Genomic DNA, 140,709 nt, shown 5'->3' on the forward strand with positions numbered 1-140,709 from the left:
CCAGCAAAACAACAATAATGACACTGAATATGGTAAGGTAGCAGTAATACAGCTAATAACCGTCTAATCATTTGAGATCTACATTACGCCTGTTTCTGTAAGCAGTATGGCTCAGTTTAGATTCCTGCTAGATTCAGAGAGGGCTGAAGCTCTTTGAAAGACTCTAAAGTCCAATCTTTCTTCATACTACTAGTACTGCCATGGGAGGCCATGGCCCTAAGGCAAACAGATGAGTGTCCTTGCATACTTTTCAATGTAGCCTGTAATGTTTTTGTTGGACCAAGGGCCAAATCACTCCACACTTGAAGAAACACCACCAGCAACATGAACAATACCTTGTATTACCTCCAATAATAAATCACTTTTACCAACCTCTCTACCCACCCTTCCTGACTGATTAGGTGTTTCCTTTCAAAGAACCATGATATCATAATGTTGGCACAATGTTTTGTTTGGTTCTAAAATCCGGCTCTCATAGCAACCGTGATGTCACGGCAGAGACAGAACAGACACCGACATCAATCCATCATCGATAGACTATTTGTATAGTTATTTGTCGACGCATTGAAGGAAGCTGTTTTTTGGTGTCTCCAGTGTGTCTAGCTGACTGTTTGTGCATATTTTTCTCTATAGCACCCATGGGATATGTCTATACAGGTGTCTGTTTGTATCTTATGTGAACTTACATGGTGTGGTGGGTCGACATCAGGGCTATATGAAACATTAGACCCCAGTAACCAAAATGACGTTGAAAATATGGATTTTAGACGTATTTTCCAGGTGCAGAAGGAAAAGTTAGATGTATTTTCCAGACGTCAAAAATGCATTTTGTATGGACGTTGAAGATAAGTATTTACCAGACGTGGAAGATACGTATTTTTCGGACATAGATGCTAAATGAAAGGTACAAATATGTATTTTCTGGAAGTTTAAAAAATGTCATTTTTCAGTCATTGGTTCTATGGCCAAATTTCAACTATTTTTATTATTATTTTTTTTAAATTTCACCTTTATTTAACCAGGTAGGCTAGTTGAGAACAAGTTCTCATTTACAACTGCGACCTGGCCAAGATAAAGCAAAGCATTTCGACACATATAACAACACAGATTTACACATGGAATAATTAAACATAGTCAATAATACAGTAGAAAAAATATATATACTGTGTGTGCAAATGAGGTAAGATAAGGGAGGTAAAGCAATAAATAGGCCATGGTGGCGAAGTAATTACAATATAGCAATTAAACACTGGAGTGATTGATGAGAGAACAGTGTAGTAGTAGTATAGTTTTAATTCAGTACAGTACAGTAGAGTAGGGTACAATACAGTACACTATACTTTTCTATACTGTATTCTAGTGTGCTCTACTGTATTGTACTGTACTCTATTGTACTATACTGTACTGTACTGTGTACGGTACTGTGCTGTCCTATGCTGTCCAAACTTGTGAAACAAACAGTAGATGTCTATGTTTGGGCTAAATCAAGGCCGATCCTGATGGGACCAAATCAGAACATCTTTGTTTGGGTAAAATATAGGCCGGTCCGGACCAAAAATCAATGTCCGTGGAAGGTGAAGTCAAGGCTGGTCCGGATCACATCAAAAAAAATAAAAAAAAGACATTCAAAAGATGTCGCCTGACATGAAATGCTTAGTGGGATATCTCTCTAAAAACGTTTGCCTCCATAACATCCCGTTGTGCTTCAACAGTACAGCTGATCCTACAAAGATTAGTGAAGTCTGGGGCCTGTTCATTCCCGGTGGTGAGATTGCACTCTCATTCTGATTCATGTTCCTGCTCCATCAAATAAGAGTAGGACTCATGGGAGGCTAGCTACACAGTCACTACCCTTACAGTCAATAACTATACAGTCACTAGCTATAGAGTCCCTAACTATATACAGTTACTAACTATACAGTTACTAACTATACAATTACTAACTATACAGTCCCTAGCTATATACAGTTACTAACTATACAGTTACTAACTATACAATTACTAACTATACAGTCCCTAGCTATATACAGTTACTAACTATACAGTTACTAACTATACAATTACTAACTATACAGTCCCTAGCTATACAGTCCCTAGCTATACAGTTACTAACTACACAGTCCCTGACTATATACAGTTACTAATTATACAGTCCCTAGCTATACAGTTACTAACTATACAGTTACTAACTACACAGTCCCTGACTATATACACTCCCTAGCTATACAGTTACTAACCATACAGTTACTAACTATACAGTCCCTGGATATATACAGTTACTAACTATACAGTCACTAGCTATATACAGTTACTAACTATACAGTCCCTAGCTATACAGTTACTAACTATACAGTTACTAACTATACAGTCCCTGGCTATATACAGTTACTAACTATACAGTCACTAGCTATATACAGTCATGTGAAATCACTGGTTCAGGCTTGTCATTCTCTAATCTCCCAATGCATTCCCTTTTCTTGTATCGGGCATATTTAGGTGATGTAATCTTCTCTCTCCTACACACACACACACACACACCAGTGGCAGTTGGTGGGAGGAGCTATAGGAGGATGGGCTCATTGTAATGGCTGGAATGGAATTGATTGAACGGAGTCAAACATGGTTTGATGGCTTGATACCATTCCATTTATTCCATTCCAGCCATTACAATGAGCCCGTCCTCCTATAGCTCCTCCCACCAGCCTCCACTGACACACACACACACACACTTACTTTTAACTCCAGCACAAGTTGGGCCCACATCAGGGTGGGAGGGAGGGAGGAGGAGTGCTGCATGAAGTCTGTACCCTCCCCTTTTACTCCCTCCTCCTGCTTATTCCCCTAATACAGAGATGAACCTACTCACAAGGCTGGTGGTTTAAAGCAGAGCTGCACAGCATACAGAACACACACAATAAAGCAATTCTCATGACATTACTTTAGAGGTGTGTGGATGAAATCCACACAAACAAACAAACAGACACATACACACACTTATATAAACATACACACATGGGGACTGGATTACACTACTGGACTGCTCCCTCAGCAGGACTCTTCAAAAGGTTTGTTTGATATGTCTACCTCCTCAAATTTTCCATAACCTCTGCAGTGTGACAGTTGACAACTTGATTTTGACAACTTGACAACTTGATTTTGAAGGGTATAATTTTGCATCTCTCTTTTTGAACAGAACCACAGAGCCCAGGAATAATAGCTCTTGTCCTCTGTGGAAGTGAGAGAATCTGGCTGTGTCGAGACTGAAAGACCTCTGTGGAGTTAATTGACTTGGCTGCTTAGGAATCTATTTTCCAGCACAGTCCTCCTTGAAAACTATTTTAACTGTACTGGGAAACAGTTATAGAGCACCTTCTAAAACTACCCCCTTCTAAGACCTCTCTGTGGTATCAGAGAAAGATCAATCCCTCCCTCATCACCTCCTCTCAGTAGCCCAGGCAGGAGAAACGGGGAGAGAAGGAGAAGAAGAGAAAAGAACAGTAGAGCCGCCGCCATCGTCCATTATACATATGCACCGCTCCATTTCCTCTAAGCTGAGGGTGTCTGTTGCTAGTGGGGACATGGATGCCGCTCCTACAACCGTGTCGGCAGCCGGGGATGCCACGTGCGACGAGACGGTGTGTGAGGCACTGGGTCGCTTCGAGGTCACGCTGGCGGCGGCGGTGCGCGAGGTGCACGTGGACGTGAGTGCCTTCAAGCGGGGCGTGGAGCGGCGGGTGGACGAGGCATGTCAAGCCCAAGGGCCCCTGGCCGAGGCGGTGCAACGGCTGACGCAGGAGAACCTGCAGCTCCGGAGTCAGCTGGAGGCACTGGCCCGCCTGGTGGAGGGTCTGACAGGGAAAGGGGTGGACAGGAGCGCCCTGGAGGACAGGGACAGTAGGGGACAGATCCCCATGACTTCGTCCCAGGGGATGGTGAACAGGAGCCACGGGAGTCCCTCCACCATGGTCCCCAATGGACCGTCAGAGTCTGGTTCTTCTGGTCTTGGTTCTGGGTCTTCTGGTTCTGGCGCCTCTAGTTCCACATCAGCCCATCTCTCCAGCAGAGAGCCCATGGAGGACAACATGGTTAATGTGAGTATTGCCGTGTTACTGGAGAAGATATTTTATCCCATTTAGTATCATTTAGTAGAATGCAAGGGAATGTCATCTGGGAAAATTGAAAGCCTTACGTGTGTGTGTGTGTGTGTGTGTGTGTGTGTGTGTGTGTGAGAGAAAGAGAGATTGAGACAGTGCTAAGTTGTAAATCTGTTGTCTCTCTCAGTGGGGAAAGTGCTGTGTTGTCCCTGGTCATTCATTTCAAAGCTCCTGGCTTAGTGTAGTACTAATAAATTAAATGGTGTGAAGCTGTGTGTATCTACAGTAGGCAGTAATGGGACAAGGGCAAGCTGCCCATCCTCCACCCGAATGACCTTCTTTAAACATGTCACTTTTTGCATTTGGAGACACTCCAAAAAACGAATTCAAGCGTCTATGTCTACACCACAGGAGGCTGCTGTGGGGAGGACGGCTCATAATAATGGCTGGAACGGAGTGAGTGGAATGGCATCCAACACATGGAAACCACGTGTTGGATGTATTTGATACCATTCCACTTATTCCACTCCAGCCATTACCACTAGCCCATCCTTCCTGTTAGGGGTGGCAGGTAGCCTAGTGGTTAGAGCATTGGACTAGTAACCAAAAAGTTGCAAGATCAAATCCCAGAGCTGACAAGGTCAAAATCTGTCGTTCTTCCCCAGAACAAGGCAGTTAACCCACTGTTCCTATGCTGTCATTGAAAATAAGAATTTGTTGTTATTAACTGACTTGCCTAGTTAAATAAAGGTACAAAAAATATATATTATAATATTAGGGTGCCACCAACCTCCTGTGGTATACACACACACACCAGAAAATACAAGTAGTGGAATGTATTTGGAAATACACTTGGAAAGTAAAGGTATATATTTGAGAATACCCAAATACACTCCCATACATTTAACCCAAGTGGTTTCGGTGTTTGAAATAATGTATCTGAAATAGAAATAAGTATTTCAAAATACTTTCAAATAGTAGGCTATTTATAGGAAATTATTTGAAAATACTTTCACATACACTGTACATCAAATAGAACTAGTTGATTCGGGCCACATAATTTGAAAAAGTTTTTAAATAAAAAAATAACACACATACACATTTTTGCAGACACCCAAATTCTACACATTCAATGTAGCATCTCTGCTGGTGGTTCCTCCAGTGGGACCATGAGCATGACATCCAGAGGACCTCTTACTGTCTGCCTGTCTGTCTGTGTGTCATTAGGTACCTCCCGTTGAAAGAAGATACTGTACTTGTACACACATGAATGCTCCCACAGTTTTATTATTTATTCAGACTGTGTAAGGGTATCTATTTTTCTTTCGTGGCTATTTTTAAGTGTACTTTTTGTACCCTGTAGTGCACCTTGAACTAACTGGATGCTCGTACACTTCTAATCTCTCATTGAATCCAAAGATTTAAATCTGTCTGTGTGTTTTTCGGTTAAGCCAAGAGGCCAGTCAGTGCTATCTGCTCCTCCATTCCCCTCTCTCCGCTCCTTCCGTCCTCGCAAAAGGGCACATGTATTTTTGGCAGGGCAGGTCTGATTGATGGCTCTGGTCCTGGACATTTGGGTTGGAGCTCTTTGGGACCGCTCTGTACCCCCCTGGTCCAGACAGCTCCGTGTGGAGCTTTAAACCTCCCATCAACTTTTAAAACAGGCCTCATTTTTTATATCCAACGCCAAGCTAGTTTGAGTCCTCAGCTGTGTGTGCGTGTGTGTTTCACCTGAAAGTATAATTTCCAGTCTTGGTTCAGGACAGATTTTAATAGCACCACAAAGTCCTAGCTAACATAACTTCCCATAACTGCAACTCTGGATGTATAGAAACAGAGAGAGAGGAGAGAAAGGCTGGAATAGGAGACAGACATAGCAGCAACCCTCTCCACCCTTCCCAGCACCTTCATAGGTGCGTATTTTGAGCTAACATTTTTAAACTCAAAGCACAGATAGGACACATGGAAATGAATTTCCTTAGGCATTAATCATGCAAACACATTTTTATTGTGACATAGCATCAGTGAGAATCAAATCGTCGTCTCTCCATGGAATTAGTCCACTACACCACCAGGATGGAGCTGGCATGCCATGTTTTTTAAGCATACAAATCTGTTCATTTTAGTCTATTCAAACAGACCCCATTTCAAAGGAAACAAGCACTCATTAAGATCAGGTGTGGCCAATTAGCGTGCACACCTGAACACATTTAAGATGGAGGATAGAGAGAGTTTTGTTGAGGGTGAGAATGGAATGTACAGTTGAAGTTGGAGGTTTACATACACTTAGGTTGGAGTCATTAAAACTTGTTTTTCAACCACTTCACAAATTTATTGTAAACAAATTATAGTTTTGGCAAGTCGGTTAGGACATCTACTTAGTGCATGACACAAGTCATTTTTCCAACAATTGTTTACAGACAGATTATTTCACTTATAATTCACTGTATCACAATTCCAGTGGGTCAGAAGTTTACATAAACTAAGTTGACTGTGCCTTTAAACAGCTTGGAAAATTCCAGAAAATGATGTCATGGCTTTAGAAGCTTCTGATAGAATAATTGACATCATTTGAGTCAACTGGAGGTGTACCTGTGGATGTATGACAAGGCCTACCTTCAAACTCAGAGCCTCTTTGCTTGACATCATGGGAAAATCAAAAGAAATCAGCCAAGCCAAGAAATAATTGTAGACCTCCACAAGTCTGGTTCATCCTTGGGAGCAATTTCCAAATGCCTGAATATACCATGTTCATCTGTACAAACAATAGTACGCAAGTATAAACACCAAGGGGCCACGCAGCAGTCATACCGCTCAGGAAGGAGACGCGTTCTGTCTCCTAGAGATGAATGTACTTTGGTGCGAAAAGTGCAAATCAATCCCAGAACAACAGCAAAGGACCCTGTGAAGATGCTGGAGGAAACAGGTACAAAAGTATCTATATCCACAGTAATACGAGTCATATCGACATATTCTGAAAGGCCGCTCAGCAAGGAAGAAGCCACTGCTCCAAAACCGCCATTAAAAAAAGCCAGACTACGGTTTGCAACTGCACATGGGGACAAAAATTGTATTTTTTGGAGGAATATCCTCTGGTCTGATGAAATCAAAATATAACTGTTTTTCCATAATGACCATTGTTATGTTTGGAGGAAAAAGGGGGAGGCTTGCAAGCTGAAGAACACCATCCCAGCCGTGAAGCACGTGGGTGGCAGCATCATGTTGTGGGGGTGCTTTGCTGAGGAGAGACTGGTGCACTTCACAAAATAGATGGCCTCATGCGGAAGGAAAATTATGTGGATATATTGAAGCAACATCAAGACATCAGTCAGGAAGTTAAAGCTTGGTCGCAAATGGGTCTTCCAAATGGACAATGACCCCAAGCATACTTCCAAAATTGTGGCAAAATGGCTTAAGGACAACAAAGTCAAGGTACTGGAGTGGCCATCACAAAGCCCTGACCTCAATCCTATGGAAAATTTGTGGGCAGAACTGAAAAAGTGTGTGTGAGCAAGGAGGCCTACAAACCTGACTCAGTTACATCAGCTCTGTCAGGAGGAATGGGCCAAAATTTACCCAACTTATTGTGGGAAGCTTGTGGAAGGCTACCCAAAACGTTTGACCCAAGTTAAACCATTTAAAGGCAATGCTACCAAATACTAATTGAGTGTATGTAAACTTCTGACCCACTGGGAATGTGATGAAAGAAATAAAAGCTGAAATAAATAATTCTCTCTACTATTATTCTGACATTTCACATTCTTAAAATAAAGTGATGATCCTAACTGACCTAAAACAGGGAATTTTTACTGGGATTAAATGTCAGGAATTGTGAAAAACTCAGTTCAAATGTATTTGGCTTATGTGTATGTAAACTTCCGACTTCAACTGTATTTGAGAAAATTCCAAATATCAAACCAGTAGGAGAAGTTTCCTAGAACACTACCAACATTTAAATTAAAAGTAACTATGTTTTTAAAAGAAACCACCAAACTTTTAGGAAACTGTTTTTGTCAAGTTCCTTAAAGGGATACTTCGAGAGTTTAGAAGAGAGCCCCTTTATCTTCTTCCCCAGAGTCAGATGAATTTGTGGATACAATTTGTGTGTCTTTGTGTCCAATATGTAGTAAGTTAGAGGTACTGTAGTTTAGAAAGCCAATGCTAACTAGCGTTAGCGCAATGACTGGAAGTCTATGGGTATCTGCTAGTTCCAGTCATTGCGCTAACACTCGTTAGCAATTGCGCTAGTGCTAGTTTGCAACTTCCTTCAAACTGCACAAAGAGACATAAAAATGGTATCCATGAGCATCTGACTCTGGGGAAGTTAATAAAGGGCTTCACTGCCAAAATCCTGAAGTATCCCTTTAAATGTGCTGAGAAAGTTCCAAAGCCAAGCAACTTTGTGGGAAAGTTGTGGGAAGGTTGTATGCAAAATAACCATAGGACAACCACGCTCTCACCATGCTCTAAGAAACATGGTTCTCAGAATGTTATGTGCTAGCTGAGAGGCTATGTTGCGTTGTTGCTGGTTACAGGTCAGGATTTTTTGTGTTTCATATCAACTGCTCTTGGAGAATGAGAAGGGTTTGTTGGATCGATGATAGGATTAGTGGTTGGTAGGATTATGATAGGTGGTAGGTGATAGTCTGACACGGATTGTTGTTATTCTTATTTGACTTCCACCCCTAATGTATCTGAACACACATACACACTTGAATTTGTATTTGGATCTACAATGAAATAAAGGGTTAGGCTTACAAGTGGTACACACACACACACACACACACACACACACACACACACACATTTATCTTGGGGCAGCAAGTACCAGGTGTAGGCCCTTAAGGAACTATTCTGGGTCTCCATATCTCTTCACTTCAGAGCAGCACATGAGGGAGTGCTTCGTCCAACCAATCCCAGTCCTGAGCTGAGCCTCCTGACGGGACGGAAAGTAGAATTCCGAAAGTAGAATTCCGTCTCCCTGTCAATATCCCCCTGAGCTGGATTGCCAGCTGTTCCCCTCTCGAAACACACACCCTGCCAACATTCCACAGCGCTGATGTCACCTGGATGTTCCCCCATCAACCCTGACTACGTCAGAAATGCGTTCCTACGGATTAGCTGGTCAAAATTAGGCTTTGTGAAAGTGCAATACTGTTAATATGTGTTAGTGCAGGTTTTCAGTGAATTTATGTAAATCACAAAGCTCATCTGCAGAAAAATTCTCAGCAACAAAAGAGGGATCAAATTAAGATCTTACGTCTGTACGTGTGTATATCCCTTGTAACCATAGTACTGTAATCCTGAGATTCAGCAAGTCTTGGAGGACAATGGAAATAAATAAAAAGCATCTTTATAGTTAAAAGTAGATCTAAATGACATCTTAAAATGTGTGTGTGTATACCCTGTAACCCTAAATTTCCTGCAAATGTGTGTCTGACTGTGTTTGTTTGACTCTGTGTGTTTGTATCTGTATGTGTGTTTGCGTGTTTCTGAGGAAAAAGGGAGAGATCGACTAAAAGTCAAATAGATTCAGAAAGCGAGTGAGCGGGAAATGTTTTTAAATGGAGAAGCAGACCGGGTGAGACAAATAGAGAGCAACAATGATACAGTAGGTATGTGAGCCGTGCACACAGATCATCTCTACTGCTAATCCCTAGTCTCTAGTGTCCCTAGCCTCTGCTATGACTTGACCGGGCTCTCATCGTGGCTCTATAGCTGGCAGTCGCAGCCATGGGGGATAGCGGGTGCGGCTGCCAATCTAGAAGGCTGAGTTCTGGCACTGAATGATAGCATTGGAACAGTTTGGCTGTCCCACTACTAACTCCCTGATCTCAAAAGGCCCTGTTTGGGGCTATATTAGGATGTAAGAGGAGTGGGGGACATTGGGGTGACTGATTACAAATCCAAAATAGCTCCAGGACTTAAGGCTTGTCTCTCCACACCTCTCAGTTAGACCCACTCGCTAGGCCCCAGTGCCACTAAAGACTACAGTCACTATTGGGACTTATGGAGACCCAGAGATGAATAGGAATAATACCATTCCCAGACCAAATGTCCAATGGTGTCATTGTCAGGGGCGGGGGTCAAAATGGCTCTGTTTTTTCGTTCTTGTGGGGGTTAAAGAAGACCTAAAGCTGTACTTTTGTTTGTATCCACAAGGTGGACCATGTTTTCAATTTGCTCATCTGGCCATTTAAGGCAATGCTAGATTCTAAGGCTATGTTCCTGGTGCCATTTTGGGCCTGTAGCAAATTCCAGTTTGTTGTCCCCAATATGAAATCGGGAAGTCATACACCATATCTCAGACAACACTGGCCAGAGTTTGACAAAACTTGGGTGAGTGATGCATCTTGCCATAGAGATCCAGCATTTACAAAATTACACTGATTACTATAGCCCAAGGCGGGAGCAAGAGGGATAACTGGGACCAAAGTCTGTCTTCTCCAGCAGGTGGCATTTTATTTGGCAAATGACATGGAGTACAGGGAGTGGATTAGCTAAAGAGACTGCAGGGCTCGACAATCAGGGCTGCTTGCTGGCCCGGGCAACATCTGCCGAGTTCACTGGGCCAGTTGGGCCAGTTAATAAAGCTTTCATTCACACTTGTTATCAACCAGCAATCCCTCTCTGTCTCGAGTGAGCCCCGCCTCAGTCCTGGATACGTCCTGGATACTCCCACCAGACTAGTATAAGCGAAGGCGGGAAGCCCATCAACACATTCAAAAGTCCTTCACCTGCTTTTCACAGCAATGTCAATAAAAAAAGTAACCCCGGGAAGCGTGTTGGCCATTCGTATGCATTAGCAAAAATCATAATAACATTTCTTAACAGGGCCATGAGCCGTGCCCACATCATTTATTGTTCCTGATTTAACTTTTGTTATACAGTTTATTTATTGTGTGTTCTTTTAGATTGTGCCTATTGTGTAGTAGTGGGGCCGTAGTTAAGTGTGTTCTGTTTCTCTTTTATATAGGGTCACAAAGGTGTTGACAAAACGGAAGACAAAAATGTTGCTGTTGTGTTGGAGAATGGACATCACAAAGACCAAGGTTTAAACACACATCAGTGTTGGGGTCAATTCAGTTGAAAATTCTAAGTTACTATTCAAGATTTTAGAAAACAATTTATATTAGGGAATTGAATTGAAACTGAATTGACACACACACACCTCTTTCCTCATGCATGTCTGCTACCTCCCATTCAGTCAGTGGTCAGGAGGCAGAGGAGCACAAGCCTCATCTCCCCGTCAGTGCCATGACCAGGACTTGTCCCGAGTCACCAACTGGCCCCAGACGAGCCTCAGTGGAGCTCAAGTCTCCTGGTCATTTATTAGCAGGCGTCACCTCACCTAAAGCCAGACCAGATTTTTTGTTTAAATCTGGTGAGTAAAATAACTGTAATATAATATAGCTAGCTATGTTACATATTTGTTTACTTACCTTGTAAGCAGGCTATTGATATTTTTGTAATCCTCATATTGTATGTACACTCCTAACAAATCAGACGACTCATCATTCGGCGAGCCACATCTTCCCTGCACTGCCATAACCAAAACTGACTCCCCGACTGGCCCCAAACCGCCAGCCCAATCTCCTGCTTTGGCCAGGAAATCTCCTGCTTCAACACTAAAGTCTCCTACCTACCCAATTGCTGACGTCGCCACTCCCAAAACAGCACTTGATGCTCTGTTTGGTCCTGGTGAGTTGAACATGGATTGGACTCTCTACCCTTACCCTTGGATTTTGTGCAAAAGTCTAGTAATTTTGGGGTGAACTGTCCCCCTAAGATGTGTTTTGAAAAATCAACCTTTATTATTAATAAAAGGTAAATGAAGGAACATATCCATTTCAGTGGGCCTAGATTGTAACATGTAGTCATTTCTGCCAGATTGGGAATCTGTGTCTGTCATCTACTCTCATTGACACCTGGCCAGGTTCAAATGGTACTTGTTTTCTTTCAAATACAAATACTTGTTGATTAAGCCGGCCTGGAATGTCAAATGTACAATGTTTCCATTGGTTTCATTGCAGCAGTCAAGCTCAATCAAGTGCAGCTAAAGTATTTGATAGAAAACGAATACTGTTTGAACTCAGGTCTGTTTGACACAATCCATCTGACCGGATGTCACCCTCTAGTTCAAATCACACCTTGCATACAAGCTAAACTTTACCAGCAAACATTTTCTCCTCTTCTGTCTATTCTCACCCAATCAGAGAGTTTTTCTGGACAACAAATGCAAGTGAGGTCACCAGTCAGCAGTCATGCAGTGCAGAAGGAAAACATCTCTGTATCTCTGGCCCCACCTCATACCCCTGTCAGTGCCTTGAGCAGAACTAGTCCAGAGTTATCAACTGCACCTGCCCCAAATCAGTCCCCTGCCCCCCCATCATGGGCTCCTGCTGCCCCAACTCAGTCCCATGCCACCCCAACTTGGGCTCCTGCGACCCCAATTTGGTCTCCTTCTGCCACAACTCAGCCCCCTGCCACCTCAACTCAATCTTCTGCAACACCAACTCAGGCTCCTGCAGCCCCTCCATCTCCGTCCCCTGCACCCAAAACACCTAGTCAACCAGTATTTGAGGATACCACACCCAAAGCATCGGGAGAATTTCCTTTCAAACGTGGTGAACGTGGTAAGGGACACAAGGACTCTCTCCCTACTATCTCTTTCCTCTTTTCCATTTCCGACTTTGTTCTTTCACATTTCTTTCTCTGACCTCCTGTTCTATTTCAGTTTTTTCCCCTTCTTTCTTTCTTTTACAGTAGCACCTGCAGTTAAGGCAGTGAGCCCGAGTCTAACGCGTAGCATGAGCTTCCCAGCAACCACAGGTAAAACTAGGAACTGGGCCCGAATTTGCAAAATCTTCTTAAGAATAATGTTCTTCTTAATTGTCATTTTTTCCTTAACTATGAACTTATGAAAAGTTGCTATTCCTTAATAAGGTGCTTACGTTATTTCTTATGCTTCTCATTAAGCAAGAAGTTCAGAGGAAATTAGATTCTTGAAAATAAAGATATTGGATTTCTTCTTGAAAATGTTCTTAATTCCAAGATAGCTAAATCCTAGTCTTAAAAACTATGGGCAGTGAGAGAATAAGCTAATGAAAGCAATTGAACATGTTTAATTCACTCACAAACTTCCTCTGAAATTTTCAGTATTGATTATTTTAAACCCAAGAACATCTCAGTAATAAATATGCTAGCATTTTTAGATTGCTAGCTAGACCGGTTGTCTAGCAACAGAGATAGTTAAGAAGTTCATTAGAAGATATTTGAGAGGTTTGTGAGAAAAATAATGAATTCTTAAGAAATATTAGTTTGCACTTACAAACTATCTTATGAACTTCCTATTTTTTGTTAAGAAGCGTGTAAAGTGTTTTGTGAATCTTTGTTCATTGTGTGTTTTGTTGTCTGCCTTTGCCTCTCTTAGTCTTTTGTTCATTGTCAGGTTAACATTGTTCTCTCTTTCTGTCTCGCTCTCCTCCTCTCTGTCTGTCTCTTTCTCTCTCTCTCTGTGTGATGTGCAGAAAAACTCCTACCCCCCAGAAAAGTGCCACCCCCTGGCACAGACAGGTCAGTCCTTGACAAATTATAAAACATATCAAATGAGACACTATTCAAATACATGTAAATCACAACCATGTAAACCTGGCATTTTAGCATTTATTCAGAAGCTCAATGATGTACATTTTTACATCATCTTTAGGAGCCTGGACAAGTTTGGCGGTCCAAACAAGTTTGGCGGTCCAAACCAGTTAGGCGGTCCGGACAGGCTTGGTGGGCTGGACAAGTTTGGGGGCGGTGGGGAGCGGAAACTGCAGAGGTCACAAACGCTGCCTCGCAACCTCGGGATGCAGAGCAAACGGTCTCTGTTTGAGGGTTTGGCCTCTGAGTGTGACAGGTACAAAAGGCACAGTCAGTCACCCTGACTTCACCCATTGTCTCTCTTGCCCGACTTAGCTAGCTATTACTCCCTATTGAGTAAATGCTGAACCCTAGGTTGAGACCATAACCGTACTCCTATCAACCCAGTACTTTGTTTTGAGTGTCAATAAAAGCCAACAGGCCCTTGTATCACATTTGTACATGTCCCTCAACCCTTTATTACATGTATATTATCACTATCATTGTGTGAGAAGTCAGACACAAACACTGTTGTCCAAAGTGACTTAAAGCATAGTGTGTGCATACATTTGTAATGTGTGTGTAAAGAATCCCTTTGGGAATTGAACTCATTACCTTGGTGTTGCTAGAATCATGTTCTTACCAAGTGAACTACACAGCCACAAACAATTGACCACCTCTATGTTCCACTCTGCAGGTCCAAGGCTGCAGGCTCCAAGCCCAAACTGCAGCGCTCCCAGAGTTTTAACAGCGCCAGCAGCATCAAGGCAATGCTCCTGGAGTGGTGCCGATCCAAAACTTTTAGCTACCAGGTGAGTCAAGCCCTAGTCCTTTGTGACAGACTGTTCACAATGTGATAAATGTTAGCTAGCACACTTGAGATTTGTTTCTGGTTTCCAGCAATTTGTCCATCTCAATTCTTCCCAGGGCTTTAGACAGCTTAAGAGGCTCCATATTAACATACCATTAACTTTTGTTCATAATTGGAGTGTTATGTTAATGGAAGATTTACCTGGAAGATTTACCAGCAAATGTGTCCCTTAAAGTTAGTCAATATATAGGAATACTTACGTTTTTAACTGGTCTTCTATGGAATTAACACTGCATTTGGCTCCTACCATTTTCTCCTCCATCAGAACATAGACATCCAGAACTTCTCATCCAGCTGGTGTGATGGAATGGCATTTGCTGCCCTGGTCCACTCCTTCTTCCCCCTGGAGTTTGACTACAACACACTGAATCCTGCCAATCGCAAACACAACTTTGAAGTGGCCTTCACCACAGCAGAGTAAGTGTGTATGTGTGTGTTGGGGGGTAATACCCCAAGGAGGAGATCCTGGGAGAAGTCTGTGGCATATGGTGTTATAATATATATGTATTAGAAACCTAATCTTTAAATATTGTGGGTTATATATTTTTATTTTCTCTTTCTCCTTTTGTCTCTTTTAGGGAGCAGGCTGACTGTGTGCGTCTCATAGAGGTAGAGGATATGATGGTGATGGGTAACAAACCAGACCCCATGTGTATCTTCACCTACGTCCAGTCCCTCTACAACCACCTCAAGAAGTTTGAGTGACACCCCGATCACCAGGCACACTGACACTTTGTCAGCGAGCCAAAGCACTACTCCCTATTTGTTCAACTCTCGATAACTGTATATAACGATTGTGCTTGTACAATTCTATTTGAATTTGTCTTGTCATGTAATAATGTGCTGTGCATATGGTTTGGGGCTCTTATTTTGCCTCGTTTAGAAAATAGAGGTAGTGAATTGGAGAAAATATTGTAGTTTTACAAATCAATTTTTTAACTCAGAGAGCCACCTGCTGGTTGTTTTAGTGGTGTAATTAGAATTCAATGTAGATCATAAACTAAATGAAACAAGATTTCTAAAATAGTGTTTGTCATGCATGAAGCTAGCAAAACACCTGAAAGACAATTTAAAATTCAAGTTGTAAAGAAAGTGAAAATGAAAGAAGTGTAAATGCAAAGAAAGGTGGCAGGAACAACTTGTTAGTTGTACTCACTGGTCTTGAATCAGTTTGGCCTTCTTGCTAATGCCATTGGACTCAAGGCATTTTTGAAGGACTGTCTTGCAGTGAGATCATGATATTTTCAGGTATGTTGATGTTTAAAAGACGTCTGTTTTTATGTAATAAAAAGTCCAGATTGTCAGTGTTACAAATAAATAGCTGTATCTACATATTGTATTCAATGTCAATCAAATGTATTGGATTAGCTTTTATTTCAACTGTATTAAAATAATAGTGATAATAGTGTACACTATTTGTTATCACTTTCTGAATTAGGTAATGGGTTGTTATATCTTGAGAATGAAACCAGAGTGGAGCTTATGCCACGTTCATGTGCTAGTCTGAACTAGGAAACTCTGAAATTACCAAATTGCTAACTGTTTGAATACGGCATGTGTATAACTACAACCAGTTAGCAAGTCGGAAATGTCTGAGTTTCCTAGTTCAGACTAACACATGAACACAGCATCAAACCAGCGACCATTTGGTTATAGGCACACTATCCCCTAGCCTACACCTTTCAAGGTATTGTCACTTGCTTCCATAGCCACAAAGTCATAAACCCTGCCCATTTCGACACTTTATCTTCTTAAAATTAGATTTTAAACCTTAATCCTAACCTTAACCACACTACTAACCATATGCCTAATCTTAAAACCAAAAGGCATGTTTTTTTTCCATGTATTTCTACAATATACGTATATAGACAATTTTGACTTGGTAGCTATGACTCTTGTTGAAATCCTCTCAAATAGTCATTGATACACACACACACACACCAAAATGTGAACAGAGGCCAGAGATGCCAAATAGGTACCAGAGTGAATTGGTGACTAGTACTATTGTGTGTCGTGTGTAGATGGTGGTGGGAATTACATTGATCATTCCTATGTGCATATATTTATTTAACCTTTATTTAACTAGGCAAGTAAAAAAAAAAAAAATGAAATATCACATTTACATAAGTATTCAGATCCTTTGCTATACAATAAGACTCGAAATTGAGCACATTTCCATTGATCATCCTTGAGATGTTTCTACAACTTGATTGGAGTCCACCTGTGGTAGATTCAATTGATTGGACATGATATGGAAAGGCACACACCTGTCTATATAAAGTCTCACAGTTGACATGATGGCGCCGGAGGGGATGGCTGCCGTCTTATCGACTCTTAACCAACCCTAATATATATATATTTTTTTGTGTTGTTCGTAACTTGTTTAGTACATAATATTGCTGCTACCGTCTCTTATGACCGAAAAGAGCTTCTGGACATCAGGACTGTGATTACTCACCTCAGATTAGACAGAGTTTTTCTTCAATGAGTTGGATGGGAGGGAGATACTACAGACACCCGACCAAGCCAAGATCCCCATCATTCGCTGGAGAAGGAAACAGATTTTGCGGAAAAAGATCAGGGTGCCTTGTGAGGATCAAGCGACGAGTGACTAATCTGCCTTTGCCTTCCGTACTGCTAGCTAATGTTCAATCGCTGGAAAATAAAATGGGATGAACTGAAAGCAGGTAAATACTACCAATGGGACATAAAAACTGTAATATCTTATGTTTCACCGAGTCGTGACTGAATGACGACATTAAGAACATACAGCTGTCGTGTTATACACTATCGGCAGGATAGAACAGCAGCCTCTGGGACGGGGGCAGATGCATATATGTAAACAACTGCTGGTGCACGATACCTAAGGAAGTCTCGAGGTTTTGCTCGCCTGAGGTAGAGTATATCATGATAAGCTGTAGACCACACTATCTACCTAGAGAGTTGTCATCTGTATTTTTTGTAGCTGTTTTACATACCACCACAGACCAATGCTGGCACTAAAAATGCATTCAATGAGCTGTATACCGCCATAAGCAAACAGGAAAATGCTCATCCAGAGGTGGCGCTCCCAGTGGCCAGGGACTTTAATGCAGAGAAACTTAAATCTGTTTTACCTCATTTCTATCAGCATGTTAAATGTGCAACCAGAGGGAAAACAATTCTAGACCACCTTTACTCCACACACAGAGATACGTACAAAGCTCGCCCTCCATCTGACCATAATTATATCCCCCTGATTCCTGCTTACAAGCAAAAATGATAGAAGGCAACACCAGTGACTCGGTCTATAAAAAAGTGGTCAGATGAAGCAGATGCTAAACTACAGGACTGTTTTGCTAGCACAGATAGGAATATGTTCCGGGATTCTTCCGATGGCATTGAGGAGTACACCCCATCAGTTACTGGCTTCATCAATAAGTGCATCGAGGACGTCGTCCCCACAGTGACTGTACGTACATACCCCAAACAGAAGCCATTGATTACAGGCAACATCTGCACTAAGCTAAAAGGTTAGAGCTGCCACTTTCAAGGAACAGGACTGTAACCCGGAAGCTTATAAGAAATCCTGCTATGCCCTCCGACGAACCATCAAACAGGCAAAGCGTCAATACAGGACTAAGATCGAATCGTACTACACCGCCTCCGACGCTCGTCAGATGTGGCAGGGCTTGCAAACTATTACAGACTACAAAGGGAAGCACAGCCGAGAGCTGACCAGTGACATAAGCCATGAAATGCTTTGAAAGGCTGGTCATGGCTCACATAACACCATCAGCCCAGAAACCCTAGACCCACTCCAATTTGCATACCACACCAACAGATCCACAGATGATGCAATCTCTATTGCACTCCACACCGCACTTTCACACCTGCACAAAAGGAACACCTATGTGAGAATGCCATTCACTGACGACAGCTCAGCGTTCAACACCATAGTGCCCTCAAAGCTCATCATTAAGCTAAGGACCCTGGGACTAAACACCTCCCTCTGCAACTGGATCTTGGACTTCCTGACAGACCGCCCCCAGGTCTGGCTGAAAGTACTGCAATGCATTGAGGACAGGAATGTGATTCTACAGTCAGGAAAAATCTCACTTGACACAGAGGCAGCCAATATCAGAGCCTTGAAGGAAGAGATGCAGGCTCTTAGAGATGGATGGGAGTCTCTCCTGTCTGAGGCAACACTGATTGCTACGCAAATGGATGTTACACCTCAATTTAGCAAGGAACACAGCTGCCAGAGGAAAAGAAAGAGATTCCATGATAAGACCTCTCAAGAGGAGACAGCTCAGGACAGTGCAGCAACGGTGTTTCGGAACACTGTGTTTTTTACTGCTATGGACAACAGCATCAGTGACTTGGACACTAGGTTCCACACCACTGCAAAAAAATGTATAAGTATTTGTTCTGAAAGTTGGGCAGATTAGTGAGGATAAAGTCCCTTCTGTGTGCCAACCACTGATCATGAAGTATTCCAGAGATCTTACACCTGAGTTTCAAAATGAAGTAAGACACCTGAACACTGTATATGCTGCCACTTTCCCACCTAACCTGTCCCCTCTTGGTCTCCTGAATGCAATTTGCAAGGCATTTTTGGAGAAGTGTGCATTTTTACGTATATTTTGCACACTCCCTGTGACTGTTGTTGGTGGCGAGAGAGCTTTCAGTAGGCTAAAACTGATTAAAAAACTACTTGAGGTCCACTATGTCCCAGGACAGGCTTTGCAGTCTTGCCATGCTGTCCATTGAACGTCAGTTAGCTAGAAAGCTGGACTTCAAAGACTTGATCAGTGACTATGCTAGCAAGAAGGCTCGGCGCTGGGCTCTTTATGAGTAAGGCTGAGCAAGGGCCAGTGATAACTGTTAAATGGCATGGCTATGGATATTGGATCACTACACACATGATGCCCACAGGCTGAGAACAAGACTGAGAACAGACTGAGAACAAGATACAGTGCCTTGCGAAAGTATTCGGCCCCCTTGAACTTTGCGACCTTTTGCCACATTTCAGGCTTCAAACATAAAGATATAAAACTGTATTTTTTTGTGAAGAATCAACAAGTGGGACACAATCATGAAGTGGAACGACATTTATTGGATATTTCAAACTTTTTTAACAAATCAAAAACTGACAAATTGGGCGTGCAAAATTATTCAGCCCCCTTAAGTTAATACTTTGTAGCGCCACCTTTTGCTGCGATTACAGCTGTAAGTCGCTTGGGGTATGTCTCAGTTTCAGTTTCAGTTTTGCACATCGAGAGACTGACATTTTTTCCCATTCCTCCTTGCAAAACAGCTCGAGCTCAGTGAGGTTGGATGGAGAGCATTTGTGAACAGCAGTTTTCAGTTCTTTCCACAGATTCTCGATTGGATTCAGGTCTGGACTTTGACTTGGCCATTCTAACACCTGGATATGTTAATTTTTGAACCATTCCATTGTAGATTTTGCTTTATGTTTTGGATCATTGTCTTGTTGGAAGACAAATCTCTGTCCCAGTCTCAGGTCTTTTGCAGACTCCATCAGGTTTTCTTCCAGAATGGTCCTGTATTTGTCTCCATCCATCTTCCCATCAATTTTAACCATCTTCCCTGTCCCTGCTGAAGAAAAGCAGGCCCAAACCATGATGCTGCCACCACCATGTTTGACAGTGGGGATGGTGTGTTCAGCTGTGTTGCTTTTACGCCAAACATAACATTTTGCATTGTTGCCAAAAAGTTCAATTTTGGTTTCATCTGACCAGAGCACCTTCTTCCACATGTTTGGTGTGTCTCCCAGGTGGCTTGTGGCAAACTTTAAACAACACTTTTTATGGATATCTTTAAGAAATGGCTTTCTTCTTGCCACTCTTCCATAAAGGCCAGATTTGTGCAATATACGACTGATTGTTGTCCTATGGACAGAGTCTCCCACCTCAGCTGTAGATCTCTGCAGTTCATCCAGAGTGATCATGGGCCTCTTGGCTGCATCTCTGATCAGTCTTCTCCTTGTATGAGCTGAAAGTTTAGAGGGATGGCCAGGTCTTGGTAGATTTGCAGTGGTCTGATACTCCTTCCATTTCAATATTATCGCTTGCACAGTGCTCCTTGGGATGTTTAAAGCTTGGGAAATCTTTTTGTATCCAAATCCGGCTTTAAACTTCTTCACAACAGTATCTCGGACCTGCCTGGTGTGTTCCTTGTTCTTCATGATGCTCTCTGCGCTTTTAACGGACCTCTGAGACTATCACAGTGCAGGTGCATTTATACGGAGACTTGATTACACACAGGAGGATTGTATTTATCATCATTAGTCATTTAGGTCAACATTGGATCATTCAGAGATCCCCACTGAACTTCTGGAGAGAGTTTGCTGCACTGAAAGTAAAGGGGCTGAATAATTTTGCACGCCCAATATTTCAGTTTTTGATTTGTTAAAAAAGTTTGAAATATCCAATAAATGTCGTTCCACTTCATGATTGTGTCCCACTTGTTGTTGATTCTTCACAAAAAAATACAGTTTTATATCTTTATGTTTGAAGCCTGAAATGTGGCAAAAGGTCGCAAGGTTCAAGGGGGCCGAATACTTTCGCAAGGCACTGTATCTCCCTCACTAGCTTTAAGCACCAGCTGTCAGAGCAGCTCACAGATCACTGCACCTGTACATAGCCCATCTGTAAACAGCCCATCTATTACCTCATCCCCATACTATATTTATTTATCTTGCTCCTTTGCACCCCAGTATACTTTCTACTTTCACATCCATCTTCTGCACATCTACCATTCCAGTGTTTAATTGCTATATTGTAATTACTTCGCCACCATGGCCTATTTATTTCCTTACCTCCCTTATCTTACCTCATTTGCACTGTATATAGACTTTTTGGTTTTATTTTTTTCTACTGTATTATTGACTGTATGTTTTGTTAATTCCATGTTGTTGTTCCATGTTGTTGTATGTGTCGAATTGCTAAGCTTTATCTTGGCCAGGTCACAGTTGCAAATGAGAACTTGTTCTCAACTAGCCTACCTGGTTAAATAAAGGTGAAATAAAAATAAATTTAAAAAAAACTTGGTTCTGGCCTTTAGGGAGTTTTTCCTAGCCACCGTGCTTCTACACCTGCACTGCTTGCTGTTTGGGGTTTTAGGCTGGGTTTCTGTACAGCACTTTGAGATATCAGCTGATGTAAGAAGGGCTTTATAAATAAATTTGATTTGAGCATTGGGCCAGTAACTGAAAGGTTGCTAGATCGAATCCCAGAGCTGACAAGGTAAACATCTGTCATTCTGCCCCTGAACAAGGCAGTTAACCCACTGTTCCCCAGTAGGCTGTCATTGTAAATAAGAATTTGTTCTTAACTGACATGCCTACTTAAATAAATAAATATATTATAGTAAATATATATGTTTGCTGCCAGGCAAAAGATGGATTTTGTGGCGTTCATTGCCACAGTTATAAACTGTATGGCAGAAATCTAAGAAACTGGACATTATTGTGGCTGCGGCAGAAAGGTTTTTGCGACTTGCAAGGGGCACTGGAGCTGGAAGACCAAGACTCAGGTGCCCCTTGAGCCTGTTTTATTTTAGAATGTATTTTTCAGAAAAGTTGTTTGATTTCTTTTTTTATTTTATTTTTTTTACATTTTTGGTAATCCTGTACAGTAGGTGGCGGAATGCACATTAAATTGAGAGATCGCCAATATACCATCGAAGAAGAAGAATGCTACAAACCAAAAATACTGTGTAGGCGCGTGTGGGTTCCAGGCCATTGCAAATGCTAATCTAAACAAAAATGGCGGCCTGTGTCATTCGTCGGACCTTGTTGTCCACGGTTAATAAATATAATAGAAAACACGCCATCAGTGTACTAAATGTCGATTTAAACAGTAGACAAACTCCGAATATGACGCGTTTATCAGGTAGCTTGTTCAACGTCCAACAGAAACGGTTGATGTCGTCAAGGTAAGTTAGATATTAGCTAGTTAACTCGCTACGGCTGGTAGCTCACGTTTGTTAGCTAACTAATTTAGCCTGACCGACTGGCAGTTAGCTGTAACAGTTGTTACTGTCCTGCGTCTGTTTTAAAACAAAACCACCAAAAGCTGGTTATAGTACCCTTTCATTAATAGCATTGTTAGCTAGCTAGTTACTTGTTTTTAGCTAGCTAACGTTAGATCGGTAGGTTAACTAGTTAGCTGGTTAGCGAACGCAGGTTGTTTTGACTACAGAATCTACTGCACGTCAAGGTCAAGTTCCCAATTACTGTCATTGCATCCTTTGTATCATAGTAACTTCGTTAATTACAATACTTGCCTGGAAACCCGACGTTGAATGGCATTGGATTCTACTTCGGGTAGAAATTAACGTTTGAATCAGGAAGGTGTCAGCCAGCATGTTAAATACAATTATATTTTAATGTACTTTATCGGTTGTCCGTGCGGTTGGTCCTTTTGGCTGTAAAAATGTGAGACACTATATCCACAGGAAAGTATAATTACGTTTCAAAGCGCTGGTTGTGTTTTCAGATTTCTATCACCTGAAGTATGTGAGGACGAAGAAAATAAATAAATTCAGGACTTGTCCGCATACTTGCTGAGCTCGTGCACGGGTTTATGGTTCTTTGCATGCGTCAGGTGATAGTAATCGGAATGCACTACCAGCGCTTTTTTTATTTTATAATTTTACCTTTTATTTAACTAGGCAAGTCAGTTAAGAACGAATTCTTATTTACAATGGCGGAACAGTGAGTTAACTGCCTTGTTCAGGGGCACAACGACAGATTTTTACCTTGTCAGCTCATGGGTTTGATCTAGCAACATTTTGGTTACTGGTCCAACGCTCTAACCACTAGGCTACATATACTTACTTCCCTGTAGATATATTGTCTCATGCCTCCTGCCAAAAGGACCAACCGCAGAACAACCGGTAAAGAATGTAAAAATGTAAGTGTATTCAACATTCTGGTTTGTAGAGGTCGTGAAAGGAAACTTTCCTGATTCAAACACAAATGTCTGCCAATGTCAACATCTGGCCAATGGCAAGAATCGGGTCATAAACAAGTTATTTAGCACCAGGTTCCTCACAAACATGCGGTGCGCATCAGGAGAGGGGCTGTAACTAATCCAGCTGCACCCCAACCCCATTACGAACAACTCTACTCACCTGCCAAAAGAGGCAGGCTATCCCTGGCCAACCGAAGATCTGCGGCGCTATGGCATCATTACATTTAGGGGTATTCTGATTAAGAGGTGTTATGTCATAATCCCACAGATGGTAGCTTCGCACTATTGGCTCCTCAAATACATAACAGCTAGCAATCTAACTGTTAGTCCTTGATCAGGATGCTTTTTTCCATTACACAAGTCTTTGAATTAAGGTGTTTTTTGATGCTGCACATTAACACGCATTGCCTGCTGTACTGAGTCATAGCGTTTTGGCACACAAGGGGTCGCTAAAAACTCAAGAAAAGCCCATTGGGCCTCAAGTACCAGAATGCTAACAAAATTAGCACAAACTAATGCTGGTAACAAATGAAAACGAACAAACTAATTGCAAAGGCAGGCAAATCCAGCTCATAAAGTTATACAAACATAACTAGTAGCTACCAAATGTCATTTTCAACCAGTGTGGACATTTACAAGAAAATGTGAATGAGGGAAATTGTGTAAATGAGAAGTTGTGGTACATGCTTTTCTGAAGGAAGATCAACATATGTACATGGAGCAGAGGGAAAATAAACACTTGTACTAAGCACGGGAAAAATGGCAACTGTACAGAACTCATCCAGAACTCTTTGACTTCTGTCAGAAAGCAGTTATAAGATATCTGATGGCTAACGTAGTATGTAGTGGATTGCATACAAGTGTAACTTCCATCACCTCATGTGCGTCGCACAGATTCCCGATACATATAGAACGCTATGGATTATTTTATTCTATTTACAAACAAGCACGTATCTGGCTCAACTGTTCTGGGGAACTATGGTAAGCTTCATAATGTGACAAGTGAAATGAAGAACGCAATCTGCTTTATCTCCTAATGTATTGCACAAGTTGACTGCAGGTAATACATTAAAAAGTAGCTAAAAATATTCACATTTGTTAACTTCAAATAAATAGTTTTGACAGTATTGAAAAACCATCCCGTGGATTTTTACAAATACCCCCGTATATGGTATACTAGTATGCATCAAATTGTTTGCATAGACGGCTTGACAGATATGGTAGCAGAAGGTGAATGGTGAACTTTTGTTGCACACACATCCACATTATGTTGTGTACCATTTTGCGCAATGACTCTGTCTGTGTGTTCAAGGTGTAAGGACCTTTGATATACCTTCTTTATAGGGTTGGGATTACGATTGGTCTAATAGTTCTGTAACTAGTATTACAGTACTATATCCCTAATCCATTCACCCAAACACAGTCATAGACTTGTGGGCCGAATGTTATATTTGACTCTACTGTCATGTCATTCTAATAGGAAAAAGCGGACTTGATGGAAACTCTGTCCATTGGTCCTGCGTTTCTCACCTTAGTTCTAGCCTTCACATCAGCAATGCTGAGTGCAGGCTGAACCAATTTAGAAGGCATACTCACTGATTTCTCAGTGTAACCCGCCACACTCAATCCATAGGCAAAGCCAATGATTTGCGGGCAGACATTAGAAAATAGGTTATACTAATCTGACTCGGCAGATAGTTGATACCTCAATATTCCATAAAATTTAGTGACCGGTCTAATAGTAAAGTAACACTAGTTACAGTACTATTTCCCTCATCACGCAGCCCCAACACAGTGATACACTGGTGGGCAGTCAAGACATTCCCTACTGTACTGACAGTGTCAAACAGAGGTCATGTCAAACGTCTCTCTCCTTGAAAAAAGAGCAGACCTAATGGGAACCCCGCCCAATAGCCCTACATCCTTAACTCAAGTTCTCCCTTCAGCAACGCTGAGTACAGAAAGAGCTAGACGACATGTCTAACAGGTAGAATTTGATAAAAGGAGACGATGACGACCACGACGCCGCTGCACAAATATCCTCTACCCGTGTTCCTCTGAAAAGGACCGTAGACGCTGCTACTCCACGGGTGGAGTGGGCTCTTATGCCCTGAGGCAATGGCCACCTTGCCACCTCATAAGCCGTCTCAATGCCTTCGCAAAGCCAATGAGACAGCGGTCTACCAAGTGTACTAGCACCGTGACACCCAAACAGCTGAGGCATCGACCTAATCATCGCCGTGCTCTGCACTTAGCACGCCAAGGTGCGCACCGGGCACAGGCGAAGCCTCTCTCTCTGCTCTGTGTGGAGGAGGAGGAGAAGGCCCACAGCTTAACGGTCTGTGACCTATATGAGCTCTTGATAACCTTTGGCATTAATGCCGGATTAGGATGTAACACCGCTCTGTTCAGATCACCATTAATGGCAAGGCAGTCGGGTCTCGTCAAAAGAGCACACAAATCACTGATGCGCTTGGCCGTAGTCAAAGCAAGCAACAGTGCCGTCGTAACTTTTGCCCAAAGTAAACTGCCTGTTACCCAGGCCCAGAAGCTAGGATATGCATGTACTTGGTAGCATTGGATAGAAAATACTCTGAAGTTTCTAAAAACTGTTAAAATAATGTCTGTGAATATAACAGTACTGATATGGCAGGCGAAAACCCGAGGACAATCCATCCAGGAAGTGGATTTTTTTTTGATGCGAGTGGTTTTTCCATTGTAATTGGTAAGGGCCCAGATTGCAGTTCATATGGCTTCCACTAGATGTCAACAGTCTTTAGACATGGTTTCAGGCTTGTTTTCTGAAAAACGACAAAGAAAAATGCCTTTTGGTTAGGGGACTGGGGAAGCATGCCGTACTGGATTGCGTCACTGCGCGCCCTTCGTTCTTTTTCCTTTCTTTTGAATACTCTGTCCGGTTTAAATATGATTGATTATTTAGATAATTGACACCTTGAGGATTAGTTATAGACATCGTTTGACATGTTTCGACGCAGTTTACCGGTACTATTAGGGTGTATTCGTCTGCATGTTTTGATCGCCTTTGAGCCAGTTGATTACTGAACAAAACTGAGTTTTTGGGATATAAAGAAGGACTTTATTGAACAAAAGGACAATTTATGTTCCTGGGACCCTTGTGATTGCAACCAGATGATCTTCAAAGGTAAGTGATTTATTTTATTGCTATTTCTGACTTTCGTGGCTCTGCTTGGTTGGAAAATGTTAGTATGCTTTTGTAAACGGGGCACTGTCCTCAAATAATCGCATGTTATGCTTTCACCGTAAAGCCTTTTTGAAATCTGACAAAGCGGCTGGATTAACAAGAAGTTAATATTTTAACCGATGTATAACACTTGAATTTTCATGAATGTTTATTACTATTTCTGTCGTTTGAATTTGGCGCTCTGCAATTCCACCGGATGTTGTCGATGTGGGTCGCTAGCGACCTGTGCCAAAGAAGTTTTAATAGAACTTCTTTAGGGGGATTTGATTGTGGCTCGAACGGCGTCTCGCAGAGCGCCTCGAGTACCAAAGTTAAATCCCACTGGGGCAGCATGGCTCTAGGCATTGGCCTAAGTCGCTGCGTTTTCAATAGAAACCGTTTCCCTAGAGGGTGACAAGACGTTGTCTCTGCCAAACCCTCATGACAAGCTGAAATCGCTGCCGCGAACACCTTAATGGTGGTGGGTGAGCGCTGCTTGTCAAACATGAACTGTAGAGCGAGTTTCTCTTGTGACAAAGTCTATTGGAATCCATTCTTTACTCGACAAACATGTTGGCTCCTCAATAGCACGAAAGTGCTGTTTGAATGAATGCTTACGAGCGTGCTGCTGCCTACCACCGCTCAGTCAGACTGCTATATCAAATCATAGTCTTATAATATAATAAGCACAGAAATACGACTTTGGTGATTTAATATGGTCGAATCCGGAAACTATCATTTCGAAAACAAAACTTTTATTATTTCAGTGAATTACGGAACTGTTCGGTATTTCATCTAACGGGTGGCATCCCTAAGTCTAAATATTCTTGTTACATTGCACAACCTTCAATGTTATGTCATAATTGCGTAAAATTCTGGAAAATTAGTTCGCAATGAGCCAGGCAGCCCAAACTGTTGCATATACCCTGACTCTGCGTGCAATGAACGCAAGAGAAATGACAACATTTCACCTGGTTAATATTGCCTGCTAAACTGGATTAGTAGTTATAACTAGTGATTATGATTGTTTTTTTTATAAGATAAGTTTAATGCTAGCTAGCAATTTACCTTGGCTTCTACTGCATTCGCGTAACAGGCAGGCTACTCGTGGAGTGCAAAGGTTAGAGCGTTGGACTAGTTAACTATACTGTTGCAAGATTGGAACCCCTGAGCTGACAAGGTGTAAATCTGTAGTTCTGCACCTGAACAAGGCAGTTAACCTCACCGTTCCTAGGCCGTCATTGAAAATAAGAATGTGTTCTTAACTGACTTGCCTAGTTCAATAAAGGTATTTTTATTTTATTTTTTTTAAATAACGGAAATCGGCGCCCCAAAATGCTCGATTTCCGATTGTTATGAAAACTTGAAATCGGCCCTATTTAATCGGTCGACCTCTAGTATAAACCAGGTCTACTGCTACATCTATTCAATTATGGCATTCTACGATTTGTGTTCATTTGCATCACTGTTAATTACATACTTTTATTTTGAAGGCTAACTGCAAAGTCCACTATTGTGGCTAATCCTTATTGTGGGTAGCTTCACATAGATGGGTCCAACCACCATTCTTCAAATAAGAACTGTCTTGTGAATTAGGTTTATTTTACTCGATGACAACTAGCTGTATAGTTAGCTAGCTAACTATAGCTACTGTAACAGATTGTCATTTTGCTATGTTTTTGGAGAATAACATTTGTAACGGAGCAGCTAGATAGCTTTTTTTATGACCAGCACTGTAGATGCGCAAGACAGCAATACCAGCATCATAGCATACGTATCGTTGTGACATGAAATACGAGTGATGGTGTAATAAATACGTAATAAATTTATGAATGCACTAAATTGATGTGCAGTCATATTCAGGTCCTGATTGGTCATCAAGCTTATTTGACACGTCAAAGGGAAAGGGGGATACCTAGTCGGTGTTATTTGACGTGTCTTTTTTGACACGCAAAGACGCGTTCCATAGCCATGAGTGTACAAAACATCAGGAACACCTGCTCTTTCCATGAGACTGACCAGGTGGAAGCTATGATCCCTTATTGATGTCACTTGTTAATACCCCCTACTTTTTCAAACATTCTGTTAAAAATCGCGCAACATTTCAGCGTCCTGCTACTCATGCCAGGAATATAGTATATGCATATGATTAGTATGTGTGGATAGAAAACACTCTGAAGTTTCTAAAACTGGTTAAATCACGGCTGTGACTATAACAGAGCGTGTGTTTCATCGAAAAGCGCAAGACAAACTGGTCACTGAAAGCTGAAAATAATATCCATGCGCCACTTGCATGTATTGTTTAAAGGACACCAAATTAAATATGGACACGGATGCAATTCCTACAGCTTCCACACGATGTCGCCATTGTCGTCATTTTCCTGAGTTATTTCTTGGGAAAACAAAGGAGAGGGATTCCATTTCTTCCGGTCTCCGACAGGATGTTTTGGAGGAGAGTTTTCCGACCATGATTTCAAGACGTGGAGCTATTGAATACACATCGTGATCATTTTGATAGATTATAAACGTTTACTAATACCTAAAGTTGGATTACAAAAGTATTTCGAAGTGTTTTGTGAAAGTTTATCGTCAACTTTTTTTAATTTAAAAAAATGACGCAGCGTTTTGAAACAATGTTTTTTTCTGAATTACACAGTTTCCATAGATGGCTATTTTGGGTATATAGTATATATGGATCGATTTAATCGAAAAAAAGACCCAATAGTGATGTTTATGGGGCATATAGGAGTGCCAAGAAAGAAGCTCGTCAAAGGTAATGAATGTTTTATATTTTATTTCTGCGTTTTTGTGTAGCGCCGGCTACGCTAATTATTTTGTTTACGTCGCCTTCAGGCATTTTGGGGTGTTGCATGCTATCAGTTAATAGCTTCTCATGCTTTCGCCGAAAAGCATTTTAAAAATCTGATTCACAACGAGTGTAGCTTTAATTCAATATCCTGCATGTGTATTTTAATGAACGTTTGAGTTTTAACGAGTACATTTAGCATTTAGCGTAGCGCATTTGCATTTCCAGGTGCCTACTTGAGACGTCTGCGTCTCAAGTAGGATCAAGAGGTTAAATCCACTTCAATCAGCGCAGATGAAGGATTTTTCAGCCTTGAGACATGGACTGTGTATGTGTGCCATTCGAAGGGTGAATGGGCAATATGTGCCTTTTTGAACGGGGTATGGTAGTAGGTGCCAGGAGCACAGGTTTGTGTTAAGAACTGTGTTGCTGCCGGGTTTTTCACGCTCTACAGTTTCCCGTGTGTCTCATGAATGGTGCACCACCTAAAGGACAACCTGCCAACAACACCACTCTGGAAGCATTGGAGTCAACATGGGTAAGCATCCCTGTGGAATGCTTTCGACACCTTGTAGAGACCATGCCCCGATGAATTGTGGCTGTTCTGAGGGCAAAAGAGGGTGCAACTCAATATTAGGAAGGAGTTCCTAATGTTTTGTTCACTAGGTGTATGTGCAAGTCAGGTAGATAGAACGTTTAGGCAACACTGATGAAATGAGACAATGATTGACACACTATTACAGTTTTCCACTGTTGATGGGAGCCCAAAAGTTAGGCCACACCAGTAACCTTGTCAATGCAATAAGGTGTGAGCTTCTTTGGACCAATGCCAGTACCTTGAAAGCAAGCTGTTTTTTTGGGGGGGATCATTGTCAGGGCAGCAATACACACATACTATCTCTAGTCACCTTTAGTCTTCAGGTTTACGTAACTACTCAGAACAAAAATATAAACGCAACATGTAGAAGTGTTGGTTTCATGAGCTGAAATTAAAAATCCCTGAAATGTGTCTGCATCCCTGTTAGTGAGCATTTCTCCTTTGCCAATACAAACATCCACCTGACAGGTGTGGCATTTTTTTACATTTATTTTTATTTCACCTTTATTTAACCAGGTAGGCAAGTTGAGAACAAGTTCTCATTTACAATTGCGACCTGGCCAAGATAAAGCAAAGCAGTTCGACACATACAACAACAGAGTTACACATGGAGTAAAACAAACATACAGTAGAAAAACAAGTATATATACAATGTGAGCAAATGAGGTGAGATAAGGTAGGTAAAGGCAAAAAAAAAAGTAAATACAATATAGCAAGTAAAACACTGGAATGGTAGATTTGCAGTGGAAGAATGTGCAAAGTAGAGAGATAATGGGGTGCAAAATAAATACAGTAGGGGGAGAGGTAGTTTGTGCTAAATTATAGATGGGCTATGTACAGGTGCAGTAATCTGTGAGCTGCTCTGACAGCTGGTGCTTAAAGCTAGTGAGGGAGATAAGTGTTTCCAGTTTTCAGAGATTTTTGTAGTTCGTTCCAGTCATTGGCAGCAGAGAACTGGAAGCTGGGAGGTGTTCTTATTCTCCATGGACTTTAGTGTTCCAGGACTTTTGAGTTTGTGTTGCAGGAAGCAAATTTCTGCTTGATAAACTAGCATTGGCTTTTCTAACTGCCTGTGTATATTGGTTTCTAGCTTCCCTGAAAAGCTGCATATCACGGGGGCTGTTCGATGCTAATGCGGAACGCCATAGGATGTTTTTGTGTTGGTTAAGGGCAGTTAGGTCTGGGGAGAACCAAGGGCAAAATCTGTTCCTGGTTCTAAATTTCTTGAATGGGGCATGCTTATTTAAGATGGTGAGGAAGTCATTTTTTTTTTAAATAACCAGGCATCCTCTACTGACGGGATGAGGTCAATATCCTTCCAGGATACCCCGGCCAGGTCGATTAGAAAGGCCTACTCGCTGAAGTGTTTCAGGGAGCGTTTGACAGTGATGAGTGGAGGTTGTTTGACCGATGACCCATTAGGGATGCAGGCAATGAGGAAGTGATCGCTGAGATCTTGGTTGAAAACAGCAGAGGTGTATTTAGAGGGCAAGTTGGTTAGGATGATACCGTGTTTACTGCTTTGTGGTGGTACCTGGTAGGTTCATTGATAATTTGTGTGAGATTGAGGGCATCAAGCTTAGATTGTAGGATGGCTGGGGTGTTAACTTCTTATGGTATAGGGGACGCTTGCATCCCACTTGGGGAAAAAAAACAGGGAAAATGCAGCGCGGCAAATTCAAATAATGATATAAAATCAAACATTCATTAAATCACACATGTAAGATACTCAATTAAAGTTACACGCGTTGTGAATCCAGCCAACATGTCAGATTTAAAAGCTTTTCGGCGAAAGCATTAAGAAGCTATTATCTGATGATAGCACAATGTCAATAAAGAAGGTAGCATATTTCAAACCTGCAGGCGCTACACAAAACGCTGAAATAAAATATAAAACATGCATTACCTTTGACGAGCTTCTTTTGTTGGCACTCCAATATGTACTATAAACATCACAATTGGTCCTTTTTTTTCTGATTAATTCCGTCCATATATACCCAAAATGTCCATTTTATAAAGCGCGTTTGAGCCAGAAAAAAACAGCTTACAAAAACACAACGTCACTACAAAACATTTCAAAAGTTGCCTATAAACTTTGCCAAAATATTTCAAACTACTTTTGTAATACAACTTTAGCTATTTTTAAACGTTAATAATCGATCAAATTGTAGATGGGGCCCTCTGTATTCAAAACAGTAAGTAAACAAACCATGCTCCTTTTTACGTCTTGCACAACTCTCAATAGTGTAACGTAAATCAGTTCACATATGCTGTCCAGAGCACAGCTGGGGCAGAGGGAGGTCTTTAGCAGGCGGCAAAGGCTAGACTTCTTTTTTAGAGTGGTGGATTTTTAAAAGTAGAAGTTCAAATTGTTTGGGTACACACCTGGATAATAGGACAGAACTCTGCAGGCTATCTCTGCAGTAGATTGCAACAATGCCCCATTTGGCTGTTCTAACTTGTCTGAAAATGTTGTAGTTAGGGATGAAGATTTCAGGGCCTGCATTAAACACACAGAATTTAAATTCTATCATTGTATTTTTTTATTTATTTAACTAGGCAAATCCGTTAAGAACATTATTTTATATATATGGTTGGGTTGTGTATCGGAGGACTATATATATATATATATATATATATATATATATTACACATACATACATACACATACATACACACACATTTTGTAATTTTTGTACCCCTTTTTCTCTCCAATTTCGTGGTATCCAATTGTTTAGTAGCTACTATCTTGTCTCATCGCTACAACTCCCATACGGGCTCGGGAGAGACGAAGGTTGAAAGTCATGCGTCCTCCGATACACAACCCAACCAAGCCGCACTGCTTCTTAACACAGCGCGCATCCAACCCGGAAGCCAGCCGCACCAATGTGTCGGAGGAAACACTGTGCACCTGGCAACCTTGGTTAGCGCGCACTGCGCCCGGCCTGCCACAGGAGTCGCTGGTGCGCGATGAGACAAGGATAACCCTACCGGCCTAACCCGGACGACGCTAGGCCAATTGTGCGTCGCCCCACGGACCTCCCGGTCGCGGCCGGTTATGACGATAAGAGCATTCTTATTTACAATGACTGCATACCCTAGCCAAACCCTAACCCGGACGACGCTGGTCCAATTGTGCGCCTCCCTATGGGACTCCCAAACACGTCCGGTTGTGATACAGCCTGGAATCGAACCAGGGTCTGTAGTGACTCTTCTAGCACTGAAATTCAGTGCCTTGGACCGCTGCGTCACTCGGGTATCGGCATGGAGCATAGCCAGATAACATACAGTAGGTCAACTCATATTCTGTTCATCATATGTTTCTTTAGACCTGACTAAAATAATGGATTTGAGATGGAGTATATCAAATTGATTTATATCACTATATGCAGCGAGTATTCCTGGAGATGCTAAACGTGTTTATGTTAATTAACGGTCAATTACGGTGAGACTGGCAGTCTTTTTGCATGACAATAACCGGCTGACACAATGTAATGTCTGCCTCAGCCCTACTTGAGTCTGCTTATTTTATTGTTCTCCACTCCACTGGTTTTAGTGACATGATCCCCTATGCAATGAACAAATCACGCCTGCAATTAAGACACTGTCAACAACTTGATCAATAATTGGCTGAGGGAGTTACATGGATAACTTTGGAAGGACAAGTCATGACATAAGTCAGTGTCTGTCTTGTAACTTGTTCTTCTCCTAACGTCTTGATTTGCTTTGTCCTACAGGCCAGAGGGGAAGGTGCTGGAGACAGTAGGAGTGTTTGAGGCTCCCAAACAGCAGGGGAAATATGAAACAGGACAGGTGAGAGGGTCTCCAACCACAACTTGATATTTCACTCCACATTAGAGACTAACAATTTTACATGGGGTTTCCCCAGGGATCTGCCTTAGGGCCATAGCAATAAAATTACTAATTATATAGCTAATTCAATTTCTATGATAAGCAAAATACTTTGCCAACCTGGCAGGGTTTTCTATTTAATCAACTGTTATACTCACTGCCAAGCTATTCCACACACAGCCTTAAGTTTGTCTGCCTCTCTCCCCAGTTATTCTTGCACAGTGTGTTTGGCTACAGGGGGATCGTGCTCTTCCCCTGGCACGCCCGCCTCTACGACCGTGACGTCATTCCTGCGACGGAGAGGTGATGACACCACCTCACACGGTCACCCATGTCTCCACAACACCTGTCTGCTTAGCGTGCTTTCCACTGTCTGGAATACCACCCTATTCCCTATATAGAGCACTACTTTTGTAGTCCACTAGACCTACAGTGGGGCAAAAAAGTATTTAGTCAGCCACCAATTGTGCAAGTTCTCCCACTTAAAAATATGAGAGAGGCCTGTAATTTTCATCATAGGTACACTTCAACTATGACAGACAAAATGAGGGAAAAAAATCCAGAAAATCACATTGTAGGATTTTTAATGAATTTATTTGCAAATTATGGTGGAAAATAAGTATTTGGTCACCTACAAACAAGCAAGATTTCTGGCTCTCACAGACCTGTAACTTCTTCTTTAAGAGGCTCCTCTGTCCTCCACTCGTTACCTGTATTAATGGAACCTGTTTGAACTTGTTATCAGTATAAAAGATACCTGTCCACAACCTCAAACAGTCACACTCCAAACTCCACTATGGCCAAGACCAAAGAGCTGTCAAAGGACACCAGAAACAAAATTGTAGACCTGCACCAGGCTGGGAAGGCTAAGCAGCTTGGTTTGAAGAAATCAACTGTGGGAGCAATTATTAGGAAATGGAAGACATACAAGACCACTGATAATCTCCCTCGATCTGGGGCTCCACGCAAGATCTCACCCCGTGGGGTCAAAATGATCACAAGAACGGTGAGCAAAGATCCCAGAATCACACGGGGGGACCTAGTGAATGACCTGCAGAGAGCTGGGCTGGGACCAGAGTAACAAAGCCTACCATCGGTAAAACACTACGCCGCCAGGGACTCAAATCCTGCAGTGCCAGACGTGTCCCCCTGCTTAAGCCAGTACATGTCCAGGCCAGTCTGAAGTTTGCTAGAGAGCATTTGGATGATTCAGAAGAAGATTGGGAGAAAGTCATATGGTCGGATGAAATCAAAATATAACTTTTTGGTAAAACCTCAACTCGTCGTGTTTGGAGGACAAAGAATGCTGAGTTGCATCCAAAGAACACCATACCTACTGTGAAGCATGGGGGTGGAAACATCATGCTTTGGGGCTGTTTTTCTGCAAAGGGACCAGGACGACTGGAGGGAGTTGAAAGTCTGTGTTGCCCAGCAACAGCCCCAAAACATAACTGCTCTAGAGGAGATCTGCATGGAGGAATGGGCGAAAATACCAGCAACAGTGTGTGAAAACCTTGTGAAGACTTACAGAAAACGTTTGACCTCTGTCATTGCCAACAAAGGGTATATAACAAAGTATTGAGAAACTTTTGTTATTGACCAAATACTTATTTTCCACCATAATTTGCAAATTAATTAATTAAAAATCCTTCAATGTGATTTTCTGGATTTTTTTTCTCATTTTGTCTGTCATAGTTGAAGTGTACCTATGATGAAAATTACAGTCCTCATATTTTTAAGTGGGAGAACTTGCACAATTGGTGGCTGACTAAATACTTTTTTGCCCCACTGTATATAATGAGTAGGGTGCTATATCCAATGTAGCCATAAGATCCAAACATGTCACAGGCAGTTTGTAATGGAAATGGATTGGTTTGGAAGTGGTCTAGCTCTTGTTGGACTGGTTATTCTTCATTGACACCTTTCCTCTGCTTGCTTTCTGCCCCCAGCAAGCCTACGGAACCCCCTGGGGCACACCGGTCCAAAGAGGTGAAAGGGAAAACTCACACATACTATCAGGTTCTGATAGACACCAGGGACTGTCCCCACATTGTGAGTATCTGACCCAAAGGTTGTCAACTACCTCCACTGGTACTCTGACTTGGTTCTGCATTGTCTGTTAGGGATGGGAATTGCCAGGGACCTCATGATGTGATATTATCGTTCTATATGTATTGTGACTCAATATTGTGATTTGGTGTTCCAAACATATTGCTCACTACATGTCTGCTGCAGAGAGATGAGGGAGCATGAGAAAACAAGTTATCAGTTAGGGAAATTAAAATGCTTTAAACACGTTGGCTCACTATTTAAAGAGCTAGAGAAGAAGCTAGAGAATTTTAAAAAATACTTGCATTTTGGCCCAGGTACACCTGACTAGTGCAAACAATACTACTTTTAAAAAAATTATCTTCTTATAGATACTTGGAATCTCAAATCAATTTCGTAGAAAAATAATATTGAGACGTGTAACGAGATTCCCCCCATCACTATTGTCTAAATCACACACCGCAAAATTATGGTAACTTTCCCCAAAACTCCTAGGTTTTCCACAAACCCTGGTTCTTCTGATTTTGCGACCCTAATTGTCTCCTTATAAATGGTCTGTGTCGGTCAGTCTCAGAGATCACAGACTGAGGCGGTGACGTTTCTGGCCAATCACGATGACAGCAGGGCGCTTTATGCCATTCCAGGTGAGTCAGATGTATTTTAAGTGTTGCTAATACTTAGTTACTGTCGCACAAAGGAATTAATGCACTGAGCTAACTCTCGTTCTCACTCTCTCAGGGCTGGACTATGTGAGTCATGAAGACATCCTGCCCTACAACTCCACAGACCAGGTCCCCATTCAGCATGAGCTGTTTGAGCGTTTCCTCCAGTTCAATGCCTCCAAAGGTACTACAAACCAAAAGGCTTTTTGAGTGTATTCAGTCAGTTAGCCAGTAAACGTAATGCGTATGTATGAATGAGAACTTGTTGGCAGGTAAATCCCAAAGTTTAAAATGTGACCGTTGCTCTGTGACCCGTTCTCCAGTTCCCCCATTCATACCACGAGACACGCTGCAGGCGTGGCAGGAGAAGAACCACCCATGGCTGGAGCTGTCGGACGTGCACCGCGAGACCACGGAGAACATCCGCGTTACTGTTATTCCCTTCTACATGGGCATGAGGGTACGCCCCCACACCACTTCTCTAAGGGAATAAAGAATCAGGGTCACGTTTTGTGGAAGAAATTTAATGAATAGAGCTGACGTGATTCCCTTTCTAGATGTCAGAGGCATGTTGTTCTACATAACATACAGTGAGCTCCAAAGTATTGGGACAGTTAATTTTTTTGTTTTGGCTCTTCTCCAGCACTTTGGATTTGAAATGATGTGATGACTATGAGATTAAAGTGAAGACCTTTTAGGGTATTTTAATCCATAGCAGGTCAACTGTTTAGAAATTACAACTATTTTTGTACATAGTTCCGCCATTTTAGGGGAACAAATGAATTAGAACAAATGCACTTGTGTGTATTAAAGTAGTAACAAGTTTAGTATTTGGTCCCATATTCCTTGAACCCAATGATTACATCAAGCTTGTGACTCTACAAACTTGTTGGCGGCATTGGTTTATTTTGGGTGTTTCAGATTATATAGTTCCCAATAGAAATTAATGGTAAATAACATTGTCATTTTGGAGTCACTTTTATTGTAAATAAGAATACAATATTTCTATGCTACCATGATTACGAATACTACTGAATGAATGATGAGTGAGTGAGAAAGACCATGTACAAAAAGGGCTGTAATTTCTTAACTGTTCACCCGATATGGATGAAAATACCCCCAAATTAAAGCTGACAGTCTGCACTTTAACCTCAACGTCATTGTATAATTTGGCGTACAGAGTCAAAACAACGTGTAACTGTCCCAATACTTTTAGAGCTCACTGTATTTCTATCTGGTTCCACAACTCCGCCCTGCTGAATGTGCCCCAGTCATGATTAGAACCTGTTTGTACTTTTGCTTATGTATGTCATTTTCTCTGTCAGGAAGCCCAGAATTCCCACGTATATTGGGTAAGTCAAAGAAGCTGCCACTGATGACTGTAGCCTAGCGACTGTTGTTACTGTGTGCTAGCAAACTGTCAGATATGAGGAAACAATTATATTCACTTCAATCCATTTCATGGTGTTCTTTAGGCTAAAAACAGTGATATTTGGGTGGTGCTGTCATTATTTTTTTGAATCTCTGAATCTAGCTACAATTTTAGCCATACAAGCTAGCTTCCCATTCCCATAGAAACCGCCAATTGTGCCGACGTACCTGCATACTACTGTAGTCAGTGTGCATCCAAAATGCCATGCTATTCTTTTTGGAGTGTACTACTTTGACCAGAGCCTCATGGGCCCTGGTAAAAAGTAGTGCACTACATAGGAAATAGGGTGGCATTTCAGACGCGCCCAGAGTGGTTTCCGTTGGCTCACTGCTCGGTGTGTGTGTGTGTCAGTGGCGGTACTGTATCCGTCTGGAGAACATGGGGGAGGAGGTGGTGCAACTGAGGGAGAGACACTGGAGGATCTTCAGCCTCTCAGGCACTTTGGAGACGGTCCGTGGCAGAGGAGTGGTGGGACGGGTGAGTCTCGGCTGCTTTCAATTCATCTTTCCTGATTCCTCACATCCTTTCCTTTTCAAAATCTATTGGAGAAGGTCAAAAAAAGTGTGGTAAAGACTTGTCTACCAAATGATACCCCCTCACTGTGTGTAGGAGCCAGTGTTGTCTGAAGAGCAGCCTGCCTTCCAGTACAGCAGTCACGTCTCACTGCAGGCACCCAGCGGGCACATGTGGTGAGTCTTGCAAAGAAACGCACACACGCACTGTGAAACACCTGCCCATTGTCAAAAAGTAGACACTTTGTACCAGCAGAACACGTATGGCAGAATGTCACACAAGTGGTGACCATGTTTTGTTCCTCCTGGTCCAAGTAACCTACTATGATGGCAGGGTTTATTTCCACCCTAATATGAATACTAGCCTAATCAACATAATAGACAATATGTGCCATATAGCAAACATCATGCAGAATTCAAACATCACGCAGAATTGTAAAATGGTTCATTAGGTGCCAAACAGAAGAAAAATGTACTGAAAGTACCTCAACTTTCACCCTATCTGGACAATGCAATGCCAGATTCCCCCAATGTTACCCGAATTCTGCAAACCTAGTAGAGACTAGTATGGTTGAGCTTTAGCAGCACGTAGTTCGGACTCTTGTCTTTATGGAAACTGACATTGGCTACTGCATTGTGTGTGTGTGTGTGTGAGAGCTATCTCTCTTTTCAATCATCCTAATATGGAATTTCAAGTATGGGTCTGAGCTCCAATGAACAAACACACTTTGTTTGTGGTTAATACGCTCTGAAAACTTCCTCAAGTTTTCTGACTTGTGATATCGGGCAATTTATTTACCTAATTTGACCAGGTTTGCCCACTCTGTGCCAGGTTTGTTGTATTAGTCGATGAGGGACACGCTGTGCGTGTGTATATGTAAGTAAATTGCTATGTTTGTGTAGCATACTGTAGAAGCATGGATATTGTCAGTGGAAACAGTAGTAGTCAAATGACCCTAGTCATAGTAGAAGCTGAAGTAGGCTAATTGTAGGAGCAGTAGTAGTTGAAGTAGAATACTTGGGAAGCTAGTAGTAAAAAATGAGTCATAGCAGTACTACTGTAGGACTCTGGACTGGGCAGCGGCTGGGCAGGGCAGAAGGGGCTCGGACTCTGACGGTGCCTGTCGTTGTCTTTTGACCCCTGCAGGGGTTCCTATCGGCTCGAGAGGCCCAACGGCACCTTCTTCGATGTCCGCATCCCTCCCTTTTCCCTCGAAAGCAAGAAAGACGATACACCCAACGGCTTCCTGCCCGGCCCTTTCACCTCACTGGCCTGAGTCGTGCCATGCCATCCTCCAAAGTGCCCCACTGCTCCACCCACACTCATATCACCCCCTTCAAAGCCTGCCCCTGTCCTGCTCACCACCCATTCTCTTCTCCACATAGGCTGTACCACCTAATCAACAACTGTAGCCCCTCCTGCCCACACAAATGCACTAGACTCTTGGATCGATGTCAAGACTAAGTCATTGGGAAGTGTGAATGTGACTCTATGCCAAACCTTGCAGAGAGCCCTGTGGAGCTAAGCATTGTGCACATACCCGGGGACTACCTTGTCTGCACTACATCTACAGTGGCACTTCAATAGTGACCTTTGCTTTGGTAGCACATGGCAGTGTGGTCAAGACAGGTGCAGACTGTGGTTCTCTAATGAAAAGTAGTCTACCCAACATTTAGTCAGCCACCTAGACGAGTCAATACTCTTAAATTGCTTCATTTTCTCCTCCAGTCTCCTGCCCTTCAGTATAACTCCTATGGCTTAAAGAGCTAGGTTTCTGCCATCCTGTTTTTCACCAGTCATATGCAGGGCAGGCTCAGCAGTGGATGAGGAAAGGAAACCATCAGACTATTCTGACTTTTGCATCTATTCCAGAATGATAAGACTTTTAGACACTTGAAACCATTAGGCCTAATACTGTTAGACTATTTTTAACTAGGCCAGTGCCGGTTTGACTGTGAAAAGGACAAACCGAGTAGAAGCTCAGGCTGAGAGGAACACAAACATGGTATTCAGTATCCTACTGAGCGACCCGTTCTGTTTTTGGATCATCTCTTTACATTTCCAATGGTACGTTAATTTAAAAGAAAATGTTATTTGAGTCTGTGCTCTGACACGTTTCCCCAGACATTTTAAGTCCATTTCTCGCCAAGCCATAGTGAATCAATAAGTATAACTCATTGTGAATGAAACACTTATCTATTATGTTTTGTCCATCAACAACATACTGTGTGTACACAAATGAAGAAGAGCAGTTGACTGTTTGCAATGAGGAACATGAGTATAGTGTTTTTATTTGAACATCATAGCACCTATAATAGTCTGTTGCTTAACATCTTCCTAAACACCGCTCATAGTAGACCTACTTCCAAAAAGAACCGAGGTGACTACATAATCTGTGTTTTCTACTCCCTGTCAGTGCTGTATTTATCAGGACCTCAACCCTCTAACACAGAGGCAGCAAAGCTAATTATAATCATGCTGCTTTGTTTATCACATGAGCTGTTAAAGGGGAAGTTCAGTATTTTACAACTTAATGTTAAATGGTTCCTCACCCTGAAAGTATGCTGCATGACCCTATCGCTTCCATTTTTGTGTTGGCTGTTTAAAGAATTTAACCAGGGATTATAGTTTCTCCTGGGCCAGAGACTACTTTCAAGATTTAACATTAAGTTGTAAAATATTGTACATCCCCTTATAATGATGGAATCCGCATTAGGGGTAACAGCCCACTGTCTGCCCCAGCACCTTTTTTTGTTTTGTTGATGAAACGGAGGTGAGGTGCGTCAAACTGTTTGTTCATTTGTAGTAACTTTTTTGTTGTAATATCCAAAACAAATGTGGCAGATTCACAATTAAGGATTCCCGCTTTAATTTGTGCTGCTATGATATGATCACAGCTAATTCACTGCTGATCAAATAGCCAGTCACTAATCATAGATGCTCAATTACTAGATTGTTCAATCAATGGCAGACATTTGAAGTTGTTGTCAATGTGTTACTGTATATCTAGTAATTTCATGGTGATTTAAGTATTCATGCTCATCTTTTTGGCACTTTCCTGTTTCTCCAGTAAAGGCAAGGCACTGCCACACAGTGACCACAACTGAGGTCACACGTGTATATTTCTTAATGTTAATTTATACTTTAGCGTGTGTGTATATATGTGTATATATAAACAATTTTATGTGACGGAATCAGTTTTGTATAGCATTAATGTGGCTGAAGTGACACTGATTAGTCAATGCATTTGAATGGAAATGTCAAATTTGTGTTACTGTGACTGGCTAAATGAATCAGTGACTGGATTTGTGGACTTCAGTTTGGGAATCCTAAATAAACGCTTCTGTGAATCATTGAAATTGTTCCGTCCATCACTATCTGAGTCTACTCCCATTTTAATCTGCATGCATTAGGGGCGGACTGGGACCACAAATCAGGCATTTCTGATAGTCATTATTTTATTGAGGACCATTTGGAGCCAGTATCTGAAAAGGGACAGGAGCCAAATGCTCATTCTGTGCAAAAATCATAATGTTAATTAACAGGCAGATGGGCCCGGCTGCCACTTTTGCTCATTTTACAAATGTTTTCCCCCAAAATTAGACCTGCTCACTTTTGTCTACTCTTTTTCATTTGTTCTGCATTACATCCACTAGCAGGTCCTGATGTGAGGATGGCACTGTGGCCAAAACAGTTGATAACACTCAACTTAATAATTATTATTTTTATGTTGAATGATCAACAGCATTTTTGACTCAGGATTCACACATGGAAACATGCTTTGTTGGCACTGGCAGAATAGATCCCTTTTAGCTTTTCGGTGAGATGTTACTGTCTAAGTCTGAAAGACTAGCCAGCATGCTGTGCTAGATACTGTATTTCTGTGGCTAGTGGTACAGGCTACTACAGTCTAGTACAGGGATGGGCAATTCCAGTCCTCGAGGGCCTGATTGGTGTCAGTTTTGTCCCAGCTAACACACCTGACTCCAATAATCACCTAATCATGATCTTCAGTTTAGAATGAAATGTGCAATCAGCTGTTTTTGCTAGCGATGGAGGAAAGTGACATCAATCAGGCCCTCGAGGACTGGAGTTACCTACCCTTGGTCTAGTACCTCAGCAAAACTTTTCATAGCACAGGGACTGAAGCTATTTCCCCTGAGTGAGTGGGCGAAAGAGAATGCTCTGCCATATCCTTGTTGAATTCAATTGTTTTTTGAAAATCTTTTTTTTTTTTTTTCTGCGCCTGCTGATTGGTATTTTCTGCCTTCTGCAGGGGGACTTTTACTTGCCAACGGGCTCATGGCGGTGCCATGTTCGAGGTGGCCATCCCCTCCTTCTCCCTGGAGAGCCACGGCCGTAGGGACAGCCCCTACTCCTTCCTCTTCTGAGAGAGGGGCGGAAAGAGAGAGAGAGACTGTCTGCTGGGAGAGATGACTGCTACATAGGCTGCCAATACTGGCTCCTCTTCTTTATGGTGGAAATGGTTCACCCCCCACATTTGTATTTTATCTCTTCTCCTCAGGGACTTTATTTACGCTTTCACCTTTAAGGCAATCCTTTATGCATGCAGCCAGAGGTCTGATATTAGACAAGTTACACACCTCACACTGAGGTTGTGTAAAGCGGTTAAAGACATGTGGTGGCACATTGGCGACTAAGTATTTTAATTGTTTTGTACCTCACACTTTGGGCTGGATGTCTCAATGTGTAGGTCATCCTTGTATAATCAATGCACAGAATTACTGTCTTACCTCAATTAGCCACGAAATCCTGAGTTTGAAAGAGCTGATCTTCCAGAAAAACATTTTCCCCCACGTGGCCCAGCCCCCTAACAATTTGAGTTCTAGCCAATGAGTTTCAGCCCCTCGCCAGAGTGTTGCTATTTGAGTGACGGCTAGCAAGATGGACATGCAGCCGAGCGTGAGGGAGCAAAGACGACGTGCACGTGGTGCCTTCAGAAAGTATTCACACCCCTTGAATTAATTTAACTAGGCAAGTCAGTTTAAAACTTAAAATGATGGCCAAACCCGGATGATGCTGGGCCAATTGTGCACCGCCCTATGGGACACCCAATCACGGCCGGCTGTGATACAGCCTGGATTTGAACGAAGGACTAGTGACGTCTCTTGCCCTGAGATGCAGTGCCTTAAACCGCTATGCCACTCAGTACAGAGATGGGGTAGTCATTTACACTGAAATTTGTTCAAATATTTTACTGAGTGACAGTTCATTTAAAGGAAATCAGTCAATTGAAATGAATGTATTAGGCCCTAATCTATGGATTTCACATGACTGGGAATACAGATTGGTTGTGCAAACTCACAGTTCCATCAGCTGTCTGGGTGGCAGGTCTCAGATGATCCTGCTGGTGAAGAAGCCGGATGTGGAGGTCCTGGGCTGGCGTGGTTATTCGTGGTCTGCAGTTGTGAGGCCAGTTCGACTTAATGCCAAATTCTCTAAAATGACGGAGTCAGCTTATGGTAGAGAAATTCTGGAAACGGGTCTGGTGGATATTCCTGCTGTCAGCATGCAAATTGCATGGGTAACAACTGCACATTTTAGTGTGTTGTTGGCCCCAGCACAAGGTGCACCTGTGTAATGATCATGCTGCTTAATCAGCTTCTTGATGTGCAACACCAGTCAGGTGGATGGATTATCTTGGCAACGGAGAAATGCCCACTAACCGGTATGTAAACGACATTTGAGAGAGAGACGCTTTTTCTGCATATGGAAATTATCTGGAATCTTTTATTTCAGCTCATGAAACATGGGACCAACAATTTTACATGTTGCATTTATATGTTTGTTTAGGTATAAAAATTGTGTTAAGCACAGAGTGAGTCTTGTAACTTATCATGTGACTTGTTAAGCACATCCTGAACTTATGTAGGCATAACATAACAAGGGTTGAATACTTATTCAGCTTTTCATAAAAAAAATGATTCCACTTTGACATTGTGTGTAGGTCAGTGACACAATCTCAATTTAATCAAAACAAATTCAGTCTGTAAAACAATGTGGAGAAAGTCAAGGGCTGTGACTACTTTCTGAAGACGCTGTTATATACGCGTGTTACCTTATTATACGCTACTACTCAGACACTTTTTAAAATGATGATTAGAATTTATGGTTTTCAAAAGATTCATACCACACTTTTTTTGTTTTAACACTCAAATCACTTCTACATAGCTCTGTTTACATTTATCTAGCATATATGAAAGTTTTTTTTTTTTTTTTATCTTTTCAACTATTTTATTTCACTAACTACAATTTTGGACAAGATGAGCACACTTTCAATTTCTTTTCTGTTCCTTCAGTGGGCCTCCTTTATCTCTAACCTGCCTCTCTCACTGACTACTTGACTCCTGCAGTATACTCTCCAACATGTATTTTAACAGTAAAAATATATTTCTTGCTCAGTGATATTAAAGCTAGAGTTCTTAATAGTGAAACTGTCACATCTGCCTGATATTACAACAAAGTTACTGCAAACAGCCTCACCTCTCCGGACATCATTGCACGTGCAATAGAACACTACTGTATGTAGTTTTGTTATTATTACGATGCACGACTCTCCCCCAGCTCTGCTTCGTCAACAAAACAATGGCCGTGTGGCGGACAGTGGTGCTGTTTCACCATACTGTGAATTCTATCTTTAAGATGGTTAAGAACCAATGGAAAGAAATCATGGGTTTGAGAACTATAGCTGTTTTAAAATTGTATGTGATGTTTGCAGCATGGGAGTGCATGTGGCTGCATCCTGTTACATGGGAAATTGCCTCTTCACTTTGAATGTCATCAGGGATAATTAATTGACCGTGTTGACAGTCTGTATTAGGTAATAGTTATCTCGGAAAATATTCGGAATCATCCGTGAGCGCTGGCCTCCGGACAACTTTTCGTACATCTGCCCACAAGAAATTAAGAATTAGTCTGAATATTTTAAAGGGTCATAATGAGAAAACATTACATTATGTTATCAAGTACCCAGAGCACTTATAAACTTAACTAGTGTTTTAAATATACATTTGTTCTTATGACTTGGGTGATGTGGGCAGTTTGACTACCCTCCTAGGTTACAGCTTGTAGGGTATGCGACTGGTTCAAAGCCTCCAGTACGCTCACACCATTTTTATCTGGTAACTGTTGTACACTGCAGTGTAACAGACAAATATTAGATGCCTTTTAAAAACTGGTGTTATGTATTTATTTTCATATTGTGAACAGACGACATGGCATGTGAAACTTGGCCCTATTTCTCCTTCACGCTATATACAGGATAGCTCTGAATGGGATTTATAGCAATTCTGTAACTAATAAACATGTCAAAGTGACTTCATATCTGGTTGTCCTTTTTGTCCGTAAGTCTCGACATACTACTGTGATGGCCAGTTACTGAAGAATTTGTCCAATGGCCTGTCATAGTAATTGTGTATAAATGTTGTTTGTGTTTGATAAAATGCAGACCTAATTTTAACTCTGAAGTGGGTTTTTTCAGGATCTCGTCACGGTATCTCTGGGCATTAATTTTTACTATTTTCTACGTTGTGGAATAATAGTGAAGATGTCAAAATTATGAAATACAGTGGGGCAAAAAAGTATTTAGTCAGCCACCAATTGTGCAAGTTCTCCCACTTAAAAAGATGATGCCTGTCATTTTCATCATAGGTACACTTTAACTATGACAGACAAAATGAGAAAAAAAATCCAGAAAATCACATTGTAGGATTTTTAATGAATTTATTTGCAAATTATGGTGGAAAATAAGTATTTGGTCAATAACAAAAGTTTATCTCAATACTTTGTTATATACCCTTTGTTGCCAATGACAGAGGTCAAACGTTTTCTGTAAGTCTTCACAAGGTTTTCACACACTGTTGCTGGTATTTTGGCCCATTCCTCCATGCAGATCTCCTCTAGAGCAGTGATGTTTTGGGGCTGTTGCTGGGCAACACAGACTTTCAACTCCCTCCAAAGATTTTCTATGGGATTGAGATCTGGAGACTGGCTAGGCAACTCCAGGACCTTGAAATGCTTCTTACGAAGCCTCTCCTTCGTTGCCCGGGCGGTGTGTTTGGGATCATTGTCATGCTGAAAGACCCAGCCACATTTCATCTTCAATGCCCTTGCTGATGGAAGGAGGTTTTCACTCAAAATCTCACGATACATGGCCCCATTCATTCTTTCCTTTACACGGATCAGTCTTCCTGGTCCCTTTGCAGAAAAACAGCCCCAAAGCATGATGTTTCCATCCCCATGCTTCACAGTAGGTATGGTGTTCTTTGGATGCAACTCAGCATTCTTTGTCCTCCAAACACGACGAGTTGAGTTTTTGCCAAAAAGTTATATTTTGGTTTCATCTGACCATATGACATTCTCCCAATCTTCTTCTGGATCATCCAAATGCTCTTTAGCAAACTTCAGACGGGCCTGGACATGTACTGGCTAAAGCAGGGGGACACGTCTGGCACTGCAGGATTTGAGTCCCTGGTGGCGTAGTGTTACTGATGGTAGGCTTTGTTACTTTGGTCCCAGCTCTCTGCAGGTCATTCACTAGGTCCCCCCGTGTGGTTCTGGGATTTTTGCTCACCTTTCTTGTGATCATTTTGACCCCACGGGGTGAGATCTTGCGTGGAGCCCCAGATCGAGGGAGATTATCAGTGGTCTTGTATGTCTTCCATTTCCTAACAATTGCTCCCACAGTTGATTTCTTCAAACCAAGCTGCTTACCTATTGCAGATTCAGTCTTCCCAGCCTGGTGCAGGTCTACAATTTTGTGTCTGGTGTCCTTTGACAGCTCTTTGGTCTTGGCCATAGTGGAGTTTGGAGTGTGACTGTTTGACGTTGTGGACAGGTGTCTTTTATACTGATAACAAGTTCAAACAGGTGCCATTAATACAGGTAACGAGTGGAGGACAGAGGAGCCTCTTAAAGAAGTTACAGGTCTGTGAGAGCCAGAAATCTTGCTTGTTTGTAGGTGACCAAATACTTATTTTCCACCATAATTTGCAAACAAATTCATTACAAATCCTACAATGTGATTTTCTGGATTTTTTTCTTCCATGTTAATGAAAATTACAGGCCTCTCTCATCTTCTTAAGTGGGAGAACTTGCAAATTGGTGTCTGACTAAATACTTTTTTGCCCCACTGTATATAATTCAGTATGTTTAGCTGAGTGGAAAATGTAGTCTTTGATGAAGATAATTGCTTAATTAGTGCTGGGTATGTTCTGATGAGAGGGGTTCCCCCTTCCCAGTTCAAGGGGGGGAACCATTTTGGATTAAGCTGTTGATCGGGGCAGCATTGTTTTTAAACTGTGCCCATAATGTATACTTTGAATGGCAGTACTGTTCTTTTTCTTCCTAATTCACTATGTAAATAAACACACTTGCACAGAAGTACTTTTGCAGCCCGCCATCGTTTTTATTTGATGGTTAGGTTTTTCAGTTTAGCCTTCTGGCCTACTCTACTTGACAGTAACAGAACTGTACATTTTAGGGTGGTCGTTTATTGCCCCCAGCACAAGGTGCACCTGTGGCCCACCTACCAGGTGGATGGATTGTCTTGGACATGGAGAAATGCTCACTAACAGGGATGTCAACAAATTTGTGCACAAAATTTGAGAGAAATACGTTTTTTGTGTGCCATAGAACACACCTTCCACATTGTTCATTATTTTCTATAGAATCCATAGCCACTCCTTGATTATCCCTTACAAAATTCCTGGATTATAACGCCTTATTTAAGTGATAATGCCAGAGAAGCTGGTGTTTGGAGGATATATTGGCATGGGTGTTGTTAGACCTGATATGAAGTCAAGGGCATTATCACTTTTATTTCAACTGGGGTACCAACATATTCAAATAATGATTGACATATTTTAATTCATACTATTTCATGCTTCCACAAATCTAGGGTTGCTACCCAAGCCGGCTGGTCTATGGTTCTATTGGTTCGGTTGACAGAGAGGTGACCCAGTCGCTCAGTCTTTTTGTTCTGTATATATGGACGTGACCCAGTTGTTCGTTCTAAATGTTTCATTACCATACTGGCTGGCTACGTTCTTATCCCTTGCTTGCTAGCCAGCCAACTACGGCTAATTTACAGTCTCGTCAAACAGTGCAGTCAGAATAACAACAGTAGCTACATTTGCATTTGTTTAAGTTGTTTTCTAGTGTTTTCTAAGACTGCAAACTATCTGCACTTCGTTTCGTTTTAAATTTTTTCAATTGCCATTTCTTTGTATATATCCATTAAAAATAATGCCATCTGATTCATGATTTTGACTGGCTGAGAAACGCTGCCAGTCTGTCTCTCGTCCCGACCCTACACGTTCATTCCTAGGGGACAGCTGGAGATTGAATTTGAATATTGAAACAATGTTGCTAATGTCGGAGAGACAGACAGCAAGGTTTAAACTAATCTCCGATGTTGAAAACTAAATGTTAGTTTAAAAGAAATGTGAGAGAATTTCTAGATGCTTTTTATAGTGGAGATCAAGTGTATAAAGTGCCTGGCTGGGCTGATGAGACAGTTGATTGTGCAGTCAGATGGAATAGAGTAAATAGGCATTTTAATATCATAGATTTAGCTGGTGGTAATTTGTGGAATAGACACCGGCTGGAATGCGCTTAACCAATCAGCATTCAGGATTAGACCCATCCGTTGTATAATTCACTATAATGAACTGTATATTTGCACAGTATAACTCAATGGATATAGTTAAATCTTAATGTTTGAGTTGTTTATGGGCCTAATTGACTCAACAACCAAAATAAACAAGTTTAGCTGTCTTAATGAACCAGAAAATAAATAGTTACTTCAAAGTTAGCTCGTTGATCCTGCTTTGTAGAAGACATCCATGCTCTCTAGCAATTCCTAAAACCTACAGATGTGTAGTTGTTCATAGCAAATAAAATAGATACACCACTTTTGGAATAATGTGAAGGGGTAGGCCTATAGCCTAAATTGAATTGTCAAGGCTTGCTTGAAGGCTAGTCTGCTCAGTTTAAAATCACCCTCGCTCTTTCTCTCTTCTCTCACAACCTGCCTGGATGAGATCAGTTCAATTTGGTTTCGCATATGGGATTTGATTGCCTTTTCGATTGGCATCAAGTCTGGCTAGACATTTTTACCCATTTGGCTATTCTCTGGATTAATTGCGTGCGCTTGAATCTGTGGAACTGTTTGAGGAAATCAAGCGATTTTTATTTTATTTTTGCGGTTCAAGTGGTTCAGTAGCCTATTCTCTGGCTCATTGCGATTTGTGTAGGTCGTGAAGCTTCGTCTGCCTGATTATTTTTTTTATACGGTAGCCTATATGGACTGGATACTCACATTTGCCATCTTTTTTTTTCCATATTGAGCCATGTTGGCTTTGCGCAATATAACTTTTTTGTGCATGGGTTCTTCATCCTTCAAATGTGGTGTTAATAGATTTTTATCATAATTCTGCGTTGGTTCGCCACTCATGCGCTATGGGAGGTTGAGTGAGTAGCAAATTAGCAGATGAATAGGTGTCCTATTCACGATTTGCCAAGTCTGTTTACAATGTACAATGGGGACTAAACAGACGAAGGGAGCCGCGTCGGATACCGGCGGGTCTTGCTCACTATTCAGCGCTTGGAGCCGGACGCAGGGCTCGTTCAGCCGGTGGTCTTCGGGTGATCGGCTGGGACGCAGCGGGGCTCCTCCACCCTACCAGAAACGCATCAGTATGATCCAGGAGGTGTTTGTGATGGCTAGGGAGGGGAGACAAGAGGACGCCACGGAGCTGCTGAAGACACTCCGACAGGTGAGTTGTGTGACATAAAAAATCATGTCAGAATCAGTGTTGAGATAAAAAAAATATATATAACATTTTTTTTTTTAAATACAGCGTTCCATGTTAACACACACACAGGATGTTTGTGACGTTGCTGTAGGTGCTTGATTTCGTGGAAATCGGTATGAGGTGAATCACATGCTGACCCAGCTGGGACCCCGGGGAGGGTGTTGCTGCTTGGATTTGTACATTTGAAATTAGTGGAGGGTGCTTCATCCCTTCAACCCCCGACATATCTGGTTCTTATTCACTTGACTAGACAGCAAACAGAAGAAACCGACCACAACGGGGAGGGACTGCCTTAACTTTCCAATAACATGCTTGTTTTTAGTTGCAAAATGTTTAGCTACGTTTTGCAGTAATGAATATGACCCTGATGTCGAGCCCATTGTGCCATGGCTCCCCCTCTCCACTGCATAGCTGCAATTCAATAGACCCCCGAGAGTATTATGAATTATCGAATGTATGCATATGTCATAACCAGTGTTGCCAACTAATTTTCAGGGTAAGTTGCTAGAGGCAGGTTGGGTTGTTGCTAAATAACGTTGTGATGTCATTGCGTGACAACGTAAAACAGACGTCATTACGTAGAATACACAATAACGTTACTCAAATTGATGGGCCATCATGGCAAAAAAATATGATTTGACGTTTATTCAGGTACAGACTCCCACTCTTTTCTGTACATTTTTGATTGAGACATGTTGATTGATGTTGTAAGTTCTGTTCAAGATCAAACATTCGTGAAAAAAGTTGACAGGGTAGTCTGAAAAGTTGCTAAATCGAGCAACAAAATTGCTCAATTGGCATCACTGTCATAACCCTGCAAATGAGTTACACAGGATTTAACTCCCTCTATGTAGGTCTAAAAGTATCTACTACGTCATGTTTTCTATGGAGTTTTTCCGAGCCACCGTGTTTTGCTTGCCGTTTTAGGCTGGGTTTCTGTACAGCACTTTGACATCAGCTGATGCTTTATAAATATATTTTTTTGATTTAAATACATTTGATTTATGTTTTCCTTCGCTTTGTGTCCCATGATGTCCAGTGTATTTTCATGCTAATGTTAGCAGGCCAGTTGTAGAGCAGATGCGTAGTTCCCTTTCAAATTGAGAATCCATTATGACGTGAATGCTGCTTGTCTCCTTTCACATCCCTGTGCACGTGTGCATTGCTAATCACTACTCTGCACTACTCTACTGCATCCCCACAAAACACGTTCATGGGTCGGTTTCACAGACACAGATTAAGGCTAGTCAAATCAAATTTATTTATATAGCCCTTCGTACATCAGCTGATATCTCAAAGTGCTGTACAGAAACCCAGCCTAAAACCCCAAACAGCAAGCAATGCAGGTGTAGAAGCACGGTGGCTAGGAAAAACTCCCTAGAAAGGCCAAAACCTAGGAAGAAACCTAGAGAGGAACCAGGCTATGTGGGGTGGCCAGTCCTCTTCTGGCTGTGCCGGGTGGAGATTGTAACAGAACATGGCCAAGATGTTCAAATGTTCATAAATGACCAGCATGGTCAAATAATAATAATCACAGGCAGAACAGTTGAAACTGGAGCAGCAGCACGGCCAGGTGCACTGGGGACAGCAAGGAGTCATGTCAGGTAGTCCTGAGGCATGGTCCTAGGGCTCAGGTCCTCCGAGAGAGAGAAAGAAAGAGAGAATTAGAGAGAGCATACTTAAATTCACACAGGACACCGGATAGGACAGGAGAAGTACTCCAGATATAACAAACTGACCCTAGCCCCCCGACACATAAACTACTGCAGCATAAATACTGGAGGCTGAGACAGGAGGGGTCAGGAGACACTGTGGCTCCATCCGAGGACACCCCCAGACAGGGCCAAACAGGAAGGATATAACCCCACCCACTTTGCCAAAGCACAGCCCCCACACCACTAGAGGGATATCTTCAACCACCAACTTACCATCCTGAGACTTGGCCGAGTATAGCCCACAAAGTTCTCCTCCACGGCACAACCCAAGGGGGGGCGCCAACCCAGACAGGAAGATCACATCAGTGACTCAACCCACTCAAGTGACGCACCCCTCAAGTGACGCACTCAGCCCCTGTAATAGGGTTAGAGGCAGAGAATCCCAGTGGAAAGAGGGGAACCGGTCAGGCAGAGACAGCAAGGGCAGTTCGTTGCTCCAGAGCCTTTCCATTCACCTTCACAGTCCTTGGGCCAGACTACACTCAACCATATGACCCACTGAAGAGATGAGTCTTCAGTAAAGACTTAAAGGTTGAGACCGAGTTTGCGTCTCACATGGGTAGGCAGACCATTCCATAAAAATTGAGCTCTATAGGAGAAAGCCCTGCCTCCAGCTGTTTGCTTAGAACTTCTAGAGACAATTAGGAGGCCTGCGTCTTGTGACCGTAGCGTAAGTGTAGGTATGTACAGCAGGACCAAATCAGAGAGATAGGTAGGAGCAAGCCCATGCTTTGTAGGTTAGCAGTAAAACCTTGAAATCAGCCCTTGCCTTGACAGGAAGCCAGTGTAGGGAGGCTAGCACTGGAGTAATATGATCAAATTTTTTGGTTCTAGTCAGGATTCTAGCAGCGGTATTTAGCAATAACTGAAGTTTATTTTGTGCTTTATCCGGGTAGCCGGAAAGTAGAGCATTGCAGTAGTCTAATCTAGAAGTGACAAAAGCATGGATACATTTTTCTGCATCATTTTTGGACAGAAAGTTTCTGATTTTTGCAATGTTACGTAGATGGAAAAAAGCTGTCCTTGAAACAGTCTTGATATGTTCTTCAAAAGAGCGATCAGGGTCCAGAGTAACGCCGAGGTCCTTCACAGTTTTATTTGAGACGACTGTACAACCATTAAGATTAATTGTCAGATTCAACAGAAGATCTCTTTGTTTCTTGGGACCTAGAACAAGCATCTCTGTTTTGTCCGAGTTTAAAAGTAGAAAGTTTGCAGCCATCCACTTCCTTATGTCTGAAACACATGCTTCTAGCGAGGGCAATTTTGGGGCTTCTCCATGTTTCATTGAAATGTACAGCTGTGTGTCATCCACATAGTAGTGAAAGTTAACATGTTTTCGAATGACATCCCCAAGAGGTAAAATATATAGTGAAAACAATATTGGTCCTAAAACGGAATCTTGAGGAACACCGAAATTTACAGTTGATTTGTCAGAGGACAAACCATTCACAGAGACAAACTGATGTAGACCAATTTGGGTTTCCAATCTCTCCAAAAGAATGTGGTGATCGATGGTATCAAAAGCAGCACTAAGGTCTAGGAGCACGAGGACAGATGCAGAGCCTCGGTCTGATGCCATTAAAAGGTAATTTACCACCTTCACAAGTGCAGTCTCAGTGCTATGATGGTGTCTAAAACCAGACTGAAGCATTTCGTATACATTGTTTGTCTTCAGGAAGGCAGTGAGTTGCTGCGCAACAGCCTTTTCTAAAATTTTTGAGAGGAATGGAAGATTCGATAAAGGCCTACAGTTTTTTATATTTTCTGGGTCAAGGTTTGGCTTTTTCAAGAGAGGCTTTTCTACTGCCACTTTTAGTGTGTTTGGTACACATCCGGTGGATAGAGAGCCGTTTTATTATGTTCAACATAGGAGGGCCAAGCACAGGAAGCAGCTCTTTCAGTAGTTTAGTTGGAATAGGGTCCAGTATGCAGCTTGAAGGTTTTGAGGCCATGATTATTTTCATAATTGTGTCAAGAGATATAGTACTAGAACACTTGAGCGTCTCTCTTGATCCTAGGTCCTGGCAGAGTTGTGCAGACTCAGGACAACTGAGCTTTGAAGGAATATGCAGATTTAAAGAGGAGTCCGTAATTTGCTTTCTAATAATCATGATCTTTTCCTCAAAGAAGTTCATAAATTTATCACTGCTGAAGTGAAAGCCATCCTCTCTTGGGGAATGCTGCTTTTTAGTTAGCTTTGCGACAGTATCAAAAAGGAATTTCAGATTGTTCTTATTTTCCTCAATTAAGTTGGAAAAATAGGATTATTGAGCAGCAGTAAAGGCTCTTCGATACTGCACGGTACTGTCTTTCCAGAAGACTTCCAGTTTGGTGTGGCGCCATTTCCGTTCCAATTTTCTGGAAGCTGGTTTCAGAGCTCGGGTATTTTCTGTGTACCAGGGAGCTAGTTTCTTCTGAGAAATGTTTTTAGGGGTGCAACTGCATCTAGGGTATTGCGCAAGGTTAAATTGAGTTCCTCAGTTATGTGGTTAACAGATTTTTGTCCTCTGGCGTCCTTGGGTAGACAGGTGTGGGTCCAGAGACATGTTGGACAAAACCCACTGAGTCGATGATGGCTCCCAAAGCCTTTTGGAGTGGGTCTGTGGACTTTTCCACGTGAATATTAAAGTCACCAAAGATTAGAATATTATCTTCTATGACTACAAGGTCCGATAGGAATTCAGGGAACTCAATAAGGAACGCTGTATATGGCCCAGGAGGCCTGTAAACAGTAGCTATACAAAGTGATTGAGTAGGCTGCATAGATTATGACTAGAAGCTCAAAAGACGAAAACATCTATTTTTTTTTGTAAATTGAAATTTGCTATCGGAAATGTTTGCAACACCTCCGCCTTTGCGGGATGCACAGGGGATATGGTCACTAGTGTGGCCAGGAGGTGAGGCTTCATTTAGCACAGTAAATTCATCAGGCTTAAGCCATGTTTCAGTCAGGCCAATCACATCAAGATTATGATCAGTGATTAGTTCATTGACTATAATTGCCTTTGAAGTAAGGGATCTAACATTAAGTAGCCCTATTTTGAGATGTGAGGTATCACGATCTCTTTCAATAATGACAGGAATGGAGGAGGTCTTTATCCTAGTGAGATTGCTAAGGCGAACACTGCCATGTATAGTTTTGCCCAACCTAGGTCGAGGCACAGACACGGTCTCAATGGGGATAGCTGAGCTGACTACACTGACTGTGCTAGTGGCAGACTCCACTATGCTGGCAGGCTGGCTAACAGCCTGCTGCCTGGCCTTCACCCTATTTCATTGTGGAGCTAGGGGAGTTAGAGCCCTGTCTATGTTGGTAGATAAGATGAGAGCACCCCTCCAGCTAGGATGGAGTCCGTCACTCCTCATTATTAGTCATGGCCTGAATAGCATGCTCAATGCAGATTATCCATAGAAAGTGTTTCTTAGTCCACAACTACACTTAATCTGTGTTCTGGAAACTGGTCCTCTATGTAGCCTACTGATTTACTTTCCCTGGGAGACAACATCTGCATCCCTATGGGCCCTAGTCAAAAGTAGACTACATAGGAAATAGGATGCCATTTGGGACATATTCTGTTGGAGATGGACAGTCATTTTGCATGCAGATGTTCTCTCCCAGGGAAAGTAAATCAGTAGGCTACATATAGACACACCTCTTGATTTAGTTGTATTTTCTGTAGTTATATTGAACGGGTAGGGCAGACAGGTAAGGTAGGATAAATGTGAGTCAGAAAGGCAGCGTACTCTCTTTCAACTACACTGTATCCATTATGTTTTTAATCAAGGGGAGAATCCGGACTTCCACTTAAATCACATTTTGCTGTAGTCTCCCATTGACATCAATGTATGACTATATGAAAACTTAAAAATGCACTCCAGGAACTTAAGCACAACAATTTCGTAACATATAGTACAAATTGCATAACCAAAATATCATATGAATTGCAAAAAAATAAATAAAATGCATTACATTTTTTGCAGGATGTAGCATCATACAAAATGGATGACGTAGTACACAAAAAAACTTTTGGCTTGTGAGCACCGCTTTCAAAACTACTGGCTGAAATTATACAAAGGTTTGAGAGTGCATCTTTAAGTGGAAGTTAAGGTTCGCCACCAAGTGAATTCAATGTAAACAGTTAATCCCTTTTCCCCTGGCTGTAGGATCTAGGCATGGAGTCCACGTCTCTGGACGATGTTCTGTACCGCTACGCCAGCTTCAGGAACCTGGTAGATCCTATCACCCACGACCTCATCATCCGCTTGGCCAGATACGTGACCTGCCCCAAGACGGTGGGACCATCTTTCTCTCCCTCTCTCTTTCGCACACACAATTTCTCCCTCTCTCTCTCTCTCTCTCTCTCTCTCACACACACACACACACACACACACACACACACACACACACCTCTCCCTCTCTCACACACACAAAAACACACAGTGTGTTATGGACCTTTGCTAAAGTGTGTCAGCAAAATTACATTTGGATGAGTGTGTTTATCGCATGAATGCATAGCGTGTGTGATTGTGCATCCATGTGAGTGTGTGTGTATGTTTTAGGATACACGTATAGGGGAAGTTCCCATCTGCAGTCAACTCCAATTTATCAACTTTAAATTGGACAGGCTGGGGCAAAGATTGAATTGTGCTCACTGATTTACTGAATTACAATTTCTATTTGTTACTTCACAATAATTGCTGAGAATGTTTCGGTGTTCTAAGAGTTGTCACTGTGAGCCATTTAGGAAATGTCCAAGATGAAAAGCCATAGAGGGTTGGGTTCAGACACACATGCTTGCAGAGACTGAACTACACAGTACCAGTCAAAAGTTTGACAACACCTACTCATTCAAGGGCTTTTTTAAAAATTTTAACTACTTTCTACATTGTAGAATAATAGTGAATACATCAAAACTATGAAATAATACATATGGTATCATGTAATAACCAAAAAAGTGTTAATATGGCTGCGATCCCCGTACAGGGATCAACATCAGGGGAAATTTCAGAGTGACAACTAAAAATACAACGTCGTATCATTAAACATTCTTGAAAATGCAAGTGTCTTACATCCTTCAAAAGATTAGAATCTGATTTAAAATAGCTATTACAGAGAACAAATACCATGCTTTTGTTTGAGAAGAGCAATCAACAACAAAAACATTTTCCGCCATGACAGTTTTTACACATTCACATCTGAAGGTAAAATTATGACTTATATTCTGATATCTTGCTCTTATTTCTCTTCCTGAGGGTCCCAGTGATCAAATGAAGTGCCGTTTTCTTTGATAAAATCTATTTTTAGAGCCTAAATCGAAACATTTTGTAAACCGTTTGTGCCGTGAATTCCATTTCTATACATTTTTTACAGAGCAATTGATGTAATTACACACAGTAGACAATCGTTTATCTAGTCAGGGTTGGTTTCAGTGCATTCCTCTGGATGTTTGCAACACAGCCAAACACGATTGTTTTTTGCGGGGAGTATTGACCGAAGTGAACTGATTTGAAGACAACGAGCAATGACTTTATTGCGCACCAATTATTTTAGCGAAGCTTCGTTGATTGACTGTATTTCTGCCCAATGACCACTGATCTTCTTGAAATCTAGCTGGGTAGATAGCCAATGAGCTGAGGTAAACGCCAGTATGTGATGATTATGGGTTGGACCACCATTCCTTGTTTGTAATTGCACGCGTAACGAACTCCATTCTCGCCTTGACTATCAGAGGGCTTAGATTTTTTGTTTGAGGATTCTTTGAGTGTTATGATTCAAACAGGAGCTGAGGAGCTGTTTCTGCAAGGACAGGACGTACTTCTGGACGGGTAAGTGCTAATGCCGTTTTATGAAATATATATATATATTTTTTTTTTTTGCAAAAAAAATCATGTTATATTTTGGTTTCATCTGACCATATGACTTTCTCCCAATCTTCTTCTGAATCATCCAAATGCTCTATAGCATTTATATTCAGATGGGCCTGGACATGTACTGGCTTAAGCAGGGGACACGTCTGGCACTGCAGGATTTGAGTCCCTGGCGGCGTAGTGTGTTACTGATGGTAGGCTTTGTTACTCTGGTCCCAGCTCTCTGCAGGTCATTCACTAGGTCCCCCTGTGTGGTTCTGGGATTTTTGCTCACCATTCTTGTGATCATTTTGAACCCATGGGGTGAGATCTTGCGCGGAGCCCCAGATCGAGGAAGATTATCAGTGGTCTTGTATGTCTTCCTGTGGCAAACCTCTTCAAGGTTAGGAGCGTTTGTCACAAATTAAGTGGTAAACTGTCACCAAATCACCCAAGAATGAGAGTTCTTTCTAACAGGACAGTACCTGTGTGTTTGTTTCTCCGTCCTGGTCCACCCAGGCTGTAGGCGAGGTCAAGGATAGCAGGGTTCGGTACACAAATCGGGTTCTCGGTAGGTCCAGGTCCAAACGCCAACAGGTAAGTCCAAAACAATCCAGCTCATACACGGTAAATCCAGCCAATCTCTATTGTCTCTTTCTCTATTGTTCATAGATCCTTCCAGCACTCTCTCTCTCTCTCTTCCTGGTTTTTCTTGACCCTTTATCTGTGTGTCGGCTCCACCTTCTGAGGGTTCCCCTTGCTTCTGGGACTTGTAGTTTTGGCGGTCGGCCATTTTGTGATCTGTAGTTCTGACAGGGGTGGGTATTTTAGTGATCGGGCAGAGCCCGTTTATTAGTTCTGCTCTCACATATCTGCCATTTTTCACTCGACCCCCTTCTTTGCCACACTTCCATTTCCTAATAATTGCTCCCACAGTTGATTTCTTAAAACCAAGCTGCTTACCTATTGCAGATTCAGTCTTCCCTGCCTGGTGCAGGTCTACAATTTTGTTTCTGGTGTCGTTTGAGAGCTCTTTGGTCTTGGCCATAGTGAAGTTTGGAGTGTGACTGTTTGAGGTTGTGGACAGGTGTCTTTTATACTGATAACAAGTTCAAACAGGTGTCATTAATACAGGTAACGAGTGGAGAACAGAGGAGCCTCTTAAAGAAGAAGTTACAGTTCTGTGAGAGCCAGAAATCTTGCTTGTTTGTAGGTGACCAAATACTTATTTTCCACCATAATTTGCAAATAAATTCATAAAAATCCTACAATTTTTTTCTCATTTTGTCTGTCATAGTTGAAGTGTACCTATGATGAGAATTACAGGCCTCTCTCATCTTTTTAAGTGGGAGAACTTGCACAATTGGTAGCTGACTAAATACTTTTTTGCCCCACTGTTGCTGTACCGTGATATTTGCACTGCTACTGAGTAAACCTCCAATTGTTCTCCACTACCCGCTAGAACCTTGTCGTCCCAGTGACATGCAGACCACCCCTGTCCACCTGGATCCTAGGGCCTTTGAGAGATAGTGACCCATCCTTTGAAAAGAGTACACAGTGCCACCTACAGAACAGAAGCATTTCTAACTCCCCCACCCCGAATATACTGTATACAGCTATTCAAAAAATGTATATATAAAAAAATTATTACATCTCTCAATTTATTTCCAAAATTAACAAATCATATGCGTAATAATGTTGGCACTTCCTGCAAAGGATTATTACCTATAACCAGGACTGACATTACAAAAACATCTTATTTGACTTTCCAATCAGTATCCACAAACAGACAAAATACATCCACTGCAAGCAAACAATTGTGATTCATCCTATCCTTTCCCTAACAGCATTACCTCATAGCAACAGATGTGGATACATACACACACACACACACACACTCCCCACCCCTCCCCCACAAGCAACCACAAGCTCAGATGTTCAACAGTTGTTCCAACCCCGAGCCCAACTCGAGAAGACTTGATGTGTGAATGCATATACAGTGGAAGCTGTTTGAGAAGGCATGCCAAATTGAGCAGGAATGGGGAGATTTGATTAAACAATTTCTAGTCCTATCTGATGGAGCTCGGATACACCCTTTTCTCCGCAAAAACACATGCTGGTCCCCCGTTGTGACCATTTTCCCAAGCAGCACTCTGCAGTCAAATAATTAGATTATTTTGTCGCCAGGGCCACTAATCTCCCCCCCTCTGATTGTCCGAGTGTGACCCCCTCCCCATGGGTTACTGCAGCTAGTGTTGCCAGCACTGCCACTACCTGGGTGGAGTTACTCCACCAGAATTCTCACCAGCTAGGTACGAAGTCGTCAAGGTTCTTATTAGCAGCTTTAAGAGATTCCTTGTGTATTTGTAATTTACGTTTTTATTAGGATCCCCATTAGCTAATGCCGTAAAACTAGCTAATCTTCCTGGGGTCCAACACCAATTAACAAGACATTACAAACAACCACAAATCAAGACTTCACAAACATTCAACAAGTAGACAATACAGACAATTGAAATACCTGACAGGAAACACATTTAACATTCAGTTTATGCTTTCTATTTCCTGTCCAGTCACATGGTGGATTTGAAGGTGGATTTACTTTATGCCTGAGAAATATGGATTGGTAAAGAGTTCCATTCAGCTATGGTTCTATATAAAACTGTAGATTTAAGGCGATTTGTCCTTGGCTTGGGTTGTCTTAGCTGCCCTGAATTTGCCTGTCTGGTTTGGTGGTTATGCATGTTGCTAGTATGTACTAACTGTCCTGAAAAATAGTTTTTTTTTTAAAATGTTACATTCCTAAAGAAAATCAGAAGACTGGGTAGTCATTCGTTTTTAACGTGAAGCCATGAGAGATTCTGATGCATTTGGATAATATTCATATGGATAGAGCAATGAAGAGATAATCTGGCAGCCCTGTTTTGAGCAATTTGGGGCTTTTTTTAAGTATCTTTCTTTGCTGCAGATGACCATATAACTGGACAGAGATTGAATCACCTGATTCAGTGTGCTAGATGTTATATACTCTGAACATTTTCTTTTAACAGCAATTCCCTTACCAATCTTAATATTATCTATGTGTTCTGACCATGATAAAGCTGCATCCAACATCACGCCTATTAGGTTTTTTTTTTTTCACTTGCTCAACATGCATTCTATTCGTTGACAAATTAAATTGGGGATCATCAGAAAGCATATATTTTGAACCTCTCAGCCTCCAGTATTTATGCTGCAGTAGTTTGTGTCGGAGGGCTAGGGTCAGTCTGTTATATCTGGAGTATTTCTCCTGTTTTATCCGGTGTCCTGTGTGAATTTAAGTATGCTTTTCCCTTTTCTTTTCTTTCTAGGTTCTGGCCTTTCTAGGGAGTTTTTCCTAGCCACTGTGCTTCTATACCTGCATTGCTTGCTGTTTGGGGTTTTAGGCTGGGTTTCTGTACAGCACTTTGTGACATGTAAAAAGGGCTTTATAAATACATTTGATTGATTGATTGACATTTTGTTTTAGAAATGTTCAACACCAATTTATTCATATCAACTCACTCAGACACCATTCTTAGTTCACTGCTCAGTACATCTGTTCGCTCATTACATTCTGATCCTGCACTATACATTGTAAATTCATCAGCATACATGACCACTCTTGCTTTGTTCATTACTGAAGGTAAATCATTAGTAAAGATAGAGAAGTGGGCCTAGGACTCTTCCTTGAGGAACACCACAGTGTATATATGTACTGTTTGAAAAGCAAACATTTAAAGAACACTTTTTGCCTTCAACTGGATAGATGGCTTTCCATCCAGTATAGAGCTGCAGACTTAAAACCATAACATTTGAGTTTACCTAGTAACTGTTCATGATCAATTCCATCAAAAGCAGCATTAAAATCTAGCAACACTGCACCAACTAACTTCCTGTCATCCATAGTCTTTAACCAATCATCTGTCATTTGTGCTAAGGCTGTACTCGTAGAATGCCCTTCTTTGTATGCATACTGGAAACCCATACTGGAAACCCGTTACATGAGAAATAATCCTTGATTTGTACAGATACAATTTTTTCCAATAATTTACTTAACGCAGGCAGCAAGCTTATTGGATGACTATTAGGACCAATGAATGCAGATTTGTTTATCCTTAGGTAGTGGAATAACCTTTGACTCGTTCCAGACTTCTGGGTACACCCTTTACATCAAGCACTTTTGAGAGATTGGGGTAGATATTTGATTAGCTGGAACTCTAAGCAATTTGGCATCAAGATTATCTGTACCAGTTGACTTGTCATTTGAAAGAGACAGCAGCATCCTTTCTGCCTCTTCCCTTTCTACTTGAAATTCAGACATACATTGCCTCTCCTTCATGATAGTCTTTTATGAGGGTATATGACATGGAGCCATCAGTTGGAATCACAGCATTCCTCAACTTGTGCACTTTGCCTGTAAAATATTCATTAAAGTAGTTTGCGATGTCATTGGTTTCATAATAATTATACTCTCTGATACAAAAAAAGTTCGAATTCCTACCCATAATAGTGTTCAACGTTCTCCACAGCTTTTTCCCATCACCCTTTGCTTCATCAATTTTGTGCTGATAGAATCCCTTCTTTCCTTTGTTTAGCTTGGTCCCAAGATTTCTTAATTTACAATAACTTTGCTTATCAAACAGAGTGCCAGATTTATCTTCTACTTTTTTCGCATAACGTTGAATCATTAAATTTCTCCGCACATCATCAATCAATTGAGCACTGTTTGACCTCACAGTGCATTTTCTTAAAGGGGCATGCTTATCAGCTATCAGTCTCAGCCTCCTGTATTTATGCTGCAGTAGTTTGTGTCGGGGGGCTAGGGTCAGTTTGTTATATCTGGAGTACTTCTCCTGTCCTATTCGGTGTCCTGTGTGAATTTAAGTATGCTCTCTCTAATTCTCTCTTTCTTTCTCTCTCTCGGAGGACCTGAGCCCTAGGACCATGCCCCAGGAATACCTGACATGACTCCTCCTTGCTGTCCCCAGTCCACCTGACTGTGCTGCTGCTCCAGTTTCAACTGTTCTGCCTTATTATTATTCGACCATGCTGGTCATTTATGAACATTTGAACATCTTGGCCATGTTCTGTTATAATCTCCACCCGGCACAGCCAGAAGAGGACTGGCCACCCCACATAGCCTGGTTCCTCTCTAGGTTTCTTCCTAGGTTTTGGCCTTTCTAGGGAGTTTTTCCTAGCCACCGTGCTTCTACACCTGCATTGCTTGCTGTTTGGGGTTTTAGGCTGGGTTTCTGTACCTCACTTTGAGATATCAGCTGATGTACGAAGGGCTATATAAATAAATTAATTTGATTTGATTTGAGCTATACTCGTAAATAATTTCATAAACAAATTTAATGACATTTCAGGATCATCCTAACTACACACTTCTAATCATTGCACATTCTTAATCTCATCCACAAATGAGTCCTGATTGAACCCCCTGAAGGGCCTGCGGTAGATTACCTTAGGGGAAGCCTTTGGTATTTATGTTTTCCTAGTGAGTGCAACCAAGTTATGATCACTGCAACCTAGTGCCACTGATAGAGGTTTAGAACAATGTTCAGCCATGTTAGTAAAAATGTGATCGAATAAAGTTGATGATGTGATACCAGGTAGCCTAGTGGTTAGAGCGTTGGACTTGTAACCGAAAGGTTGCAAGGTCGAATCCCCGAACTGATGAGGTCAAAATCTGTCCTTCTGCCCCTGAACAAGGCAGTTAATCCACTGTTCCTAGGCCATCATCGAAAATAAGAATTTGTTCTTAACTGACTTGCCTAGTTATGATCACTGCAAGGTAAAAAACAAAATGTCACAACTTCGGTCAGGTTACATACATTGGCAATATAAATACTTTTGGACAGTTGGTGTTATAGGAATATTAATTTTTATATCTCCCCAAAAATATATTTTCAGGGGGGGCTGGAATTACTTGTCTGTCGCTCCTCCTAACTCCTTGGGAAGGAGGGTCAACAATCCGTTTGTCATACCTCAGATATGCTATGTCACCTCGTTCTCTTGCAGCCTTCATAGCTGGTATTAGTTCCTTCTTTGATGGACTGCGTCTGAGAAATCCTCATTTATGAAGATGAAGGACCCTTTAATGCGTTTGGCTTTTTCAAGGACTGCAAGCTTATCCTTGAAACTGAGGAATTTCACTACAATTGGCCTGGGTCTGGTTCCATTGGCATCATGAGTGACCCCTGGTTTCCCAGACCGGTGAGCACGTTCCAGTTCAACCTATTGATCCAATTGTAGCTCTTCAGAAAACTACTTTCGAACTTTGTCCTCTGATTCAGACCATGTCTCACTTTGGCTCTCCTGTATTATGCTCACCCATCCGGGGATTTTTAAAGTTATTTCAATAAAGTAGTTTGAATTGAATATGCTTTGAAAGCAGTGCTAGCTAAGGTGTTTTACAGTTAGCAACCACTACGACACTCTTTTGCTAACTACCGTAGCACTGTCCTGTCAAACACCTGTCTCCAAAAATGACTGTCTCCAGTTGTGGTAGCCTGTTGCCATCATGTTTGGCCTCTATTTGTGGATGTTATTGGTCAAAGGCCTCTTCCCCCGTCCAGAATGTCCACTGTGTGTGAATCCTCCTCAGAATCAGTCAAGACAGAGGGGTGTTTCAGGGATTGATAGTAGCCTCAGTCAATATCTGGCAGGGAAAGAAAGCACCCTGGGCTACATGTCAAGGCTGTTATGAAAAAGAAAGGTCCAATAACATCACTCGCTTGCCTTAGTTCTCTCATTCACTCCCACTCACTTCTACATTTTCTCTCTTCCGCTTCTTTCACTCTCTTCTCAGGAACAGGATTTCCTGGGTGCTATGGAGAAGGTGTGTCGTCAGTTGATGTACCACCTGAGCCCTCACTCCCAGTGGCGCAGGCAGGGGCTCCTGAATAGCAAGCCTCAGCCCAGGTGAGTCCCATTGGGAGGCTAGTTAGGACAGGCCACTGGCCTACAAAAGGACACCTGCACTCATGCACACACATTTGTATATTTTGTATTTATTAGGGATCCACATTAGGTGCTGCCAAAGCACTTACATTCCATATAAAACAAAATCTAAAACAGTACATCACTACATATGCACAATACAAAATGTTTAATACCATCATACAACAATATCCCAATGTATGCGTATGAATGTCTTTGTACCTTTGTGTGTCTCTTCACAGTCCCCGTTGTTCCATAAGGTGTGTGGAAAAATCAGATTCTACTGCTTGCATAAGTTACCTGATGTGGAATAGAGTTCCATGTGGTCATGGCTCTATGTAGTTGTTACAGGAATCATATTCCTCTGTTTTAATACCCAAATAAAATTAAACACTCTGTCAATTCATAAGAATTTGTAAGACTCTTATTTGTATAAAATGGACAGAGACCAGTCTTAAAAGTCAACCAGCAGCGTTTATTCTCGAGAATACTGCCCATGATACATTTGACACACATTATATTCAGTACTAGGATTATAAAGAAAATTCATACATATACAGTAATATGATAGTATTCTGATTAGTCAGTCCTGATTGAAATGTATACATAGTTAGTCATTATTGATAAAAATGTCCTTAACAGTAGTACTGTGCGCCTCCCACAGTCTGTTTATTTACTTGGACTGTGAAGAGACCTCTGGTGCCATGTCTCGTGGAGTATGCATGGGTGTCCGAGCTGTGTGCAAGTATCTTAAACAGAAGCTTGGTACATTCAGATTGACATGCATGTCATTACTGTTAGCAATCCGTGTACTTTTCAGGGCCAGCCATGCTTCCCTGTTCTGAGACAACTGCAATTTTCCTAAGTCCCTCTTTGTTGTACCTGACCACACTACTGAACAGTAGTCTAGGTCGACAAAACTAGTGCTTGTAGGACCTGCCTTGTTGATGTTGTTTTTAAGACACCCCACCCATAGTACACGTTCCAGCAGGTATATCTCACTGATCATCCCCAAAGCCAACACCTCATTTGGCCGCCTTTCCTTCCAGTTCTCTGCTGCCAGTGACTGGAACGAATTGCAAAAATCGCTGAAGTTGGAGACTTTTTTATTTCCCTCACCAACTTTAAACATCAGCTATCTGAGCAGCTAACTGATTGCTGCAGCTGTACATAGTCCATCTGTAAATAGCCCACCCAATCTACCTACCTCATCTCCATACTGTTTTTATTTACTTTTCTGCTCTTTTGCACACCAGTATCTCTACTTGCACCACATCATCTGCTCATTTATCACTCCAGTGTTCATCTGCTAAATTCTAATTATTTGCTCCTATGGCCTATTTATTGCCTACCTCCTCATGCCTTTTGCACACACTGTATATAGACTTTATTTTTTTCTACTGTGTCATTGACTTGTTTATTGACTTATTATTTATTCCATGTGTAACTCTGTTGTTGTCTGTGTCACACTGCTTTGCTTTATCTTGGCCAGGTCACTGTTGTGACTGTTCTTTTTTTAAAGAAGCCAGAGTAGTGCTATATTATGGATGTACTTCTCCCCATCTTAGCTACTGTTGTATCAATATGTTTTGACCATGACAGTTTACAATCCAGGGTTACTCCAAGCAGTTTAGTCACCTCAACTTGCTCAATTTCCACATTATTCGTTGTGAGATTTGGTTTAGGTTTTAGTGAATGATTTGTCCAAAGTACAATGCTTTTAGTTTTGGAAATATGTAGGACTAACTTATTCCTTGCTACCCGTTCCGAGACTAACGGCAGCGCTTTGTTAAGTGTTGCAGTCATTTCAGTTGCTGACGTGTATAGTGTTGAGTCATCTGCATACAGAGACACACTGGCTTTACTCAAAGTAAAGATTGAAAAAGGTAGGGGGCCTAAACAGCTACCCTGCGGAATTCCTAATTCTACCTCGATTATGTTTGGGGCTTCCATTAAATAACAACCTCTGTGTTCTGTTAGACAAGTAACTCTTTATCCACAATATAGCAAGGGGTGTAAAGTCATAGCAAATACGTTTTTCCAGCAGCAGACTATGATCAATAATGTCAAAAGCTGCACTGAAGTCAAACAAGACAGCCGCCAAAATAATTGTATGATCAATTTCTGTCAGTCCTAACAGCCGTCATTTGTGTAAGTGCTGTGCTTGAGTGTCCTTCCCTATAATCATGCTTAAAGTACATTTGTTTACTGTGAAATAACATTGTATCAGGTCAAACACAATTTTTTTCCAGAAGTTTACTAAGGGTTGGTAACAGGCTGATTGGTCGGCTATTTGAGCCAGTAAAGGGGCTTTACTATTCTTGGGTAGCGAAATGACTTTAGCTTCCCTCCAGGCCTAAGGGCACATACTTTCCAGTAGGCTTAAATTGAAGATGTGGCAATATTGTCTGCTATTATCCTCAGTAATTTTCCATCCAGATTGTCAGACCCCGGTGGCTTGTCATTGTTGATAGACAATCAATAATTTTTTCACCTCTTCCACACTGACTTTACGGAATTCAAATGTACAATTCTTGTCTTTCATAATTTGGTCAGATATACTTGGATGTGTAGTGTCAGCATTTGATGTTGCTAATGAAAAAGTTATTAAAGTAGTTGGCAATATCAGTGGGTTTTGTGATGAATGAGCCATCTGATTCAATGAATGATGGAGCCGAGTTTGCCTTTTTTTCCCAAAATGTCATTTAAGGTGCTCCAAAGCTTTTTACTATTGTTCTTTATATCATATATTTTTGTTTCATAGTATAGTTTATTTAGTTTAGTCTCATGATTTCTTAATTTGCAGTATGTTTGCCAATCAGTTGGGCTGCCAGACCTATTTGCCATACCTTTTGCCTCATCCCTCTCAACCATACCATTTTTTAAATTCCTCATCAATCCCAGGGGATTTAACAGTTTTTACAGTCGTTTTCTTAATGGGTGCATGCTTATTAGTAACTGGAATAAGCAATTTCATAAATGTGTCAAGTGCAGCGTCTGGTTGCACCTCATTACACACAACAGACCAGCAAATATTCTTTACATCATCAACATATGAATCACTACACGACTTAATGTAGGACCACTTATACACTATATTAGGCCCAGCCTTTGGAACTTTGCTTTTCCTAGATATGGCCACTCTATTGTGATCACTACGTCCTATGGGTTTGGATACTGCTTAAAGCACATTTCAATACATGTTGATGATTTCATTCCTATGCTCTTTGTAAATACTCTGGTAGCTTGACTGACAACCTGAACCGGGTTGCAGCCACTGGTTACAGTTTGAAGTTTTTTCTTGAGTGGGCAGCTTGATGAGAGCCAGTCAATATTTAAATCACCCAGAAAATATACTTCTGTTGATATCACATACACAACCATTCAAAAGTTTGGGTTCACTTAGAAATGTCCATTAAAATAACATCAAATTGATCAGAAATACTGTGTAGACATTGTTAATGTTGTAAATGACTATTGTAGCTGTAAACGGCAGACTTTTAATGGAATATCTACATAAGTGTACAGAGGCCCATTATCAACAACCACCACTCCTGTGTTAGCTATTCCAAGTTTAGCATTTTAAAAGGCTAATTGATCATTAGAAAACCCTTTTGTAATTATGTTAGCACAGCTGAAAACTGTTGTCCTGATTAAAGAAGCACTAAAACTGGCCTTCTTTAGACTAGTTGTGTATCTGGAGCATCAGCATTTGTGGGTTCGATTACATTCTCAAAATGACCAGAAACAAAGAACGTTCTTCTGAAACTCGTCAGTCTATTCTTGTTCTGAGAAATGAAGGCTATTCAATGCGAGAAAATGCCAAGAAACTGAAGGTCTTGTACAACACTGTACTACTCCCTTCACAGAACAGCGCAAACTGGCTCTAACCAGAATAGAAAGAGGAGTGGGAGGCCCCGGTGCACAACTGAGCAAGAGGACATGTACATTAGTGTCTATTTTGAGAAACAGACAAGTCCTCAACTGGCAGCTTCATTAAATAGTACCCACAAAACACCAGTTTCAACGTCAACAGTGAAGAGGCGACTCCAGGATGCAGGCCGTCTTGCAAATTCACACCAATCACTACCTTTCTGCTTGAAATACTGTGAGGGTTGGCCCTAATCTCAGATCTATGATCATATTATCCTACTACTAATCCTACCCATAACCATTAGGATTATGAAATATACAGTGCCTTCAGAAAGTATTCCCACCACTTGACTTTTTCCACATTTTGTTGTGTTGCAGCTTGAATTTTAAATTGATTAATTTGAGATTTCTTTTGTCAGAACCCTATAATGTCAAAGTGGAATTATGTTGATAGAAATGTTTACAAATTTACCTAAAAATTTAAAAACAAATGTCTTGAATCAATAAGTATTCAAACTCTTTGTTATGGCAAGTCTAAGTTCAGAAGTAAAATTTTGCTTAACAAGTCACGTAAATTGGATGGACTCACTCTGTGTGCAATAATAGTGTTTAACATGATTTTTGAATGACTACCTCATCTTTTTACCACACACATACAATTATCTGTAAGGTCCCTCAGTCGAGCAATGAATTTCAAACAAAAGTTCAACCATAAAGACCCGGGCAATTTTCAAATGCTATGCAGAGAAGGGCACCTGTAAATTGTATTTTTTATTTAACCTTTATTTAACTAGGCAAGTCAATTAAGAACAAATTCAAATTTACAATGACGGGCTACACCGGCCAAACCCAGACGATGCTGGACCAATTGTGCTCCGCCCTATGGGACTCCCAATCACGGACGGTTGTGATACAGCCTGGATTTGAACCAGGGTGTCTGTAGTGATGCCTCTAGCACTGAGATGCAGTGCCTTAGACCGCTGCGCCACTGTGGAGCCCAAAAAAGCAGACGTTGAATATTCAATACACTTTGGTCGGTGTATCAATACACCCAGTCACTACAAAGATACAGGCATCCTTCCTAACTCAGTTGCCAGAGAGTAAGGAAACCACTCAGGGATTTCACCATGAGGCCAATGGTGACTTTAAAACAGTTACAGAGTTTAATGCCTGTGATAGGAGAAAACTGAGGATGGATCAAAGTTGTAGTTACTCCACAATACTAAATCTATTTGAACATCTATGGCAAGACCTGAAAAATGGTTGTCTAGCAATGATCAGCAACTAATTTGAAAGAGCTTGAAGAATTTATATTTTTTTAGATTTTTTACTTTGCACAATCCAGGTGTGGAAATCTCTTAGAGACTTACCCAGAAAGACTCTGTAATCGCTGTCAAATGTGCTTCTACAAAATATTGACTCAGGGGTGTGAATACTTGCATGTAAGTAAATGAGACATTTCTGTATTTCCTTTTCAATACATTTGCAAAACATTATAAAAGCATGTTTCACTTTGTCATTATGGGGTATTGTGTGTACATGGGTGAGTTTTTATTTTTATTTAATACATTTTGAATTCGGGCTGTAACACAACAAAATGTGGAATAAGTCCAGGGGTATGAATACTTTCCGAAGGCACTGTATCTGACTCTGGATCAGCAGTTAGAGGCAACTTTTAACGTCTGGAATACAGGAACAGGAAGCAATCCTCTACCCATTATGTCTGTTGGAGATAAGGCATCAATTTAGTAAGCTGTTGTTTTCCATCGTTAAGCCACTTTAAACTAAGTGCCCTCCCCCTCGTTAAGAGGCTATTATTGCCAAGAAAGAGATGGCAGAGGATGTGAGGGGAGAGGTCCCATTTTGGACCGTCTCCAATTCTTGGTACCTCTGATCATTGAGATAAAGAGAAATGAATTTCTATCAGTTTTATCCCTCACATCTCTTTGTCTGGGAACACACTGGGCTGTGAGATGACAATGTGGTCTATGTATCCTAAATTGCTCCCTATCCTCCTTCCCTTTCATTGATAGGTAGAGAATGAGTTATCATATGGTAGAAGAGTAAGGCGGTCAGTACGTTGCAATAAACTTTGAACTGTTATCAGAAGCAGGTAGACTAGTGGTTAAGAGCGTTGGGCCAGTAACTGAAAGATTTCTGGTTCGAATCCCGAGCAGACAAGGTGAAAAATCTGTCAATGTGCCCTTGAGCAAGTCACTTAACTTATTGGCGCACCCATCCCGTTAGCGGGATTATTTTCGTCAACATCCGCTGAATTGCAGAGCGCCAAATTCAAATTAAATTCCTAAAAATATTTCATTTTCATGAAATCACAAGTGCAATATAGCAAAACACAGCTTAGCTTGTTGTTAATCGACCTGGCGTGTCAGATTAAAAAAAAAAAAAGCTTTACAGCAAAAGCTATCCAAGCGTTTATGTTAGGACATCAGACTAAACATTACAAACAGCTAGCAGCCAAGTAGATTGGTCACGAAAGTCAGAAAAGCAATCAAATGAATCGCTTACCTTTTGATGATTTTCGGATGTTTGCACTCGAGACTCCCAGTTACACAATAAATGTTCATAAATGTTCATTTTGTTCCATAAAGATTATTTTTATATCCAAAATACCTCCATTTGGTTAGCGCGTTTTGTTCAGAAATCCACAGGCTCGAGCGGTCACGACGGGGCAGTTGAAAATTCCAAATAGTATCCGTAAAGTTCGTAGAAACATGTCAAACGTTTTTTATAATCAATCCTCAGGTTGTTTTTACAATAAATAATCAATAATATTTCAACCGGACCGTAGCTTTTTCATTAGGAGAGAGGGAGAAAAGGTCTGCTCCAAGCTGTTGCACATGCAAAACTCTGCTGGCACCCAGCCATCCACTGACGCGATGTGATCCTTCTCGCTCATTTTTCAGAATAAAAGCCTGAAACTATGTCAAAGACTGTTCACACCATGTGGAAGCCATAGAGAAAGTAATCTGGTTGATATCCCTTTAAATGGAGGGAAGGCATGCAATGGAACAGAGAGGTTTCAGGAAAAACAGCACTTCCTGGTTGGATTTTCCTCAGGTTTTCGCCTGCTATATCAGTTCTGTTATACTCACAGACAATATATTGACAGTTTTGGAAACTTTTGTGTTTTCTATCCTAATCTGACAATTATATGCATATTCTAGATTCTGGGCCTGAGAAATAGTCAGTTTCATTTGGGTACGTTTTTCATCCAGATATCAAAATACTGCCCCCTACACTCAAGAGGTTAACCCTGCTCTGGATAAGAGCGTCTGCTAAATGACTAAAATGTAAACAGAAAAATTTTACAAAATAATACATATTCACGCTGCCTAAGGAAGACTAGTAGTCGAAATGCGTTGCAGTTGTGCGTCCTGGTGTACTATGCTGACTGCTCCTGTATGTATTCTTTTGTAACTATTTTCTGTTTTCTCTACACACAATTCCCAAAACTGCACACACAAAATGCAAAATAACTCACATCTCCTTCAAAAGGTAACACTGCATTCAAAATGCCATAAACACATATCAGAATGAAGCATTTGCATCAAATGGCAAACACTGCTTTCATAATAGTACATTTCTGGATATACCATGTAAACACTGTTGTTCTAAATCTAAAGCTCTTTGGTCTTTCATAGGCTTATATCTACATTTCAATACAATGTTCTACAGTGAAGGTAATCTGCTGAGAGGGGTAACAAGTATACTGTAAACACCAATGCAATGTAGAAACAGAAAATATTTATTAGACCAAACATTACTGTTGTATACAGTAGCATACAACAAAACCATAAACATATGTAAACCAAAGGTATATTCTTTAGAATACAGTAAAGAACACAATTGTGTGTGTGGGGTCCCGGGGGGGCAGTCCAGGAATTGGTAGGGGGGGGCAGTCACCAGTGCTAAGCTACGCTTCATCTCTTCTCTGGCCTGGGTCTGGCCACAATACTTCGTCCACATCACAAGATACGTTTTCTCTTGCCAAACATTGAGGGAAGTACAGTGCCTTGCGAAAGTATTCGGCCCCCTTGAACTTTGCGACCTTTTGCCACATTTCAGGCTTCAAACATAAAGATATAAAACTGTATTTTTTTTGTGAAGAATCAACAACAAGTGGGACACAATCATGAAGTGGAAAGACATTTATTGGATAGTTCAAACTTTTTTAACAAATCAAAAACTGAAAAATTGGGCGTGCAAAATGATTCAGCCCCTTTACTTTCAGTGCAGCAAAGTCTCTCCAGAAGTTCAGTGAGGATCTCTGAATGATCCAATGTTGACCTAAATGACTAATGATGATAAATACAATCCACCTGTGTGTAATCAAGTCTCCGTATAAATGCACCTGCACTGTGATAGTCTCAGAGGTCCGTCAAAAGCGCAGAGAGCATCATGAAGAACAAGGAACACACCAGGCAGGTCCGAGATACTGTTGTGAAGAAGTTTAAAGCCGGATTTGGATACAAAAATATTTCCCAAGCTTTAAACATCCCAAGGAGCACTGTGTAAGCGATAATATTGAAATGGAAGGAGTATCAGACCACTGCAAATCTACCAAGACCTGGCCGTCCCTCTAAACTTTCAGCTCATACAAGGAGAAGACTGATCAGAGATGCAGCCAAGAGGCCCATGATCACTCTGGATGAACTGCAGAGATCTACAGCTGAGGTGGGAGACTCTGTCCATAGGACAACAATCAGTCGTATATTGCACAAATCTGGCCTTTATGGAAGAGTGGCAAGAAGAAAGACATTTCTTAAAGATATCCATAAAAAGTGTTGTTTAAAGTTTGCCACAAGCCACCTGGGAGACACACCAAACATGTGGAAGAAGGTGCTCTGGTCAGATGAAACCAAAATTGAACTTTTTGGCAACAATGCAAAACGTTATGTTTGGCGTAAAAGCAACACAGCTGAACACACCATCCCCACTGTCAAACATGGTGGTGGCAGCATCATGGTTTGGGCCTGCTTTTCTTCAGCAGGGACAGGGAAGATGGTTAAAATTGATGGGAAGATGGATGGAGCCAAATACAGGACCATTCTGGAAGAAAACCTGATGGAGTCTGCAAAAGACCTGAGACTGGGACAGAGATTTGTCTTCCAACAAGACAATGATCCAAAACATAAAGCAAAATCTACAATGGAATGGTTCAAAAATAAACATATCCAGGTGTTAGAATGGCCATGTCAAAGTCCAGACCTGAATCCAATCGAGAATCTGTGGAAAGAACTGAAAACTGCTGTTCACAAATGCTCTCCATCCAACCTCACTGAGCTCGAGCTGTTTTGCAAGGAGGAATGGGAATAAATGTCAGTCTCTCGATGTGCAAAACTGATAGAGACATACCCCAAGCGACTTACAGCTGTAATCGCAGCAAAAGGTGGCGCTACAAAGTATTAACTTAAGGGGGCTGAATAATATTGCACGCCCAATTTTTCAGTTTTTGATTTGTTAAAAAAGTTTGAAATATCCAATAAATGTCGTTCCACTTCATGATTGTGTCCCACTTGTTGTTGATTCTTCACAAAAAAATACAGTTTTATATCTTTATGTTTGAAGCCTGAAATGTGGCAAAAGGTCGCAAAGTTCAAGGGGGCCGAATACTTTCGCAAGGCACTGTATCTCCTAGCATGGCGTATCCAACCTTGGACAGAGGCAACCTCTATGTCCCTGCCTGGAGAAGCTGCATGCGGGCATAGGGTTGGCGATCATACACTTTCCAGCGCCAGGCTGAGAAGAATTCCTCTATGGGATTTAGAAAAGGTGAATATGGGGGTAGGTACAAAACTACAAATTGTGGATGGGTGGCAAACCAGTTTTGGACCAGAACAGCCCGGTGAAAACTAACATTGTCCCATAAAACACTAGCAGGCTCCTGATCTGGATCAGGGACAAGCATTGTGTAAATTGCATCCAGAAAAGTGAGCATATGGCCGGTGTTGTACGGACCCAGTGTGGCATTGTGATGGAGGACCCCGTTTTGAGTGATGGCAGCACACATAGTTATTTTACTGTCCAGGGACATTGGTAATTGCCCTCTGTCCTATTACATTTCTTCTGCGGTGCCTGGTTTTGGTGAGGTTGAAGCCAACCTCATCCACATAAATAAATTCATGGCGAATAACATGGGCATCCAGCTCCAATACTCTCTGTAACAGACAAAAGGATATACAGATGAGTAAATAGTTTATGTCTGAAGTACTGGAAGTAGTGTTGCATACATACCTCTACAAAGTCATGTGGCATATTCTTGACTCTGTCAGAGTTTCTCTCAAATGGCACCTTGTAAAGTTGTTTCATTGTCACTCGGTGCCGTTGGAGGATGCGTTGTATGGTCGACAGGCTTACAGCATTGATGTTGTTAAATATGAATCCTAATTGCATTATTGGCCAAAACTATATTTATAATTGCAGTCTCTTGTACATCTCTAAACAAGAGTCCTCGTCCTCCATGATGTCTTTGCCTTTCCACTCTGTACAGAATTCAAACACAGACTCTCAGTCCAGCCTCTCTCATGGTCAAACCGTGGTTGATCACATGATCAACAAGTGTTGCCCTAATCTCATCAGAGATGGCTCTCCTTCCTTCTCTTATTTGCCCTCATCCTCTTCTTCCTCTTCCTCTCCCTCCTACTCCTCTTGCTCTCTGTCCATTTTTGGCATCCATTGTTCAAAACAGGTAATCTGACCTTTGACCTATTTATAGGCCTATACTAGGCTATTAGTGTTTGCACATGTGAGTGACCTGGTGAATAAGTGTAGCATTTTGATTGGTTGTGTTTAGAAAAGGAAAGCAAGTCACTTCCTGTTAGATTTTTGTGTTTTAGGTAGAGAATTGTGTGTAGTGTTTTGAAAAAGGTGTTTTATGCAATTGACAACTGAGTGAAAGGCTGAGAAATAGCTTATGGTTTTGGATATTTGGTGTGTAGTTTTGCACTTTGAGTGAGAGGTTTCAAAAATCGTTTGACATGAAAATATTTTGTGTGTAAGCAGTTGGAAAAAACTGTAATAGTTCACAAAAGTTTATTGCAACGTACTGGCCGCCTGCTCTTCTTCTTTCTTGGATTACCTGCCATTTAGGGGCCTACCTTCCCACTGCCCTCATCTCACTTGTCATCATATGGTAGAAACCAATGATGTAGAAACAAGTCTTTTCACCTATCAGTGATCATTAAGGAGAGGATGCAGGGAAAGGAAAGTTTATTATTAGTAGCCCTGACCTCAAAGCCAACAAAGGTCTGTGTCCTAATCCAGTTGAATCAGTGAGCAAACCTGAAAGCAGGCGTTCATTTAGCAGTCAGGTAATTACTGACTGTGACAGTGTGTGTTTAGAGGATTGATGTGTTTGCAGTCATTTGCCTCTCATACTGCATCTTCTTTCCCCAATTGGCCATTTGCCAAGCATTTGAACATTTCCCATTAGAAATCAGCTTGACGAGATTCGCTCAGAGCCCACCCAGAGTGGATGAATGCATCAGGTCCAGATCCTCTATTGGACCACATATTACATTTATATCTGTGGGCTGGCAATGAGTCACTGTGTGTGTGTGTGTGTGTGTGTGTGTGTGTGTGTGTGTGTGTGTGTGTGTGTGTGTGTGTGTGTGTGCGCGCCTGCTTCTCTGAGTGTGTGTGCGTGTGTATGATCCCCAGTGCCATTAATTTTCTCCAGAGGGTCAGTGGCCTCAGTGGGAGATCTATCCTAATTGGCTTAGCATTGATCAATGGGCTGACAAGATATCCTTTCAGTGTCATTTGACCCTAATTTTTGGTGTACTTTACAAGTGTGTGCGTGTTACCGAGTTATTGCTTTTCTCTCAGCTAATAAAGACCAGCTTTAAGTCACTCTTTGGCTCAGCAGTAGCACTTCTAGTCAGGCAGACCCTGAAAAACATTCCAACCCCCATACCCATGTCCTGAAGCAAACTAAAATACTTATTCAAATATACATTAACTGGGCACATTCATACACATGAGTGATTTTCCAGAAGACACAATATTTTACTACTATATAGGCTCAGGTCAAAAGTAGTGCATCATGTAGGGAATAGGGTGCCATTTTAGATACAGACCTGGAACAAGGCCTTTACTTCTTATTATTCCCCTGATATACCGTGTTAATGTCTCTCCTCTTCCCAGTCTGAAAGCCGCCCTCTCTTCCCCTCCCGTGGGCGGTACTGTGGACCTCTCTGGCGTGCCACTGGGTGTATGGGACACGGAACGCCTGGCCGCACACCTTTGCCTGCACGCCGCCCGTGTGCGAAGCCTCGAGTTGGGCTTCACCGAGCTCACAGACCAGGTATTATGAAAACAGCTCATCGTTACGAATACAGCTTGTATAATATATTAAATGACTACAACACATTCTAATTTCAACCAAAAATCATGGTATTTCATATTCTCAAAAAAAAATCTAAACTGAGCAAGAGTTTGTGTAATCCACAGAGATGGAACCCTAAATAGTTTCTAGTTAGTTTTATCTCTATGCTGTAACCCATCCCTAGCACAGCATGGAACATCTCCAGAGAAAGGAAATTACACCCTACTAGTAATGCACAGATGTTGTCACCAAATAACTATATATTTTAATCACAATATTACAAGGGATGCAATTTCATCTCTGTTATGCTCCAGGGGGAAGTTTCCCCTAGGTGCAGATCCAGGATCAGTTCCCCCTCCCCAATCTTAACCTTAAAAATGTGTGGGGAAAATGCATCAGTGACTAAAGGCATCTTCACCCTACTCCCTCTGTTAAACAGGCGCTGCTATTGCTGCTGCCCATGCTGTCCACGCTGCCCTGCCTCCAAACGCTGGCACTCAATGGCAACCGGCTGACGCGCGTCGTACTCCGCCAGCTCACCGACACCCTCAAGGACCCGCGCTGCTTCCCCGCCCTCACCTGGATGGACCTGGGCAATAATGTGGACATCTTCTCCCTCCCCCAACCCTTCCTCATGGGCCTGAGGAAGCGCTGTCCCAAGCAGGGCAAGCTGCCCACCATACAGGAACAGGGAGAGGCCCAGGGACAGGGGGGCCATGCCCAGGGAGAAGACCCAAATGGCAGGCTACCAGAGGAAAGAGCTGGGGTCTCTAATGAGTGGCAGGGATCGAGGACACTGGACGAGACAGAGGAGTTAGAGGGTGAACTATGGGACTATAACATGAGGATGCACGAGGTTGAAAGGAGTGAAACGAAGAGTAAGGAAAAGAGAGATCCAATGAATGGAGACAGAGGACAAAATTATTTAAAGAGCGTTGCGTCCCGTGGCAGGGAGATTGATGATCACGGGTCCCCTCAGTCAACTAATCTGAACTGAAAAATTATTTTTGGCTGTGTATTGAGTGAGGTGAAACATTCAGAACATTGCAGATAGAAACGTCATGAAGAGAGCTGACACCTTTCCCTATTCTGCATGACAGATAATTTCTACACAAAACATTACTATCTGTAACATAGTGCTCTTCTGAGCAGGCCCCTGATACATGGGTATTATTAACACCTCTAGAATTGCAATATTTTGGTAATTTTTCCAAAATTCCCAGGTTTTCCAGGTTGGAAGATTCCCGGGATCAGGAGGGAATGAACTTGGGAATTTGGGAAGATTCAAGAAACCAGAATTTGCAACCTTACACCTTCCTGTGGACATACAGTATGAGGCTGAAATATAGGGTGAGATTACAGAGGGTGCATAGTCTGAACTAATGTCTCTCACCCAGGGGTGCAAGTAGATTTAATTTCTTACCGGTACGTGACCTACTATGTGTGCACGCCGTAGGCCTAATAAACACAACCAGTTACAACGTTTTCATCTGATTGTCAAACAATAACTTAACAAAAGGCGCTCCTGTTGGCTAGCCACACACGTTTGTCCACTCACAAAATAATTCCAGCAGCCAAACAGTTCACTGTACACCCACAATTTGATAAATGGATAAATACATCTGTTACAAAAAAAACTAAGTGTAATGACATTCAGTGATTGTCATTAGGCCCAATAACAAGAGACCTTACCGCGAAATGCTTACTTATAATCCCTTAACCAACAGTGCAGTTCAAGAAGAGTTCAAGTGCAGGGCGCCAAATTCAAAACAACTAAAATCTCATAATTAAAATTCCTCAAGCATACAAGTATTTTACACCATTTTAAAGATAAAATTCTCGTTAATCCAGCCATAGTGTCTGATTTCAAAAAGGCTTTACAGCGAAAGTACCACAAACGATTATGTTAGGTCACCACCAACTCACAGAAAAACACAGCCATTTTTCCAGCCAAAGAGAGGAGTCACAAAAAGCACAAATAGAGATAAAATGAATCACTAACCTTTGATGATCTTCATCAGATGACACTCACAAGACGTCATGTTACACAATACATGTATGTTCTGTTTGATGAAGTGCATATTTATATAAAAAAATCTCATTTTACATTGGCGCGTTACTTTCAGTAGTTCTAAAAACATCCAGTGATTTTGCAGAGAGCCACATCAATTTACAGAAATACTCATCATAAATGTTGATGAAAATACAAGTGTTAACTTCTCTGATCTCCCCATCCCGGATCCGGTATCGTGAATACAGACTCAAGCTCATTACCATAACGCAACGTTAACTATTCATGAAAATCGCAAATGAAATGAAATAAATATGCCATCTCTCAAGCTTAGCCTTTTGTAAACAACACTGTCATCTCAGATTTTCAAAATATGCTTCTCAACCATAGGAAAACAATCATTTGTGTAAAAGTAGCTAGCTAGCGTAGCATTTAGCGTTAGCATTAGCGTTAGCATCCAGCACGCAACATTTCAACAAAAACATAAAAGCCTTAAAATAAAATTATTTACCTTTGAGGAACTTCGGATGTTTTCAATGAGAAGACTCTCAGTTAGATAGCAAATGCTCAGTTTTTTCCAAAAAGATTCTTTGTGTATTAGAAATAGCTCCGTTTTGTACATCACATTTGGCTACAAAAAAAACCCGAAAATTCAGTCCTCAAAACGCGAACTTTTTTCCAAATTAACTCCATAATATCGACTGAAAACATGGCAAACGTGGTTTAGAATCAATCCTCAAGGTGTTTTTCACATATCTCTTCGATGATATATAGTTCGTGGAAGCATGGTTTCTCCTCTCAATCAAATGGAAAAATACTTGCACCTGGCTTTGCGCACCAATTTCGACGCAGGACACCAGGCGGACACTTGGAAAATGTACTCTCTTATGGTCAATCTTCCAATGATATGCCTACAAATACATCCCAATGCTGCCGACATCTTGGGGAAACGGCAGAAGGTCTACGCTTATTGTGTAGTCAACATTAGTCAGAATAGTATTATAAATATTCACTTACCTTTGATGATCTTCATCAGAATGCACTCCCAGGAATCCCAGTTCCACAATAAATGTTGTGTTCGATTTGTTCGATAAATTATGAACTTTATGTCCAAATAGCTTCTTTTGTTAGGGCGTTTGGTAAACAAATCCAAACGCGCGTTCAGGTCCAGCCGAACGTCGGGTGAAAAGTTTTTAAAAGTTCCGTTACAGCCCGTAGAAACTTGTCAAACTCAGTATAGGATCAATCTTTAGGATGTTTTTATCATAAATGTTCAATAATGTTCCAACCGGTAAATTCCTATGTCTGTAGAAAAGCAATGGAACGAGAGCTAACTCTCTCGGGACCGTGCGTCAGAGCTCAAGCACTCTGCCAGACACCTCACTCAATCCCCTCTCATTCGCCCCCACTTCACAGTAGAAGCCTGAAACAACGTTCTAAAGACTGTTGACATCTAGTGGAAGCCTTAGGAATTGCAATATGACCCCATTTACACTGTATATTGGAATGGCAAAGAGTTGAAAAACTACAAACCTCAGATTTCTGACTTCCTGGTTGGATTTTTCTCAGGTTTTCGCCTGCCATATGAGTTCTGCTGTACTCACAGACATCATTCAAACAGTTTTAGAAACTTCAGAGTGTTTTCTATTCAATACTACTAATAATATGCATATATTAGCATCTGGGGCAGAGTAGCAGGCAGTTTACTCTGGGCACATTATTCATCCAAGCTACTCAATACTGCCCCCCTGTCACCAAGAAGTTAAGTAAAATATTTACCAAATAAACTAAAGTAAAAATAATAAGAAGGTAACACAATAAAATAACAATAATGAGGCCATATACAGGGGTACCGGTACCGAGTCAGTGTGCGGGGGTACAGGTTAGTTGAGGTAATTTGTACGGGTGAAGTGACTATGCATAGATAATGAACAGTGAGTAGCAGCACAAAACAAATGGAGGGGGAGTGTCAATGTAAATAGTCTGGTGGCCATTTTAGTAGTTGTTCAGCAGTCTTATGGCTTGGGGGGGCTTTGTATGCATCTCTGTGTGTGGCGTGAAGTTGGTCTAGAGTTGTTTTCCCTCTGGTTGCACATGTGATATGCTGGTAAATATGGGGTAAAACTGATTTAAGTTTGGCTGGAATTAAAGTCCACGGCCAGTAGGAGCGCCGCTTCTGGATGAGCATTTTCTTGTTTGCTTATGGCATTATACAACTGGTTGAGTGTGGTCTTAGTGCCAGCATCGATCTGTGGCGGTAAATAGACAGCTACTAATAATATTGATGAGAACTCTCTTGGTAGATAGTGTGGTCTACAGCTTATCATAAGGTACACTACTTTAGGCGAGCAATACCTCGAGACTGCCACTAATCTCCACCTTGGCAAAACTTTTGTGTTCTCGTTAAACCACAATTTGAAGCATATACCACCCATTTTAAAGTCAATTTGCTCATTGGAATGCACCTGACATGCGGTAATGTTAAATAATTATTTGCCTATAGTTTCCTTGGCATTTTATTTTAATTATTGCGATAGGCTCACGTTCTACCGGTACGGCGTACCCCCACTATTTATTTTGCTGGGATGCCGTGCTGGACTGTACCCGCTTATTTTCTCCCCTGCTCTCACCCACTTTTCTCCAATAACATGTCAAGGACAGATAGAAACATTTCTGATTATATGCGGAGTCATTTCTGTCACCAGTGATAGCAGTGATTGTGGCCAAGTTAACACTGTTGATGATACAATGGATGTTGATCGTAAAATACAGTGTCAGCATTCTTATTGATGTAACAGACTGAGATTGTACTGGAAAAACTTACCCCACAGCTTGAAAAGTTGTCAATGGCACCATTGAATTTAATCCTTTTCAGTGTTTCCACAGTTAGTACGTTGTCAAGCAGGACAGTCACTTGTGTTGGTGAGGAAGAAGTCAAGTAATAGCAGTAGGGGAGAGTGGGGTAAGATGAGCCAAAGGGTTAATCGAGCCACCCCTTGTTTCTAGGAAACCATAAACAAAATGAATCATGTGACCAAATATATAGGGAGAGGTCAGCATTTCATGGAGTCTGTGAAGGAAGTGGTAAGGAAATATTATTTTCAAAAAGTCAAGTGAATGTGTTATAGGTTTCATGATGCTCGTATCTAAACCAAAGTAGATAGTTTTAAGATTGTTTTATACATTATAGAGCTACAATATGAGGTCTTAAACCTCACATGGAAGTGCATCCATCCTGGGTTAATATAGACAATGGCCACCATACCCAATAGAAATTATGATAGAAATTATTTTGTCAGTTTTCGGAATACTATACATTGTATTTTGGCAATGTGTCATGCATATGAACTCAAGATGTATTTGTATTCTTACAGAGAAGATATCATCATGCCCTGTGTATACACACCTAAAACAAGCAGGTGTCTACCTGCCCTTGAGGTTCTTGAGAGCAACTAGCTCTCACAGTCTCAGGTCAGAATTAGATGTTCATCCATGTTTCTCAAATTTCAAAGTTGTTCCAAACATCAGATTTAGGTTAAATTTAGGCATTGACTCAGAAATCTTAACCTTAGGCATTAACTCAGAATGGTTAAGGTAAAGGTTTTGGATAGGCTTAAATCAAAATACCTAAAACAACTTTCTAGCGCTGGATTCAAACTGCCACCTTGGGAATCAGAGGCATATGCTTACGCCCATCTGCCATCCCCGTCTACAAAAACCTCGCAAAACCGAAACCTACTTTTAAGGTAGCAGCGCTCACTGTTGCCCCTAATGACCGGTTTCCACTTCATCTCCCAATGTCCTCAGACGAGGATGGATGTCGAATACTGACTTGTATCACGGGTGACCTGGCTGCTTGAGGGACCAGCCAAAGAAGTGAGAGAAGAGAAGAAGTCCATTCGAGCAGCTGCAAGAGATTAAGAAAAAAATTGGAAGAAAAAAATATGTAGACACTTACCCCAAAGCGGCTCAACTTACCCTGTCCCTACGCTCAATTTACCCTAAATTGTGCCGAGAAACCACTTTTTTTTGGACAAGCTGTTTTTTTAAAACTATGTTTACATGAATCCTGTTTTATTTCCAGTGATACACAAGATTCTGAAATGCAGTACCAGTCAAAAGTTTGGACACACCTACTCATTCAAGGGTTTTTCTTTATTTTTACTATTTTCTACATTGTAGAATAATAGTGAAGATGTCAAAACTATGAAATAACACAAATGGAATCATGTAGTAACCAAAAAAAGTGTTAAATAAATCAAAATATATTTTAGATTCTTCAAATTAGCCACCCTTTGCCTTAATGACAGCTTTGCACACTCTTGGTATTCTCTCAACATGCTTCATGAGGTAATCACCTGGAATGCATTTCAATTATCAGGTGTGCCTTGTTAAAAGTTCATTTGTGGAATTTCTTTCCTTAATGTGTTTGAGCCAATCAGTTGTGTTGTGATAAGGTAGGGGTGGTATACAGAAGATAGCCCTATTTGGTATAAGACCAAGTCCATATTATGGAAAGAACAGCTGAAATAAGCAAAGAGAAATGACGGTCCATCATGGTTGATATGCTGCAAAGAAACCACTACTAAAGGACACCAATAATAAGAAGAGACTTGCTTGGGCCATGAAACATGAGCAATGGACATTATACCGGTGGAAATCTGTCCTTTGCTCTGATGAGTCCAAATTGAGATCTTTGGTTTCAACCACCCTGTCTTTGTGAGACGCAGAGTAGGTGAACGGATGCTCTTTGCACGTGTGGTTCCCACCGTGAAGCATGGAGGAGGTGGTGTGATGGTGTGGGGGTGCTTTGCTGGTGACACTGTCAGCGATTTATTTTGAATTCAAGGCACACTTAACCAGCATGGCTACCACAGAATTCTGCAGCGATACGCCATCCCATCTGGTTTGGGCTTAGTCCCACTATCATTTATTTTTCAACAGGACAATGACCCAAAACAACTTTAGGCTGTGTAAGGACTATTTGACCATGAGTGATGTAGTGCTGCATCAGATGACCTGGCCTCCACAATCACTCGACTTCAACCCAGTTGAGATGGTTTGGAATTAGTTGGACTGCAGCGTGAAGGAAAAGCAGCCAACAAATGCTCAGCATATGTGGGAACTCCTTCAAGACTGTTGGAAAACCATTCCAGGTGAAGCTGGTTGAGAGAATGCCAAGAGTGTGCAAAACTGTCAAGGCAAAGGGTGGCTACTTTAAAGAATCTAAAATATTTTGATTTGTTTAACACTTTTTTTGGTTACTACATGATTCCATATGTGTTATTCCATAGTTTTAATGTCTTCACTCTTTTTCTACAATGTAGAAAATAGTTGAAATAAAGAAAAAACCTTGAATGAGTAGGTGTGTCCAAACTTTTGACTGGTACTGTATATGTAGATATCTTTCTTAGAAAGAATACTATATTTCCCTTGATGCTAAATGTGAAAAAATCTCCACATACCCCTCTCTCCCCTACTGCTAAATTATCACAATTGAAGGAGACATCAAGTGTGTGTTTGTATTATTCAAGCATTGTTACAGGAGGAGAGAAAACCACAGAGGTCGACCAATCTCTCACCACCGGTGTGGTGAGAGAACTAGATCCGGTGGAATATGACAAAACGAGCGCTTATTTCAAAGAGCGCTACTTAAACCACCCATCATTGAGCAGAGCTTGGCATGTGTGACTGGGATATGTTTTAATACTATTAAAATCCTCTCAGTTTACAGTGGGTCTGCCATGGTTCTGTGTAGCCTAGTTATGCTCATATTTTTGAGACCGATGTATTGCAGTTAATTTAGTCTTTGACTTAATAAATAAAACGTCTTGGAGTAGAACACTGGGAAACAACAACGACCGAGTCCCAGACAGTTCGCAATAGAACCCACCGAATGGGGGCATCGTGTATTACCTAAATTATTCGGATCATCTGGTTACCACCAGTGTTTGGAATATGATGAGCTCATTGACAATACAGACCATGGGTTGCCTTTTTACACAGGAATTTATTTGTCAAAAGTCTGCGGTGGTTCTGTGTAAGCTATCTATTTATATTGGAGAAAGGTTCAAAGCAGTGAATGTCATCTATTAATTTACTTTTATAGTATTTCTAAGTAGCAGCCATACAACAGCCAGGGAAACTTATTGTACTCACCTTATGATAGAACATTCAGATTTTTCTGCCTGACAGTGGCGCTCTTTACCTGAATTATTAGGATTTCCTGGTGATCACAACAAAACGACTTATTTTGCTCAAATTGAGAGAGAATTAAATGGTGTTTTCCTTGAAAAGATGGGTCTTGCCAGAACAGAACACCCTCACCCAAACACCCAGATACTCAGATTCCATTACTTACCATGACGTCTTTATGAAAAGCCTTGAAGTGTTAATACTTTCTGGATATTGTCAAAGCCTGCTGGCCATTAATAGTGGTATTGCTCTTTCCTTATTAAAATTGTGAATAATGGCAGACAATTTTCAAGTAAGACACAATGAAGACAAGGTTAGAGATTTAATGGAGGTATGACTTTTTTCCCTAATGATTTCCCTAATGACTTTTTTCCCTAATGATCAGTAATTCCATACCAATGCTAGATGAGGCTGAATGTCAACACCACCACACAACTGCAATGCAACAAATTAACCTCATTAATACATGACTGTTCAGTCTATTGAAAATTCCATCAATGAACAGATGCATTTCTTGACTGAATAAATGTTTTATTACACCTTCAAAAGGGACACACAAAGGACGTTTATCAAATATTGACAGGAAAAGTAATGTACTACATCAATTATAGTCACAGCCTTTTCCCTCTGTTTGCTTAACTGGGGGAATAGGATGGAGAAATGATTTACAATAGGCAGAGTGGGGCTCAACATCCTGAATGTTTCCCAAAGGGAACCCTATTCCCTATAACTTTGCCCTATGGGCCCAGGATATGTTAATGGTCACACACCTTTTGAGTCATTAATCATTTTAAGGCTATTCTATAAAAGGACAAATAGTTGTTGCAGTAGTAGCTACTACTCTGGATCCATTGTCTTATAGCTTAATTATGGACTTTAAAGTCCACGGCAGATGACAATTAAACTAAAACAGAACGGTTTGCCATTACACAGAGGGATAAAACGTTTGAGATAAGATTAATTGCATCCCTATTACCCATGCTCAATAATATCCCTAAACATACTTTGTGTGGAAATTACCCTCTGGTGTTAAGGGAACCCATCAAATGTATAATTTAAACAGATGGTGAACTGCAATATAAGTGCACCCAGGTCAAGGTCACTCCACACCTGGACAAAGTGGTCAGAATACCTGAGGAGGTAAATTCTATATTTGTGGATTTCCACAGCAGCCCACGTAGAGGGTCCACAAGAGCCAGAGAGCCACTGGGGACTGATTCTACTGGCCAGGGATGTCTGTATACATTGCACAATTGTTAGGTGTTATTCCCACTACTATGATCATTGAATCTCTGCTTTTGAATTGTTATTCATGGACTATGAAGTGCATTTTTGTTTTGTGTCTTTACAGAGAATGTGGAGACTTCAACAATGTCACATGAACATCCTCACATTTTCTCACGTCTTAAGGGGGACTTTGCTATGTGATAAGGAAATTATATGCTTAAAGGTAATGATTAAAGGATCCCACCCTGAAACGTAACTAATTTGTGATTATTAGTTTATGTAGCATGTATAATGAATAATTAAAGTATTAAATATAAGTCCAACAAGGTTCAGAAGAGACCTGTCAGGGAGAGAAATGTGTGTGTATATGTGTGCCTAAGAAAATACTGAGAACAATTAAACTGTGTTTGACCCGATCTGGCTAGAACTCTGAGAAACTTAAGATAGGACACGGAGTCCTTCTCAAGGTTCCTCTAATTTCGGGGGGGTGGAACTGTTGACTGGGCAGTGATAAACAGTGGTGGGAACTCTGGGGAAGGATACAACTCACCTACTGTTCGTGTGTATGTATGTGCATAGGATATCTACTGTTTGTGTGGAAGTATGTGCGTAAGTAGGGAGCAAGTTATAAAATGGACGTCTTTGTATTATGGACTTCAGAACGTTCTCATGAATAAACTGTACTAACCTTTTGCATAAGCTGAGTCTTTGCCTAATTATTATTAAACCCATGGTCTTACAAACCTCTGGGATTGGTCAAAGCTATTGATTGTTAGTTATTGTCATTGTGATTGAAAATTGTCGTGACACTATGTTTTATAGGTTTCAAAGTGACTGGTTCTGACAGTATTCCTGTTTTTTTTTTTTTGCCCAAACGTATGAGCCATTGATTCAACACCTTTTTTATATGCCATTGCATTTGATAATCATTCAAAGAAAAAGTGCTTTTCAACTGGGTGATGATAATACTCATAGCATTTAATGTACAGGTGGACATGTCTCTGGTGGATATGGAGGCCAAATCGCTAAGTCAATCCTTTCTATTCAAATCTGTTTTAAAGTCCTTTTTACATCAGCAGTTGTCACAAAATGCTTTCACGATACCTGGCCTAAAGCCCCTAAAATAAAGCAATGCAGAAGCAGAGTGAATGCCTAGAAGGCAGAAAACTAGGAAGAAACCGAGAGGAGCCAGGCTCTGAGTGGTGGCCAGTTCTGGTTGTGCCATTCAGGAAGTGAATTATACATTTGTGAAAATCTAGTCTTAAAAAAAAGGCACAGTTATAATGTTGGAGTTGTCTATGTATCGTCCCAAAGTCAATCATTTTAAAGGTGATAAATCTGAACACTGTCTGTCAGTTAAGGCAAAATGTTTTTCAGACCTCAGAACCTTGGGCGTTGGTGGGAATGGACCTGGTGAGGCCACTTGTAACGCCTCACAAGTCCTCAACTGGCAGCTTCATTAAATAGTACCTGCAAAACACCAGTCTCAACATCAACAGGGAATTGATGACTCCGGGATGCTGGCCTTCTAGGCAGAGTTCCTCTGTCCAGTGTCTGTGTACTTTTGCCCATCTTTATTTTTTCTTTTTATTGGCCAGTCTGCAATATGGCTTTTTCTTTGCAACTCTGCCTGGAAGGCCAGCATCCCGGAGTCGCCTCTTCACTGTTGATGTTGAGACTGGTGTTTTGCGGGTACTATTTAATGACGCTGCCATTTGAGAACTTGTGAGGCATCTGTTTCTCAAACTAGACACTCTAATGTACTTGTCCTATTGCTCAGTTGTGCACCGGGGCCTCCCACTCCTCTTTCTATTCCGGTTAGAGACAGTTTGCACTGTTCTGTGAAAGGAGGAGTAGTACGCAACGTTGTACGAGATCTTCAGTTTCTTGGCAATTGCTCGCATGGAAATAGCCTTCATTTCTCAGAACAAGAATAGACTGACGAGTTTCAGAAGAAAGTTCTTTGTTTCTGGCAGTTTTGAGCCTGCAATCGAACCCACAACTGCAGATGTTCCATATACTCAACTAGTCTAAAGAAGGACAGTTTTATTGCTTCTTAAATTAGGACAACAGTTTAAACTGTGCTAACATAATTACAAAAGGGTTTTCTAGTGATCAATTAGCCTTTTAAAATGCTGAACTTGGCTTAGCTAACACAACGGGCAGAGGGCAAACAAAGCATGGACTCCCAAAACAAAGGAAGTTAAAGTAGTCTTTAGCTATTCTTACCAAGCTATGGGTCATGGTCAACTTCATTAGGCAACCATTGCAAATGCTAAGCTTATGTTTTTAGGCGGTTCATGGAAATGCGACGCTGCAAAGTCCCTAGGTGGGGAGCCTTCAAGGTTCCACACCCCTATCAGCCGGATTACCATTCAAGTGGAGTGTTTGTGTGAAAAGTAGGTGAACATTGGAGACATGACTTTGATTATTCTCATGTGTAGGCTACTGTTCCTTAATCGTGTGTTTTAGACTGGTCCCTGTTACTGTTATGAATTGAATGCCACATTTCTGATTTCTCTTATTGTCAGTTTGCAGAGCACTTTCAATGATGGGATAACATTTATTTCCCTGTACATATGGAACACCGGGACTAAATACGCAGTGAAATAGCCCTGCACTTGATGATCGAATCAGGTGTGTTATATTATTAATTGACAGTCTTAATGAATGCTTTTATGAATGCATTACATACAGTGGGGCAAAAACGTATTTACTCAGCCACCAATTGTGCAAGTTCTCCCACTTAAAAAGATGAGAGAGGCCTGTAATTTTCATCACTTCAACTATGACAGACAATTTGAAAAAAAAATCCTGAAAATCACATTTATAGGATTTTTTTATGAATTTATTTGCAAATTATGGTGGAAAATAAGTATTTGGTCAATAACAAAAGTTTATCTCAATACTTTGTTATATACCCTTTGTTGCCAATGACAGAGGTCAAACGTTTTCTGTAAGTCTTCACAAGGTTTTCACACACTGTTGCTGGTATTTTGGCCCATTCCTCCATGCAGATCTCCTCTAGAGCAGTGATGTGTTGGGGCTGTTGCTGGGCAACACGGATTTTCAACTCCCTCCAAATATTTTCTATGGGGTTGAGATCTGGAGACTGGCTAGGTCACTCCAGGACCTTGAAATGCTTCTTACGAAGCCACTCCTTCGTTGCCCGGGCAGTGTGTTTGGGATCATTGTCATGCTGAAAGACCCAGCCACGTTTCATCTTCAATGCCCTTCCTGATGGAAGGAGGTTTTCACTCAAAATCTCACGATACATGGCCCCATTCATTCTTTCCTTTACACGGATCAGTCTTCCTGGTCCCTTTGCAGAAAAACAGCCCCAAAGCATGATGTTTCCACCCCCATGCTTCACAGTAGGTATGGTGTTTGGATGCAACTCAGCATTCTTTGTCCTCCAAACACGACGAGTTGAGTTTTTACCAAAAAGTTATATTTTGGTTTCATCTGAGAGCCTCACCTGGTGGAACAATAGAAACTATATGTGTAAGATTACATTAATGGTTTCTTCAATGGACCCTTTTTTCGATTTATGAATGACTGTGATAACTACCACCGGTGGTTCCACAGTGCAAGTATGGATTGGCCTTCAGTTTCATATTATCTATACTGAAAAAAAATATTAACGCAACAGGACTATTTCTGTCTGTAATAAAGCACTTTTGGGGGAAAAACTCATTCTGATTGGCTGGACCTGGCTCCCAAGTAGGTGTGCATATGCCCTCCCAGGCACAGCCATGGCAGCGCACCTGCACACTCATGTGAAATTTATAGATTAGGGCCTAATTCATTTATTTAAATTGGCTGATTTCCTTCTATGAACTGTAACTCTGTAATGTTTATTTCTACTTTGCACATTCTTCCACTGCAAATCTACCATTCCAGTGTTTCACTTGCTATATTGTATTTACTTTGCCACCATGGCCTTTTTTTACCTCTACCTCCCTTATCTCACCTCATTTGCTCACATCGTATATAGACTTGTTTCTACTGTATTATTGACTGTATGTTTGTTTTACTCCATGTGTAACTCTGTGTTGTTGTATGTGTCGAACTGCTTTGCTTTATCTTGGCCAGGTCGCAATTGTAAATGATAACTTGTTCTCAACTTGCCTACCTGGTTAAATAAAGGTGAAATAAATAAATATCTTAGAATTTGTTGCATGGTGCGTTTTATATTATTTTTGTTCAGATTTTGTTTTGTACGTCTGCGTGAGCCATATTGTCAGCAATATAATGCGTAATTAATGAAGACGCAATCCTGAATCTGTGTTTCAGGCAACCTATGGAGGAGGCTGCGGACCAGCATTTGTAGCTTTTGACTTTTGATTTCACTTGGCTACATGACAAGCAGCATTTTTTTTATGTGGCTGGGGAATAGCATTTTTTGTTAATTTTTTGTTTATTTTACAATTGATGAGGCTGGGGAACAACAGCTTTGTTTATTTTCTATATATATATATATATATATACAGTGCCTTGCGAAAGTATTCGGCCCCCTTGAACTTTGCAACCTTTTGCCACATTTCAGGCTTCAAACATAAAGATATAAAACTGTATTTTTTTGTGAAGAATCAACAACAAGTGGGACACAATCATGAAGTGGAACGACTTTCTCCAGAAGTTCAGTGAGGATCTCTGAATGATCCAATGTTGACCTAAATGACTAATGATGATAAATACAATCCACCTGTGTGTAATCAAGTCTTAGTCATTTAGGTCAACATTGGATCATTCAGAGATCCTCACTGAACTTCTGGAGAAAGTTTGCTGCACTGAAAGTAAAGGGGCTGAATAATTTTGCACGCCCAATTCTTCAGTTTTTGATTTGTTAAAAAAGTTTGAAATATCCAATAAATGTCGTTCCACTTCATGATTGTGTCCCACTTGTTGTTGATTCTTCACAAAAAAATACAGTTTTATATCTTTATGTTTGAAGCCTGAAATGTGGCAAAAGGTCGCAAAGTTCAAGGGGGCCAAATACTTTCGCAAGGCACTGTATATATATATATATATATATATATATATATATATTAATATATATATATATATATATATGTGTGTGTACACACACACACAGACACACACTACTGTTCAAAAGTTTGGGGTCACTTGGAAATGTCCTTGTTTTTGAAAGAAAAGCAAATGTTTTGTCCATTAAAATAACATCAAATTGATCAGAAATACAGTGTAGACATTGTTAATGTTGTACATGACTATTGTAGCTGGAAACTGCCGATTTTTAATGGAATATCTACATAGGCGTACAAAGGCACATTTATCAGAAACCATCACTCCTGTGTTCCAATGGCACGTTGTGTTAGCTAATCCAAATTTATAATTTTAAAAGGCTAGTTGATCATTAGAAAAACCTTTTGCAATTATGTTAGCACAGCTGAAAACTGTTGTCCTGACAGAAGCAATAAAACTGGCCTTATTTAGAATAGTTGAGTATCTGGAGCATCAGCATTTGTGGATTCGATTACAGGCTCAAAATGGTCAGATACAGACTTTCTTCTGAAACTCGTCAGTCTATTCTTGTTCTGAGAAATTAAGGCTATTCCATGTGAGAAATTGCCAAGAAACTGAAGATCTCGTACAATGCTGTGTACTACTCCCTTCACAGAACAGCGCAAACTGTCTCTAACCAGAATAGAAAGAGGAGTGGGAGGCCCCGGTGCACAACTGAGCAATAGGACAAGTACAGTAGAGTGTCTAGTTTGAGAAACAGATGCCTCACAAGTCCTCAACTGGCAGCTTCATTAAAAATAGTACCCGCAAATCACCAGTCTCAACGTCAACAGTGAAGAGGCGACTCTGGGAGTTCCTCTGTCCAGTGTCTGTGTTCTTTTGCCCATTTTAATCTTTTATTTTTATTGGCCAGTCTGAGATACGGCTTTTTCTTTGCAACTCTGCCTAGAAGGCCAGCAATTGTTTTGTTGCGTCATCAATCTACACACAATACCCCATAATCACAATGCAAAAACAGGTTTTAGAATCTTTTGAAAATGTATCAAAAATAAAAACTATAAACTGAAATACATTTACAAAAGTATTCAGACCCTTTACTCAGTACTTTGTTGAAGCACCTTTGGCAGCGATTACAGCCTTGAGTCTTGGGTGACACTACAAGCTTGGCACACCTGTATCTGGGAGTTTTTCCCATTCTTCTCTGCAGATCCTCTCAAGCTCTATCAGGTTGGATGTGGAGCATCGCTTGACAGATATTTTCAGGTCTCTCCAGAGATCAATCGGGTTCAAGTCCAGGCTCTGGCTGGGCCACTCTAGGACATTCAGAGACTAGTCCTGAAGCCACTTCTGTGTTGTCCTGTGTGCTTAGGGACGTTGTCCTCTTGGATGGTGAACCTTTGCCCAAGTCTGAGGTCCTGAGTGCTCTGGAGCAGGTTTTCCTCAAGGATCTCTCTGTACTTTGCTCTGTTCACCTTTCCCTCGATCCTGACTAGTTTACCAGTCCGTGCCGCTGAAAAACATCCCCACAGCAAGATGCTGCCACCACCATGCTTCACAGTAGGGATGGTGCCACGTTTCTTCCAGATGTGACGCTTGGCATTCAGGCCAAAGAGTTCAATCTTGGTTTCATCAGACCAGAGAATCTTGTTTCTCATGGTCTAAAGAGTCCTTTAGGTTCCTTTTGGCAAATTCCAAGAGGGCTGTCATGTGCATTTTACTGAGGAGTGGCTTCCGTCTGGCCATTCTACCATAAAGGCCTGATTGGTGGAGTGATGTAGAGATGGTTGTCCTTCTGGAAAGTTTTCCCATCGCCACAGAAGAACTCTGGAGCTCTGTCAGAGTGACCATCTTGTTCTCACCTACCTGACCAAGGCCCTTCTCCCACAATTGCTCAGTTTGGCTGGTCAGCCAGCTCTAGGAAGAGTCTTGGTGGTTCCAAAAGCTTTCCATTTAAGAATGATGGAAGCCACTGTTTTCTTGGGGACCTTCAATGCTGCATAAATGTTTTGGTACCCTTCCCCAGATCTGCGCCTCCACACAATCCTGTCTTGGAGCTCTACGGACGATTTACTCGACATCATGGCTTGGTTTTTGCGCTGACATGCACTGTCAACCATATAGACAGGTGTGTACCATTCCAAATCATGTTCAATCAACTGAATTCACAACAGGTGGACTCCAATGAATGGAAACAGGATGTACAAGCTCAATTTCGAGTCTCGTACAAAAGGGTCTGAATACTTATGTAAAGAAGGTATTACTGTTTTGTGTTTTTTTATAAATAAGCAACATTTTCTAAAAACCTGTTTTCGATTTATCATTATGGGTTATTGTGTGTAGATTGAGATTTTTTTTAAATTCCATTTTAGAACAAGGCTGTAATGTAACAAAATGTGTAAAAATGGAAGGGGTCTAAATACTTTCCAAGTACACTGTATGCAAGTTAGAGGGGATCTACAATGTCTGAGAAAGGTCATTTAGTTTGCTAATGTCAAAGTAACGAAAATAATGGAACACATGCGTTGCTTGTTTATAGGCCTATGCATGGCTTAAGCATAAACATTATGCCAAATGTAACTACCAATATTTTTATTCCATTTAAGTATGTATATTTTTATATGCACAGTACATTTGTTAAGAATCTGTGACTATCGTATTGGTCTGCTTGTACATTTTACCCCATTGAATTAGTTTCATTAACTCTAGCCCAGAAAGTCAGATTCTTATGAGGTCAAGTTCTCCTGATTCAGTTGGATCTCATGTAGTTTTAGAAGAATGGTCTTTGGTGACATAACAGACCAACTGTATATGAAAACATCTGGAATGTTCATATTGTCTGTACATTTGCATGTTTTAAGCATAAGAATAATAACCATATGATATAACGGGGATGGGGGGGTTCATAACTTTCACAGGCATCACCCAGGCCCAGCCAATCAAAGTTGTTCCCCACAAAAGGGCTTTATTACAGACAGAAATACAACATATTGGATTGTGTAGAAATGCAGGAAAGTAGCTTTAGATGGCCAAAAAAAGTCCTTCCCCAGACCCTCGCCAGGTTATGTCCCTCACACTTTAAAAATCAAAGTTGTGCCCCTGTGTAATGATATCAATGGCAGCCAGCATTGGACATAAAGAGATGTGCAGAAAGATAATCAGCCTCTCTGTGGATCCTTTCCCCTTAATGTATTTTTAAAGTCAGCCATGGACAATCTCTTCAAAGAAACCCTCTAGTTGAGTAAAATAAGGAGCCTATTGCTTCGGTCCTTGTTTCATTTTCACTTGTTACCTGGTAAATAACCAACAACCAGGGATAACCACAAAGGGAATAAGGTAAGGAAACAGTCCATGTCAGCCAGGCGCATCTTTTTAAAGAAATACTATTTCAAGCTGTAGTTGAGTAAATAATTATATCAAATTTCAAATGTATTTATAAAGCCCTTCTTACATCAGCTGATGTCACAAAGTGCTGTACAGAAACACTAAAACAGCAAGCAATGCAGTTGTAGAAGTACAGTGGCTAGGAAAAACTCCCTAGAAAGGCCAGATCCTAGGAATAAACCTTGAGGAACCAGGCTATGACGGGTGGCGAGTCCTCTTCTGGCTGTGCCAGGTGGAGATTATAACAGAACATGGCCAAGATGTTCAAATGTTCATAGATGACCAGCGGGGTCAAATGATAATAATCACAGTTGTTGTCGAGGGTGCAACAGGTCAGCACCTCAGGAGAACATGTCAATTGGCTTTTCATAGCCGATCATTTAGAGTATCTCTACCGCTCCTGCTGTCTCTAGAGAGTTGAAAACAGCAGGTCTGGGACAGGTAGCACGTCCGGTGAACAGGTCAGGTTTCCATAGCCGCAGGCAGAACAGTTGAAACTGGACAGCAGCACGGCCAGGTGGACTGGGGACAGCAAGGAGTCATCAGGCCAGGTAGTCCTGAGGCATGGTCTTAGGGCTCAGGTCCTCAGAGAGAGAAAGAATTAGAGAGCATACTTAAATTCACACAGGACACCGGATAAGACAGAAGTACTCCAGATATAACAGACTGACCCTAGCCCCCCGACACAATCTACTGCAGCATAAATACTGGAGGCTGAGACAGGAGGGGTCGGGAGGCACTGTGGCCCCATCCGATGATACCCCCGGACAGGGCCAAACAGGCAGGATATAACCCCACCCACTTTGCCAAAGCACAGCCCCCACCCCACTAGAGGGATATCTTCAACCACCAACTTACCATCCTGAGACAAGGCCGAGTTTAGCCCACAAAGATCTCTGCCACGGCACAACCCAAGGGGGTGGCGCCAACCCAGACAGGAAGATCACTCAAGTGATGCACCCCTCCTAGGGACGGCATGGAAGAGCACCAGTAAGCCAGTGACTCAGCCCCTGTAATAGGGTTAGAGGCAGAGAATCCCAGTGGAGAGAGGGGAACCAGCCAGGCAGAGACAGCAAGGGCGTTTCGTTGCTCCAGTGCCTTTCCGTTCACCTTCACACTCCTGGGCCAGACTACACTCAATCATAGGACCTACTGAAGAGATGAGTCTTCAATATTTACGTTTTATTCTGATCACAAGACAATCCAGAAAATTGCAATAAACAGCGCCAAACTCATGCAGAAAACAGAATGTTGTATTCTGGGCTGACCAATCTTTTCAAAGAAAACACCATTTAATTATCTCTATTTGAGCAAAATAAGTAGTTTTGTTGTGATTACCTGGAAATCATGGATAAATTCAGATAATGAGCGCCAGTCAGGCAGAAAAATCGGAATGTTAGAGAGTGAGTACAATAAGTTTCCCTGGCTGTTGTATGGCTGCTACTTAAAAATTCTATAAAAGTACATTAATAGATTACATTCACTGCTATAAACGTTCTTCCAATTTAATCGCATAGTTTACACCGACCCACCGCGGACCTTTAACAAATAAATATCGGTGTAAAAAAGACGTCTCATGGTCTGTTTTGTCAACGAGCTCGTCATATTCCAAACACTGGCGATAACCAGATGATCCCAATAATTTAAGTAGTAAACGATGCCCTTCTCTGTTATGTTCTACTGCGAACTGTCTGTGACTCGATCGTTGTTGTTTCCATGTTTTACTTACTACGTCAAAGAAAAAAATAACTGGAAATATATCAGCATAACTAAGCTACACAGAACCATGGCGGACCCACTGTAAAATGAGAGTCTTTTAATCGTATTAAAACGTGATCCAGTTCAACATGTCCAGCTCTACCCACTGGGGCGTGGCTTACGGAGCGCTCTTTGAAATAAGCGCTCGTGTCTTCGTATTCCACCAGAACGAGTTCTCACCACACCTACCTTGGCGTTCAGGAGTGACATTTGAATGACATCTAGTGTCAAATTGTTGAAACGGCATATTCGTCTTCTTATTTTTTACTTGTCAATAACAAAATATTTCGGTCCAGGCGAAATAACCTGGTATTGTAATATTTAACAAGCAGCCAGCTGAGTTTTGAAGTCAGAGCATGTGAACCTTTGACTGATCAACATTTCTCGACCTTCTCAAAATGGATGGATGTGATGCCCATCATGACATTCCATACCTCAGTGGCAGCCTCTAGCGGACATGCCCCATCGTGACAAACTACGCCCAGTTAAATCCAGGGGGATGAAGTCAACCTTTACCCCAAGATCCGCCATTTCAGCCCCTGAGTTTCACGTTGCAAATGACTTCAGATTTAATTTAAAAACGCCTTGATAAATACATTATATAGTTCTGGTTGCAACAATTAATTCTTAAGGGGGGGACAGTATTGTTTTGTGGTAGTCGGTTACATTTATATACATCTAACGGTTTAAAGCGGTATCGATGCCGTGTCTTTTCCCGGAGCGTGTTCTTACAGTGAAACAAAGTTGTATGAGTTGAATCCTAGTTGTGGACAGGGAGAGGCAAGGGGAAGGCCTCGGAGTGGATTTGCAGTAATGGCCGGGAATTTTGATGCGGAGGATCGTGCTAGCTGGTACTGGGGAAGGTTGAGCCGACAGGAGGCGGTTTTCCTCTTGCAGGGTCAGAGACATGGCGTGTTTCTCGTCAGAGACTCTATTACCAGTCCCGGGGACTACGTGCTATCCGTCTCAGAGAACTCAAAAGTATCACATTATATAATCAACAGCATCAGCAACAACCGGCAATCTGGATCAGGTAAGATTAGATAACTAGTTTACTGTCTCATACTAGCACGCTAACGTGGGAAAACGCCACTGACCCAGTTCTAGCGGGCGCTAGCTAGCGGTACATAACTACGTCTACGTTTAAGATAATTTAGTTCGGCTGGCTACACCAGACATAGCTAATGTTAGTTTGCTAAACAAAATTGAGTATACGTTTGAAAACTGTATTACACTATGAACACTTAGTATCAGTAGCTAGCTATCATTCTTGTTTACTTGACTGAAGCTAGCTGTTGGAACGGAAGGCAAACTATGGCTATGCACAGAAACAAGTAACCCCCTAGTTATGTTAACTACTTGACAGTCATTATGTAGTTTGTGTCAATTAACTTATAGTCGTGGTCTGGGCTCGCTAGTGAGCTCAAATTTGAACAGTCACCAAGATTTGGAAATACAGTATTTATTTAGGGATTTTGTAGTGTGTTTACCTTGCTACACATACCTGGCTGTGGTTTTTGTAACCGTAGTAATGGTGGGTTTTTAAATGTCTTTGTTTAGTTTTGTCAGCTGCAGGCTTTCGGTACTTTGTCTTTAGTAAGAGCCAGGTAGAAAGTGAGTGAGTGGTCGGATTGGGCTGATCCTATGAATGAATGGACATGCTGTCACAATTGAAGGATGACTGTTCTCGAATGGTGTGTGTGGAATGCATGTGGTCCTGCCCTGTTTTGATTACACACACACACACACACACACAGTACTTTTTTATTTGTTTAGGCTGCTTCCTTTTGGAAATTTCACCATACATGTCCTAACTTGCAGGCTTTGCGAGTGTGTGACCATTAGAAAAGCTGTCAAATTGAATTGAAAACTATCGAATGAGTAGGTCTATATCTTCTGGAGCAGATTGTTTTTCTTAATAAACTTGCAAAAGTTGTGACAGGGAGTGTATACATGCTGTATGTGAAGCCGTGGGAGGCTTAAACAAACTATTTCAGCTAAGTCCTTGGCTTAAGCCTAATTGTTTTGTTAGGACTCGATTGTCAGAAGAATGCTCAGCTGTGAGGCACTTTAAGTTTCAGTAGCCTCAGGGTTCCAAGAGAATTAAAAAAATAAAACTGTCATCCTCTCGCCATCCAGGTTTGGCCCCTCCGCGGTTCCGCATCGGGGACCAGGAGTTTGACGCCCTGCCCATCCTTCTGGAGTTCTACAAGATCCACTACCTGGACACCACCACGCTGATCGAGCCCATCAGCAAGGCCAAGCACACTAGCTTTGTGAGCTGTGCCGCCACCGCCCCTCCCACTGCATCGGGCAGCGCCCCGCAGGAGGCAGAGTTTGTTCGCGCCCTCTTCGACTTCCCCGGCAACGACGAGGAGGACCTGCCCTTCCGCAAGGGTGACGTGCTGCGTGTGCTGGAGAAGCCTGAGGAGCAGTGGTGGAACGCGGCTAACCAGGAGTGCCGCGCCGGCATGATCCCCGTACCCTATGTGGAGAAGTACCGACCCGCCTCGCCCACCTCGGTGGCGGGAGGGCCGGCGGGTGTTGGCGGCAGCACTACAGATGGAGCAGCACCTCAGTTGCCCCCGCCTCTGGGAGAGCCAGGCCAGTATGCCCAGCCCATGGTTAACACTCCCCTGCCCAACCTGCAGAACGGGCCCGTCTATGCCCGCGCCATTCAGAAAAGGGTGCCCAACGCCTACGACAAGACGGCCCTCGCCTTGGAGGTATTGGTTCACCCCCTTGCCTTCCTCTGTGCCTCATGGCACTCTCTCCCTCTTTTCTGTTTCATGTCCCCTATATGTTCTCTCTGCTCAGAGAGCCAGGGTGCTGCTGCTGTATTTGCTTACTCTTTCCTGTAAGTATACACAACCATCCATACACATGTGGGCAGGCACACTTGCATGCTTACACAGACACACACACATACACAATGACATGTATAATGGGTTCATGCATATAGAGAAAAGCAGACCGAGAGGAGAGCTAGTACTGTCACATGCGCTAAATACAACGATGCAAAGTAAAAAAATATATATAAATTATAGTGGGGGCAGTACTATGGACGGAGCAGTGCCCCAGCTGCCCTACCTGCCTCTAGGGGAGTCGGGCAAGTATGCTCAGCCCTTTGTCAACACGCCTGGGCCCAACCTTCAGAACGGGCCATGAAATACTTGCTTACGAGCCCTTCCGAACAATGCAGTTAAAAAATAATAACACGATGAATAAATGAGGCTGGCTGGAGTCAGAGAGGTCACTGTCCTGGTTATCAAATACAGATTAGAGATGAAGAAGTGCACCCTCTCTTTCTATTTCTCTCACCTTCATCCCTCTCTGTACCAAAGACTACACTTTTCGTGCTCTTCTACTCCTCTTGTATAATTAAGTAGAGAAACAAACAGCCAAAATAAGACAAACGCCTATTAAATACCTATTAAAGGTATAGTTCAGCTCCACATACATATGTAGTTTTGTAGAACTATCCCTTTAAGATTAGAAGCTGTTTGAAGGTTGCCAGTCGTACAGTAGAAATGGCAATGCCCGAACAAAGGTTGCCTCACAGTTCATAGCTTGCAGTTTAAGAGTCCAATTTGTCAGTATTGATAATAGAGATCGACCAATTATGATTCTTCAACTCTGATACCGATACCAATTATTGGAGGACCAAAAAAGCCAATCCCGATTAATCTGCCGATTTAAAAAAAAAATATATATATATATATATATATTTTTTTAAGAAAATGTATTTGTAATAATTACAATTACAACAATACTGAATTAACACTTATTTTAACTTAATATAAAATCAATAAAAATCAATTTAGCCTCAAATAAATAATGAAACATGTTCAATTTGGTTTAAATAATGCAAAAACAAAGTGTTGGAGAAGAAAGTAAAAGTGCAATATGTGCCATGAAAGAAAGCTAACGTTTAAGTTCCTTGCTCAGAACATGAGAACACATGAAAGCTGGTGGTTCCTTTTAACATGAGTCTTCAATATTCCCAGGTACAAACTTTTGGGTTGTAGTTATTATAGGACTAATTCCCTCTATACCATTTGTATTTCATATACCGTTGACTATTGGATGTTCTTATAGGCACTTTAGTATTGCCAGTGTAACAGTCTAGCTTCCGTCCCTCTCCTCGCTCCTCCCTGGGCTCGAACCAGGAACACAATGACAACAGCCACTCTCGAAGCAGCGTTACCCATGCAGAGCAAGGGAAACAACTACTCCAAGTCTCAGAGCGATTTACTTTTGAAACGCTATTAGCGTGCAACCCGCTAACTAGCTAGCCATTTCACATCGGTTACACCAGCCTAATCTCGGGAGTTGATAGGCTTGAAGTCATAAACAGCTCAATGCTTGAAGCACAGCGAAGAGCTGCTGGCAAAACGCACGGAAGTGCTGTTTGAATGAATGCTTACGAGCCTGCTGCTGCCTACCACCGCTCAGTCAGACTGCTATATCAAATATCAAATCATAGACTTAATTATAACATAACAACACACAGAAATACGAGACTTTGGTCATTAATATGGCCGAATCCGGAAACTATCATTTCGAAAACAAAACGTTTATTCTTTCAGTGAAATAAACGGAACTGTTCTGTATTTTATCTATCGGGTGGCATCCCTAAGTCTAAATACTCCTGTTACATTGCACAACCTTCAATGTTATGTCATAATTACGTAAAATTATGGCAAATTAGTTCACAACGAGCCAGGAGGCCCAAACTGTTGCATATACCCTGACTCTGCGTGAAATTAATGCAAGAGAAGTGACACAATTTCACCTGGTTAATATTGCCTGGTAACCTGGATTTCTTTTAGCTAAATATGCAGGTAAAAAAATATAAACTTCTGTGTATTGATTTTAAGAAAGGCATTGGTGTTTATGGTTAGGTACAGTCATGCAACGATTGTGCTTTTTTCGCAAATGCGCTTTTGTTAAATCATCCCCCGTTTGGCGAAGTTGGCTGTCTTTGTTAGGAAGAAATAGTCTTCACACAGTTCGCAATGAGCCAGGCGGCCCAAACTGCTGCATATGAAGCAAGAGAAGTGACACAATTTACCTAGTTAAAAGAAATTCATGTTAGCAGGCAATATCAACTAAATATCCAAGTTTAAAAATATATACTTGTGTATTGATTTTAAGAAAGGCATTGATGTTTATGGTTAGGTACATGTTGGAGCAACGACAGTCCTTTTTCGCGAATGCGCACCGCATCGATTATATGCAACGCGGGACACGCTAGATAAACTAGTAATATCATCAACCATGTGTAGTTATAACTAGTGATTATGATTGATTGTTTTTTATAATATAAGTTTAATGCTAGCTAGCAACTTACCTTGGCTTCTTACTGCATTCATGTAACAGGCAGGCTCCTCGTGGAGTGCAATGAGAGGCACGTGGTTAGAGCGTTGGACTAGTTAACTCTGTAAGGTTGCAAGATTAAATCCCCGAGCTGACAAGGTAAAAATCTGTCGTTTTGCCTCTGAACAAAGCAGTTAACCTCTTGGCGCACCGATCCCTTTAGCGGGATCATTTGCAACATCCGGTGAATTGCAGAGCGCCAGATTCAAATTAAATTCCTAAAAATATAACATTTTCATGAAATCACAAGTGCAATACACCAAAACACAGCTTAACTTGTAAGTCCACCCGGTGTGTCAGATTTCAAAAAGGATTTACGGTGAAAGCATACCATGCGATTATGTGAGGACAGCTCTCAGCTTTCAGAATAAAAGCCTGAAACTGTCTAAAGACTGTTCACACCATGTGGAAGCCATAGGGAAAGGAATCTAGTTGATATCCCTTTTTATGGAGGATATGCTTGCAATGGAAAAGAGAGATTTCAGAATAACAGCATTCCCTGGTTGGGTTTTCCTCAGGTTTTCGCCTGCAATATCAGTTCTGTTATACTCACAGACAATATTATGACAGTTTTGGAAACTTTAGTGTTTTCTATCCTAATCTGCCAATTAAATGCATATTCTAGCTTCTGGGCCTGAAAAATAGGCAGTTTACTTTGGGAACGTTTTTATCCAAACATCAAAATACTGCCCCCTTGCTTCAAGAGGTTAACCCACTGTTCCTAGGTTGAACATAAGAATGTGTTCTTAACTGACTTGCCTAGTTAAAAAAAAAAAAAAAAAAAAAAAAAATGATTTCCGATTGTTATGAAAACTTGAAATCGGCCCTAATTAATCGGTCGACCTCTAGTTGATAAAGAGCATTCCTGTGAAGTACCACACCTGCAGGTATAACTGTATGTCATGAGAGGAACATGGGTTTTGTCCCAAATGGCACCCTATTCCCTATTTAGTGCACTGCTTTTGGTCAAAAGTTGTGCACCATCTAAGGAATAGGTCAGGGTGCAATTTTAGACCATTAAAAAAAAAAAAAAGGTGAAGCAACAGAGATTATAGTGAATGATGGGGAATTGGCGTAGAGTGTGTATCCCAAGGTAAAGGCTTAGTAGGACTGTGCTGCTGATCTACACAATCAGGGTTCGGGTAATTCCATACCAATATTGGTCAGTCAGTGGACATACCGGTAGTTCACATTGATTTCCAATTGAAACTGTTCATGAACTGAGTGTATTTGAAATGGAAGCAACCCCAACCCTGGCCTGGGTTAGCGAAACAAAATAAAGAGTTTGGCTACTGTGCTTGTCAGTATGGATGGGCACATTTAGTATTAGAATACTTGTGAGAGTATTTATTTGAGGGGGGGTCACAGGCCTACAATGAAAAGTTTGTCTCAATTAAATCCAATCATTCTGACGTTGTTACACACATATGCTATGATATTTGAAATTCTTAATCTAATAAAACAAACTTTTGAATGGAGTTATGACTTACAATCAAAATACTTTTTGCCTACACAGGTTTTTTGTTGTTGGCACTACAGTCGGAGGCTGTGAAGTGGGAGGTCTCAAATTAATGCAAATTTAAAAAATTGAAGTTAGCTAGCTAAATGAGAAGTAGGTTACAACGAGCAACCAAAAGTTAGGCTGCTGTTTTTAATGAATGGAGTTGGTGTAGAGGACAAGGAGCGCAGCAAAATAGCCTCAACTGGCATAGCTAGCAAGCTGGTTACCTAATATCGGGCAATCATAGCTAGCTTCTTTACCTCAACCTAATACAGTAAAGACAGGCCCTGCCAGATGGGATGATAGATAACCTATGGCATTTACAAGTTTGTCAACTAGCAGGGGTCAGTTGTTACTTTTTTTTCCCTCCCCCCCCTCCCCCCACCATTGGCACCTGCTGCGGCGTGCACTGTCTCTCTGTGAGTCGTCAGGCTAAGGGCTGTAGCCAACTAATTAGGCTAAATAATTTTAATGTGGTTCAAGTGTGAATAGAGTTGATTTGATGTATTAATTCTACTACTATTATAGTTGATTGATTAGGCTGCTTTAAATAACTATTGAACATCATTGAGCCCCATAGGGGCTTTTTAAGAGCCTTGTGCGGCTCCAGAGCCACACGTTGCAGACCCCTAACCAAAAAGGTCTTGCTTCTACCCAATTTGTCTCTATAGTCTAACCTGTGTGTGTTTTGTGCAGGTCGGAGACATGGTGAAAGTGACCAAGATCAACGTGAACGGCCAGTGGGAGGGCGAGTGCAAGGGCAAGCGCGGCCACTTTCCCTTTACGCATGTCCGGCTGCTGGACCACCAACACTCCGAGGACGAGAGCTGAGACACACACACACACTTACACAGCCACACTCCTCACTTCACATAAGTCCAATCCATTCCTCCTCTGTGATTTTCACCTATGATCGAAAATAACACATGATATACGGACTGCAGTAGTCAGAAGTTGCAACTCATTCGCTGTTGTTGCTAATGTGTGTGAGAGAGAATTTATTTATATGAAGTACTCACACACACAGAATATAATTTACACTTCTACCCCAGTATTGAAGTCCTGATACACTACACACACACAGCAGAGTTTATGTTTGGCATGAAATCGTCCTTTACACACATATTTGTCCGCACACACACACATGCCCGCACACGGACCAGACGCTGGTGTATATGTGGTTTCTCTCACAGACTCATGGATCACCCTTTTGTAGTACAGGACAGGGAATCTGGGACCTAGAGGAGAAGAGTGGCCATACTGACTCCTGATTGACTCCCTCTAGTGGAGAAAGACGCTCACTGCGACTGAAACCGACCATTGCTGCACTCCACAGATAGGACAAGTTACCACAGGACACCCACCAACGGGGCCCTAACCAACCCCCTCTGCTACAAACCCCACACTACGAAGTCCTCTTTTTGTACGGAAATTAAATGGAAAATATTATGACATATGACACCATTACTTACATACTAAATATTATGTTAAATGTTTTTTTGTGTGTTTCTTTTTACCCTGTGCATGATCAGACCCTCGCCGCCCTGTGTGATCACTGACTTTCTGAAATGCTATGATGACTGTGTCTTGTCTGTGTCTGGGGAGTAAGTGGAGACATTGCTTAGGACTGTAAAGTATGTGGCCTTTGTCCAGTCCACCTCATTGTTGTGAGAGATACAATGGCCAAACAACAGCTTTGTATATAAATATACCAAGCAGATATTTGAACACTCTCTCCTCTTACTTTGGTCTGCCCCGGTCCCCTCCTTTCCCATCCTCTTGATCTCCTCCTGTCTCATTCATTTATATGATGGTCCGATCCATTTCCTCCCGGCCTCCCCCATGTCAAAGACACTAGATACACCTGCTGAGTATGTGTTATTGTATACAAAGGCCTTTTTGGCAGGGGGAAATGTGTCAACATATTTAAAATGATTCAGAACCTCACATTGTCATAATCAACACAAAGCCACAGCGTTAATCCTTTGGTCTCTCCGCTTGTTTCCCTCCCATGCGGACTGTAACAAACACAGTACATACACGTTTTTACATGTACTAAATTCAGTTCTGCTCGCTTAGTTTCAACTGGGAGCTCCGAGTTAGGTCTGGGTTGAGTTTGGTAAGGCACAGTGTTGAAAGTGTTGAAGTTTTTGTAACAGAAAACAATAATGAATGTTTCTTATTGGACAGGTTCAAGTAGTACCTCCCAGTTTCAAAATGTCTCTCTCCTGAACACAACCATAGTAATTTCCCTAGAGTCTCTCCCTTGGTGCCAATCTGTCACCCTCACCCAATACCTACCCTCTGGGCTCAGCTATGACACACAAAGCCACTGACATGCCAGATGCATTGCAGGATGCTAAACGTCATCATATGCAGATGACGACATTGCTAAAGGACTGTGGGTGAAAGGCACATAGTCACTGGCCAATCATAGTAACATGGGTGGGTGTGTGGACCAATCGTAGGCATATGGGAGCGTTTTAGGCCAATCGTTGTCATTTAGGGAGAGCCTGTTGATTTGTCCTCTCTACCACGTGTCTGAATTGTTTTAATTTATTTAGATTTTTTCCCCTCAGACATATGAAAAAAATCTGATCTGAAGTGCCATGCTCAGTTCATCAGTATTTTTGTGGAAATGTTTTTTGTTTGTTTTAAGGAGCAATTATAGCCAAAACACTCTTTCCTTACTCCCTCAACTATATCCTGTGGTATTTTGTAAATATGTGCTGGGAATTGGCCTGCTAGGTGCACAAGTCTCACAAGAGAGTAGGAACCCCCCCCCCCCCCCCCTTTCCTTCCAAGTCCAGTTCTAATGAAGCTGCAAGGCTTTTTAATAATACTAAGTAAGAGTTAGACTATTAACAAGCCCTATGTAGATGTTTGTTAAAGTCTACATAGACAATATGGTTGCTCTATTGAAAGCAACACTGAGGGCAACCTGCATAATTTGCGTTGACTGCAGCGGGATTGTATTTATGAGACAATGAACAGTAATGTCTAATGGTTTTATGCTCTGTTTGTGATATAAACTGAGTTCAGTGACGGAGTAGTATGGCAAGAGGATTATTGAACTATGACTTCTACAGAAAGCACCAGTGTTGTGTTCAGTAGGGTACAATGTAGCAAAATGTTTGCAATGGGGGGAATCGGTGTTCTTATTGGTCAAGTTCAGGTAGTACCTCCCAGTTTCACTCTGTCTTAATGTTTTCTCCCTACTGAACAAGACCAGGGTCACTGCTAGAACCAACAACCCTTGTCGCCCCTGTGTAAGAATATTTCAAAGCATTTTGTGAATTTGAAATTATGCAATCTGTAATTAGCAATGACCGAGAAAGACTTGCACAAATGAATGAATGTGACTGAAACTCAAACTGAAAATGTGACATTAAACTGCATGACAGTTCCCCATTGCACAACATTTAATATTTTTTTATAAAGTCAATACATTGATTGGGAAGGCTACTGTGGACTGTATTCAGACCCCTTCACTTTTTCCACATTTTGTTACGTTATAGCCTTATTCTAAAATGATTTATTATTGTTCCTCAATCTACACACAATACACAATACCCCATAATGACATGGCAAGACATTGTTTTGCAAATGTATTAAAAAATGTAAAAAACTTACATTTACATAAGTATTCAGACCCTGTTGAAGCACCTTCAGCAGCGACTACAGCCTCGTGTCTTCTTGGGTATGACGCTACAAGCTTGGCACATTTGTATTTGGTGAGTTTCTCCCATTCTTCTCTGCAGATCCTCAAGCGCTGACAGGTTGGATGGGGAGCGTCGCTGCACAGCTATTTTCAGTTCTCTCCAGAGATGTTCGATCTGGTTCAAACTTGTTGTGCCAGTTTAGGGCATTCAGCGGCTTGGCCTGAAGCCACTCTAGCATTGTCTTGGCTGTGTGCCAAGGGTCATTATCCTGTTGGAAGGTGAACCTTCACCCGAGTCTGAGGTCCTAAGTGCTCTGGATCGCTCTGCACTTTGCTCTGTTCATCTTTTCCTCGATCCTGACTAGTCTCCCAGACCTTGTCGCTGGAAAAAAAATCCCCACTGCATAATGCTGCCACCACCATGCTTCACCGTAAGGATGGTATTGGCCAGGTGATGAGTGGTGCCTGGTTTCCTCCAGACGTGACACTTGGCATTCAGGACAAAGAGTTCAATCTTGGTTTCATCAGACCAGAGAATCTTGTTTCTCATGGTTTAAAAGTCCTTTAGGTGCCTTTTGGCAAACTCCAAGTGGGCTGTCTTTCCTATTACTGAGAAGTGGCGTCCATCTGGCCACTCTACCATAAAGGCCTGATTGGTGGAGTGCTGCAGAAATGGAAGGTTCCCCCATCTCCACAGAGGAACTCTGGAGCTCTGTCAGTGACCATTGGGTTCTTGGTCACCTCCCTGACCAAGTCCCTTCTCCCCCGATTGCTCAGTTTGGCTGGTCGGCCAGCTCTTGGAAGAGTCTTGGTGGTTACAAACTTCTTCCATTTTTATGAATTATGAAATCCACTGTTCTTGGGGACCTTCAATTCTGCAGAATATTTTGGGTACCCTTTCCCAGATCTGTGCCATATACAATCCTCTCTCGGCACTCTACAGACAATTCAGTCGACCTCATGGCTTGGTTTTTGGTCTGACATGCACTGTCAACTGTGGGACTTTTATATAGACTGGTGTGCCTTTCCAAATCATGTCCACCTTTGGTGAATTCAATTGATTGGACTTCAATCAAGTTGTAGAAACATCTAAAGGATGATCAATGGACACAGGATGCACCAGAGATCAATTTTGAGTCTCATAGCAAAGGGTCTGAATACTTATGTAAATAAGGTGCAGACAACACATTGAAAATTAAGATTAAGAACTGCCTACATTTAATGAGATGCATCTTTCTTCAGCCTTGTCGACAAACACACTGCTAATAATACGTTTATTAGACCTACATATGTTACATAGCTACACTTAAATGTACGTTTTATATGCATTATTAGAATCATCCACTTCATGTTTGAATCGAGCATTGAGGGCCAGCAGTAAACTGTTTTATATTACCTATGCTGAACAAAAATATTTAAGCAACAGGACTATTTCTGTCTGTAGTAAAGCACTTTTGTGGGGAAAAACTCATTCTGATTGGCTGGACCTGGCTCCCAAGTAGGTGTGCCTATGCCCTCCCAGGCACAGCCATGGCTGCGCACATGCCCACTCATGTGAAATGTATAGATTAGGGCCCAATTCATTTATTTAAATTGGCTGATTTCCTTCTATGAACTGTAACTCGGTAATATTTATTTCTACTTTGCACATTCTTCCACAGCTATTTAACAAGACCACGAGGCTCATCCAGTTTGGTTTTTACGATGTACGATAAACTATAAATTGTTTATAGACCTTTATCTTTTTCCCGTAAAAGCACAAAGATGTGTGAAAAGGATAAGAACATTTGTCATTTTGTAATTTCGAAAATATGCCTTTGGAATTTTGTTGAACGTTAGTAGTTAACGTAAATTCACCCCATTCTGTACAAATGTGCGTAACCACAACATTCTAACGAGGCTACAAAGAAAACTAATGGGACTGTGTTGACATCAAAATCGGGGGTGTGAACTAGGTTTCTATTCAAGCGTTGATCCACATGGTAATGGATCTATAGTATTGGAGAAATGTTGAAAAAACGGACCCTCTGTTACATCGGGACGTGTCATGTCGTGCACGCATAAAGCAACTATTTCTGTCTTACAATCTCTTTCCACCAGGTGTAGCACTTATCTCATCCTTTAAAAACAAGAAATGGACAGTGACGGGGGTAAGGGGGGGGGGTACCTAGTCATTTTTGCATCATCATTGCATGCGATCATCATTCTCAAAGCCGTTTACTTCTAAGATCACTTTAGCACCGCCCTAAAAAACCGATTCAAATTCGACACAAACCTTCAAATATGTATGTAATGACACATTATAGAACATCTTTATAGTGTTTTATTTACATTTTAGAGGCGATAAGGTGATAAATTGGACAGATTGAGTGGATAAAAAGCAATTTTCCCTCATGACATCTCTCCTCACTATCACGCATTAGTTTCGCTTCCCCACCCGCCATTTTTAAAAAGACCTGACGGGGCTCATTGCCTGCTTGAATTATGCAGAAACGGGCAGTGTTTAGGTCATATAATTGATTCAGTTGGAAAGGAGAGAAATAGTGCTTTACTATGGAATTGACATTACAGTTGATCTGGAAGTATTACGTTTTTGGGGCGCTAAAATAAAGGCAATTGTACGTGTAACAGTATAAGTTTAACCGTCCCCTCGCCCATACCCGGGCGCGAACCAGGGACCTTCTGCACACATCAACAGTCACCCTCGAAGCATCGTTACCCATCGTTCCGCAAAAGCCGCGGCCCTTGCAGAGCAAGGGGAACTACTACTTCAAGGTCTCAGAGCAAGTGACGTCACTGATTGAAACGCTATTTAGCGCCCACGCTAACTAAGCTAGCCGTTTCACATCCGTTACATATGGACCAAGGTGAGGTACGATTTTACGTGAGTTTACGTTAGTAGTCTAGTCAGGGATGCATCACGCAATATTGGTTCGCTACACTTTACAGACAAAGTGGAACAAATGTAAACCTTGAATTTGGAGATTTAAAAATGGTCAAGTTGACATATTTTAAAGAAATGCCATAAACAGGATGGTTGTTTAGCAACAAAAAAAACGATGGGGCAAAACAGAAGGGGTTGGCGTAGATTGTTAACATGTAAACTATTTAGTCTCCAATGTTTATTGAAAACATAAATACATTTGCACAATGAGCACTTTTTTTAAATACATCGTTACATTTCTTGGTTAGCTACAGTGGGGCAAAAAAGTATTTAGTCAGCCACCAATTGTGCAAGTTCTCCCACTTAAAAAGGTGAGAGGGTCCTGTAATTTTCATCATAGGTACACTTCAACTATGACAGACAAAATGAGAAAAAGAAATCCAGAAAATCACATTGTAGGATTTTTAATGAATTTATTTGCAAATTATGGTGGAAAATAAGTAAAGGAGATGGATGACAGACAGGGGTCACTGGATGCAACATGCAAGGATGACTGACGCGTGGGGTCCATATTTGCGAACATTTAAAACTTTCTCCTTATCAAAATCGTAATCACCCAATTAAAATTGTCAATGTAATTGCACGTGATAAAACGCTACATTAACTATTCCCATTACATAACTTGGCACATTTAGCCCTAATGCTAACCTGACCAGGTGGCAGTGATTATTTCCTGTAACAAATTTTGCATCAGCCTATCAAAGATCTTAGACTTTATATCCACCAACTAATAGATGGGTTAGCTGAAAATGAAAATGATGCACGCTCTTCAATGGGGTCTTTCTACTCCATTGAAGAGCGTGCATCATTTTCATTTTCAGCTAACCCATCTATTGGTTGGTGGATATAAGGTCTAAGATCTTTGATAGGCTGATGCAAAATTTGTTACAGGAAATAATCACTGCCACCTGGTCAGGTTAGCATCAGGGCTAAATGTGCCAAGTTATGTAATGGGAATAGTTAATGTAGCGTTTTATCACGTGCAATTACGTTGACAATTTTAATTGGGTGATGACGATTTTGAGAAGGAGAAAGTTTTAAATGTTCGCAAATATGGACCCCACGCGTCAGTCATCCTTGCATGTTGCCTCCAGTGACCCCTGTCTGTCATCCAACTCCTTTTCATGCTTTCCTTGAAGAGAAAAGACTGTCTCTATTTCATAGAGGGAGATGATTATATTATTACTGATTTGTCTAGAGGATTATATATAGGCCAGTCAGGTAAAACAATTTTTGCCTCTAGACCAATTAATTCTTGGATTTGAATGTGTGACTTTAAAATGGTGTCCTTTCACAAAAGTTCCTCAATGTTGAATCCCCTTAATGCATCTTATCAGCTATGTTTCCCCCGTTAGCCATCATTTTAGGTTTTATTTTGATCATGCCAAATGGTGTTCATTGTCTTGTATTTTTGTACCCAATCACAATTTTCCTTTTGTGCCATCCCTATATTTTAGAAGAGGACAGGAGCAGGTGAAAAAATAAAAATGACTGATTTATTGATTTCAAGTTGTGCCATTCTGCTATAACCATATTATTTGAAGTTCAAATTTGACCTTTTATTTTCTGTAGCATGTAATGTGTTAATATTCTTAGTAAATAAAAACCTATTAGCAAATGGACCCAATTTGATATATTAATTTGTTTGTCTCCATCCAATACCTCACAGGGATTTTTGGAAACATCTACACTGCCGATCAAAAGTTTGGGGTCACTTAGAAACGTCCTTATTTTTGAAAGAAAAGCATATTTTTTGTCCATTAACATTTATCAGAAATACAGTGTAGACATTGTTAATGTTGTAAATTATTTTATTTTGAAATGCTGTGACCACACACATCATTTGGCCCGGAGTTTTAGCTTTCCCTTGGAGCTGGAGATTCACCGTGTTCAGGTGGCAGGTGATGTCAGTTAAAAAAGCCAGCTTTAATATCCACTGTGGATCATCCAGCTCTGGCTCCTCTCTCACCTTGCTTGCAACAAATTCATGGATTTGAGGGAGGAGAGAGAGAAATCTTTCCAAAACTCTGCCACGAGACAGACATCTCACCTCATTGTGAAATATCAAGTCGCTGTATTCTGTCTGGTATTCCTCCAGCTAGTTGCAGAATTGCCGGGGATTCAGTGCCCTCGCAATAAGGTTCACCACTCGCATGACTTGCTGCATCACATTCTGTAAGTCAGTCTTTGAGTTTAGCCACAAGTGCTTCCTGATGAATGATACAATGAAACGTAACAAATTTGGGAATATTCTCTCTCTTTCTCATCAGGCCTATGAGTCCCATCTCCCGTGTGTTTGGGGCGCCAGATTTGACCAGTCAATATTATTAGCAGCAAAAACAACAACATGGGCTTTCAGAATATCCTCTCGTGTTTGACCCTGAAGGGGCAGTAAACATAAAGGTTCCTCTCTGAATGACTCGTTTTGAGGGAAGTGGACCCAAAAACATAATTGGGCAATGTCACTTACATCAGTGCTTTCGTCAAGCGCAATACTAAAACACAGCGCCACGAATATGTCAGTAATCAGTTGCTTACCAATGTCCTTGCCGATGTCTTGTTATGGTTGAGTCTGAGAGTTGCAGTCCCTTAATTTGCTTTAAAATAGCCTCCTTGTTTGTGCAATCAGCATACAACATTTTGGCTGAGGCCAAAAAACATTATGTGACAATCTCCACATCTGTGAAGGCCTTCTTGTTTCTTGCGAGTATCCAAGCAAGCTCATATGTTTTCTCTGCAACAGTGCTAGATCTGTCCATCATTTGTTGTTATTGAGTTGCGCTATTTTGTTGTTTCTAAGGTTGCTTTGGGACGGATATGTTTTGTCAAAGTGGGCATGGTGTGACTGGAAATGTTGCCCTAAATTTGCTTGTTTAAAACAATTGACTGCCTTCTGGCAAATAAGACAAAGTGAGCTAGTCCCATCATGAAGTACAAAAAAATACTTGAATGTTCATTTCTCTTGGAACTTTGTGTTCCTCTTGAATCGACCATATCCTTAGCCACTGGAGGCACGTTAGGTAAAGTAGCTATCTGCATTTCTCCGCCGCCATCTTCCTAGTTCTCCGGTGGTTGTTCGTTCATAGCTGTCACGTTGTTCTCCAGCTCTTCTCCCTCATGTTCATTGTCAATAGATTTACGTTTCTGTTTTTACAATAAATTGATCCATGTCGACCAGACTGAAAAATTAGCTAGTAGCAAACTGAAATGTATCGGTCGCTATAGCTGAGCAGTTGCGGCCTAAAAAGTTGCGGTCTAAAAGTGGACCAGCCCATCTGGCATTTGCCCAAAATTCATGTCATAAGACTGTTTTAGCCCACTTAGCTAAAGCCTATAGGGATAAGTTCAGGAAGTTAATGTAAAGGACAACACGCTGCTTGCTTGACGAGTACTGCTTCCCCTGATTCAGCTCATACCTAGACTCGTATTGAGAACCTCTGCCTTGCAAACACAGGTGACCGTCCTCCTGAAGCATTCCAACCCACCATGGACTCTACAAGGTGTCGAAAGCGTTCCACAGGGATTCTGGCTCATGTTGATTCCAATGCTTTCCTCAGTTGTGTCAAGTTGGCTGGATGTCCTTCGGGTGGTGGACCATTCTTGATACACACAGGAAACTGGTGAGTGTGGAAAAACTCAGCAGCGTTGCAGTTCTTGACGCAAAGCAGTGCACCTGGCACCTACTACCATAGCCCGTTCAAAGGCACATAAATCTTGTCTTGCCCATCCACCCTCTGAATGGCACACATACACAATCCATGTCTCAAGGCTTAAAAATCCTTCTTTTAACCTGTCTCCTCCAGTCATCTACACTGATTGAAGTGGATTTAACAAGTGACATGAATAACATACCTTTCACCTCGATTTACCTGGTGAGTCAATGTCATGGAAATAGCAGGTGTTCTTAATATTTTGTACACTCAGTGTAAGGTTAAAATGTGACTGGCTGGGTTAAGACTGACTGTTGAGCTACAGCCTAGGCATTGGTCCTGTCACTTGGACTGGTCTCTTCAAGAAGCAGGTCAATGGGGTGGGGGGCGGGGTGAAGTGTAACACAGGTGGTTCGGTGACCACACTTGTGTTATGAGTATCTTGTCTGAGTTGCATTTTCTGGTGCACAGGAGACCTGGGTTAGAACCATCGAGATATCACTGTTTCATATCTATGGTTAGAACTCCATCAGTCAAACAAACACGTCTTCAGGTCTCAGGCAAGGTTGCTCATCAAATACATGGATCACCAAATTACCTCTGTTGCACTTTCATTAAATGGGGTGCACAGATCCTTCTGCTTCTGTTTGCCTCAGAAGTGTTGTTGTTCAGTAAGCCTGATTTCGAAGCCAGTCAGTTGTATTTGTACCGTGATCTCTGAGTATGAGGTTTAAGGGGGGTGAAATGTAACTGAGGTGGTTTGATGAACCACGCTCCTTTGATGAGTAACCTTGCTGGAGACCGGAAGACTTCCATTAGCTTCCTGAACTCATCCCTATGGGCTTTAGATCAGTGGACGAACACAGTCTTGTGACATGCAGGAGACCTGGTTCAAACATAGTAAGTCGCAAGATTAAATGGGGATTGGAAAGGCTATCCTCTTTAGAAGGGCTATGACAGGACCATTCAACTGTACTATTATGGGGCCAAATTGTGGTTTCTGTGACACTCCCTTCTAACGTGGCCTGTGATCAGCATAGAGGAGAACAGACGGCAGAGTCTTTGCTTTCAGGATTGGGGTCATAATAGTTTATAGCCGAAACGGTTCGAATGCTAGAGCCAAATTCATAGGATGAAAATAAATTCAACATGCCAATTTGGCTTCAGAAACCGCCTGTTTACCTCTCCTTTTCCTGGTTGGCAAAGTATCAAGATGTTGTGTCTGGTTTTGAATCTGAATTTGAAAACTGAATCTGAAGGCATCTGGATGTTGAAATATGAAACTTTGATAAACTTGAAATGACAGTTTGTAAAGTTGATACACAGACAATGAATGAAATATCTACCATATTGAAACAGAATATAGAAATATTTAAACTTGAATATTCAATTAAATTGAAATTGAATTTTAAAACTGAATTCAATATTCATTCAATTCAGTTTCAAATCAAGAAATACAAGTTCAATTCATGCATAATATTGATTTATTTGTGCACTACAAATTCAAAAATATGACATTAAAATGTTGGCACTAAAATCGCTCCATACGCAGGTGCATGTGTCATCTCATCAGCTGGAATTGTTTTTCATGTGACAGGTCAAATTTGCTGCAGCATAGTCTGCATAGCTTATAGGCTACAGTAATATCTTGCTTTAAATCAGTGCACATGCGGGATGTTCTCTTAGTCGTTCCCTCAATTTCAATCAAATTCCGTTTCTGGACCTTGTAAACCGTCGAGAGTAGACCAATTATCTATATAAACTCTGGATGGCTGATGCTATGTATTGGCCATTGAGAGCATTTGAAGGTACTGGTGGCAATATTGGCACTCTCCAGTAGGAGCAGTCCCCCAGAGGAATGAATTGAATTCTACAGTATTTCATATAAATGTTTCAAGGACAATATTCTATATATTTCAGTATTTTTGTTCCTCGTAGTGGGGACAGTAACATTAGTCATCTTTAAAAATTATACTTCAAGGTATTAAAGCTCACATACAATTATTTAAAAGAATGCATAAAGGTTTCTGTAATATAATAAACATGGCAAAAACAAATGTAGACATTAATAAATCAATTTCTATAGCTTACAAAATATGTTTTTACAATGGTGGGGGACTGCCAAGATGGAGGCGCAGGGGCTTCTTCATTGCATTGTGTTTTTGCAGCTTATGTAGGATCATTTTATTGTCAATGCAGTTCAATGCAGTATTAGTATTTTATTTAGATAATGAGTTATAGGTTATTATGCATAAACTTATAACGTATCTAGCCTCTGACTTTACTGTTCTCTTGCACAATAAGGCTAGGCTGCTGTTCTCCGCTGGCCTTTCTCCATCTAGCTCTTGTGGAGTACCAGGAAAAGCTAGACTACAATAGCTTGTTGGACATGTATTTGGTATTTTGAAGATAGATGCACGCTTGCTCTTGTTTGCTCACAGTGTTGGGGAAGCTACTCTAGAATGATAGTTTACCAAGCTACCATTTAAATCACACTGAAAGAAGTTAAGCTACACTAAAGCTACCCCTATGGAAAACATAGTTTACTAAACTGAAGCTACACTAAAGCTACCCCTATGGAAAACATAGTTTACTAAACTGAAGCTACTTTGAAAAAGTAGTTCACTACACCCACTACCCGCAAAACACCAGTCTCAACGTCATCAGTGAGGAACCGTCTCTGGGATGCTGGCCTTCTAGGCAGAGATCCTCTGTCCAGTATCGGTGTTATTTTGCCCATCTTAATCTTTTCTTTATTGGCCAGTCTGAGATATGGCTTTTTCTTTGCAACTCTGCCTAGAAGGCCAGCATCCCGGAGTCGCCTCTTCACTGTTGATGTTGAGACTGGTGTTTTGTGGGTACTATTTAATGAACCTGCCAGTTGAGGACTTGTGAGGCATCTGTTTCTCAAACTAGACACTAATGTACTTTTCCTCTTACTCAGTTTACTCAGTTGCGCGCCGGGGCCTCCCACTCCTCTTTCTATTCTGGTTAGAGCCAGTTTGCCCTGTTCTGTGAAGGAAGCAGTACACAGTGTTGTATGAGATCTTCAGTTTCTTGGCAATTTCTCACATGGAATAGCCTTCATTTCTCAGAATAAGAATGGACTGATGAGTTTCAGAAGAAAGTGCTTTGTTTCTGGCCATTTTGAGCCTGTAATTGAACCCGCAAAGGCTGATGCCCCAGATACTCAACTAGTCTAAAGTTGGCCAGTTTTATTGCTTCTTTAATCAGGACAACAGTTTTCAGCTGTGCCAACATAATTGCAAATGGGTTTTCTAATGATCAGTTAGCCTTTTTAAAATGATATACTTGGATTAGCCAACACAACGTGCCATTGGAACACAGGAGCGATGGTTGCTGATAATGGACCTCTGTGCGCCTTGTTGGGGAATAATCAGAATTAGTTGGTAACATAGGTAAGATGTTTTATATTCATCATATGTTTGTAAGTTACTTCTCATCAGAATGTTTATTTTTGTATAATACTGTGGCGGGGTTGCAGTATCTGTTCTCTGTCAAGACTAAGTTGCTTGGGCCGGAGAGAGGGGAGAGGTCAAGCGTGTATCTCTTGGCTCCACAATGTCTGTGTGCCAGTCAATGTGTCTCTGTGATCTTGTCAAAATAGGATGGATTTGATATATGCCTGTTGATGTGAGGATTTGTTTAGGTTCTGAGTTTGAGAAAAGAACATAGTTTAGGAGACATATAATTAAAAATTGACTTTGTGATAACTCTGACTTGTGTGGTTTGCTCTCATGATTTGGTAAATACAGGAAATTTCCACGACAGCCTACGTAGATATTCCATTAAAAATCAGCCGTTTCCAGCTACAATAGTCATTTACAACATTAACAATGTCTACACTGTATTTCTGATCCATTTTTTGTTATTTTAATGGACAATTTGATGATGATTTTGTTTCAAAAACAAGGACACTTCTAGGTGACCCCAAACCTTTGAATGGTAGTGTATATTTCACAAGAAACTAGCTCCCTTGTATACAGAAAATACCTGAGCCTACCTATCTCTCCGATTTGGTCCTGCCAAACATACTTACACGTATGCTACGGTCGGTCACAAGATGCAGGCCTCCTTATTGTTCCCAGAATTTCTAAGCAAACAGCTGGAGGCAGGGCTTTCTCCTATAGAGCTCCATTTTTATGGAATGGTTTGCCGGTCTTTTGAAAGACACAGACTCGGTCTCAACATTTAAGTCTTTACTGAAGACTCATCTCTTCAGCAGGTCCTATGATTGAGTGTACTTTGGCCCAGGGGTAAGAAGGTGAATGGCAAGGCACTAGAGTGACGAACCACCCTTGCTGTCTCTGCCTGGCCGACTACCCTCTCTCCACTGGGATTCTCTGCCTCTGACCCTATTACAGGGGCTGAGTCACTGGCTTGCTTGCGCTCTCCCATGCCGTCCCTAGGAGGGGTGGATCACGTCATGCCAGGCTTTTTTTTGTTATACTCGACTTGAGTGGGTTGATTCACTGATGTGATGTTCGTGTCAGGTTTTGCACCCCCTTGGGTTTCGTGTGGTAGGGGAGATCTTCGTGGGCTATACTCGGCCTTATCTCAGGGTAGTAAGTTGGTGGTCTATTGATATCTCTTTGGTGGTGTGGGAGCTGTGCTTTGGAAAAGTGGGTGGGGTTATATACTGCCTGGTTGGCCCTATCTGGAGGTAGCTTTGGACAGGGACACAGTGTCCCCCGACCCCCTCCTGTCTCATTCTCCAGTATCCTCCAGTATCTACGCTGCAATAGTTTATGTGCCTGGGGGCTAGGGTCAGTCTGTCCTATCTGGTGTAATTGTCCTGTGTGATCTTAGGAATGCTCCCTCTAATGCTCCCATCTCTCTCTCTTGCTCGATCTCTCTACCCCCTCCCGGAGGACCTGAGCCCTAGGACCATGCCTCAGGACTACCTGACTTGACGACTCCTGGCTGTCCCCATCCCCAGTCCACCTGGTTGTGATGCTGATCCAGTTTCTGCTGTTCTGCCTGCGGCTATGGAACCCTGACCTGTTCATCGGATGTGCTACCTTGTCCCGGACCTGCTGTTTCGACCCACTCTCTCTCTCTCTCTCTCTCTCTCTCTCTCTCTCTCTCTCTCTCTCTCTCTCTCTCTCTCTCTCTCTCTCTCTCTCTCTCTCTCTCTCTCTCTCTCTCTCTCTCTACCGTACCTGCTGTCTCATCCTCTCAATGCTCTGCCATGAAAAGCATCCTCTATAAACAAAAGTGATTCATATTTGACCCTGCTGGTCATCTTTGAACATTTTGAAGAACAATCTGGCTTTAATAGACATGTACTCTCATAATCTCCACACCCAGAAGAGGACTGGCCAGAGCCTGGTTCCTCTCTAGTTTTCTTCCTAGGTTCCTGCCTTTCTAGGGAGTTTTTCCTAGCCACAATGCTTCTACATCTGCATTGTATCCTCTTTGGGGTATTGGGCTGGATTTCTGTATAAGCACTTTGTGACCTTCCATGGATTCCTGTGCCGCTGGAGTGGGTGGGTGGGTGTGTGTGTGGTAGTAGTACTAATCAAACGTTTGGACACACCTACTCATTCCAGAGTTTTTATTTATTTGTACTATTTTCTACATTGTGGAATAATAGTGAAGACATCAAAACTATGAAATAACATATATGGAATCAGGTAGCAACCAAAGAAGTGTTATTATTTGAGATTTTTCAAAGTAGCCACACTTTGCACACTCTTGGGTTTCTCTCAACCAGCTCCATTATGTAGTCACCTGGAATGCATTTCAATTAACAGGTGTGCCTTGTTAAAAGTTAATTTGTGGAATTCCTTCCTTCTCAATGCGTTTGAGCCAGTCAGATGTGTTGTGACAAGGCATGGGTGGTATACAGAAGATATCCCTATTTAGTAAAAGACCAAGTCCATATTATAGCTCTCATGAGGACCGCCACAGGAAAGGAAGACCCATAGTTAACCCCGGCTGCAGAGTGTAAGTTCATTAGAGTTACCAACCTCAGAAATTGCAGCCCAAATAAATGCTTCACAGAGTTCAAGTAACAGACACCTCTCAACATCAACTGTTCAGAGGAGACTGTGTGAATCAGGCCTTCATGGTCGAATTGCTGCAAAGAAACTACTACTAAAGGACACCAATAAGAAGAAGAGACTTGCTTGGGCCAAGAAATATGAGCAACGGACATTAGACCGCTGGAAATCTGTCCTTTGGTCTGATGAGTCGAAATGTCGATTTTTGGTTCCAACCGCCGTGTCTTTGTGAAACGCAGAGTAGGTGAACGGACGATCTCCGCATGTGTGGTTCCTACCTTGAAGCATGAAGGAGGAGGTGTGATGGTGTTGGGATGCTTTGCTGGTGACACTGTCTGTGATATATTTAGAATTCAAGGCACACTTAACCAGCATGGCTACCACAGCATTCTGCAGCAATACGCCATCCCATCTGGTTTGTGCTAAGTGGGACTATCATTTGTTTTTCAACAGGACAATGACCCAACACACCTCCAGGTTGTGGAAGGGCTATTTGACCAAGAAGGAGAGTGATGGAGTGCTGCATCAGATGACCTGGCCTCCACAATCACCCAACCTCAATGCAATTGAGATGGTTTGGAATAAGTTGCGCCGCAGAGTGAAGGAAAAGCAGCCAACAAGTGTTAAGCATATGTGGGATCTCCCTCAAGACTTTTGGAAAAGGAGACAGATGTATGGAGGGCGGAGCTAAAATGTTGGAGTGAACGGCTGTGTGTGAGAGGCTCCTGCAACTTTTTTGCGAAACAATCTACTTAACCTACTTTATGGCAGTTTTTACAACAAACATCTCTTTCTAATACAATATTGCAACTTTCTATGTGAAAATGCCGAGTAATAAGCGACCAAAGGACAATAAATCCACATCGGAGGTGTCGTGTCTTTGGCTATGCCGGATTAAGTGATATGACATGCTATTCTATAAAATAATTTCTCTGTAATTAATATTACCTGATTTAAGCTGTTATCTTCCAAATAAACTCTTAAAGACCTAGTAATCTTTTACATCAGTAGCAGTCAATATTTAATCGTCACTTTATTCAGTCTCATCTGAAAGTTGTAAATTCTTGGTTATCTTCACGAACCCTGGCAGGCAAGTTGAATCAGCAATACAAAATTTGGTTCAATTATTTATTTACTAAATACCTAAATAATCACACAGAATGGATCATACATTGATTACAAATTATGTCATAAAGGAAGACGTCCCTAGCGGACGGAACAGATATGGTTACACAAAGAAAGGGGGTTGGGTTTTGAATGAAAGAGCGGGAAGACTGAGTAACAAAGGGAGAAGATATGCTATCGTAAATACAGAATCTTATGCATTCTAAATAACCGCCCATTTGGAAAAAAGAAAATGTAATAAATATTTACTCTGAGCTGCGCTTCAATAGGTTGGTCTTGTCCTCTGAAAAATGTCTCTGGTGGTAAACTAGATACGTTGTATTCATCGTTGTGTGTGTTAGATTGGATACGTCGTCCGTCCTTTCCTAGCCCACGTTTACAGTGGCTGCTGCTAACTCAACGGCTAGGAGGTATCACTTCTGGAGTGAATAAGAGTTCAAAGTTCATACCAATTGCCATACTTTTATGCTCGTGCTATATTCTGTTTGGTATCGTCGTCACCTTCACATTCTGACTGGTATAGTCGTCACCTTCACATTGAACATGATGCTAATTTCATTAGGTTATTATCTGAGCCCTTTTAACGTAGGACCGTAGTCCTCTTAGTTTCATATTTAAACATTTAAATTGCACAACAATTCCATGTGAATCTGTGAACTAGAATGTGTCGACTTTCCAAGATACAGTTTATGTCATCCTGTCATTAGTAGTAATGTCTCAGACAACAACTGATCTGAGATCATATTCATTAAGTACCAACGCATATTGCTATAGCTGAGGATTTTAAGGTTACTATTGCTGAACTGGACACCAAAATCGAGAACACCATTCGAACGGTTGCTTCGCAGGGCCAGAATATTGTGGACCTTGAGAAAGCTTCTGAATTCAACGCTAGTAGGATCAACGAGTTAGAGAAGCTATGCACGTCCTTGCAGGAAAGTGTGCAGAGGCTTTCTGTGAAAGTGGTCAACCTAGAGGGCCGATCCAGACGTCATAACTGTCGCATTGTTGGTCTGGCAGAGGGGGTGGAGGCTGGCTTTCGCCCCACCGACTTCTTCGCCAAGCTATTGAGGGATGCAATGAGATCCGATGTTTTGGCTTCGGATCCCCAGCTGGACCGTGCACATCATGCCCTTGTCCCAGTGCCTGGAGCTGGCCAACGTCCTCGCCCAGTAATCATCTGTTGCCACAGTTTCAAGACCAAGGATCTTATCCTGCGCGAGGCTCGAATGAAGGCTAGCCTGTTACTTAAAGGACACCTCTTCCGTGTCTATGAGGATTATGCGCCCGATGTGGCAAAGCACATCTTCGCCCAGCCTTGCTCTTCCCTGCAAGAATTTACCCCTCCTTCCGGTGAGAAGATTTGGCTCTCCTCATTTTTGTGTTAGGGTCTGCTCATGGACTGGAATCCATACTATACCATAACAGGTGAAACCTTATTAAACTGTCTCAGCAAGGGCTACTGAACACATAAGACGCTGAGCCGACCAATGGAGAGTGGTCAGAGCTCTTATTTAACGTTAATTTCACTTTCATTCCGGCTGGACGACTGACCTGTCGTTGGAGATCAGAGCGATGCCTGTTTGGGGGCCTTCCAGGTTTGATCATTGACACTTTCGGATGGATATACTTATTTTCCCCCATTTTTTTTGTTTCGTTATTTATTTTTCAATTCTTACATTATTCTTATTACCATACCATTTATTTATTTCTTGCAGGGGACTTGGGGTAATGGTTGGGGAGGGGCAGACGCAGACACCTGGATAGCAAGTTGGTGTTTTGTGCCGTTCTGCTTCTGTCATAGCTGTGGGCCGCTCTCCCAATTAGATTCCCACCAGCCTTCTGTGGTGCTTGTGTCTTTGTGTAGGTGTGCATACATATAATTATTATTTGTACTTTATTATTATTATTATTATTATTGTAAAAAAAAAATCTGCATTTTATTATTATTATGCGTGTTTTCACGACTCCTACCGACGGTGGCTCCCCTTCCCGTTCGGGTGGAGCTCAGCGTCGTCGTCACCGGCCTACTAGCTGCCACTGATCTTTTCCTCCCCCTCCATGTCTGTTTATTAGTTACACCTGTTGTTAATTTTTTTATTAGTTGGACTTTATTAGCCAGCTGGCCCCCCTGCTGGGTGTGCGGGATTGTTTTATGTGTACTCATTGTACATGCCTGTATGTCACGGTTATTCGTGTACATGAGTTGTTTTTGGGACTGTTTAGTTCCCCTGTGTGTCACGATCGTCGTAAGGAGCGGACCAAAATGCAGTGTGCTATGTGTTCATGATGATTTTTTAATTAAAGAAAGCACTGAACACTGAATACAAACTATACAAAACAATAAACGAATAACGACCGTGAAGCTATAATGAGAACTGTGCTGACACAAGTAACTAGACATAGACAATCACCCACAAACAAACAGTGAAACCCAGGCTACCTAAGTATGATTCTCAATCAGAGACAACTAATGACACCTGCCTCTGATTGAGAACCATACTAGGCCGAAACATAGAAATCCCAAAATCATAGAAAAACAAACATAGACTGCCCACCCCAACTCACGGCCTGACCATACTAAATAACGTCAAAACAAAGGAAATAAAGGTCAGAACGTGACACTGTGTTTTGGGGCATTTGTTTTGAGTGGTGTCTGTTTTCACCTGGTTGGTGAATAAAGAAGTAGCGCTACTCTGAACTCTCTGTCTCCTGCTTCTGACTCCTTCCTCCACTACATCCCGGGCATTACAGAATCCTGCACCTGGTAAATATGGAGTCAGCAGGAGCAGCTGCCAACCCCCTCCCATTGATGGAGGAACGTGTCCTCCACCACACCACCGTCCTCCATTGGATCGGATCCGCCATGGACCAAATGATGGAGAGAATGAACTGATGGGAGAGGAGTGGTCTCCTCTCTCCACCTTCGGCTTCCCCAGCTCAGGATTCCCCTTCTCTTCTCTCCCCATCCCCCGGCTCCAGCGCTCTCCGTCTTGCACTCCCGAGGGATTATGATGGAGCGGCGGCGGGGTGTCAGGGGTTCTTACTCCAACTAGAACTGTACCTGGTGACTGTGAGACCCACTTCCTCGGGAGCGGAGAGGGTGTGTCCTCGTCTCCTGCCTGACGGGTCGTGCTCTGGAGTGGGCAAACGCGGTCTGGAATGGCGCAGATTCAGCGAAGGAGCACTACCCGGAATTCACCCGGGAGAGCGACTGTTCCACCTTAGGCAGGAGAAGAGGAGCGCCCAGGATTACGTGCTGGAGTTCCGGACCTTGGCCGCTGGGTCTGGGTGGAACGACAGGGCCCTTATAGACCACTACCGGTGTAGTCTCCGGGAGGACGTCCGCAGGGAGCTAGCGTGTCGGGACACAGTGGGGGCCTCCGGGAGAAGTATTGGTGGCCCACCTTGGCTAGGGACGTGAGGGTTTATGTCTCTTCCTGTTCGGTGTGTGCCCAGAGTAAGGCTCCTAGGCACCTTCCTAGAGGGAACAACCCCTCCCCGTTCCACAACGGCCATGGTCTCACCTATCCGTAGATTTCCTGACCGATCTCCCCACGTCTCAGGGGAACACTATGGTTTTGGTGATTGTGGATCAGTTCTCTAAGTCCTGCCGTCTCCTCACGTTGCCCGGTCTCCCTACAGCCCTACAGACTGCTGAGGCATTATTCACCCACGTCTTCTGGCACTACGGGGTGCCGGAGGACATCGTCTCTGATCGGGGTCCCCAGTTCACGTTCCGGGTATGGAGGGCGTTCATGGAGCGTCTGGGGGTCTTGGTCAGCCTGACCTCCGGTTATCACCCTGAGAGTAATGGGCAGGTGGAGAGAGTGAACCAGGAGGTGGGTAGGTTTCTGCGGTCGTATTGCCAGGACCGGCCAGGGGAGTGGGTGAGATACATCCCCTGGGCTGAAATGGCCCAGAACTCACTAAGCCACTCCTCTACCAACATGTGTGCGTGTTGGGGTACCAGCCGGTCCTGGCACCGTGGCATCCGAGTCAGGTGGAGGAATGGGTGCAGCGCTCCAAGGAGACCTGGAGGGCCGTCCAGGAATCCCTCCAACAAGCCAGTGGACGGCAGAAGAGGAGTGCTGACCGCCACCGCAGTGAGGCCCCCGTGTTTGTACTGGGGGACAGGGTCTGGCTCTCGACCCGAAACCTACCCCTCCGCTTGCCCTGCCGGAAACTCGGGCCGCAGTGTGCAGGGCCCTTCAAAGTCCTGGGGAGAATCAACAAGGTGTGCTATCGATTACAACTCCCTTCCTATTATCGTATTAACCCCTCGTTTCATGTGTCTCTCCTCAGGCCGGTGGTAGCTGGTCCCCTGCAGGACGGTGAGGTGTCCCCGACATCGAGGGGTCCCCGGCGTACACGATACGGGCCATTCTGGACCCGAGACGCCGGGTGAGGAGCCTGCAGTACCTCATGGACTGGGAGGGGTACGGTCTGGAGGAGAGGTGCTGGGTACTGGTGGGGGACATTTTGGATCCGTCAATGTTGAGGGATATCCATCGCCTCCATCCGGATCGCCCTGCGCCTCGCCCTCTGGGTCGCCCTCGAGGCCGGTGTCGGCGCGCTGCGGCAGCCGCGCGTCAGGGGGGGAGTACTGTCACGACTCCTACCGAAGGTGGCTCCCCTTCCCGTTCGGGTGGCGCTTGGCGGTCGTCACCGGCCTACTAGCTGCCACTGATCTTTTCCTCCCCCTCCTTGTCTGTTTATTAGTTACACCTGTTGTTAATTAGGTTTATTAGTTGGGCTTTATTAGCCAGCCGGCCCGCCTGCTGGGTGTGCGGGATTGTTTTATGTGTACTCATTGTACATGCCTGTATGTCACGGTTATTCGTGTACATGAGTTGTTTTTGGGACTGTTTAGTTCCCCTGTGTTTTGGGGCATTTTGTTTTGAGTGGCATCTCAGATTTTGAAATTATGCTTTACAGTGAAAGCAATACAAGCGTTTGTGTAAGTTTATCGATCGCTCGACAAAACTATAAGTACACTTAGCATCAGGTAACTTAGTCACGAAAATCAGAAAAGCAATCAAATTAATCGTTTACCTTTGATCTTGGGATGTTTTCACTCACGAGACTCCCAGTTAGACAACAAATGTTCCTTTTGTTCCATAAAGATATTTTTTATATCCAAATACCTCCGTTAGTTTGGTGCGTTATGCCCAGGAATCCACCGGAAAGAGCAGTCACGACAATGCAGACAAAAATTCCAAATTATATCCATAATGTCCACAGAAACATGTCAGACGTTTTTTATAATCAATCCTCAGGGTGTTTTTCAAATATCTATTCGATAATATATCAACCGGGACAGTTGGCTTTTCTCTAGGCCCGGGAGTAACAATGGCCGCCTTTCTCTTTTGCGCTTAATTCACTCTGAGAGCCCCCACCTATCCACTTACGCAATGTGGTCATTCACGCTCATTCTTCAAAATAAAACCCTGAAAATATGTGTGAAGACTGTTGACATCCTGAGTAAGCGATAGGAAAAGGAATCTGGTTGATATCTCTTTAAATGGAGCAATGGGAGACTATGGAACATGGAGTTTTCAAAATAGAAGCCACTTCCTGGTTTGATTTTTCTCAGGGTTTCGCCTGCAATATCAGTTTTGTTATACTCACAGACAATATTTTGACAGTTTTGGAAACTTTAGAGTGTTTTCTATCCTAATCTGTCGATTATATGCATATTCTAGCATCTGGTCCTGAGAAATAGGCCATTTACTTTGGGAACGTTATTTTTCCAAACATAAAATAGTGCCCCCTAGCTTCAAGAGGTTTTAAGTAATCAATTTGCATTTTATTGCATGACATAAGTATTTGATCACCTACCAACCAGTAAGAATTCCGGCTCTCACAGACCTGTTAGTTTTTCTTTAAGAAGCCCTCCTGTTCTCCACTCATTATCTGTATTAACTGCACCTGTTTGAATTTGTTACCTGTATAAAAGACACCTGTCCACACACTCAATCAAACAGACTCCAACCTCTCCACAATGGCCAAGACCAGAGAGCTGTGTAAGGACATCAGGGATAAAATTGTAGACCTGCACAAGCCTGGGATGGGCTACAGGACAATAGGCAAGCAGCTTGGTGAGAAGGCAACAACTGTTGGCGCAATTATTAGAAAATGGAAGAAGTTCAAGATGACGGTCAATCACCCTCTGTCTGGGGCTCCATGCAAGATCTCACCTCGTGGGGCATCAATGATCGTGAGGGATCAGCCCAGAACTACACAGCAGGACCTGGTCAATGACCTGAAGAGAGCTGGGACCACAGTCTCAAAGAAAACCATTAGTAAAACACTACGCCGTCATGGATTAAAATCCTGCAGCGCACGCAAGGTCCCCCTGCTCAAGCCAGCGCAAATCCAGGCCCATCTGAAGTTTGCCAATGACCATCTGGATGATCCAGAGGAGGTATGGGAGAAGGTCATGTGGTCTGATGAGACAAAAATAGAGCTTTTTGGTCTAAACTCCACTAGCCGTGTTTGGAGGAAGAAGAAGGATGAGTACAACCCCAAGAACACCATCCCAACCGTGAAGCATGGAGGTGGAAACATCATTTTTTGGGGATGCTTTTCTGCAAAGGGGACAGGACGACTGCACCGTATTGAGGGGAGGATGGATGGGGCCATGTATCGCAAGATCTTGGCCAACAACCTCCTTCCCTCAGTAAGGGCATTGAAGATGGGTTGTGGCTGGGACTTCCAGCATGACAATGACCCGAAACACACAGCCAGGGCAACTAAGGAGTGAATCCGTAAGAAGCATCTCGAGGTCCTGGAGTGGCCTAGCCAGTCTCCAGACCTGAACCCAATAGAAAATCTTTGGAGGGAGCTGAAAGTCCGTATTGCCCAGCGACAGCCCCGAAACCTGAAGGATCTGGCGAATGTCTGTATGGAGGAGTGGGCCAAAATCCCTGCTGCAGTGTGTGCAAACCTGGTCAAGAACTACAGGAAACGTATGATCTCTGTAATTGCAAACAAATGTTTCTGTCCCAAATATTAAGTTCTGCTTTTCTGGTGTATCAAATACTTATGTCATGCAATAAAATGCAAATTAATTACTTAAAAATTGTACAATGTGATTTTCTGGATTTTCGTTTTAGATTCCGTCTCTCACAGTTGAAGTGTACCTATGATTTAAAAAAATGACATACCTCTACATGCTTTCTAAGTAGGAAAACCTTTAAAATCGGCAGTGTATCAAATACTTGTTATCCCCACTATATACAGTGGGGCAAAAAAGTACTTATTCAGCCACCAATTGTGCAAGTTCTCCCACTTAAAAAGATGAGAGAGGCCTGTAATTTTCATCATAGGTACACTTCAACTATGATAGACAAAATGAGAAAAAAATCCAGAAAATCACATTGTAGGATTTTTAATGAATTTATTTGCAAATTATGGTGGAAAAAAAGTATTTTTTTTTGCCCCATTGGGTATATATATATATATATATATATACAAAAAATATATATATATATATACAAAAATATATAGTTTTTATTTTTTGATTGGGGGGTACGTTTAATTTAGTAAAATCCTTGTTCCGATCTCCTAACCCACAATATGTATATGTACTGCTGTCTATGTCGGTTGCTGATGGTTTATGTTTAGACCGGCATTGCTTAGCAATATAATCATGCGATGCTGTATCTGGCTTATATCCTCTCTGAAGTTCTGGAGACTTCAATAGACCCAGACCCGCACCTCATAATCCTGGGAGAGTCTGATTCCCTAAACGGATAAACCAACCCCCCAAAACAACTCATCTCTTACTGTCTCATTTCAGCAAAAAAAAATATCTTGCTGTTTTGGAAAAGGAGGGAAGCTCCCTCTACCAAATTATGGCTCAGCGAACTGGCAAACACTGTACAATTAGTAAGAATTAGATATATTCTGTACAATGAATTATCAACATTTGATCAAATCTGGCAGCCTTTCCTCTCTTACTTGCCTCTTTGGTGCTGTGAATTTGTATATTGTAACACACTCCAATTGTAATATTTTAATCTACTTTTGGGCAGCATGTGCTTGCCCCGCCACCCGAGCAGGCGCGAGAGGAATAGGGGGGAATACTTGTCTTTTATACCTATACACCATTCTTGTGTGTGTTCAAAAAAAACATTTGAACGAAAGACTTTTGGAAATAATCTCAGGTGAAGATGGTAGAGATGATGCCAAGAGGGTGCAAAGCTGTCATCAAGGCAAAGGGTGGCTACTTTGAAGAATCTTAAATATAAGTATATTTTGATTTGTTTAACACTTTTTTGGTTATGACATGATTCCATATGTGTTATTTCAAAAAGAAAAACCCCTGAATGAGTAGGCGTGACCAAACAATTGACTGGTATTGTATACAGTTGAAGTCGGAAGTTTACATATACTAGGGTTGGAGTCATTAAATCTCCACAAATTTCTTGTTAACAAACTATAGTTTTGGCAAGTCGGTTAGGACATCTACTTTGTGCATGACACAATTAATTTTTCCAACAATTGTTTACAGAGATTATTTCACTTATAATTCACTCTATCACAATTCCAGTGGGTCAGAAGTTTACATATACTAAGTTGACTGTGCTTTAAACATCTTGGAAGACTCCAGAAAATGGTCATGGCTTTAGAAGCTTCTGATAGGCTAATTGACATCATTTGAGTCAATTGGAGGTGTATTTGTGGATGTATTTCAAGGCCTACCTTCAAACTCAGTGCCTCTTTCCTTAACATCATGGGAAAATCAAAAGAAATCAGCCAAGACCTCAGACAAAAAATTGTAGACCTCCACAAGTCTGGTTCATCCTTGGGAGCAATTTCCAAACGCCTGAAGGTACCACGTTCACCTGTACAAACAATAGTAAGCAAGTATAAACACCATGGGACCACGCAGCCATCATACCGCTCAGGAAGGAGATGCGTTCTGTCTCCTAGAGATGAACGTACTTTGCTGTGAAAAGTGCAAATCAATCCCGGGACAACAGCAAAGGACAATGTGAAGATGCTGGAGGAAACAGGTAGAAAAGTATCTATATCCACAGTAAAACGAGTCCTATATCGACATAACCTGAAAGGCCGCTCTGCAAGGAAGAAGCCACTTCTCCAAAACCACCATAAAAAAGCCAGACTACGGTTTGCAACTGCACATGAGGACAAAGATAGTACTTTTCGGAGAAATGTCCTCTGGTCTGATGAAACAAAAATATAACTATTTGGCCATAATGACCATCGTTATGTTTTGAGAAAAAAGGGGGAGGCTTGCAAGCCGAAGAACACCATCCCAACCGTGAAGCACAGGAGTGGCAGTATCATGTTGTGGCGGTGCTTTGCTGCAGGAGGGACTGGTGCACTTAACATAATAGATGGCTTCATGAGGAAGGAAAAGTATGTGAATATATTGAAGCAACATCTCAAGACATCAGTCAGGAAGTTAAAGCTTGGTCTCAAATGGGTCTTCCAAATGGACTATGACCCCAAGCATACTTCCAAAGTTGTGGAAAAATGGCTTAAAGACAACAAAGTCAAGATATTGGAGTGGCCATCACAAAGCCCTGACCTAAATCCTATAGAAAATTTGTGGGCAGAACTGAAAAACCATGTGCGAGCAAGGAGGCCTACAAACCTGACTCAGTTACACCAGGTATGTTAGGAGGAATGGGCCAAAATTCACCCAATTTATTGTGGGAAGCTTGTGGAAGGCTATCCGAAACATTTTACCCAAGTTAAACAAATTAAAGGCAATGCTACCAAATACACTCAATTAGTATGTAAACATCTAACACACAGGAAATGTGATGAAAGAAAGGCATTCTGAAATAAATCATTCTCTCTACTATTATTCTGACATTTCACATTCTTAAAATAAAGTGGTGATCCTAACTGACCTAAGACAAGGAATTTTTACTAGGATTAAATGTCAGGAAATGTGAATAATTGAGTTTAAATGTATTTGGCTCAGGTGTATTTAAAGTTCTGACTTCAACTGTATATCTATATAATTGTATAATAAAAGACAACACACTGACCCTTTTTTCCATTATCAGGACCACATCAGACTGATCTAAATTGCCAGTTAGGTCATAGGGTGGAGGCATTCTGATGAGTTGGGTCTGGGGTTGTCTGTACCGAATCTGATTTTAAATAATCTGATTATAATAACATTATGGATTCCAGCAATGATAAGGAGTTGTTTGTCTGTCTGGTCAAAAGTCGTGCTTCGAAATCGCTAAGCTGTTTACTTCAAAGCATTGTGCCTATGCCTATATCACTTTATTAGAAACACGTGATCAATGAAGTCCCAAGCTTCATTTTGTCAAACCTTATTGGTTTTGGTAGAAGACAAAAAGGCTATTATGTGCACTCGCTACAGCGTGTGGGACATCTTCTATAATAATTTGTCTGCTCTAATTTATTTTCACCAGCAGGTGGCACTAGTGTACACTGTTGACCAAAGCCAATGTATTGAACCTATTTTCAACACAATTTGCTGGAAAGACTCAACGCATCAGGAAGCTTCGTTTCCCCATCACTGGTCAAAGGTGTCAACCAGAGCTGAATACAAAAATGTGAATGACTGGTGTGTGAACTATACACACTAATATCATGCTGAAATGATTATATAATAACAACATATTTTTAATAGTAATATGTGTATCACATTATCTTTCAACAGATTTTTGGATTACAGTTAGACGTCATAAAGATATGTAAATTGAGACACGGTGGCGTCATGGATTGCGTTGGTGTCCCGGATGGAGTTCCGACGCCATCTTTACACCAGTGCTGCTGCTACCGGTAGCTAGAGAGTGGGGACGCTGCAGTTGCTCCACTAAGAACCGCCGACTGAGACAGACATACACAAGTTCGATCCGCTCTCCATCGACAGTCCGACCCCGAACACCATGGCAGATCGAGAGCATTTAGTATACCAGGCCAAACTCGCCGAACAAGCTGAGAGATACGATGGTAAGGGCTGAGATATACCGTCAATGCGGAGTATGCCTCAGTCTCATTCGCTTGTCCCCCCCTACTCTACTAACGGGGGGCTTCGAGGTGGGTTGAAGATGGTTAGTGAGAGATCGTAGTAGAGACAAAATGGCGGAGAAGAGGGTTTCCGAACTAGTCATTTAACGTTTAGAGAAGTGGTTTTGTTTGACTGAATAATGTTAGTTAGAAATAATGTTTAACACGTGTATGACTGTGTTTTTGGGCATTCAGCGTTAGCATGTGTCATTCAGTATACGCTATAACTAGTTACTTTCTTGAAACCCATTGGTTATTTCTGCTGGTGGTGCCGAAGTTCCGACGTCGTTGTTGGCCCTCAATAGATATACAACTAACGTTAACTAGCTATTATATTGTAGCTAATATTGCTAACTAGTAAACTATAGCCTGTTAGCAACGTTAGCTGTGTTACAATGGCGGCTAACTGTTTTATAATATGCATAAAGGAGACGTTAGCTACTGTACAACTTTAGCTACCATGGTGATGAGTTACCGCAAGCTAATTTGTTAGCTAGCTAAAATAATTGGCTGATTTGATGAAATAGTTATTGTGACAGTATAATAATCTGCAGCTTGGTTAATCTAGCTAGTTAGTTGGTCTTGACGCTAGCTAACTTTCTATTGTGTGTGTGTGTGTGCGCACACAGGCTGTCAAACGCATTTGCGACGACAGCTTTGTGGGTTGGGTTTCGGGTTTTCTGCAACACATGTAGTTAGCTATCTACAGTAGCTAGTACACGTTGGGTAACTATCTTGTTATTAGTTTTCTATTCTAGACGCCAGTTGGCTAACTGTTGCCTTGACATGATTGGCTAAACAGTATATCAACCAGAGCCAATTAACATTAGCTACCGACCAGAGCCATTTCGCTATTTCGATAGCTAACGTCAGAGCCATGTAGTTAGCTAGCTAACTTAGCTAGCAAGCGAACATTAAACTCAACACGCTAACATTAGCTGTCAGTTTTGTATAATGTTATAGCTAGCTAGATAGCGCGAGCTACCTTATTAGCCTAACTGTGGAAAGAACGCAGTCCCTGGCAAGCCGAGTGGGTGTGGTTGTTACCGGGATAGCTAATGGTGTCTCATTACATTTTCCCAAGCCAGTCAGTGCAACACGTTTCAGCTAGCCAGTCAGTACCTTGACAAATGAGCTGTTGTGTCTCATTTGTCGATTATTTTTTATTAGTAGTGCAAGTTGGATAACACGTGCTAACAGACAAATATGGTTACAATGTTACAGGCATTGACATGGCAAGCTTGGGTTAGTTACTTGGCTCCTGGCTTACAAGGGTGTCCACATCAAATAACTGTTGTACTAATCATTCATTGGCCCTTCGTGGGGTTTAAATACTTCTACAATAGAGCAACACTGTTTTAATGCTGTAGTCAAATCTAGGGATAGTTATAGTTTGCTGTAATATGGATCTCTGTCATGCAGCAAGGGTTTAATTTGAGGGACTCTGTGTTTTGAAGCTCATTTCTATATAGTTTTGCAAGACTCATTACATATTTTAGGTAGGCTATATAATAGTAATAATGGATAACAAAAATAAAGTCTAGACCCAATTTCCCCAAATGTTATTCAGCTACCAAATGTTTTATGATTTATGAGCCCTCAATTTAATTAAACATTCTCTTTTACAGAAAGTGATTAGTTCAATTGATGGCAATATTCACACAAGTCTTACTATTTTTGACTCCAACTTTAGAAGATCATATCTCAGTTTCTGAATGTCAGAGACAAACCAGAGATTATTCCCATGTGCATCAGTCGCATCTTTCTCTGGCATTTAACTGCTTCTTTCTCGCCTAAAGCATTGCAGATTTGTGTTTTAGATCGGTATAAACAGTCAAGGTACCACACCTCTAAAGATTTCTTAATTTTGAGGAAAAAACATGAATGTAAGCACCACAGACAATTTAGGAGCACCACAAATATTTTTAAATGTGGAAAACTGTTACTTTAGGGGAAGGAGGACGAGCTGCACCGATTCCAACAAATATATTGCCTAGGCTCAGAAGCCTCATGCTAGCCAGCTGGAAAACAAGAGGACACATTTTCAAGGTATTGGCAAAGACAGTACAGTATGAAGATAGGCTAAAACTGCTTCTCCAATAGAAATCCCAGAGCACACTTGTAGGCGATGTCATGGCGAAGTTTACTAGCTAAGCTGCATGTACAGGCCCTCAAATCAGAGGCACTCCTTAAATATAATTTTTTTGACAAAAATGAAAACATGTCAGTTGTCACTTTCATGAGATTGGAGTAATAACATGTTCAGCTAGTTAATACATTGGCTCAAATCTAGGTTGTGGCTTTAGACTTTGTGAAAATGAAGAACAAAGGAAGAATTTCCCCTTCTCTCATTGACTTCTAAAACCCCGGCTTGGTCTGTTTCACAAGCGTTCCCGGAAGTTTTGCAACGTTTTATTTGGTATTTAGCTGTTTTTATTGATAGTACGGATTTAACTGGTAGTAGTTCTGGTAGTAGTCACTTGAAAGGAAAAACATCCATCACAAAATTAGCCACTGGCAAAGCACTGCCTCTCACTGCAGGCTTTGCCTTAGTGAATGGTCCTTGCTGTCCGGGATCCTTGGGATGGCCCTGAGTTACATTCAGTTCATATAAGGCAATCAGTCTATTGAAATAAATTCATATGGATTTCACATGATTGTGATACCATAACGAAAAAAGGTAGGAGCTTTGATCAGAAAAACAGTATCTGTTGTGACCACCATTTGCCTAATGCAGCGCGGCACAGCTCCTTTGCAATGAGTTGATCAGGCTGTTGATTATAGAATGTTGTCCCACTCCTCTTCAATGGCTGTGCGAATGTTGGATGATGGTGGGAACTGGAACATGCTGTTGTGCATGTTGATCCAGAGCATCCCAAACATGCTCAATTGGTGACATGTCTGGTGAGTATGCAGGCCATGGATGAACTGGGAAATGGTCAGCTTCCAGGAATTGTATACAGATCCTTGCGACATGGGGCCGTGCATTCTCACGCTGAAACATGAGGTGATTGTAGCGGATGAATAGCACGACAGTGGGCCTTAGAATCTCGTCACGGTATCTGTGCATTCAAATTGCCACTGATAAAATGCAATTGTGTTCATTGTCCGTTGCTTATGCCTCCCCATACAATATCCCCACTGTCAGGCACTCTCTTCACAAACTGCTTGCCCACACGACACCATACACATGGTCTGCAGTTGTGAAGCCGGTTGGGCGTATTGCCAAATTCTTTAAAATGACGGAGGTGGCTTATGGTAGAGAAATTATCATTCAGTTCTCTGGCAACAGCTCTGGTGGACATTCCTGCAGTCAGCATGCCAATTGCACGCTCCCTTAATTATTTTTTTATTTTATTTTTTTTAACCATTATTTAACTAGACTAGTTAAGAACAAATTCTTATTTTTAATGACGGCCTAGGAACAGTGGGTAAACTGCTGTAATGATTATGCTGTTTAATCAGATTCTTGATATGACGCACCTGACCGGTGCACATTTGAGAAGCTTTTTGTGCTTATGGAACATTCTGGGATATTTTATTTCAGCATTTATATTTTTGTTCAGTGTAAAATGCTTACAGTAAGTGTTAGGGATGCACATATCTGTACATTTTGCTGCCAAGTAACTGACCCTCATTAACTGGTTAATGTTCCATATGTGACGATGATGAAAATCTCAGAAACCAGTGTGGGTTGCTAATATGACTAGGGTTGTGCCTTTTTGCTTCTGGACAACAGAAGTTGATATGAAACCAACAGAACAGGAGAGAAATACTAGTTAATGGCATCAGGAAGTCTTTAAAAAAATCATTGCCGCTGTTTCTATGGATAGATTTTTGCAAGGCTACTTTGAAGCAAGGTAAGACATGCCACATTATTTGAAGTAAAGTAAAAGGTTCAGCTTTCAGACAATTACTGCCTCAAGCTCACATTGCAAAGTGGTAGGTGACGCGCTGATAGCCTGCCTACCGTTGACTATAGCCTACGCACTCGAATGGCAAATGGGAGGCGTGCTTTAATTATGAGTTGAGAAATTAAAATAGCTCCTTTAACACCCAATTACATTTAGTTGTTTGTTGTGCAATGACTGGGCTTACAAAAGCACTTTCACTCCAGCGAAGAGCTACTTTCGTGCTGTCTGACAGGTGATGGTCAGCTAGGCTCTGTATGCTGTGCGTGTGTGATAAGATACATGCATGACTAACAAAAATACACCTACCAATTTAATTTCACTAAAGTATGCTAATTTACCTATAGACCGATAAGCATGACCGGTCAAATGTGTTTTTGGCGGCTAACCCATTTAACGGTTAACATCACTGGCTAAGGCTCGGGTTTGGTTATGGTTAGGGTTTAGTGTACGATGTCCTAGGGATTTGGCTAGAAATAACACTCAATGAACAGCGTCAGGTACTCTCAGCTAGTTAGATGGGGGTGGCGAAACGTGAATTTGGACCACTGAGGTATAATAAGAACGAGACCGCCTCAAATATGGCCAACCCTTGTTGTCAATGTAATCACATTCGCATACGCAGTTCCGGAGTTGCTGCCATCTTCCTTACTGAGATTACTCCGCCTGCACTCAAGCACTCAGTGCACACTGGAAAGACAGCAGTATGTCGCACACATGCTCCAGGAACTCTGTCAGAGCATGTGGAGAGCTCAACAAGCCAATCGGCACTTCCCTTGGCGAGCTGGGGTCATGACCTCAGAGCATGAATATAAAATGTTAATATCTTCGGCTGTGAGTGGCCTGGGCGACAATTTAAGTTAATGCATGTTTTTTGTCTCCCAAAGGTGATGACTAATGTCTTGTTAGGCATTTTAAAATTTGACGTCTCTATGGGGCCGTCGACGGTAATGACCTTTCTCCGCCGTGATGCAGTTAAACTGCAGTACCGAAGCAATACTGTAGGTGCAGTCAAGCGTGCTTCCAGACCGGAACTGTGGCCCCTTAATTTGGACCAGTCCCTGACAGGTGACAACTCACAGAAAAACGTAGCTTTATTGCACAGCTTCTGTCATTGTCCACTTTATTTAGCTAGAAAGCTTCTATTTACTCTGCATTCACCATAGAAGCAGTAACAGTTAGTTCACGCTCCTCTCCGACTAGTGTCGTTGGGTTATACAGTGCATTCAGAAAGTATTCAGACTAGAGGTCGACTGATTTATGATTTTTCAACACCGATGCCGATTATTGGAGGACCAAAAAAGCCCATACCGATTAATCGGCTGATTTATAAAAAATAAAGTATTTATATGTAATAATGACAATTACAACAATACTGAATGAAAACTTATTTTAACTTAATATAATACATCAATAAAATCAATTTAGCCTCAATTAATGAAACATGTTCAATTTGGTTTAAATAATGCAAAAACAGTGTTGGAGAAGAAAGTAAAAGTGCAATATGTGCTATGTAAGAAAGCTAACGTTTCAGTTCCTTGCTCAGAACATGAGAACATTTGAAAGCAGGTGGTTCCTTTTAACATGAGTCTTCAATATTTCCAGGTAAGAAGTTTTAAGTTGTAGTTATTATATGACTATTTCTCTCTATACCATTTGTATTTCATTAAACTTTGACTATTGGATGTTCTTATAGGCACTTTAGTATTGCCAGTGTAACAGTATAGCTTCCGTCTCTCTCCTCGCTCCTCCCTGGGCTCGAACCAGGAACACAATGACAACAGCTACTCTCGAAGCAGCGTTACCCATGCAGAGCAAGGGGAACAACCACTCCAAGTCTCAGAGCGAGTGACGTTTGAAACGCTATTAGTGCGAACCCCGCTAACTAGCTAGCCATTTCACTTCGGTTACACCAGCCTCATCTCGGGAGTTGATAGGCTTGAAGTCATAAACAGTGCAATGCTTGACGCACAACGAAGAGCTGCTGGCAAAACGCACGAAAGTGCTGTTTGAATGAATGCTTACGAGCCTGCTGCTGCCAGTCAGATACTTGTATGCTCAGTCAGATTATATGCAACGCAGGACACGCTTGATAAACTAGTAATATCATCAACCATGTGTAGTTAACTAGTGATTATGATTGATTGTTTTTTATAAGATAAGTCTAATGCTAGCTAGAACCTTACTTTGGCTTACTGCATTTGCGTAACAGGCAGTCTCCTCGTGGAGTGCAACGAGAGGCAGGTGGTTGTAGTGTTGGACTTGTTAACTGTAAGGTTGCAAGATTGGATCCCCTGAGCTGACGAGGTGAAAATCTGTAGTTCTGCCCCTGAACGAGGCAGTTAACCCACCGTTCCTAGGCCGTCATTGAAAGTAAGAATGTGTTCTTAACTGACTTGCCTAGTTAAATAAATATTAAATAAAGGTGTAAAAAAATATATATATTAAAAAAACTGCCAAAACGGTGTCCAAAAATACAGATTTCCGATTATGAAAACTTGAAATCGGCCATTTCGTTTAATCGACCAACCTCTTATTCAGACCCTTTTACTTTTTCCACGTTTTGTTACGTTACAGCCTTATTATAAAATGTATTAAATAGTCCCCCCCCCCCCCCCCAATCTACACACAAAGCTTGCAAATGTATACAAAAATGTAAACTATCACATTTACATAAGTATTCAGAACCTTTACTCAGTACTTTGTTGAAGCACCTTTGGCAGTGATTACAGCCTCAAGTCTTCTTGGGTATGATGCTACAAGTTTGGCACACCTGTATTTGGGGAGGTCTCTCATTCTTCTCTGCAGATCTTCTCAAGCTCTTGTCAGGTTGGATGGGGAGCGTCGCTGCACAGCTATTTTCAGGTCTGTCCAGAGATGTTCGATTGGGTTTAACTCCGGGCTCTGGTTGGGACACTCAAGGACTTTCAGAGACTTTGAAGCCACTCCTGCGTTGTCTGGCTGTGTGCTTAGGGTTGTTGTCCTGTTGAAAGGTGAACCTTCGCTCCAGTCTGAGGTCCTGAGCTCTCTGGGGCAGGCTTTCATCATGGATCTCTCTGTACTTTGCTGTGTTCATCTCTCCCTCGATCCTGACTAGTCTCCCTGTCCCTCCCTCACTTCCCTGACCAAGGCCTTTCTCCCCACGATTGAGGAAAAACATTTATTTAATCGATTTTAGAATAAGGTTGTAACGTAACAAAATGTAGATGTCAAGGTGTCTGAATGCTACTCTATACAAAGGCATACCATTAGTTGCTGTAGTAGCACCTGCTTTCAGTTTTCTAGATTCTATTATCAAAGATTCACCAGCGGTACACACGGGCAAGGCAGTCTGGTCTCTTTTGCTCTGCTCTGAAACAGGATACTGTTCTCTACCAGCTCTAGCCACTGTTGAGAGAGGCAACACCCCCCACCCCTCCTGTCGTTAGGCCTCCTGAAAGGGGACAATCCCCTGTAGGGGCTCAGAGCCAGACTGGACCCCCCCCCCCCGCAGGCATGCTGTGGAACAGGCCATTCCCCCTTTGGCACAGAGGAATGTGCAAGGCGGATAGTATAGCTGGGGTCGAGCCAGACCAGAGAGCTAGGTGGGGTGGGGGTGTACGAGCTGGTGGTATGTGCCTATGCAGCCCCCCGGACATAAGGGCTGAAGGACGGGAGGAGACGAGGCACCAGTGCGCCACTCTCTTACGTAACCCCTCTCTCCAGCTCAGACGAGTCATCCAGCCCCAATGTTTGTGCAAATGGCTCAGACGGGCTATCTTCTTAGTGGGTATCTTTGCAGAGACTGCTCATTTACTTTTTAATCCTTCCCCTCCTTGCCGCTGCCTCTTTGACGAAGTGCACTTATACACTGCCCCCAGCTTCAGTGATCCTGGGCACTCAACAGACCTGAACGAATTCCAATGTGGTGTTGTAATGGTGGTGGTAACTCCTCTGCCATGCCTGGACTCTCCCTCCCCCTCCCCAGAGATGGACTAGTATTCCTCTTTCCTTGATTAATGGGGTGAACAGTTAACAATGTTTTTTTATTTTTTTATAGACACATCAAGTGTCAGGGCAGCAGAGTTGCTGAGCACTAGTTAGACGTGATGCTTTTCAAAAATTTTCAAAACAAGTCACAAGTTGCATGGACTCACTCTGTTTGCAACAATAGTATTTAACTTGATTCTGAACCCCACACATGTAAGGTCCCTCAGTTGAGCAGTGTATTTCAACCACGCATTCAACCACAGACCAAGGAGGTTTTCCAATGAGCATAGTGAAGTTATTAATTACACTTTGGATGGTGTATCAATACACCCAGTCACTACAAGGATACAGGCGTCCTTCCTAACTCCTTGCCGGAGAGGAAGGAAACCGCTCAGCGCGAGGCCAATGGTTACTTTAAAAAGGTTACATAGTTTAATGTCTGATGGGAGAACTGATGATGAATCAAGAACATCCTCAATACTAACCTAATTGACAGAGTGAAAAGGAAGCCTGTACATAATACAAATATTCTAAAATGTGCAGTTTGTTTGTTTGCAACAAGGCACTAAAGTAATACTGCAAAAAAAATGTGATAAATGAATTACATTTTTGCCCCGAATACAAAGTGTTTTAATTTGGGGCAAATACAACATATTACTGAGAACCACTCCCCATATTT

General features: G+C 41.8%; 5 protein-coding genes and 1 long non-coding RNA gene across 9 annotated transcripts in view; 5 read left to right on the plus strand and 1 right to left on the minus strand.

The window, feature by feature from the left end:
- Positions 1-2,743: 2,743 nt before the first annotated feature.
- On the plus strand, positions 2,744-16,002 carry LOC139418097 (smoothelin-like protein 2). Of its 2 annotated transcripts, none has more exons than XM_071167277.1 (12): positions 2,744-3,065; positions 3,194-4,091; positions 11,071-11,146; positions 11,302-11,478; positions 11,601-11,795; positions 12,311-12,730; positions 12,861-12,926; positions 13,625-13,670; positions 13,804-13,998; positions 14,419-14,533; positions 14,858-15,009; positions 15,171-16,002. In XM_071167277.1, the coding sequence occupies exons 2-12, from the start codon at positions 3,528-3,530 to the stop codon at positions 15,295-15,297; spliced, it is 2,133 nt and encodes a 710-aa protein (XP_071023378.1). In that variant the 5' UTR covers positions 2,744-3,065; positions 3,194-3,527; the 3' UTR covers positions 15,298-16,002. The 2 variants fall into 2 exon arrangements, with proteins under 2 accessions (XP_071023378.1, XP_071023379.1); XM_071167278.1 differs by having other exon boundaries at positions 2,844-3,065; positions 12,864-12,926.
- A 6,087-nt stretch (positions 16,003-22,089) lies between these two features.
- LOC139418098 (polymerase delta-interacting protein 2-like) lies at positions 22,090-46,024 on the plus strand. 2 transcript variants are annotated; one of them, XM_071167280.1, is made up of 11 exons: positions 22,090-22,533; positions 33,917-33,992; positions 34,240-34,334; positions 35,981-36,083; positions 36,649-36,724; positions 36,819-36,926; positions 37,066-37,202; positions 38,068-38,094; positions 38,526-38,651; positions 38,784-38,863; positions 39,834-42,046. In XM_071167280.1, the coding sequence occupies exons 1-11, from the start codon at positions 22,364-22,366 to the stop codon at positions 39,961-39,963; spliced, it is 1,128 nt and encodes a 375-aa protein (XP_071023381.1). In that variant the 5' UTR covers positions 22,090-22,363; the 3' UTR covers positions 39,964-42,046. The 2 variants fall into 2 exon arrangements, with proteins under 2 accessions (XP_071023381.1, XP_071023380.1); XM_071167279.1 differs by lacking the exon at positions 39,834-42,046 and adding an exon at positions 42,964-46,024 and having other exon boundaries at positions 22,261-22,533.
- Positions 46,025-50,248: 4,224 nt separating this feature from the next.
- LOC139419187 (leucine-rich repeat-containing protein 75A-like) lies at positions 50,249-78,435 on the plus strand. The gene is made up of 5 exons (XM_071169182.1): positions 50,249-50,485; positions 56,407-56,535; positions 64,925-65,037; positions 77,095-77,254; positions 77,715-78,435. Exons 1-5 carry the CDS (start codon positions 50,249-50,251, stop codon positions 78,270-78,272), a joined length of 1,197 nt encoding a protein of 398 aa, XP_071025283.1. The 3' UTR covers positions 78,273-78,435.
- A 16,585-nt stretch (positions 78,436-95,020) lies between these two features.
- Positions 95,021-96,882, minus strand: LOC139419460 (uncharacterized). Its single transcript, XR_011635412.1, has 3 exons — positions 96,417-96,882; positions 95,937-96,043; positions 95,021-95,662 (listed from the first exon to the last, which is right to left on the minus strand). It is a non-coding gene; the product is annotated as an uncharacterized lncRNA (long non-coding RNA).
- Positions 96,883-97,324: 442 nt separating this feature from the next.
- On the plus strand, positions 97,325-107,181 carry LOC139418100 (adapter molecule crk-like). Its single transcript, XM_071167281.1, has 3 exons — positions 97,325-97,869; positions 98,976-99,562; positions 104,413-107,181. Exons 1-3 carry the CDS (start codon positions 97,650-97,652, stop codon positions 104,545-104,547), a joined length of 942 nt encoding a protein of 313 aa, XP_071023382.1. The 5' UTR covers positions 97,325-97,649; the 3' UTR covers positions 104,548-107,181.
- A 24,688-nt stretch (positions 107,182-131,869) lies between these two features.
- The window catches only part of LOC139418101 (14-3-3 protein epsilon), a 21,320-nt gene continuing 12,480 nt past the window's right edge, over positions 131,870-140,709 (plus strand). The window contains exon 1 of one of the 2 annotated variants that reach the window (XM_071167283.1): positions 131,870-132,093. In XM_071167283.1, the coding sequence (XP_071023384.1) occupies positions 132,030-132,093 (64 nt within the window). In that variant the 5' untranslated portion in view covers positions 131,870-132,029. The remainder of the gene's footprint in view (positions 132,094-140,709) is intronic. The other variant, XM_071167282.1, reaches the window with a different exon arrangement.

Source organism: Oncorhynchus clarkii, chromosome 10 (genome assembly GCF_045791955.1).
Source record: "Oncorhynchus clarkii lewisi isolate Uvic-CL-2024 chromosome 10, UVic_Ocla_1.0, whole genome shotgun sequence".
Classification (NCBI taxonomy): Eukaryota; Metazoa; Chordata; class Actinopteri; order Salmoniformes; family Salmonidae; genus Oncorhynchus; species Oncorhynchus clarkii.

What these genes read in the sequence shown, in the direction of transcription:
- LOC139418097 (XM_071167277.1), top strand. Translation starts at nt 3,528, where the DNA reads ATGCACCGCTCCATTTCCTCTAAGCTGAGGGTGTCTGTTGCTAGTGGG. An exon ending in CCACCCCCTGGCACAGACAG is followed by an intron (nt 13,671 to 13,803) that starts GTCAGTCCTTGA and finishes CATCATCTTTAG; the next exon opens with GAGCCTGGACAAGTTTGGCG. An exon ending in CCAAAACTTTTAGCTACCAG is followed by an intron (nt 14,534 to 14,857) that starts GTGAGTCAAGCC and finishes CTCCTCCATCAG; the next exon opens with AACATAGACATCCAGAACTT.
- LOC139418098 (XM_071167280.1), top strand. Translation starts at nt 22,364, where the DNA reads ATGGCGGCCTGTGTCATTCGTCGGACCTTGTTGTCCACGGTTAATAAA. An exon ending in GGCGCTTTATGCCATTCCAG is followed by an intron (nt 36,725 to 36,818) that starts GTGAGTCAGATG and finishes TCACTCTCTCAG; the next exon opens with GGCTGGACTATGTGAGTCAT. An exon ending in GCACCCAGCGGGCACATGTG is followed by an intron (nt 38,864 to 39,833) that starts GTGAGTCTTGCA and finishes TGACCCCTGCAG; the next exon opens with GGGTTCCTATCGGCTCGAGA.
- LOC139419187 (XM_071169182.1), top strand. Translation starts at nt 50,249, where the DNA reads ATGGGGACTAAACAGACGAAGGGAGCCGCGTCGGATACCGGCGGGTCT. An exon ending in TGCTGAAGACACTCCGACAG is followed by an intron (nt 50,486 to 56,406) that starts GTGAGTTGTGTG and finishes CCCTGGCTGTAG; the next exon opens with GATCTAGGCATGGAGTCCAC. An exon ending in AATAGCAAGCCTCAGCCCAG is followed by an intron (nt 65,038 to 77,094) that starts GTGAGTCCCATT and finishes TCCTCTTCCCAG; the next exon opens with TCTGAAAGCCGCCCTCTCTT.
- LOC139418100 (XM_071167281.1), top strand. Translation starts at nt 97,650, where the DNA reads ATGGCCGGGAATTTTGATGCGGAGGATCGTGCTAGCTGGTACTGGGGA. An exon ending in CAACCGGCAATCTGGATCAG is followed by an intron (nt 97,870 to 98,975) that starts GTAAGATTAGAT and finishes CTCGCCATCCAG; the next exon opens with GTTTGGCCCCTCCGCGGTTC. An exon ending in AGACGGCCCTCGCCTTGGAG is followed by an intron (nt 99,563 to 104,412) that starts GTATTGGTTCAC and finishes TGTTTTGTGCAG; the next exon opens with GTCGGAGACATGGTGAAAGT.